Source organism: Oncorhynchus gorbuscha, linkage group LG13, assembly GCF_021184085.1.
Source record: "Oncorhynchus gorbuscha isolate QuinsamMale2020 ecotype Even-year linkage group LG13, OgorEven_v1.0, whole genome shotgun sequence".
NCBI lineage: Eukaryota > Metazoa > Chordata > Actinopteri > Salmoniformes > Salmonidae > Oncorhynchus > Oncorhynchus gorbuscha.
Genome location: NC_060185.1, coordinates 82,931,869 through 83,070,837, shown reverse-complemented (window position 1 = coordinate 83,070,837; position 138,969 = coordinate 82,931,869). Strand labels below are relative to the sequence as shown.

Sequence of the window (138,969 nt, the reverse complement as noted above, 5' to 3'; positions counted from 1 at the left end):
TTCTCTCTCTCTCTGACCCTCTCTCTTATTCTCTCTCTCTCTGACCCTCTCTCTTATTCTCTCTCTCTGACCCTCTCTCTTATTCTCTCTCTCTGACCCTCTCTCTTATTCTCTCTCTCTGACCTCTCTCTTATTCTCTCTCTCTGACCAACCCTCTTATTCTCTGAATCTCTCTCGCTCTTATTCTCTATCTCTGAATCTCTCTCTTATTCTCTCTCTCTTATTCTCTCTCTCCAACCCTCTCTCTTATTCCCTCTCTCCAACCCTCTCTCTTATTCTCTCTCTCTCTGACCAACCCTCTTATTCTCTGAATCTCTCTCTCTTATTCTCTCTCTCCAACCCTCTCTCTTATTCTCTCTCTGACCCTCTCTCTTATTCTCTCTCTCTAACCTTCTCTCTTATTCTCTCTCTCTAACCTTCTCTCTTATTCTCTCTCTCTAACCTTCTCTCTTATTCTCTCTCTCTAACCTTCTCTCTTATTCTCTCTCTCTCTGACCCTCTCTCTTATTCTCTATTTCTGAATCTCACTCTGTGACTAACTCTCTCTCTCTCTGGACCTTTTTTGGAACACTATTATTTTTGTCTTACTGAGATTCAATGTCAAGGCCCAGGTCTGAAATAATCTGTGCAGAAGATCTAGGTGCTGCTGTAGGCCCTCTTGGCTCGGGACAGAAGCAACAGATATTCTGCAAACAATATACATTTTTCTTCAGAGTCTCTCTCTCATATTGACTGTGCCCTCTCTCTCGCGCCACAGTGACAGAGATGCTGGTGAATGTTCTCAGTATCTGTTCAGATGATGAGCTCATGGAGAATGACGGGGAGGAAGAGGTCTATGATGGTAATCATATCTTTATAAATAGATACACATGGGAAGACCTGTTGCATCCCAAATGGGACACAGACACTTTGATTGGTTCCATTTTTATGTCAATTCAACCTTCCTTTTCACTTCCTTGTTATTGGTGTCCCGTGTTTTACTCCTCTGTGATTGGTTCCCTCCAGCCAATGCAGCGGCAGCTAGGAAAGAGGTGATCAGGAACAAGATCCGTGCCATAGGGAAGATGGCCAAAATGTTCCAAGTTTTACGGTGAGTGAGTTGTGTGTGTGTATAATTTTGTGTGTACAATGGCTTGCGAAAGTATTCACCCCCTTGGCATTTTTCCTATTTTGTTGCCTGACAACCTGGAATTAAAATTGATTTTTTTGGGGGGTTTGTGTCATTTGATTTACACAACATGCCTACCACTTTGAAGATGCAAAATATTTGTTATTGTGAAACGAACAAGAAATAAGACAAAAAAACCGGAAAACCTGAGCGTGTATAACTATTCAACCCCCCCAAAGTCAATACTTTGTAGATCCACCTTTTGCAGTAATTACAGCTGCAAGTCTCTTGGGGTATGTCTCTATATGCTTGGCACATCTAGCCACTGGGATTTTTGTCCATTCTTCAAGGCAAAACTGCTCCAGCCCCTTCAAGATGGATAGGTTCCACTGGTGTACAGCAATCTTTAAGTCAATTGGATTGAGGTCTGAGCTTTGACTAGGCCATTCCAAGCCATTTAAATGTTTCCCCTTAAACCACTCAAGTGTTGCTTTAGCAGTATGCGTAGGGTCATTGTCCTGCTGGAAGGTGAACATCCGACCCAGTCTCAAATCCCTGGGAGACTGAAACAGGTTTCCCTCAAGAATTTCCCTGTATTTAGTGCCATCCATCATTCCTTCAAGTCTGACCAGTTTCCCAGTCCCTGCCGATGAAAAACATCCCCACAGCATGATGTTGCCACCACCATGATTCACTATGGGGGATGGTGTTCTCGGGGTGATGAGAGTTGTTGGGTTTGTAATAGACATAGTGTTTTCCTTAATGTCCAAAAAGCTCAATTTTAGTCTCATCTGACCAGAGTACCTTCTTCCATATGTTTGGGGAGTCTCCCACATGCCTTTTGGCGAACACCAAACGTGATTGCTTATTTTTTTCTTCAATTAAGCAATTACTTTTTTTCCTGGCCACTCTTCCATAAAGCCCAGCTCTGCGGAGTGTACGGCTTAAAGTGGTCCTATGGACAGATCCTCCAATCTCCGCTGTGGAGCTTTGCAGCTCCTTCAGGTTATCTTTGGTCTCTTTGTTGCATCTCTGATTAATGCCCTCCTTGCCTGGTTTGTGAGTTTTGGTGGGCGGCCCTCTCTTTGTGTGGTGCCCTCTCTTTGCAGGTTTGTGTGGGTTTACTGCCTTGTTCAGGAGCATTATGACACATGTTTACCTTGTCAGTTCAGGGCTTCTATCGAGCAACCTTTTGGTTACTGGCCCAACACTCCAACCACTAGGCTACCTGCCACCTCTGCTTTGTGGTGTTGCAGACTCTGGGGCCTTTCAGAGCAGGTGTTTATATATATTGAAATCATGTGACAGATTATGTGACACTTAGATTGCACATTTGTGGACTTTATATACTTCACTGTATATTGACTTTTCTATTGTGTTATTGACTGTACATTTGTTTATTCCATGTGTTGTTGTTTGTGTCACACTGCTTTGCTTTATCTTGGTCAGGTCGCAGTTGTAAATGAGAACTTGTTCTCAACTGGCCTACCTGGTTAAATAAAGGTCAAATAAAAAATGTAACTAATAATATTACTTCTGATGGTAATTGGTTTTAATCTTATTTAGGGCTTCATAGCAAAGGGGGTGAATACATATGCACACACCACTTTTCAGGTTTCATTTTTAATAGATTTTTTATAAAAGTTATTTTTTCATTTCACTTCAGCAATTTGGACTATTTTGTGTAAGTCCATTACATGAAATCCAAATAAAAATCTATTTAAATGACAGGTTGTAATGCAACAAAATAGGAAAAATGCCAAAGGGGGATCAATGCTTTTGCAAGGCACTGCAAGTGTCTGAATGTGTGTAGAAGCATGTGAGACTGTGTATGTTCGTTTCTAATGTATGTGTGTGTGTGTTTTAGGGAGGAGAGTGAGAACGTACTGACCCTGAAGGGACTGACACCCACTGGCATGCTGCCCAGCGGAGTTCTGTCTGGAGGCAAGCAGACTCTGCAGAGCGGTGAGTAGACACACACACACACACACGCGCGCGCACACACACACACACACACACACACACACACACACACACACACACACACACACACACACACACACACACACACACACACACACACACACACACACACACACACACACACACACACACACACACACACACACACACACACGTGTGCACACATATTACACACCCCTCCACACACATACACACACACTGGCAAACAGGCCCACACACATTCCAACTTTCTCACAAACTCTCTGTCTGCTCTCTCTGTCTGCCTCTTTCTCTGTCTGCCTCTCTCTCTGCGTCTGCTTCTCTCTCTGCATCTGCCTCTCTCTCTGCATCTGCCTCTCTCTCTGCGTCTGCTTCTCTCTCTGCATCTGCCTCTCTCTCTGCGTCTGCTTCTCTCTCTGCATCTGCCTCTCTCTCTGCATCTGCCTCTCTCTCTTCATGTGCCTCTCTCTCTGCATCTGCCTCTCTCTGCGTCTGCTTCTCTCTCTGCATCTGCCTCTCTCTCTGCATCTGCCTCTCTCTCTGCATCTGCCTCTCTCTCTGCATCTGCCTCTGCATCTCTGCATCTGCATCTGCCTCTCTCTCTGCATCTGCCTGCATCTCTCTCTCTCATCTGCCTCTCTCTCTGCATCTGCCTCTCTCTCTGCATCTGCATCCTCTCTCTGCATCTGCCTCTCTCTCTTCATCTGCCTCTCTCTTCATCTCATCTGCTTCTCTCTCTCTGCATCTGCCTCTCTCTCTGCATCTGCCTCTCTCTCTTCATCTGCCTCTCTCTCTGCATCTGCCTCTCTCTCTGCATCTGCCTCTCTCTCTTCATCTGCCTCTCTCTCTGCATCTGCCTCTCTCTCTTCATCTGCCTCTCTCTCTGCATCTGCCTCTCTCTCTTCATCTGCCTCTCTCTCTGCATCTGCCTCTCTCTCTTCATCTGCCTCTCTCTCTGCATCTGACTCTCTCTGTGCGTCTGCCTCTCTCTCTGCATCTGCCTCTCTCTCTGCATCTGCCTCTCTCTCTGCATCTGCCTCTCTCTCTGCATCTGCCTCTCTCTCTGCATCTGCCTCTCTCACTGCCTCTGCCTCTCTCTCTGCATCTGCCTCTCTCTCTGCATCTGCCTCTCTCTCTGCATCTGCCTCTCTCTCTGCATCTGCCTCTCTCTCTCTGCATCTGCCTCTCTCTCTGCATCTGCCTCTCTCTCTGCATCTGCCTCTCTCTCTTCATCTGCCTCTCTCTCTGCATCTGCCTCTCTCTCTGCCTCTGCCTCTCTCTGCCTCTGCCTCTGCCTCTCTCTGCCTCTGCCTCTGCCTCTCTCTCTGCATCTGCCTCTCTCTCTGCATCTGCCTCTCTCTCTGCATCTGCCTCTCTCTCTTCATCTGCCTCTCTCTCTGCATCTGCCTCTCTCTCTTCATCTGCCTCTCTCTCTGCATCTGACTCTCTCTGTGCGTCTGCCTCTCTCTCTGCATCTGCCTCTCTCTCTGCATCTGCCTCTCTCTCTGCATCTGCCTCTCTCTCTGCATCTGCCTCTCTCACTGCCTCTGCCTCTCTCTCTGCATCTGCCTCTCTCTCTGCATCTGCCTCTCTCTCTGCATCTGCCTCTCTCTCTGCATCTGCCTCTCTCTCTGCATCTGCCTCTCTCTCTGCATCTGCCTCTCTCTCTGCGTCTGCCTCTCTCTCTGCATCTGCCTCTCTCTCTTCATCTGCCTCTCTCTCTGCATCTGCCTCTCTCTCTGCATCTGCCTCTCTCTCTGCATCTGCCTCTCTCTCTTCATCTGCCTCTCTCTCTTCATGTGCCTCTCTCTCTGCATCTGCCTCTCTCTCTGCATCTGCCTCTCTCTCTTCATCTGCCTCTCTCTCTGCATCTGCCTCTCTCTCTGCATCTGCCTCTCTCTCTTCATCTGCCTCTCTCTCTGCATCTGCCTCTCTCTCTTCATCTGCCTCTCTCTCTGCATCTGCTCTCTCTCTTCATCTGCCTCTCTCTCTGCATCTGCCTCTCTCTCTTCATCTGCCTCTCTCTCTGCATCTGACTCTCTCTGTGCGTCTGCCTCTCTCTCTGCATCTGCCTCTCTCTCTGCATCTGCCTCTCTCTCTGCATCTGCCTCTCTCTCTGCATCTGCCTCTCTCTCTGCATCTGCCTCTCTCACTGCCTCTGCTCTCACTGCCTCTGCCTCTCTCTCTGCATCTGCCTCTCTCTCTGCATCTGCCTCTCTCTCTGCATCTGCCTCTCTCTCTGCATCTGCCTCTCTCTCTCTGCATCTGCCTCTCTCTCTGCATCTGCCTCTCTCTCTGCATCTGCCTCTCTCTCTGCATCTGCCTCTCTCTCTGCCTCTGCCTCTCTCTGCCTCTGCCTCTGCCTCTCTCTCTGCCTCTGCCTCTCTCTCTGCATCTGCCTCTCTCTCTACATCTGCCTCTCTCGCTGCCTCAGCCTCTCTCTCTGCATCTGCCTCTCTCTCTGCATCTGCCTCTCTCTCTGCATCTGCCTCTCTCTCTGCCTCTGCCTCTCTCTGCCTCTGCCTCTGCCTCTCTCTGCCTCTGCCTCTGCCTCTCTCTCTGCATCTGCCTCTCTCTCTGCATCTGCCTCTCTCTCTGCATCTGCCTCTCTCTCTTCATCTGCTCTCTCTCTGCATCTGCCTCTCTCTCTTCATCTGCCTCTCTCTCTGCATCTGACTCTCTCTGTGCGTCTGCCTCTCTCTCTGCATCTGCCTCTCTCTCTGCATCTGCCTCTCTCTCTGCATCTGCCTCTCTCTCTGCATCTGCCTCTCTCACTGCCTCTGCCTCTCTCTCTGCATCTGCCTCTCTCTCTGCATCTGCCTCTCTCTCTGCATCTGCCTCTCTCTCTGCATCTGCCTCTCTCTCTCTGCATCTGCCTCTCTCTCTGCATCTGCCTCTCTCTCTGCATCTGCCTCTCTCTCTGCATCTGCCTCTCTCTCTGCCTCTGCCTCTCTCTGCCTCTGCCTCTCTCTCTGCCTCTGCCTCTCTCTCTGCATCTGCCTCTCTCTCTACATCTGCCTCTCTCGCTGCCTCAGCCTCTCTCTCTGCATCTGCCTCTCTCTCTGCATCTGCCTCTCTCTCTGCATCTGCCTCTCTCTCTGCCTCTGCCTCTCTCTGCCTCTGCCTCTGCCTCTCTCTGCCTCTGCCTCTGCCTCTCTCTCTGCATCTGCCTCTCTCTCTGCATCTGCCTCTCTCTCTGCCTCTGCCTCTGCCTCTCTCTCTGCATCTGCCTCTCTCTCTGCCTCTGCCTCTCTCTCTGCATCTGCCTCTCTCTCTGCGTCTGCATCTCTCTGCCTCTGCCTCTCTCTCTGCGCCTGCCTCTCTCTCTGCCTCTCTCTCCCTCTGTCTCTGTCTCTGTCTCTGTCTCTCTGCCTTACTGTCTCTTTCTTTCTCTAATTTGCTCTGCCTCTCTTGCTCTGCCGCTCTGCCTCTCTCTCTCGCTCTGCATCTCTCTCGCTCTGCCGCTCTGCCTCTTGCTCTCTCGCACGCTCTGCCTCACTCTCGCTCTCTCGCTCTGCCTCTCTCTCGCTCTCTTGCTCTGCCTCTCTCTCTGCCACGCTCTGCCTCTCTCTAACGCTCTCTCTACCTCTATTCCATGTTCGTCCTCTGTCAATCACTCTGTCACTCCTCACCTCACTACAGCTAATAGTACTTATAGCCTGGTATATGTGTGTGTGAGCTAACGCTAGGTAATGAATGTGCTAACACCAGACACCCTCAGCACTGAAGGCTGCAGTGCTGCTGTGAGGGTTTTGCATGAATAACCCTCACGCTTCTCTCACTTTCTCACTCTCTCTCTCTCTCTCTCTCTCTCTCTCTCTCTCTCTCTCTCTCTCTCTCTCTCTCTCTCTCTCTCTCTCTCTCACTCCCTTCCTTCCTTTCACCCCTCTCTCTCTCTCTCCCTCTCTCTCTCTCTCCCTCTCTCTCTCTCTCTCTCTCTCTCTCTCTCTCTCTCTCTCTCTCTCTCTCTCTCTCTCTCTCTCTCTCTCTCTCTCTCTCTCTCTCTCTCTCTCTCCATCCTCAGCTACCATTGAGGCCATTGAAGCCATCGATCCTGTTGAGGACTCAGAAGGTAAATTCCCCTCATTCATCAACAATTAGAGTGAGTGTGTGTGTGAGAGAATTAAAGAGGGGGATGAGGCATGGTGACCCATCTACGCCATACACTTACCCACAATGCATTGAGCTCTTCTAACAGCACTGCTCATGGTGAAGCATGACTCTTATTCTTTCTCTGCCTCACACACACACACACACACACACACACACACACACACACACACACACACACACACACACACACACACACACACACACACACACACACACACACACACACACACACACACACACACACACACACACACACACACACACACACACACACACACACACACACACACTTCCCCCAGACACACTTCCCCCAGACACACACAGACTCCACAGTACGACAAAGTGACTAATCATGAGTGTGTGTCGGCTGCGGGAGGAATATGACCCTACGATAACTCTAATATCGTCCCTACACAAATACATTGTCCCTACACAAATACATCATCCCTACACAAATACATCGTCCCTACACAAATACATCATCCCTACACAAATACATTGTCCCTACACAAATACATCATCCCTACACAAATACATCGTCCCTACACAAATAACATTGTCCCTACACAAATACATCGTCCCTACACAAATACATCATCCCTACACAAATACATTGTCCCTACACAAATACATCATCCCTACACAAATACATTGTCCCTACACAAATACATCATCCCTACACAAATACATCGTCCCTACACAAATACATTGTCCCTACACAAATACATCGTCCCTACACAAATACATCATCCCTACACAAATACATTGTCCCTACACAAATACATCATCCCTACACAAATACATTGTCCCTACACAAATACATTGTCCCTACACAAATACATCATCCCTACACAAATACATGGTCCCTACACAAATACATTGTCCCTACACAAATACATCATCCCTACACAAATACATCATCCCTACACAAATACATGGTCCCTACACAAATGGATTGTCCCTACACAAATACATCATCCCTACACAAATACATCATCCCTACACAAATACATGGTCCCTACACAAATACATTGTCCCTACACAAATACATCATCCCTACACAAATACATCATCCCTACACAAATACATTGTCCCTACACAAATACATCATCCCTACACAAATACATCATCCCTACACAAATACATCATCCCTACACAAATACATGGTCCCTACACAAATACATCATCCCTACACAAATACATGGTCCCTACACAAATACATCATCCCTACACAAATACATCATCCCTACACAAATACATAATCCCTACACAAATACATGGTCCCTACACAAATCATCCCTACACAAATACACCATCCCTACACAAATACATAATCCCTACACAAATACATGGTCCCTACACAAATACATCATCCCTACACAAATACATAATCCCTACACAAATACATAATCCCTACACAAATACATCATCCCTACACAAATACATCATCCCTACACAAATACATAATCCCTACACAAATACATGGTCCCTACACAAATACATCATCCCTACACAAATACATCATCCCTACACAAATACATCATCCCTACACAAATACATGGTCCCTACACAAATACATCATCCCTACACAAATACATGGTCCCTACACAAATACATCATCCCTACACAAATACACCATCCCTACACAAATACATGGTCCCTACACAAATACATCATCCCTACACAAATACATAATCCCTACACAAATACATGGTCCCTACACAAATACATCATCCCTACACAAATACATCATCCCTACACAAATACATCATCCCTACACAAATACATGGTCCCTACACAAATACATCATCCCTACACAAATACATGGTCCCTACACAAATACATCATCCCTACACAAATACACCATCCCTACACAAATACATGGTCCCTACACAAATACACCATCCCTACACAAATACATGGTCCCTACACAAATACATCATCCCTACACAAATACACCATCCCTACACAAATACATGGTCCCTACACAAATACACCATCCCTACACAAATACATCATCCCTACACAAATACATCATCCCTACACAAATACACCATCCCTACACAAATACATCATCCCTACACAAATACACCATCCCTACACAAATACATCATCCCTACACAAATACATCATCCCTACACAAATACATCATCCCTACACAAATACATGGTCCCTACACAAATACACCATCCCTACACAAATACATCATCCCTACACAAATACATCATCCCTACACAAATACATGGTCCCTACACAAATACACCATCCCTACACAAATACATCATCCCTACACAAATACATCATCCCTACACAAATACACCATCCCTACACAAATACATCATCCCTACACAAATACATAATCCCTACACAAATACACCATCCCTACACAAATACATGGTCCCTACACAACCCCTGCTATTTGGTTTTGGAACAACATGTGCTGTGTGGAGCCTGTGGAGTTTTGCATTGGAAATGTGATGTTCCATGATAGACCACATTGTAAAAAAACACAAGACCACTACAGTCTTTATGTCGAGCTTATCTTCTACTAATCTGGTTATCGTGTGTAGGAATTGCTTATCTTCTACTAATCTGGTTATCGTGTGTAGGAATTGCTTATCTTCTACTAATCTGGTTATCGTGTGTAGGAATTGCTTATCTTCTACTAATCTGGTTATCGTGTGTAGGAATTGCTTATCTTCTACTAATCTGGTTATCGTGTGTAGGAATTGCTTATCTTCTACTAATCTGGTTATCGTGTGTAGGAATTGCTTATCTTCTACTAAACTGGTTATCGTGTGTAGGAATTGCTTATCTTCTACTAATCTGGTTATCGTGTGTAGGAATTGCTTATCTTCTACTAAACTGGTTATCGTGTGTAGGAATTGCTTATCTTCTACTAAACTGGTTATCGTGTGTAGGAATTGCTTATCTTCTACTAAACTGGTTATCGTGTGTAGGAATTGCTTATCTTCTACTAAACTGGTTATCGTGTGTAGGAATTGCTTATCTTCTACTAAACTGGTTATAGGAATTGCTTATCTTCTACTAATCTGGTTATCGTGTGTAGGAATTGCTTATCTTCTACTAAACTGGTTATCGTGTGTAGGAATTGCTTACCACTAAACTGGTTAGTAGGAATTTTATGTGCAGTAAACTGGTTATCGTGTGTAGGAATTGCCTATCGTGCAGTAAACTGGTTATCGTGTGTAGGAATTGCTTATCGTGCACTAAACTGGTTATCGTGTGTAGGAATTGCTTATCGTGCAGTAAACTGGTTATCGTGTGTAGGAATTTCTTATCTTGTATGTAGCAGCAGGGTTGGGATCAATTCCATTTAAATTTCAGCCAATTCAGAAAGTAAACCAAATTCTAAATGTTCTTTACGCATGGAAGAGATTTGGAAATGGAATTTCAGTGTACCTCCCTGAATTGACTGGAATTTAAATGGAATTCACCTCAACCCTGGTAGCAAGTGTACTGTAACTACATTGTGTGTGTATTACACGAGCGTGAGGATATGTGTGTGTGTATTAGATGAGTCTGTAACTGAGTTGTGGTCTGCCTCCCCAGCGATCCGAGGCTTCTCTCCTCAACATAAGATCAATAGCTTTGCGGAGGCCAAGGGTCTGGACCGGATCAACGAGCGCATGCCCCCCCGCCGTGACGCCGTCAACAGTGTGGGTGTCTCCATGGGCCGCATGAACATGGGGGAGCCCAACGGCACCGACAACAACAGCAATATACAGTGATGGACATACACACATTTATACATAAACACTAATACACACAGATATAAAGTACATACCCACACATACACACATTTATACATAAACACTAATACAGACAGATATAAAGTACATACCCACACATACACACATTTATACATAAACACTAATACACACAGATATAAAGTACATACCCACACATACACACATTTATACATAAACACTAATACACACAGATATAAAGTACATACCCACACATACACACATTTATACATAAACACTAATACAGACAGATATAAAGTACATACCCACACATACACACATTTATACATAAACACTAATACAGACAGATATAAAGTACATACCCACACATACACACTTAAAGTAAAACACACTTACGGTAAACATACTTAGACATGCACTTAAACAAGGATCATACAGAACACACAGTCAACATATAGACCTACACATACACAGTAATGGTACACACACCATCCTCCTCCGCCTCCCCTGGCCTGTTGCTCCCCAGCCCTTCTCTCTACCCGTTTGACAAGACTGTGCCATGGATGGATCAGACCTCCAATCGGACAAACTGTACTGCAGGTTCCATCACTCCCTGACCACCTGACCACACTACACTACGGAACACTCTACTGGACGTTCTGGAACACTCCAATGCAAAACAAAGATATCATGTTCTGTTCTAATTGTGTAGTGGGGCTGACTGGGGGACAGATGTTACCTTTCTGTTATGTTGGGTCAGAGGGAGGATGGGGCTGACTGGGGGACAGATGTTACCTTTCTGTTATGTTGGGACAGGGGAATGGTGGGGCTGACTGGGGGACAGATGTTACCTTTCTGTTATGTTGGGGAAGGGGAAGGGTGGAGCTGACTGGGGGACAGATGTTACCTTTCTGTTATGTTGGGACAGGGGAAGGGTGGGGCTGACCGGGGGACAGATGTTACCTTTCTGTTATGTTGGGACAGGGGAATGGTGGGGCTGACTGGGGGACAGATGTTACCTTTCTGTTATGTTGGGACAGGGGAAGGGTGGGGCTGACTGGGGGACAGATGTTACCTTTCTGTTATGTTGGGACAGGGGAAGGGTGGGGCTGACTGGGGGACAGATGTTACCTTTCTGTTATGTTGGGACAGGGGAAGGGTGGGGCTGACTGGGGGACAGATGTTACCTTTCTGTTATGTTGGGACAGGGGAAGGGTGGGGCTGACTGGGGACAGATGTTACCTTTCTGTTATGTTGGGACAGGGTAAGGGGGGAGCTGACTGGGGGACAGATGTTACCTTTCTGTTATGTTGGGACAGGGGAAGGGGGGAGCTGACTGGGGGACAGATGTTACCTTTCTGTTATGTTGGGACAGGGAAAGGGTGGAGCTGACTGGGGGACAGATGTTACCTTTCTGTTATGTTGGGGAAGGGTGGAGCTGACTGGGGGACAGATGTTACCTTTCTGTTATGTTGGGACAGGGGAAGGGTGGGGCTGACTGGGGGACAGATGTTACCTTTCTGTTATGTTGGGACAGGGGAAGGGTGGGGCTGACTGGGGGACAGATGTTACCTTTCTGTTATGTTGGGACAGGGGAAGGGTGGGGCTGACTGGGGGACAGATGTTACCTTTCTGTTATGTTGGGACAGGGGAAGGGTGGGGCTGACTGGGGGACTGATGTTACCTTTCTGTTATGTTGGGACAGGGGAAGGGGGAGCTGACTGGGGGACAGATGTTACCTTTCTGTTATGTTGGGACGGGGAAGGGTGGGGCTGACTGGGGGACAGATGTTACCTTTCTGTTATGTTGGGACAGGGGAAGGGGGAGCTGACTGGGGGACAGATGTTACCTTTCTGTTATGTTGGGACAGGGGAAAGATGTGGGGCTGAGTGGGGGACAGATGTTACCTTTCTGTTATGTTGGGACAGGGGAAGGGGGGAGCTGACTGGGGGACAGATGTTACCTTTCTGTTATGTTGGGACAGGGGAAGGGTGGGGAGTGGAGGCATGTCGGTGAGAGGTCGACGGGGGCTAAGGTGGCATGAGGTGGAGGTAATACCTGTCCGTGATTTACAGTTTCCTCTTCTCATTTTAAAACAGGAAGTTGTGTCAGCCCTGTCGGTGGTTTACTTCATTCATTTTATTTGATAAGATATCTACATAGGGAGATGGATAGTTGTCATGGCGGCTGTGAATTTATTGGTGTATGCGTTTGCATCTGCGTGTGAAATTTGAATGCCATTTTCATCTGCAAACATACATGGTAGTGCTTTCCAATATGTGTTGCTACTAGTACTATATGATAATAACAGGACATTGAAATTAAGCATACTATTTATTAACTTCAAGGAAAAGATGAAGTTGTCAGAAGGTTCAAAATGCAGTCTTATTACCTGAGTGTTCTCCATCCTATAAAGCCTATATGCTCCACTGGCCAGTTAGCCAGTGCTGAGGTGGCACACAGAGTTCACAGTACACTCACTACACCCCAGGTAGACGCTGCCTCTAAAGTCAGATAAACAAAACTGATCGTTCAACAGTTTTAGGGGAAATGTCTGTCTGTTCCACTCTTATGTTCTATTGCTGCCAAGTCAGATGATTTCCAAAACTCATCTTATTTCAGTTTTAAGGACAACTTTTTACCACTTTTACATATTTTACTTGATGGGACTATCTACACTTCTATGTTCTATTGCTGCCAAGTTAGTCATAGAAATAGAAAGCATAGAATGGACACCTGTATCAGAGATTGAAATGTACAAACAACTATGATTGGCTGTTTTGTTGGCATGCAATCAGAATCAGCATGAGTGAAGTCTGTTCTATGCATTCCATTTCTATGGTGTCCTCTTATGTGCTGTCCAGTTGCCTATAACCTGAGTCGGCTGTAACTGGAGTAAGTCCCTATATATGCTGTTTTGTTCTACTTTGAAAATGAAATGCTGTTTTTGGCTGAGTGTGAACAGTGACTAACAGAAGGTTATTTATTTGTAAAGCATTTATAAACGCATCAGTGCATGCAATTAAGTTATTTGATAATAATAATGTGAATTCTATTTGTGCCGTGTTTCAGTATGGTAAGTTATTTTTATCTTCTTGTTTCAAATGAACTAAGGGATGATATTTATTTGTGAAAAAAAAACATTTTCCAGTTTTATTTTGGGATTATTTTGGGATTTCGTTTTTTATTTCATTTGAGTTTTTTCATGACTGTATTATGAGTTAATGTATTGTTTTATTTGGATGCTGTTACAGACTAGACGTTTGTATGAGGTGCCATGCGTTGTGACTCTATCGCTCCTCTCTTCTCTGATGTGCAGGAGTTGTTTTGAAACCTACACTTAGAAAAAAACGGTTCCAAAACGGATCTTCGGTGGTCCCTATAGGAGAATCCTTTTCGGTTCCAGGTGGAACCCTTTTTGCTTCCAGGTAGAACTCTTTTGGGTTCCATGTAGAAAGAACCCTCTGTGGAAAGGGTTCTAAATGGAATTCAGAAGGCTTCTACCTGGAACCAAAAAGGGTTCTTCAAAGGGTTCTCTTATGGGGACAGCCAAAGAACCCTTTTAGGCACGAGATAGCACCTTTGTTTCTAAGAGTGTACAATAGTGTGAATGAAGAACCGTACTACAGAAAGACAGACTTCCATTCAGGCAGCCAAAGCATGATTGCATGGTAAACTCATCTGTAAAAGCAGACACAGTTACAGAAGTTGTCTCAAACATTTTAAAGGAAAAGTGTATTCTCTAATCATAATTCTTAAATTATATTCTTGTTATTTAATATTATCATTATTATATTTATAATTAACATTGTTCTTAAGCTCTCTGCTAATTGCTCTTGCGTTTTGCTGATCCTTGTTTGGTCTCATTGTGCTTTATTTTGAGAGGTGAACTTTACCGGAGACCTCGTGCCATATAGTTTGTGCCATGGTTCTCTCTCGGACTCCTTTATTACACAAACTGTAAGCATGCCCCATGGGACAAACCACTTTTTTACTCTTGAATAAAATATGCATGAACCTTTGGCATACTTCTGTTTATGGCCTGTCTCACGTCAGAGTTAGACGTTCATCCATGTTTCTCACACATCACACTTCAGTTCCAAATGTCAAAGTGTTTAAGGTCAGGCATTAACTCTGATTTTGAAAGGTTTCTTTTGCTGGATTCTAACATGCAACCTTCTGAAACAGAGGTAGATGCTTACGCATCCCCATGCACAACGCCCTACCAAACCTCCCTGAAGGTAATAGCGTTCACTGTTGCCCCTAGTGACCGGTTTCCACGTCACCTCCCACATCCTCAGACATGGATGGATGTCGAATTCTGTCTTTTATCACGGCTGATCTGGCTGGTTTATTAACTCCTTCATACACAGACAAACGCATACAGAAAGCCACCCACATGTGGACACACACACACCACAGGCTCTTCCTGACATAATAGGGTCGGGGTCCAATCCATCAAGGGGATACATTTCAATCTGATTCATGAATTGGACATTTGCTTTATTTACTCGGAAAAGAGGAAAACAAGTTCAACTGACTCCAGCCATGATCACCTTGTCACCTCAGGGAATAGGGGATTTAACATTCTACAAACACGTCATACAACAATTAGCCTGCTACGCACTAGCTCAGCACCGGGATTAGAACTATAGTTTTGTTTAATGTCAAGTCAAACAGCAGTTACATAGACAATGCAATCTACTACAGCTGTCTTTAGCTACCTCTGCAATGTGTTGAGAAAAAGTCCTGCGGTTTCATGCAGCTGTGTTGATGCGGCTCTCTACAGAGAGGAAGAGCTAAACGAGAGGTTTCATTATCACCAAATTCAGACCAAACTGATCCCAATGCGTTTCTATGGGGTTATTTTGGAACTAAACTTGTCGCCTGCCTTCGCACCTTTGGGAAGACTCCCGTTGTTAGTGTGGAGACATACATGTAAGCATTTCGTCATCGTATACAGATCTCTGCTCTCCACAAACCCAGCCAGTTGCCAGCCACACAAACAGCCTTCGCCTCCCGCTCCCAGGTGTCCGCATGGTATTCAAATCAGACCAGCTGACACTGCTAAACTGCATTTACCTTTGAATCGGGATTGGAATGATTTTAGTTGTCTATTTTAAATAGTTTGTGTTGAGCTAGTGTATGGCCATATCCAATTGACACCCCTGTTTAATATGAATCTCATACAGAAGTCCACACCTGGATAGGTACTGTACTGGCTGTGATGTGCTGTGTAACAACACATTTATAAGGTGTGAGTAGACCGGAGAGAGGTGGGTTGACCGAAACGTGTTAAATCACCTCCCGAACAGTTTATCATAAGAACACATACTGTATGGTTAATCAGAGGCGTTCATTAAGACAGCCGTAGCAGTATATTAAAACAGTGATACGTTGGGTTATAACAACACCCATGCCTCTTCCTCCACTCCCTGTTCCACTACTGTTACCTAGTACAGTACATCAACCCCTCTCTGTGGAATTTGTTTCGATCAAACTTTATACCTCTCTGTCTTTATCACTTTTCATCTAGCTCTATTGGTCTTTATCACTTTTTATCTAGCTCTATTGGTCTTTATCACTTTTCATCTAGCTCTATTGGTCTTTATCACTTTTTATCTAGCTCTATTGGTCTTTATCACTTTTCATCTAGCTCTATTGGTCTTTATCACTTTTTATCTAGCTCTATTGGTCTTTATCACTTTTCATCTAGCTCTATTGGTCTTTATCACTTTTCATCTAGCTCTATTGGTCTTTATCACTTTTTATCTAGCTCTATTGGTCTTTATCACTTTTCATCTAGCTCTATTGGTCTTTATCACTTTTTTCTATCTAGCTCTATTGGTCTTCTTCACTTTTTATCTAGCTCTATTGGTCTTTATCACTTTTTATCTAGCTCTATTGGTCTTTTCTTCATTGGTCTTTATTTTTATCTAGCTCTATTGGTCTTTATCACTTTTTATCTAGCTCTATTGGTCTTTATCACTTTTCATCTAGCTCTATTGGTCTTTATCACTTTTCATCTAGCTCTATTGGTCTTTATCACTTTTCATCTAGCTCTATTGGTCTTTATCACTTTTCATCTAGCTCTATTGGTCTTTATCACTTTTTATCTAGCTCTATTGGTCTTTATCACTTTTTATCTAGCTCTATTGGTCTTTTTCACTTTTTATCTAGCTCTATTGGTCTTTATCACTTTTTATCTAGCTCTATTGGTCTTTATCGCTCATTGTGTGGGATATATTGCGTCTTGTGGAATTAAATTAAAAAAATATAAATAAATAAATAAATAAAAATAATTGTAAACTGAAACTGAAACTATTACCCAAATTTGTACAACACAAAGGGAAGCAGGGAGAGAGTGAGAACACAAGTGGAAAATGAGAGGGAGAAGTGATAGCTCTGATTTATAATCTCTATTCATCTGATTTTCTATCAACACACACCTATTTGAATCTCTTTCAATCTGGAATTGTCTCTGTTGTTCTGTGTTCTGGAACTGGGCTCACTCAAAACACATAAAGGTAAGCCTCAACAGATAAGCTACATAAAAAATGACAACTAAAAATGTTTTCTGCATTTGAACTGTACCTTTAAATGATTCCGTGTCTAGATCTGACTATAGGATAGCAATTCCCTCATTGAGATATGTATTTATTGTGTATATATGAATGAATGCTCTTTTATTTCTTATTCTTATCCGTATTTTTTAAAACTGCACTGTTGGTTAGGGGTTCGTAAGTGAGCATTTCACTGTAAGGTCTATTCGGCGCATGTGACTAATGCAATTTGATTTGATATGATTTGAGTCAGTGATAGTCTCCAGACGTAATATGTGGTATGAGAATGTAGTCATGGAGATTATGTATGTATTGTGGGTCGTTTTCACTACTCTGAAGTGCACGGGTAACATCAGGGCACCATTTAATAGTTTGTGGGTTTTACTGGACTATAATTCTTATTTCCTTCAATCTAATATAAAGATGGTCCTCTTCCTTTCCACTTTATACAATGCAAAGCAAAGCAGGCTGAGGGTTTCTCCTAAAGGGATACTTTGGGATTTTGGCAATGAGGTCCTTTATCTACTTCCCCAGAGTCAGATGGACTTGTGAATTAATTGAACATTTGCCTTTTTATTATTTTTGAACAGATTTCATATGGCAGGTAGCCTAGCGGGTAGAGAGCCGAGGAAGTTAGAGGAAGTTAGAGGAAGTTAGGTCGTTTTACAAGCAAGTGCTTGTAACTAACCTTAGTGCAACGACTGGAATTCTATGGGTGTTATTGCACTAACACTAACTTAAATTGGGTGCTGGATCCTGGTATATTGTCCAAAGAACAGAAATAGGACAGCACTCCAGTAAATAAACTTAAATTGACATACAGTATGAGCCCTGCTTCAGCGTGCAAGGCAATGGCAATAAATGTCACAACAAGAAGACCTCACAGGTGAGAATAATTGTAAATTCACAGTCAGTATAGGCCCAATCAAGAGACCCCAGCAGAGAGAGCTGTGGGGGAAACATGACAATCTAAGAAAGATACATGGTGTCACGGCTCAGGCTAAGACTCAGATGCAGACACAGGAGGCGGATAGTACGAGTCTCAGAGTTTATTATAGTACAAGGGGCAGGCAAAAGGTTGTAATCCAGAGTCAGGAAGGATCAGGACAGGCAGAAAGGTTAGAACTGTGGGCAGGATCAGGGTCAGGGCAGGCAGAAAGGTTAGAACTGTGGGCAGGATCAGGGTCAGGGCAGGCAGAAAGGTTAGAACTGTGGGCAGGATCAGGGTCAGGACAGGCAGAAAGGTTAGAACTGTGGGCAGGATCAGGGTCAGGACAGGCAGAAAGGCTAGAACTGTGGGCAGGATCAGGGTCAGGACAGGAAGAAAAGCTAGAACTGTGGGCAGGATCAGGGTCAGGACAGGGAGAAAGGTTAGAACAGTGGGCAGGATCAGGGTCAGGACAGGGAGAAAGGTTAGAACTGTGGGCAGGATCAGGGTCAGGACAGGCAGAAAGGTTAGAACTGTGGGCAGGATCAGGGTCAGGACAGGCAGAAAGGTTAGAACTGTGGGCAGGATCAGGGTCAGGACAGGGAGAAAGGTTAGAACTGTGGGCAGGATCAGGGTCAGGACAGGCAGAAAGGTTAGAACTGTGGGCAGGATCAGGGTCAGGACAGGCAGAAAGGTTAGAACTGTGGGCAGGATCAGGGTCAGGACAGGCAGAAAGGTTAGAACTGTGGGCAGGATCAGGGTCAGGACAGGGAGAAAGGTTAGAACTGTGGGCAGGATCAGGGTCAGGACAGGCAGAAAGGCTAGAACTGTGGGCAGGATCAGGGTCAGGACAGACAGAAAGGTCAGAACTGTGGGCAGGATCAGGGTCAGGACAGGCAGAAAGGTTAGAACTGTGGGCAGGATCAGGGTCAGGACAGGCAGAAAGGTCAGAACTGTGGGCAGGATCAGGGTCAGGACAGACAGAAAGGTCAGAACTGTGGGCAGGATCAGGGTCAGGACAGGCAGAAAGGCTAGAACTGTGGGCAGGATCAGGGTCAGGACAGGCAGAAAGGTTAGAACTGTGGGCAGGATCAGGGTCAGGACAGGCAGAAAGGTTAGAACTGTGGGCAGGATCAGGGTCAGGACAGGCAGAAAGGTTAGAACTGTGGGCAGGATCAGGGTCAGGACAGGCAGAAAGGCTAGAACTGTGGGCAGGATCAGGGTCAGGACAGGCAGAAAGGCTAGAACTGTGGGCAGGATCAGGGTCAGGACAGGAAGAAAAGCTAGAACTGTGGGCAGGATCAGGGTCAGGACAGGTAGAAAGGGTAGAACTGTGGGCAGGATCAGGGTCAGGACAGGCAGAAAGGTTAGAACTGTGGGCAGGATCAGGGTCAGGACAGGCAGAAAGGTTAGAACTGTGGGCAGGATCAGGGTCAGGACAGGCAGAAAGGCTAGAACTGGAAAGACTAGGAAAACCAAAATTAGAGCACAGGAAACATGGGAACACGCTGGTAGGACTTGACAGGACAAGATGAACTGGCAACAGACAAACAGTATGAATGCACAAGGGATAATGGTGGAGATGGGAAACACCTGGTGCGGTCTGGAGACAAGCACAAAGACAGGTGAAACAGATCAGGGTGTGACACACAGACACACAATACAATTACATTATGATGTCCTTACCAAAGTGTTTGGACTATTGATAACATACTACAAACAACAAGAAAAATAGCATTCCTCATTAAGGCTGGAAACAGGAGACAAAGGGCTGTGCGACAGAGGTTTAATCCTAGACACATGAAAAGTGAAATGAATACGGAGGGTGTGGGGCACCAGAAGAAGAACAGCAGAGGGGCTAAGGATTTTAGAGATGGGGAAAGGGCCGATGAAAGGGGTGGAAAGTTTACGGGACTCCACCCGGAGAGGCCGGCCCCGAGTGGAAAGCCATCCCCTCTGCCTGAGCCGATAGCGGGGAGCAGGGGTCCGGTGGCGATCCACCTGTCGCCGATACCTGGATGTGGTCTTGAAAAGCGTGGCCCGGGCTCTCTTCTAGGGACGGCGACAGCGGCGGACAAACATCTTGGCAGAGGGTATGCTGACTTCTTCCTCTTGCTCAGGGAAGAGCGAGGGATGGTATCCAAAGGAACAGGACGAGAGACCAGTGGTCGAGCAGGGAAGGGTGTTACGGACGTATTCCACCCACACGAGTTGCTGGCTCCAGGTGATGGGGTTGGCGGAGACGAGGCAGCGAAGAGCCGTCTCTAGGTCCTGATTGGCTCGCTCCGACTGGCTGTTAAATTGGGTGTGAAAACCAGAGGACAGGCTGGCCGACGACCCAATGAGGGTGCAGAATGCCTTCCAGAACGAGAACTGAGGACCACAAACAGAGACCATGTCGACTGGAAGTCCATGGATCCAGAAGATGTGCTACACCATGAGCTGAGCCGTCTCCTTGGCTGAGGGTACCTTGGTAAGGAGAATAAAATGGGCTGTTTTAGAAAACCTATCCACCACCGTGAGTATCGTGGTGTTGCCATCTGATGGAGGAAGACCAGTAACAAAGTCCAGGGATATATGGGACCAGGGGCAGTGAGGGACAGAGTGGTTGAAGAAGGCCAGCCGTAACTTGCCGCAGAGTCTAATTTTGTGCACACAGTGCAGGCGGCGACGAATGCGGAGACATCAGGAACCATGGAAGGCCACTAAAAGCATTGTCAGATGAAAGCCAGAGTCCAACGGGAGCCTGGATGGCAGGTCAGTCTCAAGGAATGTGCCATTCTAGGACTGGTGCAACGGGCAGAGCCTGGGACAAACATCCGGGTAAGCCGGACCCCTCCCCCCTTACGAACCAGGCTTCCCATGGTGGCTCCTTGGGAGGAGATGGCATTGCAGAGCTGATCCGAGTCTGCTGGGTCAGTTATGGCCAGTTTGTACTATCACGGCTCAGGCAAAGACCCAGATGCAGACAGTACGAGTATCAGAGTTTATTATAGTACAAGGGGCAGGCAAAAGGTAAGTCAAGCCAGGCAAAGGGTTGTAAACTAAATCAGAAACTAGAGCACAGGAAACATGGGAACACGCTGAAAGGACTTGACAGGACAAGGCGAACTGGCAACAGACAAACAGAAAACGCAGGTATGTATACACAGGGGATAATGTGGGAGATGGGAGACACCTGGTGGGTGTGGAGACAAGCACAAAGACAGGTGAAACAGATCAGGGTGTGACACACAGACACACAATACAATTACATTATGATGTCATTACCAAAGTGTTTGGCCTATTGATAACATACTATAAACAACAAAAAAATAACATTCCTCATTAAGGCCTGCTGGGGCAAGAATGCACAAGTGGTCTATCCAATATGTCTCTCTGTGGAGAAGTAATTTATCCCCATCTCCTCCCCTACATGGCCTTCACCAATTCAATGCCCATATAACGCAAGGCACTTAGTTCATGATTACGGCTGTTGAAATGTCTGGCAACCTTTCAAGAAGTTGTGAAAATGAAAAAAAGGGACAGGTGTTACCTGATTATTTGTATGTTATATCTCTAATACTAAGTCATGGTGCTGTTATGTCTGTTCCTCAGATGCAACAGTTGGGAGGGGAGGACAGTCTGGTCCCTCAGCCTCGTGGGAGTCTACCCAAAGCCGGTGCGATAGGATTGGCTACCATGGTGATGACGGCCATCTTGGTTTTGGAGCCTGAGAGCTTCTTCAGACACGTTGCAGCAGCGATACTCATCCTGACTGTGGGGCCCTCGCTGCACGGAGTGTTTCTTTTCATAGAGGAATGTCTTCATCATGCAACTACCCGGTGAGGGAACTTAACTTCCATACTCATAGTCATACTCATACCCACAAAACATGGTCGCTGAATAAATAGATCAATATTTACATATTACCTGCCTCCCTCTCTACCTCTCCCTCTCTCTTTTTCTCACCCCTCTGTCTACCCAGGTACCGTGGTGGGAGGCTAGGTCAAATGGTGACAGCCTGTGTGGGTGTGTATACTCTCCTGGGTGTGGGGTTGGCAGCGCTGCTGTTTGGCCTGACTGAGCCACCGCCCTGGAGAGACCAGTGGAGCATGGTGGTCTTGGCCTGTGGCCTCTACCCTCTACTCAGAACCCTGGGAGTACTGGTGAGATAACAAGAGCCTGATCTGGAACTCTCACACACAATATGAACCAACACAGAACCCTGTGTGTCTCCAGCAGGGTTGGGGGTGAATTCCATCTAAATTCCATTAAATTCAGGATGTTCCCTGAAGTTCCGATTCCAGATCTTTTGAATGTTTTACAATGAGGACAATTTGGAATTCTGCATCGACTGGAATTGAAATGGAATTGAACCCAGCCCTGGTCTCAAGGATGGTTTTAATCATCAGTCTGGTGTGGGTCTCCAAACCCTCTCCTTTAAGCCACTAATAACATAGTTTAGCTTCCTGAAGCTAATTATACTGAACGATACTGTAGCTTACATGCTAATGTAAAATGCTGACTGTGTGTTAGTGTGATTCTTGTTAGCTCACCAGAGTTGTGGTTTTTGATTGCTCATCATGGTTGTGGTTTCAGTAAATCCCAGTAAATATTTTTATGCCAGATTCCCTGCATGTCTGTCTGTGAGTAATTCTGCATGTCTGCCTGTGAGTAATACTGGTTATTTCCCAGTTTATGTTTCTCTCTCCCATATCTAGGGTCCGTCTGAAGTGGAAGTGTCAGAAATTTGTGAGGAGAGGAAGATGAACGTGGCTCATGGCCTGGCTTGGTCTTTCCACCTGGGCTACCTCAACCTGGTGTTGCCTCGTAAGTAGACTACCATCAGCTCACACACACAAGGAAAATCATAACCTCTGGATTTGATGTAGATTAATCACAACGAACAGTCAGAGAGAAGGCTGTACTTATTTTGACAGGGGCATTTATTAAGCTTTTTTCTGTAACATAACAAATACTGTATCATGTCAGCTGTGTGTATTTGTTTATCTGTATTTTTGTGGTAGGGTTGGAGGGTTCTATAGCAGAATTCCGTGCCTCACACACGGCAGGGCCGTTTGAGACCAGGGGTTCCAGAAAGCTCCTCATCCTCCTCCCTCTCAACGCCAACATCGCTCACAAGCTGGAAGATGAGGACACCAACATCCGTTTCTATGACAACCTCCCTAACACAGAGATAGACAGAGCAGGAGTCAGGGGGCCTGTCTACAGGCACAGTGTCTACAGCCTATTGGACGAGAACAGACAGGTAGGTAGGGATTACCTTACAATCAGTCACCTTCTCAAACACTATCCCAAAGTGAAATGCATTACACTGGCACCACCATGTGGTCAAACAGTGAATCAACAGTGAGTGGTTAAGAACCTTTGGAAAATACAAAAATAATGTGGAAAAGCCCAACACGTGCACAACGTGGCCAAATGTGTGCACAATCTACAAACCTATTTGCAGAATTTTTGGGTTGTTGCACTGAATTGCCTAATCCCAGTATTCCCTGTTTGTGTGTGTGTGTGTCAAATCAAATGTTATTTGTCATATGTACCGAATGCAACAGGTGTAGTAGACCTTACAGTGAAATGCTTACTTTTAAAAAATAAAAAAATTCTGGAAAGTAAAAAGAAACTGAAGCATTATATATTATTTGAACAAATAAAAAAATGAAGGAGCAACAATAAACTAACAGAAGCGAGACTCTATACAGGGGGGTACCGTACAGAGTCAATGTGGAGACTATATACAGGGGGTACCGGTACAGAGTCAATGTGGAGACTCTATACAGGGGGGTACCGTACAGAGTCAATGTGGAGACTATATACAGGGGGTACCGGTACAGAGTCAATGTGGAGACTATATACAGGGGGTACCGTACAGAGTCAATGTGGAGGCTATATACAGGGGGTACCGTACAGAGTCAATGTGGAGGCTATATACAGGGGGTACCGTACAGAGTCAATGTGGAGGAGATATACAGGGGGTACCGTACAGAGTCAATGTGGAGGAGATATACAGGGGGTACCGTACAGAGTCAACGTGGAGGCTTTATACAGGGGGTACCGTACAGAGTCAATGTGGAGGCTATATACAGGGGGTACCGTACAGAGTCAATGTGGAGGCTATATACAGGGGGTACCGTACAGAGTCAATGTGGAGGCTATATACAGGGGGTACCGGTACAGAGTCAATGTGGAGGCTATATACAGGGGGTACCGTACAGAGTCAATGTGGAGGCTATATACAGGGGGTACCGTACAGAGTCAATGTGGAGGCTATATACAGGGGGTACCGTACAGAGTCAATGTGGAGGCTATATACAGGGGGTACCGGTACAGAGTCAATGTGGAGGCTATATACAGGGGGTACCGTACAGAGTCAATGTGGAGGCTATATACAGGGGGTACCGTACAGAGTCAATGTGGAGGCTATATACAGGGGGTACCGGTACAGAGTCAATGTGGAGGCTATATACACGGGGTACCATACAGAGTCAATGTGGAGGCTATATACAGGGGGTACCGTACAGAGTCAATGTGGAGGCTATATACAGGGGGTACCGTACAGAGTCAATGTGGAGGCTATATACAGGGGGTACCAGTACAGAGTCAATGTGCAGGCTATATACAGGGGGTACCGTACAGAGTCAATGTGGAGGCTATATACAGGGGGTAGCAGTACAGAGTCAATGTGGAGGCTATATACAGGGGGTACCAGTACAGAGTCAATGTGGAGGCTCTATACAGGGGGTACTAGTACAGAGTCAATGTGGAGGCTATATACAGGGGGTACCGTACAGAGTCAATGTGGAGGCTATATACAGGGGGTACCGTACAGAATCCATGTGGAGGCTATATACAGGGGGTACCATACAGAGTCAATGTGGAGACTATATACAGGGGGTACCGGTACAGAGTCAATGTGGAGGCTATATACAGGGGGTACCGTACAGAGTCAATGTGGAGGCTATATACAGGGGGTAGCAGTACAGAGTCAATGTGGAGGCTATATACAGGGGGTACCAGTACAGAGTCAATGTGGAGGCTCTATACAGGGGGTACTAGTACAGAGTCAATGTGGAGGCTATATACAGGGGGTACCGTACAGAGTCAATGTGGAGGCTATATACAGGGGGTACCGTACAGAATCCATGTGGAGGCTATATACAGGGGTACCATACAGAGTCAATGTGGAGACTATATACAGGGGGTACCGGTACAGAGTCAATGTGGAGGCTATATACAGAGTCAATGTGGAGGCTATATACAGGGGGTACCGTACAGAGTCAATGTGGAGGCTATATACACGGGGTAGCGTACAGAGTCAATGTGGAGGCTATATACAGGGGGTACCGTACAGAGTCAATGTGGAGACTATATACAGGGGGTACCGTACAGAGTCAATGTGGAGACTATATACAGGGGGTACCGTACAGAGTCAATGTGGAGGCTATATACAGGGGGTACCATACAGAGTCAATGTGGAGACTATATACAGGGGGTACCGGTACAGAGTCAATGTGGAGGCTATATACAGGGGGTACTGTACAGAGTCAATGTGGAGGCTATATACAGGGGGTACCGTACAGAGTCAATGTGGAGCCTATATACAGGGGGTACCGTACAGAGTCAATGTGGAGGCTATATACAGGGGGTACCGTACAGAGTCAATGTGGAGGCAATATACAGGGGGTACCGTACAGAGTCAATGTGGAGGCTATATACAGGGGGTACAGTACAGAGTCAATGTATGTGGGCATCAGTTAGTCGAGGTAATTGAGGTAATATGTATATGTAGGTAGAGGTAAAGTGACAATGCATGGATAATAAACAGAGAGTGGCAGCAGAGTAAAAATGGGGGTGGGGGGGACAATGCAAAAAGTCTGGGTATCCATTTGATTAGCTATTCGAGAGTCTTTTGGCTTGAGGGTAGAAGCTGTTAAGAAGACTTTTGGAACTAGACTTGGCGCTCCGGTACCGCTTGCCGTGCGGTAGCAGAGAGAACAGTCTATGACTGGGATGGCTGGTGTCTTTGGCAATTTTTGGGCCCTTCCTCTGATACTGCCTGGTATAGAGGTCCTGGATGGCATGAAGCTTCGTCACAGTGATGTACTGGGCCATACACACTACTCTCTGTAGTGCCTTGCGGTCGGAGGCCGAGCTGTTGCCATAGCAAATCAAATCAAATCAAATTTTATTTGTCACATACACATGGTTAGCAGATGTTAATGCGAGTGTAGCGAAATGCTTGTGCTTCTAGTTCCGACAATGCAGTGATAACCAACAAGTAATCTAACTAACAATTCCAAAAAAAACTACTGTCTTATACACAGTGTAAGGGGATAAGGAACATGTACATAAGGATATATGAATGAGTGATGGTACAGAGCAGCATACAGTAGATGGTATCGAGTACAGTATATACATATGAGATGAGTGTGTAGACAAAGTAAACAAAGTGGCATAGTTAAAGTGGCTAGTGATACATGTGTTACATAAGGATGCAGTCGATGTTGTAGAGTACAGTATATACATATGCATATGAGATGAATAATGTAGGGTAAGTAACATTATATAAGGTAGCATTGTTTAAAGTGGCTAGTGATATATATATATATATATATATATTTACATCATTTCCATCAATTCCCATTATTAAAATGGCTGGAGTTGGGTCAGTGTCAATGACAGTGTGTTGGCAGCAGCCACTCAATGTTAGTGGTGGCTATTTAACAGTCTGATGGCCTTGAGATAGAAGCTGTTTTTCAGTCTCTCGGTCCCAGCTTTGATGCACCTGTACTGACCTCGCCTTCTGGATGATAGCGGGGTGAACAGGCAGTGGTTCGGGTGGTTGATGTCCTTGATGATCTTTATGGCCTTCCTGTAACAACGGGTGGTGTAGGTGTCCTGGAGGGCAGGTAGTTTGCCCCCGGTGATGCGTTGTGCAGTCCTCACTACCCTCTGGAGAGCCTTACGGTTGAGGGCGGAGCAGTTGCCGTACCAGGCGGTGATACAGCCCGCCAGGATGCTCTCGATTGTGCATCTGTAGAAGTTTGTGAGTGCTTTTGGTGACAAGCCGAATTTTTTCAGCCTCCTGAGGTTGAATAGGCGCTGCTGCGCCTTCTTCACGACGCTGTCAGTGTGAGTGGACCAATTCAGTTTGTCTGTGATGTGTATGCCGAGGAACTTAAAACTAGCTACCCTCTCCACTACTGTTCCATCGATGTGGATAGGGGGTGTTCCCTCTGCTGTTTCCTGAAGTCCACAATCATCTCCTTAGTTTTGTTGACGTTGAGTGTGAGGTTATTTTCCTGACACCACACTCCAAGGGCCCTCACCTCCTCCCTGTAGGCCGTCTCGTCGTTGTTGGTAATCAAGCCTACCACTGTTGTGTCGTCCGCAAACTTGATGATTGAGTTGGAGGCGTGCGTGGCCACGCAGTCGTGGGTGAACAGGGAGTACAGGAGAGGGCTCAGAACGCACCCTTGTGGGGCCCCCGTGTTGAGGATCAGCGGGGAGGAGATGTTGTTGCCTACCCTCACCACCTGGGGGCGGCCCGTCAGGAAGTCCAGTACCCAGTTGCACAGGGCGGGGTCGAGACCCAGGGTCTCGAGCTTGATGACGAGCTTGGAGGGTACTATGGTGTTGAATGCCGAGCTGTAGTCGATGAACAGCATTCTCACATAGGTATTCCTCTTGTCCAGGTGGGTTAGGGCAGTGTGCAGTGTGGTTGAGATTGCATCGTCTGTGGACCTATTTGGGCGGTAAGCAAATTGGAGTGGGTCTAGGGTGTCAGGTAGGGTGGAGGTGATATGGTCCTTGACTAGTCTCTCAAAGCACTTCATGATGACGGAAGTGAGTGCTACGGGGCGGTAGTCGTTTAGCTCAGTTACCTTAGCTTTCTTGGGAACAGGAACAATGGTGGCCCTCTTGAAGCATGTGGGAACAGCAGACTGGTATAGGGATTGATTGAATATGTCCGTAAACACACCGGCCAGCTGGTCTGCGCATGCTCGGAGGGCGCGGCTGGGGATGCCGTCTGGGCCTGCAGCCTTGCGAGGGTTAACACGTTTAAATGTCTTACTCACCTCGGCTGCAGTGAAGGAGAGACTGCATGTTTCCGTTGCAGGCCGTGTCAGTGGCACTGTATTGTCCTCAAAGTGGGCAAAAAGTTATTTAGTCTGCCTGGGAGCAAGACATCCTGGTCCGTGACTGGGCTGGATTTCATCTTGTAGTCCGTGATTGACTGTAGACCCTGCCACATGCCTCTTGTGTCTGAGCCATTGAATTGAGATTCCACTTTGTCTCTGTACTGACGCTTAGCTTGTTTGATAGCCTTACGGAGGGAATAGCTGCACTGTTTGTATTCAGTCATGTTGCCAGACACCTTGCCCTGATTAAAAGCAGTGGTTCGCGCTTTCAGTTTCACGCGAATGCTGCCATCAATCCACGGTTTCTGGTTAGGGAATGTTTTTATCGTTGCTATGGGAACGACATCTTCGACGCACGTTCTAATGAACTCGCACACTGAATCAGCGTATTCGTCAATATTCCCATCTGACGCAATACGAAACATGTCCCAGTCCACGTGATGGAAGCAGTCTTGGAGTGTAGAGTCAGCTTGTTCTGACCAGCGTTGGACAGACCTCAGCGTGGGAGCCTCTTGTTTTAATTTCTGTCTGTAGGCAGGGATCAGCAAAATGGAGTCGTGGTCAGCTTTTCCGAAAGGGGGCGGGGCAGGGCCTTATATGCGTCGCGGAAGTTAGAGTAACAATGATCCAAGGTTTTACCACCCCTGGTTGCGCAATCGATATGCTGATAAAATTTAGGGAGTCTTGTTTTCAGATTGGCTTTGTTAAAATCCCCAGCTACAATGAATGCAGCCTCCGGATAAATGTTTTCCAGTTTGCAAAGAGTTAAATAAAGTTCGTTCAGAGCCATCGATGTGTCTGCTTGGGGGATATATACGGCTGTGATTATAATCGAAGAGAATTCTCTTGGAAGATAATGCGGTCTACATTTGATTGAGGAATTCTAAATCAGGTGAACAGAAGGATTTGAGTTCCTGTATGTTTTCTTCATCACACCATGTCCCGTTAGTCATGAGGCATACGCCCCCTCCACTCTTCTTACCAGAGAGATGTTTGTTTCTGTCGGCGCGATGCGTGGAGAAACCCGTTGGCTGCACCGCCCTGGATAGCGTTTTCCCAGTAAGCCATGTCTCCGTAAAGCAGAGAACGTTGCAGTCTCTGATGTCCCTCTGGAATGCCACCCTTGCTCGGATTTCATCAACCTTGTTGTCGAGAGACTGGACATTGGCAAGAAGAATACTGGGAAGTGGTGCGCGATGTGCCCTTTTCCGGAGTCTGACCAGAACACCGCCGCGTTTCCCTCTTTTTCGGAGTCGTTTCCTTGGGTCGCTGCATGCGATCCATTCCGTTGTCCTGTTTGTAAGGCAGAACACAGGATCCGCGTCGCGGAAAACATATTCTTGGTCGTACTGATGGTGAGTTGACGCTGATCTTATATTCAGTAGTTCTTCTCGACTGTATGTAATGAAACCTAAGATGACCTGGGGTACTAATGTAAGAAATAACACGTAAAAAAACAAAAAACTGCATAGTTTCCTAGGAACGCGAAGCGAGGCGGCCATCTCAGTCGGCGCCGGAAGTACGAGTGCGCCGGAAGTACGAGTCCAGCAGGTGGTGATGCAACCAGTCAGGATGGTCTCGATGGTGCAGCTGTGTAACTTTTTGAGGATCTGAGGACCCGTGCCAAATCTTTTCAGTCTTCTGACGGGGAATAGGTGTTGTCGTGCTATCTTTACGACTGTCTTGGTGTGTTTGTGGGAGAGGCTGTTATCCTGGCACCACACTGCCAGATTTCTGAAGTCCTCCCTATAGGCTGTATCATTGTTGTCGGTGATCAGGCCACTACCACTGTTGTGTTGTCGAAAAACTTAATGATGGTGTAAGAGTCGTGCTTGGCCATGCAGTCATGTGTGAACAGGGAGTACAGGAGGGGACTGAGCACGCACCCCTGAGGAGGCTCCGCGTTGAGGATCAGCGTGGCAGACGTGTTTCCACCTGGGGGCAGCCCGTCAGGAAGTCCAGGATCCAATTGCAGAGGGAGGTGTTTAGTCCCAGGGTCCTTAGCTTAGTGATGAGCTGTGAGGGAACTATGGTGTTGAACGCTGAGCTGTAGTCAATGAATAGCATTCTCACGTAGGAGTTCCTTTACTCCAGGTGGGAAAGGACAGTGTGGAGTGCAACAGAGATTGCATCATCTGTGGATCTGTTGGAGTGTTATGCAAATTGGAGTGAGTCTAGGGTTTCTGGGATAATGGTGTTGATGTGAGCCATGACCAGCCTTTCAAAGCACTTCATGGCTACAGGTGTGAGTGCTACGGGTACATAGTCATTCAGGCTGGTTACCTTGGGGTTCTTGGGCACAGGGACGATGGTGGTCTGCTTGAAACATGTTGCTATTACAGACTCGGTCAGGGACAGGTTGAAAATGTCAGTGAAGACAGTTGGTCAGCGCATGCTCAGAGTACACGTCCTGGTAATCCGCCTGGCTCTGCAGCCTTGTGAATGTTGACCTGTTTAAAGGTCTTACATTGGCTACGGAGAGCTGATCACGAAGTCATCTGGAACAGCTGATGCTCTCATGCATTTTTCAGTGTTGCTTGTCTCGAAACAGCATAGAAGTAATTTAGCTCATCTGGTAGGCTTGTGTCACTGGGCAGCTCACAGCTGTGCTTCCCTTTGTAGTCTGTAATAGTTTGACAGCCCTGCCACATCCGACGAGCGTCAGAGCCGGTGTAGTACGATTCAGTCTTAGTCCTGTATTGATGCTTTGCCTGTTTGATGGTTCGTCAGAAGGCATAACAGGATTTCTTATAAGCGTCCCGTTAAAAATCCCGCTTCTTGAAAGCAGCAGCTTTATACTTTAGCTCAGTGTGGATGTTGCCTGTAATCCATGGCTTCTGGTTGGGGTATGTACGTACAGTCACTGACGTCATCAATGCACTTATTGATGAAGCCAATGATTGATGTGGTGTATTCCTCAATGCCATTGGCAGAATCCTGAAACATATTCCAGTCTGTGCTAGCAAAACAGTCCTGTAGCTTAGCATCTGCGTCATCTGACCACTTCCTTATTAAGCGAGTCACTGGTGCTACGCACGCCTCTATGAAGAGGGAACACAACACCCTGTGTGCTGCCATCCTATTAGAAGATAACAGATTATTTTATTACAATGGGTAAATTGGATTTTCATTGTGTTCAATGGTGTTATTTGCCCCCTAGTGGCGCTTTCTGGTACTTAGACAGTAAACGCAAACGGGAAGTTCAGAATTTGTTTTGCACACAAAGAAGCAGCTACAAACAATGCTACGATGCAGGTCTTTCAATGTAGTTATTTCTTGTCACGCTTCAGCCTTGGAAAAATATTTGTTTGTAAGTTTGATTCAAGCATTTAGCTAATGATGATAATCTTGTTATTGATAGAGTTTCTTACATATCAATGTTGGTTGCATTTACTCACAAATTGCAATGCCTTTTGTGTATGTCGTTAGCTGTATTACTTTGCTCATGCGTCATGCAAACGAATTGTAAAATATACAATACTGTAGTTTTGTTACTGTTTTTAGTGTAATATGCTTTGTTATTCTACATAGATGGTTATACATTAGAGTAATGAAATGAGCAATTACCATATGGTTAACAATTAGCTATATGGTTTGGCATCATGCCAGATGCATGGTACCTTAGCACGTGCTTTGTATTTATGCAACTTCAAATGTTTAATGTACAGCTACAGTATGTCGGTGTGAATTGAACACTAAAGTATATTCTTTTCTGTATTTTGCAGTTTCACAACATAAACGTTTTCAATATATTCATTCAAGAAAAGTCACGCCTTGGGAGTTTTATTTAAGACTTAGTTGTTAGCTATCTGTCTAGTTTTGCATGGGAACGCAACTCAAGGGCAGAATACCCTGCTACAACTAAACTCTCCGTGAAGTGAAAAAGGTCTGGACTGTAGGTGCGACAACAGACAGAATTGTGGTACCGTTTACAAGGACCTTATTCCTTTACACAGTAATATGGGGAAAAGGGGCTGGACGGAACCAAAGCAAAGAAAGTAAATCTCAAAGCCCCCCCTCTCCTATCTTACCTGCCTAACCAATACTTACCTAATTTAGCACCACCTGGTGCCCTAACCAAAATACAGGGGGTGGTCCGCCCAGGTCTTACCTATTGTGCCTAGACAATGAATATACTACGGGTACATGTGTGCCCGTGGGCCTCTTGCCTAAGCACTCCCTACGTGCCTTCCCCTTCCCCCCTGGGAACAAATGAAACAGGAGAACAAATAATTTCTCAAACAAACTGAGAAACAAAGGACATCAAATAAGCTCTATCTGAGCAACAAACTCACAGAACATACCAGCTGCTACCAACAACTAACAGTAAATTATCCACAGTCATCAGCCTCCTCTCTCAGCAATGACCTCCCAGCAATGACTTTCTCCTGAACAGAACACTGGCTTTTATATAGCTTCAGAATGAATGTGTAACTGGAGACAGCTGCGTCTTGACGAGGGGGCGGGGTCAGCTCTCCAATTAGCCATGGAGTCGACCAATCAGCTGCTTGAGGGATTTCAGGAAGCCATTTCCTGAAATAAACACATGCAAATACACAAACTACAACACATAAACTGGGGAACGTAACACTGGTACTTCCTGGTTTAGTTTTTGCTTGTAAGCAGGAATCAGGAGGATAGAGGTATGGTCTGTTTGTTATGTATGTGTTTGTCTGTAGGCCCATCACTGTGTGGTGGAGTATGCCACCCCTCTGCTGACCCTGTATAAGATGTCTCAGGAGAGCAGTGCAGGGTTTGGGGAGAGGGACAGGAGAGAGCAGGTGCTGCTGTTCTACAGGACTCTACAGGACATACTGGACCGCTCACTGGAGTGCAGGAACCGCTACCGACTCATCCTGCTCAACGGTTAGATGTCTGTCTTTCAGTCCGTTTGTCCGTGTGTCTCTCTGTCTGTCCGTCCGTCCGTCCTTCTCTCTTTCTCACTCTCATAATATAAGATTGAATGTCCTCCTATGTGCCTAATATTACGACCTATGTCATTTCGACCTATGTAATTTCTACTTCTTGTAGATGAGCATGAGGATGACCCTCACTTCCTGTCCAAGGCTATTCTGAAGAACCTGGATCAGCAGGAGAAAGAAGAGTTCTATGTTCTCCCTGTCAACCCTCAGCCTGAGGTGGACCACCCACTCATCCCTCCCGCCACGATCCCCATAGATGACATGCACCAAATTGAGCCAATGAGCAGTGTACCATCACTCATGATCAGTCATGACATGCACCAAATTGAGCCAATGAGCAGTGTACCATCACTCATGATCAGTCATGACATGCACCAAATTGAGCCAATGAGCAGTGTACCATCACTCATGATCAGTCATGACATGCACCAAATTGAGCCAATGAGCAGTGTACCATCACTCATGATCAGTCATGACATGCACCAAATTGAGCCAATGAGCAGTGTACCATCACTCATGATCAGTCATGACATGCACCAAATTGAGCCAATGAGCAGTGTACCATCACTCATGATCAGTCATGACATGCACCAAATTGAGCCAATGAGCAGTGTACCATCACTCATGATCAGTCATGACATGCACCAAATTGAGCCAATGAGCAGTGTACCATCACTCATGATCAGTCATGACATGCACCAAATTGAGCCAATGAGCAGTGTACCATCACTCATGATCAGTCATGACATGCACCAAATTGAGCCAATGAGCAGTGTACCATCACTCATGATCAGTCATGACATGCACCAAATTGAGCCAATGAGCAGTGTACCATCACTCATGATCAGTCATGACATGCACCAAATTGAGCCAATGAGCAGTGTACCATCACTCATGATCAGTCATGACATGCACCAAATTGAGCCAATGAGCAGTGTACCATCACTCATGATCAGTCATGACATGCACCAAATTGAGCCAATGAGCAGTGTACCATCACTCATGATCAGTCATGACATGCACCAAATTGAGCCAATGAGCAGTGTACCATCACTCATGATCAGTCATGACATGCACCAAATTGAGCCAATGAGCAGTGTACCATCACTCATGATCAGTCATGACATGCACCAAATTGAGCCAATGAGCAGTGTACCATCACTCATGATCAGTCATGACATGCACCAAATTGAGCCAATGAGCAGTGTACCATCACTCATGATCAGTCATGACATGCACCAAATTGAGCCAATGAGCAGTGTACCATCACTCATGATCAGTCATGACATGCACCAAATTGAGCCAATGAGCAGTGTACCATCACTCATGATCAGTCATGACATGCACCAAATTGAGCCAATGAGCAGTGTACCATCACTCATGATCAGTCATGACATGCACCAAATTGAGCCAATGAGCATGTGTACCATCACTCATGATCAGTCATGACATGCACCAAATTGAGCCAATGAGCAGTGTACCATCACTCATGATCAGTCATGACATGCACCAAATTGAGCCAATGAGCAGTGTACCATCACTCATGATCAGTCATGACATGCACCAAATTGAGCCAATGAGCAGTGTACCATCACTCATGATCAGTCATGACATGCCGCGTACACTCAGGGAACCAGACATCCTTTCTCCATACGGTGGGACAGGTCTAAGGAGATAAACACTCACTTACATTTTAGTAGATGCTCTTATCCAGAGCAATTTACAGGAGCAATTAGGGTTAACTGCCTTGCTCAAGGGCACATTGACAGACGGTCAAATCTTTGTTAGTTTACTATGTTTGTTTGTTTACTATAGTTAAACACGGGTTGTTCGGGTTCTTAATGCAAAAAAAATGATATTATTATAGAACATAATTCGTTTTAAGGAAACAGTAGAAATGCAATATATCCTGAACTGCTTAACTGAATATGAATGACAGGTAATACATGTCAAGGAATTTAGGTTGCTACTGGTGTGTAGCTGTTTTTTAGCAGGATCAGGATATTGTTAATTGTGTAATACAGTCCTATATTGGCTGTAACATTTAGTGTTGTTTATCTGTGATCAATTTGTGTGTCATGTATGCATAACTGATGTAGGCATATAATAACAACCCCGCTTATTTCTTACATTGTCTGCATGTTGTTCTATACTCTCCCAAGCTCTGTAATTTATCTGTCCGTACTGTGTGTACACCGCTATGATGGATTTACATGGTTTGCACATATGGAATGTGCATGATTGAACCACGGTGTGAAGTAAACAGAGATAGAGAGAGAGAGATTCCATCTTTGCATGCCTGGCCGGGGCTAGGGAGTGAGCTGAGAGCTGAGCATGGGCTGATCATTCAGAGGAGAACAGAGCCTGAGCCACAAGTTATCAGGCATGTTATCTAGCTACAGTCAGTACCATAGAAATATAATTAATTGAATGGGCTTGGATGCTCTAACCCTGGCAATTTGACTGGTAAACTCATGGGTACACTCACAATGGCTGCCTGGTATTGAGATGTGATCATTTTCATGGTATTTTGGAATGTTCTATCAACTGATGCTGGATTGCCATGGTAATGTAGAATGATCATTAAAATAATGCTAACTGATGTGGCACATGCAATGGAATATATTTCCTGTAATGCTAGTTGAATTGACTCAACAAATCACATCACAGATTGAAGGGTACACTTCTTGCTTTTACTTCCTGGCATGGGTCTAGGTCAAAAACATACAGGATGAGACAACAAGGTCACAAATCTGGGACCAGCACCATTGCTAACTAGCATAGCTAAGAGTTGTTGCAAAGAGTTATAAGATATTATACAACGGGTGGGTCTAATCCCGAATGCTGATTGGTTAAAACCGCATTCCAGCCGGTGTCTATTCCACAAGTTACCTCCGGCTAAATCTATCACGTTAAAATGCCTATTTACTCTTTTTCCATCTGACTGCACAATCCACTTTCTCATCAGCCTAGCCAAGCAATTTATAAACTTGATCTCCACTATAAAAAGCATCTAGACATTATCTCACATTTATTTTCGATTAACATTTAGTTTTCAACAGCGGAGATTTGTATAAACCCAGCTGTCTGTCTCTCTGACATTTACAACATTGTTTCAATATTGAAATTGGATCTCCAGCTGTCCCATAGTAATGAACATGTCAGGAGTCGGGACGGGACAGACAGACAGTCAACGTTTCTCAGCCAGTTGAAATCATCAATAAGCTGGCATCATTTTTTATGGATATAAACAAAGAAATGTCAAATGAAAAAAGGTAGAACAAACTGAAGTGCAGCTAGTTTGCAGTCTTTCCAGCTTCAGTTTGATGTCATTGTGTTAGTTGTGTTGCTTGCTAGCTCCTCTGAACAACAGTGTACTGACTAGGGAGCACATTTTCTATGCCAGGTGAAATCTGGCATCATTAGCTCATTGTTATGGATGTATCCTAATAAATGTCTCTAGAAAACAGCTTAAACAAATGCAAATGCAGCTACTTTGCTGTTATTCTGGCTGCACTTTTGACGTGAATGTAAGTTAGCCGTAGTTAGCTAGCTAGCAGGCAAGGGATAAGAACGTTACCAGCCAGTATGACAGTGGAACATTTAGAACAAACTACTGGGTCAGTCCATAGATACAGAACAAAAAGACTGAATGACTGGGTCTCGTCTCTAGAAACCGAACCAGCCGGCTTGGGTAGCAACCCTAGATTTGTGTCGGGAGTATATCTTGTGAAAGGATGAAATAGTATAAATAATTGAAAAAAAAAATGTAAATCATTATTGAAATATGTTGGTAACCCGTTGTATAAATGTGATAATACCTTCGAAGCCGGTGTTTGGAGGATATATTGGCACGGTGAAACAAAGTGCATATGGTGTCTGTGTGTGTTAGGAGCCTTAGGGCTCTAATCAATCCGTATCATGGATGTTCAGTGTTATAATTTAAAGGCAATGGTCCCGCGTTAGCGGAGACTGCATTCACGGGCAACGCTGCATGTGTCTGCTCAATCAGAAATTAGCTTTCAATTTCTATCTCACAGTCTGCAACCCCTGAGGGATTGCCGTGTTGAGGATCAGCGTGGCGGATGTGTTGTTTACCTACCCTTAACACCCGGGGGCGGCCTATCAGGAAGTCCAGGACCCAGTTGCAGAGGGAGGTGTTTAGTCCCAGGGTCCTTAGCTTAGTGATGAGCTTTGAGGGAACTATGGTGTTGAACGCTGAACTGTAGTCGATGAACAGCATTCTTACATAGGTGTTCCTTTTGTCCAGTTGGGAAGGGGCAGTGTGGAGTGCAATAGAGATTTCATCATCTGTGGATCTGTTAGGGTGGTATGCAAATTGGAGTGGGTCTAGTGTTTCTTGGATAATGTTGTTGATGTGAGCCATGACCAGCCTTTCAAAGCACTTCATGGCTACAGACGTGAGTGCTATGGGTCGGTAGTGATTTAGGCAGGTTACCTTGGTGTTCTTGGGCACAGGGACTATGGTGGTCTGCTTGAAACATGTTGGTATTACAGACTCAGACAGGGAGAGATTGAAAATGTCAGTGAAGACACTTGCCAGTTGGTCAGCGCATGCTCGGAGTACACGTCCTGGTAATCCGTCTGGCCCTGCGGCCTTGTGAATGTTGACCTGGTGATAGAACATGCCTGAGCTAGGAAGCAGGTGACTGAGTCTGGGACTGGTCTGGGTGTTCTGGACTGACTTTGAATAGATTTGAGCAGTGTCAGAGTGTCTCAACCACTGAATATGCTTGGAGGACAAAACGTTGTGACAGAAATAGGGCACATCAGTGATATATGGTGCATTTGATTAATTTACTTAATTAGGTCAATCATTTGAGAACCTGTGAATACCTGTTCTCAATCTGATCAGGAAGCTGATATCTGTGAGCAAACACACACAAACATGGACACACGCACTCACACACAAACAAATGGGAAATGCAAGCAGAGTGGCTGTCTGCAACGGCCCAGCCAGACACAGTGGTAAGCCCCACAGACCCACACATTATGTGGTTTCCCTTCACTTCCATAGAAAGTTAGTAAACTCCCTCTTTACTGATGTCATAATGGTAGCCAGATCCTCACATGATCTGGGCAGGGCTGGTGTACAGGTATAGTCACACGAGGGGAAAAGTGACTCATAACTGAACTCTTTTACAGTCAGACTCCTTCCTGGGGCACAGATCTAGCCATAGATTCTGAACAGGTCCAACATGTGAGTTTAAAAATAGCACATAAGTCTATATATATACTTGTTTTTTCATTTCCAATACCCACAACACACATTTTTATTTTATTTAACCCAGCAAGCAAGTCAGTTAAGAACAAATTCTTATTTACAATGACAGCCTACCCCGGCCAAACCCAGACGACACTGGGCCAATTGTGCGGCACCCAATGGACTCCCAATCACAGCCAGATGTGATACAGCCCAGATTTGAACCAGGGACTGTAGTGACACCTCTTGTGCTGAGATGCAGTGCCTTAGGCCACTGCGCCACTCAAGAGCCCAAGAGCGGTTTGGTGAGAAAACATTGACTCTTCTAGATACACATTAATTTCAACATGTCTGAAACACTTGTGTGAGTGTTGAAAGGGCCCAGGGTGAGAGGGAAACAGAGAGGAGAGCAGGAAGGGAGGGAATCCACTTCCTGCCTGGTCAGTGAGTATCAGGCCATGTGATGTGATTCACCTGTGACTCAGCCCAGGTAGTGGCTAGCTGGGTTGGCCTGGTCTAAATTCACAGGCACAGGTAGGGAACAGAACAGTGTATTCCAGAACCTACAGGTCACATACTTATGAAAGGATTCATCAAAAGGGAATCAAGACAACCATTTCCAATATCCAATACAATCATTTTTAGGGGGCTACCTTTTCAGGCCTAAATTAGGTATCCATAATTCTGTCATCAGTTGAAAATACATGATGAGATCAGAAGAATCTTTGTTTAGAACAAAACAAAACAATCTGTTCTAAATATGAGTAATTGTTTATTTTCATTTTCTTGATAACCTAACAAAATATACCTGTCAAATAGCATTCATTGCACAGAAGACAGAATACTGGATAAAATAGGGGATATTATCAGTATTGAGTTGCCAGCCAATGCAACGTCTAGGCATGTTGCGTGAGGCTGATTCAACCCGGTTCAGCAGTTGCTCGCTGTTGCGCTGCTATGGTAACCAAGGAGGCGGTCCCACACGTGATCAAACTCAGCTGATGCAACCAAGGACTATTTAAACACAGAGAGAGCTCCAACAACCACAATCAACTGACTTCTACATGGAGAGAATAGACAGAAAACGTGTATCACTGAGGGGAGTATTGGAGATAGAGAGACGGTCAAAATGGTCTATACCCCGGCACTGGTCCTCGGACACGGAATACCGATTGTGTCTGAAGAGGATAACATTGTCGAACTGATGAGAAAGTTTCTCTGTCAAATCACTTCGAGCGACAAAAAATATGTGCGTCGAGGCAGCATTGAAAGTTCCGAATTCATCAAGGAAATAAACTCAAGTAAGTCTCTGTTCTGAAATCTAAGTATGTATTTCATCAGATGTACTGTACTAAATAATGGCTTTTGATAACCATTCCATTTAATTTTGGTGAATTTATAGGCCTTTTGACAAACTTTGTTGAGGACCATAATGGAAACGTCAACGTTGGTATATGTATCTGTTGCCTGGTGTAACATGTATCTGTTGCCTGGTGTAACATGTATTTTCCAAGCGGCCACAGTAGCCTGCCGTCAGATAGTTTCCTGAAGCCGACAGCTCATGACTGTATCAGTTGATGATCTGTTCTAAGAAGTTAATTGACCTGAGCTGTCTCCTAGTTTAAAGTGGCTGATACATCATTGCCTTATTTTTACGATAAATTCCCTATTACAATGTTACTAAGTATGTAAAATTCTAAATCTATAGTGCAACACGTGTTTAGGACTAATCATCAAAATGACATTTTTAAGATGGTTTGAAATGTAATGGTGCAATGTTCTTGAATAGCCTAAATAACTAAGTAGGTCAAAAAGTCTTGGCATATATAGATATAAGGCCTAAATATAGCCCCTGCCAAATGTCTGCAATACTAAAGTACAGGCTGTACAACTTCAACTCCTGGTTGATCAGCAAAATTGATATGAACACGCCATTCTCTTTTCCAGGTCTGGACTCTGAAACGGCTCTCGACTGTGAAGAGAGAATACTCCATCAGGACATGACCAGGCAGATAGTGCGTTGTCTCTCTGAAGCTAAAGAATCCAGTCTGCGGTCCCGGATACTACTGCTTCCCCGCACGCTGACCGCCAATGTTGCCCTGGATGTGGTGCGTTCCTCAGCGGGAGAGCCGTGCGGGCTCCGTGGGGCCTTCATACAGGTCTATTTGGAGACACAACTGGGCCAACCGCTGCAAATGTTGGGCACTATAACACCCGACCCGACTGTCACTCCTACTTTCGAGCTGTCCGTCGTGTTCAAGCAGGACAAAGACTGTTGGCCGCTTCTCAAGCACATATTCGTTACCGACAAGGTGTTGAAACTACGACCCCAGTACCGACTGGTCAAGAAAAAATTGTATTCCTCTGTGAGCCCTGTCATATGAGTTCTGCTGAGACAATTTCTTATCAGGAATCAACATGTGGCCTATAATTTTCCACATTCCAGTTAGGAGAAAAAGCTGTTGCACCACTGTCTTTTTTCAGTGTACTAAATATATGTTAGTGTACACTACTGTATTGGAGAGTTGACATTAAATTAATGTTTTGCACTGGAATATCACTGAAGAACAGTCAGTTCAATTGTGAGAAGAGAATTTTGTGTTGTTTGAAAAGGACTTGATACCCTGTTTTGTACTGCTGAAATTTCAGTTGACATAGAAAAGAGCACAGAATGCGTGTTACCTTGCTGGTATTAGCAGGGGTCAAGTATGGTACAAGTTTTTATTTTTTTTTGTGCACATTTCTGTTCGAAACAATTGCTTGATTGTCTTTTGTAAAAAAAAAAACATGGAAATCTCATGCTGGATGTGGAAGCAAGCTACTGCCCCTTACCCTGTCTGACTGTTGCAGTATTTTTAAACTGAGAAATGTGAATGTTTTTGCACAGTATTCTTTTCTGGGTTGCTTTACTCTATCAATCACAACAGCTGTCAGAATCACCAATGATTAGTCTATACCCTAAGAACTGAAGGTCTCAACTCAGGTCTGTCAAAGTTACGGACACTTCCATTGTTTGCAATTCTCTTTTAATAAACAGTTTAACAACAACATACAAATGGGGAAAAAAATAAAACTGTACATAAAGTTCAACACTCCGGTACTACTTTTGTACTCCCACTAACATACAGTAGACTCATAATTCCTTGCAGTATATTTTACAGTTGGCTACATCCTAAAACACAATGGGGCCCCAAGTCAGTCACTAGTAGTAAAACTGATTCAGTACTCCAGGGCTGCAGTGTCTGCTGGTTACTTGTGGCAACTGTCAATCTATAGTGTACTGGCTTCAAATGCAAATCATAGACTTAAGTTAGTTAAACTGTACACAGGACTGCAGCCATACCGTGACCTGAAATCTCTGATTAAACTCAAACAGCTAACTTCACAGAACAGTAACTCCAAACATTCTCTGGTTTAAATCGTCCAATCCCTACATCAAGTCTCATTGGCACCCTACTGCCTTTTGACTCCGGTTATTTCTTCATCTTCATGTCTGCTTCAATTGCACAGCGGCGCCCTCTGGTGCCCCCGTCCTGCAGGGAAGAGAGGTTGGGTTAGAGGTGAGTCCGACACCAGGTTAGAAACCCAGCGATGACTCCTGGTCGGCCTGTTTAAAACAAGATTATCTCTGCTGCCTGCCAGATGAAATGAAGAAAACAAAAGATGAAAAGGACAGAAGAAAAACAATGGACCAGACGGGACATGCTAAGAAAGAAGTTGAAGACAACTGAAACACATATGGCACTAAAAAATGCATGTACACCCACAACCAGGATGGGTCCACTTAATCAAATACCGAAGGTCCAAAACTTGGTAAGGGAAGTGTTTGTTAATATAAGAGGTGAGTGTATGCATTTTGAATGTTTCACTATAGTCAGTGTGAGTAGCAAACTTGTTTTAATAATAATATATGCCATTTAGCAGACGCTTTTATCCAAAGCGACTTACAGTCATGTGTGCATACATTCTACGTATGGGTGGTCCCGGGAATCGAACCCACTACCCTGGCGTTACAAGCGCCATGCTCTACCAACTGAGCTACAGAAGGACCACGTTTTGGTAGTGTGACGTAGAAACAGAGCGTGCACTCTGCTTAGTCTGGTGAGATTTGACCTTTGACCTGAATACTTACAAAAAGAGAGAGAAGGAAAGCGGGAGAGGCCATTGGGACACTGTCCTGTAGGAGGACAAACAGTTAGTGAGAAAAGAAACACACACACACACAGTAACATTTACCCCTTGTACACACACACATCCAGAGTAAACAACACAAACAAGTACAGTCAGACAAATAAGACACATTCAGACAGTCAAGTGAGAACACAGGAGTCAGTCGAAATGGAGAGAGGAGAGACAGTAGACAGTAGTAACGGAGAGGGGAGCGACGGTAGACAAACAGTAGTAACGGAGACAGTAGACAGTAGTAATGGAGAGTGGAGCGACAGTAGACAGTAGTAACAGAAACAGACAGTAGGAATGGAGACAGTAGACAGTAGTAACGTAGACAGTAGAAACGGAGACAGTAATAACGGAGAGTGGAGCGACAGTAGACAGTAGTAACGGAGAGGGGAGCGACGGTAGACAAACAGTAGTAACGGAGACAGTAGACAGTAGGAATGGAGACAGTAGACAGTAGTAACGTAGACAGTAGAAACGGAGACAGTAGTAACGGAGAGTGGAGCGACAGTAGACAGTAGTAACGGAGAGGGGAGCGACGGTAGACAAACAGTAGTAACGGAGACAGTAGACAGTAGTAACGTAGACAGTAGAAACGGAGACAGTAGACAGTAGTAACGGAGAGTGGAGCGACAGTAGACAGTAGTAACGGAGAGGGGAGCGACAGTAGACAGTAGTAACGGAGAGGGGAGCGACAGTAGACAAACAGTAGTAACGGAGACAGTAGACAATAGGAATGGAGACAGTAGACAGTAGTACCAGAGACAGACAGTAGTAACAGAGACAGTAGACAGTAGTAACGGAGACAGTAGTAACGGAGAAAGTAGACAGTAGTAACGGAGAGGGGAGCGACAGTAGACAGACTGTAGTAACGGAGAGGGGAGACACAGTAGACAGACGGTAGTAACGGAGAGGGGAGAGACAGTAGACAGACGGTAGTAACGGAGAGGAGAGAGACAGTAGACAGACGGTAGTAACGGAGAGGAGAGACAGTAGACAGACGGTAGTAACGGAGAGGAGAGAGACAGTAGACAGACGGTAGTAACGGAGAGGGGAGCGACAGTAGACAGACGGTAGTAACGGAGAGGGGAGCGACAGTAGACAGACGGTAGTAACGGAGAGGGGAGCGACAGTAGACAGACGGTAGTAACGGAGAGGGGAGCGACAGTAGACAGACGGTAGTAACGGAGAGGAGAGACAGTAGACAGACTGTAGTAACGGAGAGGGGAGCGACAGTAGACAGACGGTAGTAACGGAGAGGAGGAGAGACAGTAGACAGACGGTAGTAACGGAGAGGGAGACAGTAGACAGACGGTAGTAACGGAGAGGGGAGAGACAGTAGACAGACGGTAGTAACGGAGGGGGAGAGAGTAGACAGACGGTAGTAACGGAGAGGAGACAGTAGACAGACGGTAGTAACGGAGAGGGGAGAGACAGTAGACAGACGGTAGTAACGGAGAGGAGAGACAGTAGACAGACGGTAGTAACGGAGAGAGAGAGACAGTAGACAGACGGTAGTAACGGAGAGGAGAGAGACAGTAGACAGACGGTAGTAACGGAGAGGAGAGACAGTAGACAGACGGTAGTAACGGAGAGGAGAGACAGTAGACAGACGGTAGTAACGGAGAGGAGAGACAGTAGACAGACGGTAGTAACGGAGAGGAGAGAGACAGTAGACAGACGGTAGTAACGGAGAGGGAGAGACAGTAGACAGACGGTAGTAACGGAGAGGAGAGACAGTAGACAGACGGTAGTAACGGAGAGGAGAGAGACAGTAGACAGACGGTAGTAACGGAGAGGAGAGACAGTAGACAGACGGTAGTAACGGAGAGGGGAGCGACAGTAGACAGACTGTAGTAACGGAGAGGGGAGCGATAGTAGACAGACGGTAGTAACGGAGAGGAGAGAGACAGTAGACAGACGGTAGTAACGGAGAGGGGAGACAGTAGACAGACGGTAGTAACGGAGAGGAGAGAGACAGTAGACAGACGGTAGTAACGGAGAGGAGAGACAGTAGACAGACGGTAGTAACGGAGAGGAGAGACAGTAGACAGACGGTAGTAACGGAGAGGAGAGACAGTAGACAGACGGTAGTAACGGAGAGGAGAGACAGTAGACAGACGGTAGTAACGGAGAGGAGAGACAGTAGACAGACGGTAGTAACGGAGAGGAGAGACAGTAGACAGACGGTAGTAACAGAGAGGAGAGAGACAGTAGACAGACGGTAGTAACGGAGAGGAGAGACAGTAGACAGACGGTAGTAACGGAGAGGAGAGACAGTAGACAGACGGTAGTAACGGAGAGGAGAGACAGTAGACAGACGGTAGTAACGGAGAGGAGAGAGACAGTAGACAGACGGTAGTAACGGAGAGGAGAGACAGTAGACAGACGGTAGTAACGGAGAGGAGAGACAGTAGACAGACGGTAGTAACGGAGAGGAGAGAGACAGTAGACAGACGGTAGTAACGGAGAGGAGAGAGACAGTAGACAGACGGTAGTAACGGAGAGGAGAGACAGTAGACAGACGGTAGTAACGGAGAGGAGAGACAGTAGACAGACGGTAGTAACGGAGAGGAGAGAGACAGTAGACAGACGGTAGTAACGGAGAGGAGAGACAGTAGACAGACGGTAGTAACGGAGAGGAGAGACAGTAGACAGACGGTAGTAACGGAGAGGAGAGACAGTAGACAGACGGTAGTAACGGAGAGGAGAGACAGTAGACAGACGGTAGTAACGGAGAGGAGAGACAGTAGACAGACGGTAGTAACGGAGAGGAGAGAGACAGTAGACAGACGGTAGTAACGGAGAGGAGAGACAGTAGACAGACGGTAGTAACGGAGAGGAGAGACAGTAGACAGACGGTAGTAACGGAGAGGAGAGACAGTAGACAGACGGTAGTAACGGAGAGGAGAGAGACAGTAGACAGACGGTAGTAACGGAGAGGAGAGACAGTAGACAGACGGTAGTAACAGAGAGGGGAGCGACAGTAGACAGACTGTAGTAACGGAGAGGGGAGAGACAGTAGACAGACGGTAGTAACGGAGAGGGGAGACAGTAGACAGACGGTAGTAACGGAGAGGAGAGAGACAGTAGACAGACGGTAGTAACGGAGAGGAGAGACAGTAGACAGACGGTAGTAACGGAGAGGAGAGACAGTAGACAGACGGTAGTAACGGAGAGGAGAAACAGTAGACAGACGGTAGTAATGGAGAGGAGAGAGACAGTAGAAAGACAGTAGTAACGGAGAGGAGAGTCAGTAGACAGACGGTAGTAATGGAGAGGAGAGTCAGACAGACGGTAGTAACGGAGAGGAGAGACAGTAGACAGACGGTAGTAACGGAGAGGAGAGAGACAGTAGACAGACGGTAGTAATGGAGAGGAGAGAGACAGTAGAAAGACAGTAGTAATGGAGAGGAGAGACAGTAGACAGATGGTAGTAACGGAGAGGGGAGCGACAGAAGTAACAGAGAGGAGAGAGACAGTAGACAGACGGTAGTAACGGAGAGGAGAGAGTCAGTAGACAGACGGTAGTAATGGAGAGGAGACACAGTAGACAGACAGTAGTAACGGAGAGGAGAGTCAGTAGACAGACGGTAGTAATGGAGAGGAGAGACAGTAGACAGACGGTAGTAACGGAGAGGAGAGACAGTAGACAGACGGTAGTAACGGAGAGGAGAGAGACAGTAGACAGACGGTAGTAACGGAGAGGAGAGAGTCAGTAGACAGACGGTAGTAATGGAGAGGAGACACAGTAGACAGACAGTAGTAACGGAGAGGAGAGTCAGTAGACAGACGGTAGTAATGGAGAGGAGAGACAGTAGACAGATGGTAGTAACGGAGAGGGGAGCGACAGAAGTAACAGAGAGGAGAGAGACAGTAGACAGACGGTAGTAACGGAGAGGAGAGAGACAGTAGACAGACGGTAGAAACGGAGAGGGGAGCGACAGAAGTAACAGAGAGGAGAGAGACAGTAGACAGACGGTAGTAACTGAGAGGAGAGAGACAGTAGACAGACGGTAGTAACGGAGAGGAGAGTCAGTAGACAGACGGTAATAACGGGGAGGGGAGCAACAGAAGTAACAGAGAGGGGAGCGACAGTAGACAAACGGTTAGTAACGGAGAGGAGAGACAGTAGACAGATGGTAGTAACGGAGAGGAGAGACAGTAGACAGATGGTAGTAACGGAGAGGAGAGACAGTAGACAGATGGTAGTAACGGAGAGGAGAGACAGTAGACAGATGGTAGTAACGGAGAGGAGAGACAGTAGACAGATGGTAGTAACGGAGAGGAGAGACAGTAGACAGATGGTAGTAACGGAGAGGAGAGACAGTAGACAGACGGTAGTAACGGAGAGGAGAGACAGTAGACAGACGGTAGTAACGGAGAGGAGAGACAGTAGACAGACGGTAGTAACGGAGAGGAGAGACAGTAGACAGACGGTAGTAACGGAGAGGAGAGACAGTAGACAGACGGTAGTAACGGAGAGGAGAGAGACAGTAGACAGACGGTAGTAACGGAGAGGAGAGACAGTAGACAGACGGTAGTAACAGAGAGGGGAGCGACAGTAGACAGACTGTAGTAACGGAGAGGGGAGCGACAGTAGACAGACGGTAGTAACGGAGAGGGGAGACAGTAGACAGACGGTAGTAACGGAGAGGAGAGAGACAGTAGACAGACGGTAGTAACGGAGAGGAGAGACAGTAGACAGACGGTAGTAACGGAGAGGAGAGACAGTAGACAGACGGTAGTAACGGAGAGGAGAAACAGTAGACAGACGGTAGTAACGGAGAGGAGAAACAGTAGACAGACGGTAGTAATGGAGAGGAGAGAGACAGTAGAAAGACAGTAGTAACGGAGAGGAGAGTCAGTAGACAGACGGTAGTAATGGAGAGGAGAGTCAGACAGACGGTAGTAACGGAGAGGAGAGACAGTAGACAGACGGTAGTAACGGAGAGGAGAGAGACAGTAGACAGACGGTAGTAATGGAGAGGAGAGAGACAGTAGAAAGACAGTAGTAATGGAGAGGAGAGACAGTAGACAGATGGTAGTAACGGAGAGGGGAGAGACAGAAGTAACAGAGAGAGAGAGACAGTAGACAGACGGTAGTAACGGAGAGGAGAGAGTCAGTAGACAGACGGTAGTAATGGAGAGGAGACACAGTAGACAGACAGTAGTAACGGAGAGGAGAGTCAGTAGACAGACGGTAGTAATGGAGAGGAGAGACAGTAGACAGACGGTAGTAACGGAGAGGAGAGACAGTAGACAGACGGTAGTAACGGAGAGGAGAGAGACAGTAGACAGACGGTAGTAACGGAGAGGAGAGAGTCAGTAGACAGACGGTAGTAATGGAGAGGAGACACAGTAGACAGACAGTAGTAACGGAGAGGAGAGTCAGTAGACAGACGGTAGTAATGGAGAGGAGAGACAGTAGACAGATGGTAGTAACGGAGAGGGGAGCGACAGAAGTAACAGAGAGGAGAGAGACAGTAGACAGACGGTAGTAACGGAGAGGAGAGAGACAGTAGACAGACGGTAGAAACGGAGAGGAACAGAAGTAACAGAGAGGAGAGAGACAGTAGACAGACGGTAGTAACTGAGAGGAGAGAGACAGTAGACAGACGGTAGTAACGGAGAGGAGAGTCAGTAGACAGACGGTAATAACAGAGAGGGGAGCGACAGTAGACAAACGGTTAGTAACGGAGAGGAGAGACAGTAGACAGACAGATGGTAGTAACGGAGAGGAGAGACAGTAGACAGATGGTAGTAACGGAGAGGAGAGACAGTAGACAGATGGTAGTAACGGAGAGGAGAGACAGTAGACAGATGGTAGTAACGGAGAGGAGAGACAGTAGACAGATGGTAGTAACGGAGAGGAGAGACAGTAGACAGATGGTAGTAACGGAGAGGAGAGACAGTAGACAGACGGTAGTAACGGAGAGGAGAGACAGTAGACAGATGGTAGTAACGGAGAGGAGAGACAGTAGACAGATGGTAGTAACAGAAAGGGGAGAGACAGCAGACAGACGGTAGTAATGGAGAGGAGAGACAGTAGACAGACGGTAGTAACGGAGAGGAGAGACAGTAGACAAACGGTAGTAATGGAGGAGAGACAGTAGACAGATGGTAGTAACAGAAAGGGGAGAGACAGCAGACAGACGGTAGTAATGGAGAGGGGAGCGACAGAAGTAACAGAGAGGAGAGAGACAGTAGACAGACGGTAGTAACGGAGAGGAGAGAGACAGTAGACAGACGGTACTAACGGAGAGGGGAGACAGTAGACAGACTGTAGTAACGGAGAGGAGAGAGACAGACAGACAGTAGGAACGGAGAGAAGAGACAGTAGACAGACGGTAGTAACGGATACACAGCAGACAGACGATAGTAACAGAGACACAGCAGACAGACGGTAGTAACAGAGAGCAGAGAGTAGACAGACGGTAGTAACGGAGACACAGCAGACAGACGATAGTAACGGAGAGCAGAGAGTAGACAGACGGTACTAACGGAGAGGGGAGACAGTAGACAGACTGTAGGAACGGAGAGGGGAGACAGTAGACAGACTGTAGTAACGGAGAGGAGAGAGTAGACAGACAGTAGTAACGGAGACACAGCAGACAGACGATAGTAACGGAGAGCAGAGAGTAGACAGACGGTAGTAATGGAGAGGGGAGACAGTAGACAGACTGTAGTAACGGAGAGAACAGAGTAGACACCGTATTAACGGAGACACAGTAGACAGACAGTAGTAACGGAGAGGAGAGAGACAGTAGACAGACGGTACTAACGGAGAGGAGACATTAGACAGACTGTATTAACGGAGAGAAGAGAGTAGACACAGTATTAACGGAGACACAGTAGACAGACAGTAGTAATGGAGAGGAGAGAGACAGTAGACAGACAGTAGTAACGGAGAGGAGAGAGTAGACAGACAGTAGTAACGGAGACACAGTAGACAGACAGTAGTAACGGGAGGAGAGAGACAGTAGACAGACGGTACTAACGGAGAGGAGAGAGACAGTAGACAGACAGTACTAACGGAGAGGGGAGACAGTAGACATACTGTAGTAACGGAGAGGAGAGAGACAGTAGACAGACGGTAGTAACGGAGAGGAGAGAGACAGTAGACAGGCGGTAGTAACAGAGAGGAGAGAGACAGTAGACAGACAGTAGTAACGGAGAGGAGAGACAGACAGATGGTACTAACGGAGAGGAGAGAGACAGTAGACAGACTGTAGTAACGGACAGGAGAGAGACAGTAGACAGACAGTAGTAACGGAGAGGAGAGAGACAGTAGACAGATGGTACTAACGGAGAGGAGAGAGAGCGTAGACAGACGGTAGTAACGGAGAGGAGAGAGACAGTAGACAGATAGTAGTAACGGAGAGGAGAGAGACAGATGGTAGTAACGGAGAGGAGAGAGACAGTAGACAGACGGTAGTAACTGAGAGGAGAGAGACAGACGGAAGTAACGGAGAGGAGAGACAGTAGACAGACGGTAGTAACGGAGACACAGCAGACAGACGATAGTAACAGAGACACAGCAGACAGACGGTAGTAACGGAGAGCAGAGAGTAGACAAACGGTAGTAATGGAGAGGAGAGAGTAGACAAACAGTAGTAACAGAGACACAGCAGACAGACGGTAGTAACGGAGAGCAGAGAGTAGACAGACGGTAGTAACGGAGAGGAGAGAGACAGACAGACAGTAGGAACGGAGAGGGGAGACAGTAGACAGACTGTAGTAATGGAGAGGGGAGACAGTAGACAGACAGTATTAACGGAGACACAGTAGACAGACAGTAGTAACGAAGAGGAGAGAGACAGTAGACAGACGGTACTAACGGAGAGGGGAGACAGTAGACAGACTGTAGTAACGGAGAGGAGAGAGTAGACAGACAGTAGTAACGGAGACACAGCAGACAGACGATAGTAACGGAGAGCAGAGAGTAGACAGACGGTAGTAATGGAGAGGAGAGAGTAGACAGACAGTAGTAATGGAGACACAGCAGACAGACAGTAGTAACAGAGACACAGCAGACAGACGGTAGTAACAGAGACACAGCAGACAGACGGTAGTAACGGAGAGCAGAGAGTAGATAGACGGTAGTAATGGAGAGGAGAGAGTAGACAGACGGTAGTAACGGAGAGCAGAGAGTAGACAGACGGTAGTAACGGAGAGGAGAGAGTAGACAGACGGTAGTAATGGAGACACAGCAGACAGACAGTAGTAACGGAGAGGAGAAAGACAGTAGACAGACGGTAGTAACGGAGAGGAGAGAGTAGACAGACTGTAGTAACGGAGAGGAGAGAGTAGACAGACGGTAGTAACGGAGAGCAGAGAGTAGACAGACGGTAGTAACGGAGAGGAGAAAGACAGTAGACAGACGGTAGTAACGGAGAGGAGAGAGTAGACAGACGGTAGTAACGGAGAGGAGAGAGTAGACAGACGGTAGTAACGGAGAGGAGAGAGTAGACAGACGGTAGTAACGGAGAGCAGAGAGTAGACAGACGGTAGTAACGGAGAGGAGAAAGACAGTAGACAGACGGTAGTAACGGAGAGGAGAGAGTAGACAGACGGTAGTAACGGAGAGGAGAGAGTAGACAGACGGTAGTAACGGAGAGCAGAGAGTAGACAGACGGTAGTAACGGAGAGGAGAAAGACAGTAGACAGACGGTAGTAACGGAGAGAGTAGACAGACGGTAGTAACGGAGAGCAGAGAGTAGACAGACGGTAGTAATGGAGACACAGCAGACAGACAGTAGTAACAGAGACACAGCAGACAGACGGTAGTAATGGAGAGGAGAGAGTAGACAGACAGTAGTAATGGAGACACAGCAGACAGACAGTAGTAACAGAGACACAGCAGACAGACGGTAGTAACGGAGAGCAGAGAGTAGACAGACAGTAGTAATGGAGAAGAGAGAGTAGACAGACAGTAGTAATGGAGACACAGCAGACAGACAGTAGTAACAGAGACACAGCAGACAGACGGTAGTAACGGAGAGCAGAGAGTAGACAGACGGTAGTAACGGAGAGGGGAGACAGTAGACAGACTGTAGTAACGGAGAGGAGAGAGACAGTAGACAGACAGTAGGAACGGAGAGGGGAGACAGTAGACAGACGGTAGTAACGGAGAGCAGAGAGTAGACAGACGGTAGTAACGGAGAGGAGAGAGACAGTAGACAGACAGTAGGAACGGAGAGGGGAGACAGTAGACAGACTGTAGTAACGGAGAGGAGAGAGTAGACAGACAGTAGTAACGGAGACACAGCAGACAGACGATAGTAACGGAGAGCAGAGAGTAGACAGACGGTAGTAATGGAGAGGGGAGACAGTAGACAGACTGTAGTAACGGAGAGAACAGAGTAGACACAGTATTAACGGAGACACAGTAGACAGACAGTAGTAATGGAGAGGAGAGAGACAGTAGACAGACGGTACTAACGGAGAGGAGAGAGACAGTAGACAGACAGTAGTAACGGAGAGGAGAGACACAGTAGACAGACAGTAGTAACGGAGAGGAGAGAGACAGTAGACAGACGGTACTAACGGAGAGGAGAGAGACAGTAGACAGACAGTACTAACGGAGAGGGGAGACAGTGGACAGACTGTAGTAACGGAGAGGAGAGAGTAGACAGACAGTAGTAACGGAGAGGAGAGAGTAGACAGATAGTAGTAACGGAGACACAGCAGACAGACGATAGTAACAGAGACACAGCAGACAGACTGTAGTAACGGAGAGCAGAGAGTAGACAGACGGTAGTAACGGAGAGGAGAGAGTAGACAGACAGTAGTAACGGAGACACAGTAGACAGACGATAGTAACAGAGACACAGCAGACAGACAGTAGTAACGGAGAGGAGAGAGTAGACAGACAGTAGTAACGGAGAGGAGAGAGTAGACACACAGTAGGAACGGAGAGGAGAAAGACAGTAGACAGACGGTAGTAACGGAGAGGAGAGAGTAGACAGACGGTAGTAACGGAGAGGAGAGAGTAGACAGACAGTAGTAACGGAGACACAGTAGACAGACGGTAGTAACGGAGAGGAGAGAGTAGACAGACGGTAGTAACGGAGAGGAGAGAGTAGACAGACAGTAGTAACGGAGACACAGTAGACAGACGGTAGTAACGGAGAGACAGTAGACAGACAGTAGCAATGGAGAGGGGAGACAGAGGCTCCATGCTCCTACAGAGGAAGTGTAATGGCAGGGAGGTTAGGAGAGAGGCAAGATAAGATTGGGGCATGAGATGGGTACAGAGTCTGTCCTATGTCTTGGCTCATTGGTGTCGATGCTGAGGTGTGTGTCTAGTCTAGTTTTACCTTCTCCACTGGCTCCCCCGGTTTGCGGCCCCCCTCGCGGCCTCTGAGGCTCTTGGTGGAGATAGAGGACTCTGAGGTCTGCATGATGAGCTGAGTGGCCAGAAACTGCTGCACGTGTTCTAGAACGTCCCTCTGCATCTCCAGGGCCATGTGGAACACATCGTGGTCAGAGCTGTTGTACATCACCGCGTTCTGGAACATCAGCATGATGTCACGCTGGAACTCCGCAGTCGTACGGATCTGACCCGCCTCGATACTCTTCTTGATGGCTGACAGATCCATGGGTCTGTGTGTGGTTGTGTGTGTTTTAGAGGGGAAGGTTAGTATGTACTTATATTGTTCATATAGATTTTATTGTCATATGTACATAACATATAATTCAGCAAACAAGCGGTTTTCTCTTATAGCACTCTCACCTGTGTACAATGCTGTGGTAACCAGGGGCGATGTCATCAGACACAGACTGGAGGAACACACTGGCATACCTGTCACAGATAACAACAACAGATCAGGCAAACCCTACAGTGCCTTAACCATGTGCCCAATAACAGCCAATGTGTCTAAGAGCTGACCTGTGATTGGCTGCTGCTCTCCACACCAGCATGATGGCTTTCTTCCAGATCTTCTGAGCCTGAACGGCCTCCTGATCCTCCCCACATATCGAGCTGAGAGGGAGATCCACAGACAGGAGGGTAGGTGAATGGTAGAGGGAGAGAGACAGGCAGGATTGTGATGATAGTGCACAAAAGCCCACAAGATAGCTTACTACAGAGAAACCACCCCTCGTCTTGGGGATAGGTCAAAAAGCATTTTTAAGGGTCGAGTTGACTGGCTTTATTCAGGCTTGTGATGGCATGTTCAGATTAAGAGTTGCCATGGATACAAGGACCAGGGTTGGAAACTTACAACTGAGAAGAGGCGGGGCTGCTGGCTAGCGAATCAGCTGTGGTGTAGCGTTGGGAGGATGGGCCATAGCCATCCTCACTCTCACTGGCTGCCGGTTCTACTTCTGATAGGTAGGGCCCCTCCCCCTCTCCACACTCCTCTTTCATCTCCACCTCTTCATCAGGATCCCCGTCGCTCCCTCCATCCTCATCCTTCACTTCCTACATACAAATACACAAGGAGAGATGATAATTCAACTGCACCTGGTAAAGGTGCATGTGTGAGTGTTACTGAAAAGAGGTCAATTACCTTGGACTCTTTCCCTGATCCAGAACTGTCTTCTGAGTCTAGGCAGGGTGTGTTTGGTTCTGGCTGGGTCCACTCCTCATTCTCAGTCTTCACAGCTGTGCTTAGGCTTCCTTCCACCGTGAGAACTCCTTCCTCTGTGACCTCACTTCCTGCCAGGCTGTCGTCAGCGGCAACAGAAGGAGCAACGCCTGTCCCCACTGTTTCTAATCCCTCCTTGGCTTCCCCCCTTCCACTCTCTGTATCTGGCTCCAGGACCCCAGGGTTAGCTCCCGTTCCACCCTGAAGCCCCTGTGTGGGGTCAGACTGAACCGTGGGCCCAGGCTCTGAGGACTTCAAGTCATGGGCCTCCCAGGGGCCTGAGAGGGAGTGGCCGGCAGAAACAGCCTCCTCACAGAGAGAGAGAGCAGCCTCCACTGCTGCAGCATCTAGAGCTTCCACAGAGTCATCCACCTGAGGAATACAGACAGACAGAGAGAAAGAGATACACACACAGAGAGAGGACTGTGATGAGTGCGCACAAACAAGACCGCTTACTACAGAGATATTTAGGTCAAAAGCTGCACCCCCCCACACTATTTACCTTCTCCTCTATGATGGCGATGATGTCTCCGACTGTCTCAAGGTCCAGCTCATCCCCCATGTAGGAAACAGCTACCAGGTCCTCCTCCACTAGCCCCGCCTCCTTCACTAGCTCCAACTCCTCACCCAGCTCTGCTTTCACTACCGCCTCTCCGACTGAACACACACACAGAGACAGAGAGACAGAGAGAGAGAGAAAGAGGCATGTGTCACCACAAATAGTACACCGGTATCACTGGGAGTAGAAATCAGATGCATGTTCCTCTTTACATACAGTGCAAGAAAAAGTATGTGAACCCTTTGGAATAACCTGGATTTCTGCATAAATTAGTCAGAAAATGTAATCTGATCTTCATCTTAGTCACACCAATAGACAGTGTGCTTAAACTAATAACACACAAATTATTGTATTTTTCTTGTCCATATCGAATACATAATTTAAACATTCACAGTGTAGGTTAGAAAAGTACAGTATGTGAACCCCGAGGTTAATGACTTCTCCAAAAGCTAATTGGAGTCAGCTAACTTGGGGTCCAATCAATGAGACGAGATTGGAGATGTTGGTTAGAGCTGCCCTGCCCTATTTAAAAACTCACAAAATTTGAGTTTGCTATTCACAAGAAGCATTGCCTGATGTGAACCATGCCTCGAACAAAAGAGATCTCAGAAGACCTAAGATTAAGAATTGTTGACTTGCATAAAGCTAGAAAGGGTTACAAAAGTATCTCTAAAAGCCTTGATGTTCATCAGTACAGTGAGACAAATTGTCTGTAAATGGAGAAAGTTCAGCACTGTTGGTACTCTCCCTAGAGAGAGCACAGTGCAGAATGCTCAATGAGGTTAAGAAGAATCCTAGAGTGTCAGCTAAAGACTTACAGAAATCTCTGGAACATGCTAACATCTCTGTTGACGAGTCTACGATACAAAAAAACACTAAATAAGAATGTTGTTCATGGGAGGACACCACAGAAGAACCCACTGCTGCATGTCTGAAGTTCGTAAAAGAGAACCTGGATGGTCCACAGCGCTTCTGGCAAAATATTCTGTGGGCAGAGGAAACTCCAGTTGAGTTGTTTGGAAGGAACACACAACATTATGTGTGGAGAAAAAAAAAGGACCAGCACACCAACATCAAAACCTCATCCCAACTGTAAAGTATGGTGGAGGGAGCATCATGGTTTGGGACTGCTTTGCTGCCACAAGGCCTGGACAACTTGCTCTCATCGACAGAAAAATGAATTCCCAATAAATTTTTCAGGAGAATGTAAGGCTATCAATACACAGAAGTTGGGTGATGCAACAGGACAACGACCCAAAACACTGAAGTAAATCAACAACAGAATGGCTTCAACTGAAGAAAATATGCCTTCTGGAGTGGCCCAGTTAGAGTCCTGACTTCAATCCGATTTAAAATGCTGTGGCATGACCTCGAGAGCAGTTCACACTAGAGGTCGACCGATTAATTGGAATGGCCAATTAATTAGGGCCGATTTCAAGTTTTCCTAACAATCGGAAATCGGTATTTTTGGATACCGATTTAGCCGATTTTTTAAAACACCTTTATTTAGCTAGCCAAGTCAGTTAAGAACACATTCTTATTTTCAATGACGGCCTAGGAACGGTAGGTTAACTGCCTCGTTCAGGGGCAAAATGACAGATTTTTACCTTGTCAGCTTGGGGATTCAATCTTGCAACCTTACAGTTAACTAGCCCAATGCTCTAACCACCTGATTACATTGCACTCCACGAGGAGACTGCCTGTTACGCTAATGCACTAAGAAGCCAAGGTAAGTTGCTAGCTAGCATTAAATTAAATCAATTAAATCAATCATAATCACTAGTTAACTACACATGGTTGATGATATTACTAGTTTATCTAGCGTGTCCTGCGTTGCATATAAATCGATGCCTTGCATATTCGCGAAAAAGGACCGTCGTTGCACCAACGTGTACCTAACCATAAACATCAATACCTTTCTTAAAATCAATACACAAGTATATATTTTTAAACCTGCATATTTAGTTAATATTGCCTGCTAACATGACTCGTTGCGAACTGTGAAAACTATTTTTTCCAAACAAAGACAGCCAATTTCGCCAAACGGGGGATGATTTAACAAAAGCGCATTTGCGGAAAAAGCAATCGTTGCACGACTGTACCTAACCGTAAACATCAATGCATTTCTTAGTAAAATCAATACACAGAAGTATATATTTTTTAACCCTGCATATTTAGCTAAAAGAAATCCAGGTTAGCAGGCAATATTAACCAGGTGAAATTGTGTCACTTCTCTTGCGTTCATTGCACGCAGAGTCAGTGTATATGCAACAGTTTGGGCCGCCTAATTTGCCAGAATTTTACGTATTTATGACATAACATTGAAGGTTGTGCAATGTAACAGGAATATTTAGACTTAGGGATGCCACCTGTTAGATAAAATACATAACGTCTTGTTTTCGAGATGATAGTTTCCGGATTCGACCATATTAATGACCTAAAGGCTCGTATTTCTGTGTGTTATTATGTTATAATTAAGTCTATGATTTGATAGAGCAGTCTGACTGAGCGGTGGTAGGCACCAGCAGGCTTGTAAGCATTCATTCATACAGCACTTTAGTGCGTTTTGCCAGCAGCTCTTCGCTGTGCTTCAAGTATTGGGCTGTTTATGACTTCAAGCCTATCAACTCCCGAGATTAGACTGATGTAACAGATGTGAAATGGCTAGCTAGTTAGCGGGGTGCGTGCTAATAGCGTTTCAAAGTCAATCGCTCTGAGACTTGGAGTGGTTGTTCGCCTTACTCTGCATGGGTAACGCTGCTTCGAGGGTGGCTGTTGTTGATGTGTTCCTGGTTCGAGCCCAGGTAGGGGCGAGGAGAGGGACGGAAGCTATACTGTTACACTGGCAATACTAAAGTGCCTATAAGAACATCCAATAGTCAAAGGTCAATGAAATACAAATTGTATAGAAATAGTCATAATAGTCCTATAATTCCTATAACAACTACAACCTGGGAATATTGAAGACTCATGTTAAAAGGAATCACCAGCTTTCATATGTTCTCATGTTCTAAGCAAGGAAATTAAATGTTAGCTTTTTTACATGGCACATATTGCACTTTTACTTTATTCTCCAACAAACTGTTTTTGCATTATTTAAACCAAATTGAACATGTTTCATTATTTATTTGAGGCTAAATTAATCAGTATCGGCTTTCTTGGTCCTCCAATAATTGGTATCGGCGTTGAAAAATCATAATCGGTCGACCTCTAGTTCACACCAGACATCCTAAGAATATTGCTGAACTGAAACAGTTTTGTAAATATGAATGGTCCAAAATTCCACCTGACCGTTGTGCAGGTCTGATCCACAACTACAGAAAACGTTTGGTTGAGTTTACTGCTGCCAAAGGAGGGTCAACCAGATATTAAATCCAAGGGTTCACATACTTTTCCCACCCTCCACATTGAATGTTTACATGATGTTCAATAAAAACATTAAAACATATCATTGCTTGTGTGTTATTAGTTTAATAAAGCAGACTGTGTTTGTCTATTGTTGTGACTTAGATGAAGATCAGATCAAATTTTATGACCAATGTATGCAGAAATCCAGGTAGTTCCAAAGGGTTCAACATACTTTTTCTTGCCACTGTAGATATTCCTTCCCCTTCTAGAGCGAGAGAGACAGCTGGGTTTAGAGAGAAACACTGACAGATAATGTGGGAGAGAGACAGCTGGGTTTAGAGAGAAACACTGACAGACAATGTGGGAGAGAGAGACAGCTGGGTTTAGAGAGAAACACTGACAGATAATGTGGGAGAGAGAGACAGCTGGGTTTAGAGAAAACACTGACAATGTGGGAGAGAGACAGCTGGGTTTAGAGAGAAACACTGACAGATAATGTGGGAGAGAGAGACAGCTGGGTTTAGAGAGAAACACTGACAGATAATGTGGGAGAGAGACAGCTGGGTTTAGAGAGAAACACTGACAGATTGACAGTGTGGGAGGAAGAGAGAAACACTGACAGGCAGACAGTGTAGGAGAGAGAGAGAGAAACAATGACAGACAGTTTGGGAGAGAGGGGAGGAGAAACAGATGAGAGACAGTTTTAAACTGTGTTGGGTGGGGCAGTGGGGGCGTAATGTTTCCTGTTGGACACAACAAACTACATCTAATAAAAGGACCAAGTCACACACTTTGCTTCTAAAAAAAACAATTAAAGCACAGAAGCACACACCAGCACATATAGCACTCAACTAAAATACCAATCAACCCAAACACGTAACAGCCAGCCAGCTAGCGAGTCGGGTTATATCACGGTTGCTATAGTTACCAGAGCAGGCGACCTCAAAGCCTGCTGGGATATCAAGGGTTGTAGTGGGAACTCCTCCATTAGCCAGTCCTGCAACAGCAACATCCCCCTCCACCACCTGACCCAGAGAGATTACATCAACAACACACAATATCCCTGATTCAACTGTTTTTACTGAGCTGCTTGGTACAGATGTAGGATCTGAATTGGACCTTTATGGTCACAGAAATTGAATTCTGTAGCAACAGGTATTGAATGTTTAGTCCATAATTTTGCGTGATGTGGTTAGCCTATTATCTGGCCAAAAGTGGGCTACATGAAAAGTGCAATATTGTTAAAGGGGAAATTCGCAGTTGAAACAATACAGTTTGTTTCGATAAAAAGCTGATGGATGGGGCTGGAGAAATGTAACCACTCTAAAATGCATAGACAGAGTTATGGATGCAAGGATTGACCATCCATTACGTCAAAAATCATAGTTTTAACCATATTTTGAGACTATGCCGTTTACATTTGCTTTATTTACAAATATTGGAGTTAAACAAGATTATATTTGGGGTATGACAGTTGAACTAAGCTCATGAGGCATTTAGAAGTTATATTCTTCAAGAATCAATGGGTACATATCATTAATTTAGAAGTCAAAAAAATATGTGGAAACTGCTGATTGTCGCTTTAATATAACCATGCGTTAGTGTGGGTTTTCAGTGAATTTATGTAAATCACGGAGTTTATCTGCATTTCCTGCGGTGCAGCAAAATTCTCAGCAACAAGAGAGTGATCAAGTTGAAACATTTCCAACACCAGTAGCTTGTGAAGTCAAACTTAATCTGGACTCTCTCCCTAAAACAGATCCACCCAATATAATCCAATATAACACAAAATAATCCAATACTTTCATCCCTTATTACTGCAAATCATCCATTTTTTAAATCCCTCTGTATTTCTCACCAGTCTGGGGCTAGCAGAAATCAGGCTTCCTTTTTTCAGCAGCTCTGAGAGGAGAGGGGAGGGAGGCGGCGTGGACTTCTGACTAAGGAGCCTCTTCTGTGAGGAGTCATCTACCAGAGACCCAAGGCTTCCCTCAGGCAGCACCATTGGAGCATCCGACGTTGGTAGAAACACAGCCACCCCCCTGGGCCTACGTGGACAGAATGGGGGAGACAAAAACCCATCCTCCTCTATTTAATAGACCACAGCACTTCCACTGTATTCCTTCCAATACTGATATAATTTTTCTTATACCGTATTTGATCCATTTCGTGCATGCTGATGGAAGTGCAAGGCAGTGCTTGAATACAGAATACGCAAGTCACTTGTCATTTGCTACCAATACACACATCAACAACTGTTGAAGACAAAAAGCTAAACAAAGCAGGCATATGATGACCAGTACTTGGGTCCTTCCCTTACCACAGTAGTGCCAGAGGTCTCCTCTGCCTGGGGCATGGCTGTGTCTGTTGGGGGTGTGGGGGTATCTGTCTGTGCCTCCATGCTCGTGGGACTGGCACCCAGAGGGGAGCGTACAGTGACACTGGGCACCCGCTTGGGTGTGTTCTTAACTGCTTGGCGAGCTGAGATCAGAGGGTACGGGTTGTTATCACTAGTAGTTCCTGAGCTTAATCATTGGTCCAATCAGTGGTGCCCAAACATTTGGATGATTATTATTACTATTAGGCCAAAGCTTACCCTGATAGGCTGTATCTGTGGCCTTCCTCTTAAGATCTGCCTCATCCTCATCCTGCTTCTTTTTCCTTCCAAACAAAACCATTTTAAAACACAATCTTCACTGCTAAATCTGGTACAGAATGTACACTCTGAATCACAACGTAGTGTATACAACAAATAAACACAAAGACACTGGTGGACAGACAGACATGCAGACACAAATCGAGAGACGGACAGGTGGACAGACAGACCGGTTTCTTACTGTGATACTTCTGTCCACAGATCCTCCAGCCGGGAGTCCAGATGTCCGGTCTGGATCAGATCCACCTCCTTCTTCAGCTTCCTGTCAGAGCAGGAAGTAGAGGTCACATTGTCATCTACAATGGCTTTGAACAGAAACATTGGCTATGCATTGAGCGCGATGGGTTTAATGTGTGAGAGCGGGAGAGTGCATGAGTGTGTGTGTGTGTGTAATGTGAGAGAGATAACAAGAGAGAGAGAGCGACAGAAAGACAGAGTGAGAGATTGAATGGGTGTGTGAGCAAGAGTGCCCATATGTCTTGACCTGTATTTGTCCTGTGTGTCTCTCAGTAGTTTCTTCAGCTCCTCTATCCTCTCAGCAGTAAGTCTTCGAACGATTACATCTTCGATGGTCTCCACCACCTCACCCTTTTCCCCACGCTTACGCCTGAAACAGCAATGTACATTAGACACACGATTACACTACGTGGGAACTGCTCTGATGACAGCTGGAGAGCTGCCTACGCAACAGAATACTCCAATCAAGTGCATGTGTGTGTTTGTGTACTCACTTTGGAGCCTCTGTGGTCTCCAGCAGCTCAGAGTACTGAGAGGCACAGTGCTGTGGGGGTCAGAGACACAGACAGCAAGTTATATACATAATATATACACACAAATGTATGTGGACACCCCTCCAAATTAGTGGATTTGGCTATTTCAGCCACACCAGTTGCTGACAGGTGTATAAAATTGAGTACACAGCCATGCAACCTCCATAGACAAACATTGGCAGTAGAATGGCCTTCCTCAAGAGCTCAGTGACTTTCAGAGTGGCACCGTCATTGGATGCCACCTTTCCAACAAGTCAGTTTGTCAAATTTCTGCCCCACTAGAGCTGCCTTGAACAACTGTAAGTGCTGTTATTATGAATTGGAAACGTCTAGGAGCAACAACAGCTCAGCCACAAAGTGGTAGGCCACACAAGCTCACAGAATGGGACTGCCGAGTGCTGAAGCGCGTAGTGTGTAAAAATAGTCTGTCCTTGGTTGCATAACTCACTACTGAGTTCCAAACTGCCTCTGGAAACAACGTCAGCACAATAACTGTTGGTCGGGAGCTTCATGAAATGGGTTTCCATGGCCGAGCAGGCGCACACAAGCCTAAGATCACCATGTGCAATGCCAAGCGTCGGCTGGGAGTGGTTTAAAGCTCGGCACCATTAGACTTTGGAGCAGTGGAAAAGCGTTCTCCGGAGTGATTAGTCATGCTTCACCATCTGGCAGTCCGACAGACGAATCTGGGTTTGGTGGATACCAGGAGAACACTACCTGCCGAATGCATAGTGACAACTGTAAAGTTTGGTGGACGAGGAATAATGGTCTGGGGCTGTTTTTCATGGTTCGAACACCTTTAGGATGAATTGGAACGCCGACTTCGAGACAGGCCTAATCGCCCAACATCAGCGCCGACCTCACTAATGCTCATGGCTGAATGGAAGAATGTCCCCCCAGAAGAGTGGAGGTTGTTATAGCAGCAAATGGGGGACCAACTCCATATTAATGTCCATAATTTTAGAATGAGATGTTCGACTAGCAGGTGTCCACATGCTTTTGGTCATGTGCTCATATATAGTAGCTGACCTTTTAACCTTGTTCATCATGACAGAGATTAATTGTTGTGTCACAGCGTGTCTGTCTCATACCTTCTGAGAAAACCAGTCTGGAGGGCGGCCTTGCTCTGAGAAAGGCTTGATGGCTCTGCTGACAGACACCCTGAAAGGCAGGAGGACAATCAAGAAGTGTACACAAATGACCATGTAGAAAAGTTTACAATGCACACTAGAGAAAGAAAAACATGTAGATGCAGACAGAGTGACAGATGGGAAAAAGTTGGTAGTGTGTGTTTGTTTACCAGTTTTGGTCTCCGCTCCTCATAACAGAGGAGGCTAGGCATAGTTTCTCCCTCAATGACCAAGGTTCCGTCGGGCCAACGGACAGCATCTTGTGTTCTACATAAAGACAGAGATAAGGAAATGATGAAGATTGGAAGAGGTAGGTTAGCAATAGCCCATACATAGATGCTAACTACCTTTAGCTCCTATAGACGATAGTATCTTCTGGCCGGGGGAGTATGGTTAAAACCTATATATTTTTTACCTTTATTCAACTAGGCAAGTCAGTTAAGAACAAATGATTTACAATGACCAGATGACGCGGGGCCAATTTTGCACCACCCTATGGGACTCCCAATCACAGCCAGATGTGATGCAGCCTGGATTCAAACCAGGTACTGCAGTGGCGCCTCTTGCACTGATATGCAGTGTCTTAGACCACTGTGCCACTCGGGAGGGATAAATAAACCCCAAAACCACTAATTCCTACGATTAATAGTGTTAAATAACACTAAGATGGCGTAGCAGTAAGTCGTCCTGTCGTGTCGTGTCCCTTGTATATATCGTTTCTTTTTCGTTTTTACATATTTTTCTTCGCATATCTCTTTAAAAACATTTTGCTAAACCTAAGCTTCCAAATACTCTCCTGCAACCCGCCTCACCCAATGTAGCTATTTTTCCGAAAGTATTTATATTTACTTCGGAACCGGAACCTCTCAACTGAAGCTAGCCAGCTAACCACCAGCTATGCTAGCGGTCTTCAGCTAACCGGTCATCAGTTAACCTTTAGCCCGGAAAGCTCTCGCCAGTTCGAACAACGCGACTCTAACCAGAGCATAACGGACCTATTTATTTTTCATCCCCGGATTCATCCCCGGATTCCCACCGCAAACGGAACATTTTTCAGCTGGATCTTCACAACTACCTATCTAGCTAAACCGCAACCCCGGATGATTACTCCTGGCTAGCGTTTCCACCCACTTAGCTTGAAGCTAGCCTGGCCAGAGCACCTGTGCTACCACTGTAGCATACTCCTGGGCTACAATACCCGGGCCCACGACCGGTCTATCGATGTCACCGCATGAAGAGGAATAAACAGACTCACCCCATCGCGACGTCCCCCAAAGGCTAACTCTCTAGCCCTCGCTATCTCCTTGCTTGCTAATTCGGCCTGCAAACTGCTAGCTTGTCTAGCTCCGGTCCGCTAACTGCTACCTTGTTTAGCCCAGGCCTACGAACTGTTAGCTTGTTAGCACAGACCTGCTAACCATCTGAATCGCCGCGTCCCAAACACTCACTGGACCCATATTTACTTTCTATCTCTTTTCGTTTTTTTAAAATTTGTTTATACCTTCCGGAAACCTGCCTCACCCAATGTGATACGGAATCGCTATTATTTTTTTATTTTTAGAACACACTCAAGAACCTCCAGAAGCTAACCAGCTAACTAGCTACAAGCTATTTAGTCATTGTTAGTTTTTTAAAACCTGGATAACACTCGCCAGTCCAGCTTCCCTGCCCCATCCACCGCTGCCCCCTGGACACTGATCTCTTGGCTACATAGCTGATGCACGCTGGACTGTCCATTAATCACGGTACTCCATTCGGCTTGTTTGTTTTATCTGTCGGCCCCGTTGCCTAGTCAACGCCATTTTACCTGCTGTTGTTGTGCTAGCTGATTAGCTGTTGTTGTCTCACCTACGGTTTTAGCTAGCTTTCCCAATTCAACACCTGATTACTGTATGTCTCGCTGTATGTCTCTCTCAAATGTCAATATGTCTTGTATACTGTTGTTCAGGTTAGTTATCATTGTTTTAGTTCACAATGGAGCCCCTAGTTCCACTCTTCATACCCCTGATACCTCCTTTGTCCCACCTCCCACACATGCGGTGACCTCACCCATTACAACCAGCATGTCCAGAGATAAAACCTCTCTCATCATCACCCAGTGCCTGGGCTTACCTCCGCTGTACCCGCACCCCACCATACCCCTGTCTGCGCATTATGCCCTGAATATATTCTACCATGCCCAGAAACCTGCTCCTCTTATTCTCTGTCCCCAACGCTCTAGGCGACCAGTTTTGATAGCCTTTATCCGCACCCTCATACTACTCCTCTGTTCCGCGGGTGATGTGGATCGAAAAAGCCTTGGTTTTAATGCATGTCAACATCAGAAGCCTCCTCCCTAAGTTTGTTTTACTCACTGCTTTAGCACACTCTGCTAACCCTGATGTCCTTGCCGTGTCTGAATCTTGGCTCAGGAAGGCCACCAAAAATTCTGAGATTTCCATACCCAACTATAACATCTTCCGTCAAGATAGAACTGCCAAAGGGGGAGGAGCTGCAATCTACTGAAGAGATAGCCTGCAAAGTAATGTCAAAGTAATGTCATACTTTCCAGGTCTATACCCACACAGTTCGAACTACTAATTTTGAAAATTACTCTCTCCAGAAATAAGTCTCTCACTGTTGCCGCCTGCTACCGACCCCCCTCAGCTCCCAGCTGTGCCCTGGACACCATTTGTGAATTGATCGCCCCGCATCTAGCTTCAGAGTTTGTTCTGTTAGGTGACCTAAACTGGGATATGCTTAACACCCCGGCAGTCCTACAATCTAAGCTAGATGCCCTCAATCTCACACAAATCATCAAGGAACCCACCAGGTACAACCCTAACTCTGTAAACAAGGGCACCCTCATAGACATCATCCTGACCAACTGGCCCTCCAAATACACCTCCGCTGTCTTCAACCAGGATCTCAGCGATCACTGCCTCATTGCCTGTATCCGCTACGGAGCCGCAGTCAAACGACCACCCCTCATCACTGTCAAACGCTCCCTAAAACACTTCTGTGAGCAGGCCTTTCTAATCGACCTGGCCCGGGTATCCTGGAAGGACATTGACCTCATCCCGTCAGTTGAGGATGCCTGGTCATTCTTTAAAAGTAACTTCCTCACCATTTTAGATAAGCATGCTCCGTTTAAAAAATGCAGAACTAAGAACAGATACAGCCCTTGGTTCACTCCAGACCTGACTGCCCTCGACCAGCACAAAAACATCCTGTGGCGGACTGCAATAGCATCGAATAGTCCCCGTGATATGCAACTGTTCAGGGAAGTCAGGAACTAATACACGCAGTCAGTCAGGAAAGCTAAGGCCAGCTTCTTCAGGCAGAAGTTTGCATCCTGTAGCTCCAACTCCAAAAAGTTCTGGGACACTGTGAAGTCCATGGAGAACAAGAGCACCTCCTCCCAGCTGCCCACTGCACTGAGGCTAGGTAACACGGTCACCCCCGATAAATCCATGATTATCGAAAACTTAAATAAGCATTTCTCAACGGCTGGCCATGCCTTCCGCCTGGCTACTCCAACCTCGGCCAACAGCTCCGCCCCCCCCGCAGCTCCTCGCCCAAGCCTCTCCAGGTTTTCCTTTACCCAAATCCAGATAGCAGATGTTCTGAAAGAGCTGCAAAACCTGGACCCGTAGAAATCAGCTGGGCTTGACAATCTGGACCCTCTATTTCTGAAACTATCTGCCGCCATTGTCGCAACCCCTATTACCAGCCTGTTCAACCTCTCTTTCATATCGTCTGAGATCCCCAAGGATTGGAAAGCTGCCGCAGTCATCCCCCTCTTCAAAGGGCAGACACCCTGGACCCAAACTGTTACAGACCTATATCCATCCTGCCCTGCCTATCTAAGGTCTTCGAAAGCCAAGTCAACAAACAGGTCACTGACCATCTCGGATCCCACCGTACCTTCTCCGCTGTGCAATCTGGTTTCCGAGCCGGTCACGGGTGCACCTCAGCCACACTCAAGGTACTAAACGATACCATAACCGCCATCGATAAAAGACAGTACTGTGCAGCCGTCTTCATCGACCGTGCCAAGGCTTTCGACTCTGTCAATCACCATATTCTTATCGGCAGACTCAGTAGCCTCGGTTTTTCGGATGACTGCCTTGCCTGGTTCACCAATTACTTTGCAGACAGAGTTCAGTGTGTCAAATCGGAGGGCATGCTGTCCGGTCCTCTGGCAGTCTCTATGGGGGTGCCACAGGGTTCAATTCTCGGGCCGACTCCTTTCTCTGTATATATCAATGATGTTGCTCTTGCTGCGGGCGATTCCCTACCTCATCCCCATACTGTTTTTATTTATTTATTTATTTACTTTTCTGCTCTTTTGCACACCAATATCTCTACCTGTACATGACCATCTGATCATTTATCACTCCAGTGTTAATCTGCAAAATTGTAATTATTCGCCTACCTCCTCATGCCTTTTGCACACATTGTATAAAGACTCCCCCTTTTTTTCTCTACTGTGTTATTGACTTGTTAATTGTTTACTCCATGTGTAACTCTGTGTTGTCTGTTCACACTGCTATGCTTTATCTTGGCCAGGTCGCAGGTGCAAATGAGAACTTGTTCTCAACTAGCCTACCTGGTTAAATAAAGGTGAAATAAAAAATAAAATAAAAAATATGTGATAACTATTTTTGTGAACAAATGTTTCACGTTGTCATTATAAGAAATGTGAAAATCTTCTTGGGAAATCTGTTGCAGCTCAAGTCTACTACAAAACCCACAACACAATGCTGTCTCTCTGGGCTGGCTAGCTAGTTAGGTAGCTAGAAAACATAGCTACACACAACAATACCAGCACGTGAAGTAGCTAGCTAGCAATCGGCTAAACAAACTGTGATATAAATGTAAGAGTCTCTCTCACATGAGTTCAACTTGCAGTTCGTATCTGCCCAGGGCACTTTTCTTTCACACAGAGATACCGTTGAGATGGGAAACTATTTGAATCGTATTAATGGCCATTGTGTACGTTGACAGTGCATCGTCAATTGGCCAAGCTTTGCATTCTGGGACAAGGAGAGCTCTCCTTCAAGTAGTGAATGGGAATCAATCGGGCACCTGCTCAAAAACGGAACCTTGGCATGAATTTCGCAAACAAGAAGTACAATATTGCAAATATTTTCCAAGATGTGTGATAATTAACGTGTTCTCTGTAGTATCGTATAGCTTTGGAATTGTAACACTACGTACTTTTGAGGAAAATAGGCAGGTACCCCGACTTTGAGAAGGGATTGCATGACGGTTAGTTTAGAAACCGCTTTCAGCAGGACAGAGGTTACTGTCCTGCTGAAAGGGGAATTTTCCCCCCATTGTCTACTGGAAAGCAGACTGAATAAATGTTTTCCTCTAGGATTTTGCCTGTGCTTAGCGCTATTCAATTTATTATTATTATTATTTTTAATCGCTCCCTAGTCCTTGCTGATGACAAGCATACCCATAACATAATGCAGACACCACCATGCTTGAAAATATTAAGAGTGGTACTCAGTGGCGTGTTGTGTTGTATTTGCCCCAAACATAACGCTTTCTTTTCAGGACATAAAATGTATTTCTTTGCCAAATTGTTGCATTTTTATTTTAGTACCTTTTTGCAAACAGGATGCATGTTTTGGAATATTTTTATTCTGTAAAGGCTTCCTCCTTTTCACTCTGTCATTTAGGTTAGTATTGTGGATGATTTTATTTATCCGTTATTTTACCAGTTTCTCATTTACAGCAACGACCTGGGGAATAGTTACAGGGGAGAGTTTGGCAAACAAGAAGTACAACATTGCAAATATTATCCAAGGTGTGTGATAATTAACGTGTTCTCTGTGGTATCGTATAGCTTTGGAATTGTAACATTACGTACTTTTGTTGTTGGTCCATCCTCAGTTTTATCCTATCACAGCCATTAAACTCTCTTAAGTACCATTGGCCTCATGGTGAAATCCCTGAGCGGTTTCCTTCCTCTCCTGCAACTAGGTTAGGAAGGACACATGCATCTTTGTATTGATACACCAACCAAAGTGTAATTAAGGATGAGGTAGTCATTCAAAAATCATGTTATAACATTATTATTGCACACAGAGTAAGTCCATGTGACTTGTTAAGCAAATTATTACTCCTGAACTTTAGGCTGGCCATAACAAAGGGGTCGAATACTTGTTGACTGAAGACGTTTCAGCTTTTAATTTTTTATTAATTTGTAAATATTTTTTAAAACATAATTCCACTTTGACAATATTGGATATTATTTGTAAACCGGCGACCCAAAATCTATATTTAACTATCAAACAGGCAAAGCATCAATACAGGACTAAGATTGAATCGTACTACACTGGCTGTGACGCTCGTTGGATGTGGCAGGGCTGGCAAACTATTACAGACTACAGAGGGAAGCACTGCCACGAGCTGTCCAGTGACACGAACCTACCAGGCGAGCTAAATTATTTCTATGCTCGCTTCTTGGCAAGTAACACTGAAACATGCATTAGAGCATCAGCTGTTCCGGACGACTGTGTGATCAACCTCTCCGTAGCCGATGTAAGACCTGTAAACAGGTCAACATTCACAAGGCTGCAGGGCCAGGCGGATTACCAGGACTAGTACTCTAAGCATGCGCTGACCAACTGGCAACTGTCTTCACTAACATTTTCAACCTGTCCCTGACTGAGTCTGTAATAGCAACATGTTTCAAGCAGACCACCATAGTCCCTGTGCCCAAGAATACTAAGGTAACCTACCTTAATCACTACCGACCCGTAGCACTCACGTCTGTAGCCATGAAGTGCTTTGAAAGGCTGGTCATGGCTCACATCAACAACATTATCCCAGAAACACTAGACCCACTCCAATTTGCATACCGACCCCACAGATCCACAGATGACGCAATCTCTATTGCACTCCACACTGCCCCTTCCCAACTGGACAAAAGGAACACCTATGTGAGAATGCTATTCATTGACTACAGCTAAGCGTTCAACACCATAGTGCCCTCAAAGTTCATCACTACGCTAAAGACCCTGGGACTAAATACCTCCCTCTACAACTGGATCCTGGACTTCCTGACGGGCAGCCCCCAGGTGGTAAGGGTAGGGAACAACACATCTGCCACGCTGATCCTCAGCATGGGGGCCCCTCGGGTGCATGCTCAGTCCCCTCCTGTACTCCCTGTTCGCTCATGACTGCATGGCCATGCACAACCCCAACACCATCATCAAGTTTGCCCGAAGACTACAGTGGTTGGCCTGACCACCGACAACGATGAGACAGCTCATAGGGAGGTGGTCAGAGACCTGGCCATGTGGTGCCAGGACAAAAACCTCTCCCGCAACGTGATCAAGACAAAGGAGATGATTGTGGACAACAGGAAAAGGAGGACCGAGCATTCTCCAATTCTCATCGACGGGCTGTAGCAGAACAGTTTGAGAGCTTCAAGTTCTAGGGTGTCCATATCACCAACAAACTATCATGGTTCAAACACACTAAGACAGTTGTGAAGAGGACACTGCAAAGCCTATACCCCCTCAAGACTGAACAGATTTGGAATTGGTCCTCAGGTCCTCAAAAGGTTCTACAACTGCACCATCCTGACTGGTTGCATCACTGCCTGGTGTGGCAACTGCTTGGCCTCCGACTGCAAGGCACTACAGAGGGTAGTGCGTACGGCCCAGTAATTCACTGGGGCCAAGCTTCCTGCCATCCAGGACCTCCTATACCAGGCAGTGTCAGAGGAAGGCCCTAAAAATGGTCGAAGACTCCAGCCCCTCTAGTCATAAACTGTTCTCTCTGCTACCACACGGCAAGTGGTACCGGAGCACCAAGTCGAGGTCCAAAAGGCTTCTTAACAGCTTCTACTGCCAAGCCATAAGACTCCTGAACAGCTAATCAAAGGGCTACCCAGACCCCTCTTTTACACTGCTGCTACTCTGTTTATAATCCATGCATAGTCACTTTAACTCTACCTACATGTACATATTACCTCAATTACCCTGACTACCGGTGCCCCAGCACATTGACTCTACTGGTACACCCTGTATATAGCCTCCACATTGACTCTACTGGTACACCCTGTATATAGCCTCCACATTGACTCTACTGGTACACCCTGTATATAGCCTCCACATTGACTCTACTGGTACACCCTGTATATAGCCTCCACATTGACTCTACTGGTACACCCTGTATATAGCCTCCACATTGACTCTACTGGTACACCCTGTATATAGCCTCCACATTGACTCTACTGGTACACCCTGTACATCGCCTCCACATTGACTCTACTGCTACACCCTGTACATCGCCTCCACATTGACTCTACTGGTACACCCTGTACATCGCCTCCACATTGACTCTACTGGTACACCCTGTACATAGCCTCCACATTGACTCTACTGGTACACCCTGTATATAGCCTCCACATTGACTCTACTGGTACACCCTGTACATCGCCTCCACATTGACTCTACTGGTACACCCTGTACATCGCCTCCACATTGACTCTACTGGTACACCCTGTACATAGCCTCCACATTGACTCTACTGGTACACATAGCCTCCACATTGACTCTACTGGTACACCCTGTATATAGCCTCCACATTGACTCTACTGGTACACCCTGTATATAGCCTCCACATTGACTCTACTGGTACACCCTGTATATAGCCTCCACATTGACTCTACTGGTACATATAGCCTCCACATTGACTCTACTGGTACACCCTGTATATAGCCTCCTGGTACACCCTGTACTGTATATCGCCTCCACATTGACTCTACTGGTACACCCTGTACATCGCCTCCACATTGACTCTACTGGTACACCCTGGTGACTCTACACACCCTGTACATCGCCTCCACATTGACTCTACTGGTACACCCTGTATATAGCCTCCACATTGACTCTACTGGTACACCCTGTACATCGCCTCCACATTTACTCTACTGGTACACCCTGTATATAGCCTCCACATTGACTCTACTGGTACACCCTGTACATCGCCTCCACATTGACTCTACTGGTACACCCTGCCTCCACATTGACTCTAGCCTCCACATTGACTCTACTGGTACACCCTGTATATAGCCTCCACATTGACTCTACTGGTACACCCTGTATATAGCCTCCACATTGACTCTCTACACCCTGGCCTCCACATTGACTCCTGTACACCCTGTATATAGCCTCCACATTGACTCTACTGGTACACCCTGCCTCCACATTGATATAGCCTCCACATTGACTCTACTGGTACACCCTGTATATAGCCTCCACATTGACTCTACTGGTACACCCTGTACATCGCCTCCACATTGACTCTACTGGTACACCCTGTATATAGCCTCCACATTGACTCTACTGGTACACCCTGTATATAGCCTCCACATTGACTCTACTGGTACACCCTGTATATATTGCCTACACCCCACATTGACTCTACTGGTACACCCTGTATATAGCCTCCACATTGACTCTACTGTATAGCCTCCCATTGACTCTACTGGTACACCCTGTACATCGCCTCCACATTGACTCTACTGGTACACCCTGTATATAGCCTCCACATTGACTCTACTGCCTCCACATTGACTCTACTGGTACACCCTGTATATAGCCTCCACATTGACTCTACTGGTACACCCTGTATATAGCCTCCACATTGACTCTACTGGTACACCCTGTATATAGCCTCCACATTGATAGCCTCCACATTGACTCTACTGGTACACCCTAGCCTCCACATTGACTCTACTGGTACACCCTGTACATCGCCTCCACATTGACTCTACTGGTACACCCTGTATATAGCCTCCACATTGACTCTACTGGTACACCCTGTACATCGCCTCCACATTGACTCTACTGGTACACCCTGTACATCGCCTCCACATTGACTCTACTGGTACACCCTGTATATAGCCTCCACATTGACTCTACTGGTACACCCTGTATATAGCCTCCACATTGACTGGTCTACTGGACTCTACACCCTGTATATAGCCTCCACCTGGTACACATTACTCTACTGGTACACTGCCTCCACATTGACTCTACTGGTACACCCTGTATATAGCCTCCACATTGACTCTACTGGTACACCCTGTATATAGCCTCCACATTGACTCTACTGGTACACCCTGTATATAGCCTCGCTACTGTTACCACTGCTGTTTGTTACTTTTTCTCATTTTTACTTAACACATTTTTTCCCTTTACTTCTTAAAGCATTGTTAGATAAGGGCTTAAGTAGACATTTCACTGTAAGGTCTACACCTGTTGTATTTGGCGCATGTGACAAATAAAAATAGATTTGAATCCTTTTTAAATTCAGGCTTTCACACAACAATGTGGAAAAAGTCAAGGGGGTGTGAATAATTTCTGATGGCACTGTATGGGGCGGCAGGGTAGCTTAGTGGTTAGAGCGTTGGACTAGTAACTGGAAGGTTGCAAATTCAAACCCCCGAGCTGACAAGGTACAAATCTGTTGTTCTGCCCCTGAACAGGCAGTTAAACCCACTGTTCCCAGGCCGTCATTGAAAATAAGAATTTGTTCTTAACTGACTTGCCTGGTTAAATAAAGGTAAAACAAATGTTCTATCAGTGGGTAATATAAAAAATGTCCCTATGATTTAACTTTAAGTGGTCTGGAGATCGTGTAGGGATGCAACATAATCTTCGTCACTGGAGATATTTAAAAAATATTTTTATTTGACCTTATTTTAACTAGGCAAGTCAATTAAGAACAAACTATTATTTTCAATGACGGCCTATATACACAGGAGTTGCTTACCATGACAACATTGAATGTTCCTGAGTGGCCCAGTTACAGTTGTGACTTAAATCTGCTTGACAATCTATGGCAAGACTTAAAAATGGCTGTGATCAGTGATCAACAACAAATTTGACGGAGCTAGAAGAGTTTTTTAAAGAATAATGTGCAAATATTGTACAATCCATTTTCCGCAACGGTCTTAGAGACTTACCCAGAAAGGTTCACAGCTGTAATCGCTGGCAAATGGTGATTGTAACATGTATTGACTCAGGGGGTTGAATATTTATGTAATCAAGATATAAACTCAGCAAAAAAATAAACGTCCTCTCACTGTCAACTGCGTTTATTGTCTGCAAACTTAACATGTGTAAATATTTGTATGAACATAACAGAATTCAACAACTGAGACATAAACTGAACAAGTTCCACAAAAATGTGACTAACAGAAATGGAATAGTGTGTCCCTGAACAAAGGGGGGTCAAAATTTCCTTCCAGTTTGGCCCTGTCCGGGGGTGTCATCGGATGGAGCCACAGTGTCTCCTGACCCCTCTTGTCTCAGTCTCCAGTATTTATGCTGCAGTAGTTCATGTGTCGGGTGGCTAGGGTCAGTTTGTTATATCTGGAGTACTTCTCCTGTCCTATCCGGTGTCCTGTGTGAATTTAAGTATGCTCTCTCTAATTCTCTCTTTCTTTCTCTCTCTCTGAGGACCTGAGCCCTAGGACCATGCCTCAGGATTCCCTAACATGATGACTCCTTGCTGTTCCCAGTTCACCCGGCTGTGCTGTTGCTCCAATTTCAACTGTTCTGCCTGTGATTATTATTATTTGACCATGCTGGTCATTTATGAACATTTGAACATCTTGGCCATGTTCTGTTATAATCTCCACCCGGGACAGCCAGAAGAGGACTGGCCACCCCACATAGCCTGGTTCCTCTCTAGGTTTCTTCCTAGGTTTTGGCCTTTCTAGGGAGTTTTTCCTAGCCACCGTGCTTCTACACCTGCATTGCTTGCTGTTTGGGGTTTTAGGCTTGGTTTCTGTACAGCACTTTGAGATATCAGCTGATGTACGAAGGGCTATATAAATCAATTTGAACAGTCAGTACGGCAGTGCATCTACTCCTCATGGACTGCACCAGATTTGCCAGTTCTTGCTGTGAGATGTTACCCCACTCTTCCACCAAGGCACCTGCGAGTTCCCGGACATTTCTGGGTGGAATGGCTCTAGCCCTCACCCTCCGATCCAACAGGCCCCAGACGTGCTCAATGGGATTGCGATCCCGGATCTTCACTGGCCATGGCAGAACACTGACATTCCTGTCTTGCAGGAAATCAGACACAGAACGAGCAGTTTGGCTGGTGGCATTGTCATGCAGGAGGGCCATATAAGGATGAGCCTGCAGGAAGGGTACCACATGAGGGAGGAGGATGTCTTCCCTGTAACGCACAGTGTTGAGATTGCCTGCAATGACAACAAGCCCAGTCCGATGATGCTGTGACACACCGCCCCAGACCATGATGGACCCTCCACCTCCAAATCGATCTCCCTCCAGAGTACAGGCCTTGGTGTGACACTCATTCATTCAACGATAAACGCGACTCCGACCATCACTGGTGAGACAAAACCGCGACTTGTCAGTGAAGAGCACTTTTTGTGCTCTTGATTTTTTTGTGATGTCTGGTGAGGACCTGCCTTGCAACAGGCCTACAAGCCCTCAGTCCAGCCTCTCTCAGCCTATTGCGGACAGTCTGAAAACTGATGGAGGGATTGTGCATTCCTGGTGTAACTCAGGCAGTTGTTGTTGCCATCCTGTACCTGTTCCGCAGGTGTGATGTTCAGATTTACCGATCCTGAGCAGGTGTTGTTTTTTCATAACGACCTTCGCGACCGTTTCATAGGTGCATGTTCATTAATTGTTTATGGTCCATTGAACAAGCATGGGAAACTGTGTTTAAACCCTTTATAATGAAGATCTGTGAAGTTTTCTGGGGATGGATTTTTACGAATTATCTTTGAAAGACAGGGTCCTGAAAAAGGGACGTTTCTTTTTTGCTGAGTTTATTAGTGCTTTATTTTCCATAAATATTTAACAAAATGTTAGAATTTTTCTTCCACTTTGACAAAGTATTTTGTGCAGATCATTGACGAAAAATGGCAATTGAAATCCATTTAAATCCCACCTTGTAACAAAATAAAATGGGGGAAAAAGCGTTGGACTAGTTACAGAAAGGTTACAAGATGGAATCTTCGAGCTGACAAGGTAAAAATTTGTTGTTCTGCCCCTGAACAAGGAAGTTAACCCACTGTTCCTAGGCTGTCATTGAAAATAAGAATTTGTTCTTAACTGACTTGTTAAATAAATAAAATAAACACGCATCGCTTGCCGTACGGTTTTGGAAACATAAGGAACGTATATTTCATATTAGCTATTTTTTTTCTAAAACCAAAAGGTTAAATTACAACACACCTTTATAGTGTTTGGTTTCACACACTGCCATATGTCCCGTTACAGTTTTACAGAAACAGACGGAGGGAACGTGATATTTCATATTAGCTATTTTTTTTTCTAAAACTAAAACAGTAAGTGTGTATTTGTGAAAGTAAAGGTTAAATTACAACACACCTTTATAGTGTTTGGTTTCACATGCTGAGGGCCCAAAAAGGTTACTTTTTTTTGCATTGAAACATGGAGGTTGGAAATGGAGGTTTTAACTAATTAAACAACAAAGAATATGATCTTCATGATCAGTCTGTGTGTAAAATAAAAAGTGGTTCATGTGAACCTAACTCAGAGCTAAAAATGTAAAGGAAGCAATCCAATATTATTTGTTGCCTAGACTTTACTGCAAATGACACTCAAGTCTTAAGAAAAAAACAATACACTAATATTGCAGTTAGCCATGACAGCCTTCATAATAGAACGCTTGTGACCACACACATAAATATTGCACATGGGGGGAAAAAAACATCTTAAAGTAGAATCAGAATGAAACAAACTGGCATTCTATATTTGCTCTAGTATAGTGGCCACTATAGACACAAATCAAACTTGAGGAACAGCAAGGAGTCGTATACCAGTTCACACTATAGCGAATTGGTTAGGTTACTAATGTTAGTTAATCTGATGTTGTAAAGTTAGCTAGCTAACGTTTAGCTGTCCGACTTTTGGCCAGCACATTTTCACACCATAAACTAAATTATTTGATCAGATAAATTGGATAATGTTGCTAAACATTTTTATGGCTAGCTAATGGAGAATTCGATCCAGCTAGCAAGATACAACGCTAATAGTTGTTCCACCACACTTTCTCCCTCACCTCAAACTTTCCAAAATGCCAGTAGTTTGTCAGTTACAACTCATGAAGTACGCTTCATCACCTTCTCCGTGGTCAAGCTTAACGTTACCGCTTCGTTATCGTTCAGGGGACAAGCTGCTGTAACTGGCAAGCTGCCTTGACAGAAGAGCGCGCGCGGATGCTGTCTCTTCTCTCTTCAGCCGCGTGCTGCGCTGCATTCTGTTGTTATGTGAACGACTGGCTGAGCCTTGGATACATCCAGTATAGCTACAAACGCGCATCACTCGTGCATTTACAGCCAGTAGTGATCCAACCCCCCCCCCCCCAAAAAAAAACGTTTCTCGTCGGATCTACACGAATCACGTAAGTCACCTATTTTGTATTCAAAACGGTGAATTTCGCCGAAATGTGACTAGTTTGCATCCCTGGATTTGACAGGTCGCTGCGCAGGGGTGATGGGGGAACCAACCTTAGCCTAGATTTGAGCTCTGACCTAACTAGTTAGCTAAACAGCAAGCTACAATCTTGTCAATGCAAAGAAAGGTCCAATCTAGCAAAATAGAAAAGCATAACATCACCACTTAGCTAGCTAGGTAATCTAACCCAATATTTGTTTTTGTTGTTTACCATATTCGGCTAGGAATTTAGCTAGCTAGCTTGCCCGGCGCTAACAAAATCCAGGAAGGCTAACTAGACAAATATAACGTATAAAGCCAGCTAGCTGCAAACATATTGTTGATTACATTTGAAATGTATGTGTACGTTGTAGCTGCATTTGCAAGCAAGCAAACAATAACAAATAATACTCACTCCCGACTCCACTCGCCATTTTTTTATTTTGTGGACAGGGCCTCGCCACTAAACTTCCGCCGGAATCATTTCAATGTTGTACAGGTGCTGACGATGGCATACCAAGAAATCACATACCCTCTCCTTAACACAGGGGGATTAGCTCAAATGGTAGAGCGCTCGCTTAGCATGCGAGAGGTAGCGGGATCGATGCCCGCATCCTCCATTCTTTGAATTGCATGTGAAATGTGTGTTATGTTAGAAATGGATGTTGCTGCAGTTCTATTTTTGTAACTTTTGCAGTGTTGAAAAAAGTACTCAATTGTCAAACTTGAGTAAAAGTAAAGATACCCTAATAGAAAATGACTCAAGTAAAAATACTACTTGAGTAAAAGTCTAAAAGTATTTGGTTTGAAATATACTTAACTATTAAAAGTACATGGAATTGCTAAAATGTACTTAAGTATCAAAAGTCAAAGTATACACTACTTTACACCACTGGACTTTTGTGACCTTTTTCGCCCATCATGTCCAAATCATCCTAAAGTACAGTATGTAAAATGTTTTTAGGTATTATGTAGTTTGTTGATTAAGACGACATGGAAGCATGTCAAATGTATGATAAAAAAAACAGCCGTTGTGTCGGGTTATGAGTAAAGTAGGACATTTATCATAGGAGTAACGGGAGTATCCTACGGATGTGTCCTCTTCCGGGGCATGGTCACGTTAAGCCCTGCCTCACCGTGTGTATCTATAATGTGACTGCTGAAAGGATATTTGGTTTATCCATACAGCTGCGATCTAGCTAGCTTTTTGTGTGCTAAATTTGATCTCTCATCAAAATGACGACAAGCGAAATACGGTTTCTGATAAGGAAAACACAACAACAATGTTATGGTGGCTTATTAGGAAGATGAAACGCATTTTAAAATGAATGACACTGAAACAAAAGGGGTAAACAGCAAGTACGCCTACACATGTTTTTATATTCCGATATGATATCGATATCAAATTTTAAAAAAAGTATGAAACTGATATCAATATGGACTTTCCATATTGGTGGCCAACATTACTCATGAATCATGATCAGATCAACTCACCTATAGGAATAATCACAGCAATGAGCTCCCGAGTGGCACAGTGGTCTAAGGCACTGCGGTCCTTGGTTTGTATCCAAGCTGTGTCATATCTGGCTGTGGTTGGGAGTCCCATAGGGCGGCGCACAATTGGCCCAGCAAATGAATTACTTAAAAATCATACAATGTGATTTTATGGATTTTTGTTTTAGATTCCGTCTCTCACAGTTGAAGTGTACCTATGATAAAAATGACAGACATCCACATGCATTGTAAGTAGGAAAACCTGCAAAATCGGCAGTGTATCAAATACTTGTTCTCCCCACTGTATAACGTGATTTGACATCATTTTATATCTGTGGCCAATGACATTGAGCCTTCTTGGAGGGGCACTTCTAATGTAAATCTATGGCAGGACCTAAAGGGCTTGAATTTTTTATGTCTACCTTTACTAAGGACGGGTGATGTAGTTTCTCCATGAGTGACAGAACACTAAGCCAATCACGGTGCAATGCTCCGATTTTCTGCTGACTTGTCCCACCACCACATAAAGCACTGAGCTAGGCTTAAACACCTGCATTTTGGAGCTGTCTTACTCAAGAAAACAAAAAAGAGACCATGTTTGTCTTTTTTAACTCAATGATATATATATATTTTTTACATTGTTAGCGAACAGATATGTGACATGTTTTAATGCCAAAATACATGCAAAACAGGAAAGCCTCCCCACCAAAAAATATTTAAATATTTCTTTTTGCTAAAAATGTGGAGCCAACCCTAACCGTTTTTAAACTTCAATGGGGTGACTTCAGAGTTTAACGGCCCAAGGATCCTGTTTAGACTTTTCTATCACATTTTTACCTATAGGTACTGTACATGGTTTCCTGCTGATCTTGCTCTGCTGAAGTGCAATAGCAGACTCTAGTGGTTAGATGCTATCATGGCATTCTGATATAATATGACTTGGTGCCATCAGTAGCAATTATTTGATTGGTTCTTATGACTCCAGTTAGTCACTCCTATGAATATGACAGCTTAAAGCAAGTGTTATAATGCATCATAAGTGTATCAAAAGGCATTTCAAATGCAGTTATGAAGCATGATGTGTGTGTGTGCTTTGTAGAAACTATCAGCACATCTGTTCTCAACTAATCTTTATTAAAAAGTTAAATCAACTCAGTAAAAGTTCACAGTTTGGATTGTTTTATCTATATTAACAGATATCATTTTCAGGACTCATTCAATGTTATCATAGTGACGTGAGCTCATGGCAGCCATAAAAGGAGAACAACACATTTATGCACTAAGGGATGGTTTCCCAGATTTAAGCCAAATCCTGGACAAACAATAATTATCAATGGAACATGGTCATTGAAAGTGCATTATAGTCCAGGACTAGACTTAATACCAGGCCTACGAATGTTAAACGTAATGCCCTTTCCTACCACACACACACACACACTGCATACCTTATATTGTAACATTGGCCTCATTCCAGGCTGATTACATTGCAGTCATTGCATTGCATCAACTACTGTTCAACTACTGTACTAGCATCAGGCACAGGGTCGCTACAGTATATGAAATTCATATCCAGGCGTTGTGAGATCTGGCAGGTGTCTAGAATGTAGTAGGCCTGGAGCGAGTCCAATGTTTGTGACAGTTGATAAACATAACAACATTAAATCTGGTCAGATCAGAAACACTCATAGCATACATAACAGACAATGTATATAACACTGAACAGCCCTGATATCCCACATTTCACTCTAATCTGGTACAGGGGGCTCTGATTGTCTGATTAACAACATAATGTCAGAGTAGTGTTACCAAGCCCCTGCTATACACATTGGGAGACCCTGCTGGCTGCAGCTTTTCTACACTGGGGGCTGTTCCAGAAAGTTGGATCAATGATTTAGCCGGCTTACTGTTCAAAATGGTAATCAACCAGTAAATAAAGAGTTACAGTGCCTTGCGAAAGTATTCGGCCCCCTTGAACTTTGCGACCTTTTGCCACATTTCAGGCTTTAAACATAAAGATATAAAACTGTATTTTTTTGTGAAGAATCAACAACAAGTGGGACACTATCATGAAGTGGAACGACATTTATTGGATATTTCAAACTTTTTTAACAAATCAAAAACTGGGTTAGTGAAGTAACATTTACCTGCTCATAGTTGGTGGAAATCACATGATTACACACCAGACGATGTTAAAAAAATTTCCAATGACATAATCGAAAACATTTTCCTCTATCCTTTTGACTACAACACATAGTAAAGTGCTGTTTTCACACTTTGATGTTGGGGTGGTGCTGGAGATGATGAATGTGAACAATTTAAGGATGAGTGACAACTGAAGTAAGCACACATTTTTTTCAGGAAATGGACCCTTTAAAGTGCTCTGACATTTATAGGACACAAACACAGCATTTGTTCTCTGACAGCTGTGAAGCCAGAGCACATTGTGTGAATGACTTGTGTTCTTCTTTGAAAATGGTATCACCGACAAGGCAAAAACAACAAATGTTGTCTCTCACTCACCTGCTCCTCCGTTGGTGAATCCAGTGACATGTAGCTTGTATCCGTCTGCCTCAGAGTCCAAAAAGAAGGAAGAGTACATGGCAAACACACGGTTTCCTTCAAAGTCCTCCATGTCTACCCTCAGCTCATACTTCCTCCTCTTAGTGAGAAGGATGTTCTCCAGTCCTGAAGAGACAACGCTAGATCAGATTGCAGGTTACAGTATACAAAGTTACTATTTGTATACTCTACTTGTTTCATTTTATTTTGGGGGATTCTTTTCTTATTTTTTTGCTAAAGTAAATTCTCACCTAGCCACTATTCTCCCTCTGGGTTTCCAAAACCAACTTTGTACTGGTTCCAGGGGCTGTAGAAGTTCAGAGATCCATCTATCCTCTTCTGGATTTCCTGACTGACTGACAGACAGACAGACAGACAGACAGACAGACAGACAGACAGACAGACAGACAGACAGACAGACAGACAGACAGACAGACAGACAGACAGACAGACAGACAGACAGACAGACAGACAGACAGACAGACAGACAGACAGACAGACAGACAGACAGACAGACAGACAGACAGACAGACAGACAGACAGACAGACAGACAGACAGAGATGTTTAGCAACTATTCACATGGTCTGTAAGAGATGTTAATAAGAGCCCAACATAGTACTATGATACTCACAGTCCACTTGCCTCCATCCGAGTTCATGTCACAGTACACTTGAACAGGTGTCAAAAATGGTAGAAAAAGAGAGAGAGGGGGGGAGAGAGAGGAGAAAGAGAGAGGGGGAGAGAGAGGAGAAATAGAGAGAGAGGGGGAGAGAGAGGAGAAATAGAGAGAGAGGGGGAGAGAGAGGAGAAAGAGGGGGAGAGAGAGGAGAAATAGAGAGAGAGGGGAAGAGAGAGGAGAAATAGAGAGAGAGGGGGGAGAGAGAGGGGAGAGAGAGAGAAAGAGAGAGAGAGGAGAAAGAGAAAGAGAGAGAGGAGAAAGAGAGAGAGGGGGAGAGAGAGTAGAAAAAGAGAGAGAGGAGAAAGAGAGAGGGGGAGAGAGGAGAAATAGAGAAAGTGAGAGAGAGCGACACAGAGAGAAAGGTGATTTAAAGTTTCAAACAAAACCTCTACCTTTCAATTTAATTCACACATAACATCTTCAAGAAAATACAATTATTTGATTTGAGTCAGTCTCACCATCAATATAGTTCAATGATTTTCAGTCTCAAGTTCAAACCTTAAAACAGAAATATTTGAATACGATAGAGGTTAGAAAAAACAGTTAGTTGAATTCTAGCGACTGAATTTTTAAATATGCAGTCCAACCCTAAAGTGTCCCTGTCCTACCCAGCTGACTGACAAGCATCAGAGTCCACTGTTTCTGTTGTAGCACTCTGAGCTTTAGGAAGACTTTTATACAGCCATATATGGATATTCATTTACATATTAACATAAACGTGATGGAGAGGTGGAACCCAACACTAGAGGATTCAAACAGGTCACATGATGTTACACAGGTTGCACAAATCACAGTGTAACAGCAATCCAGTTCTAAATTGTATTTTTCTGTGAGGAAATGTTGTTGGTGACCGAAAGGTCAGAAGAAGAATACTTTTATGGTCGATTGTCATTTTCAGGTCATGAACATTTATTTATCTTTTATTGCCACCAGCAGGTCACTGACTACTGGCTTATAGATAGACGGTTGAATGTTGGTGGTAGCCTCGCAAAGCCACCTGATCCTGCAAGCTTACATTAAACCCTTTTACACAGTGTGAATCAGTCTGGTATTTATGAGGCTATGTTGGTGGTACCACTTCAATGCTTTTAGCCCAAACTGTTTTCAGGAGCTACTCGTTAATACCCTTTCTGATTTTAATGCTGTGAACCCTATATATTTGATGTATTTATTTGTAGGGTAACAATAATGCAACATTCATGTAAATGTGCAGGGGCTAGCCAAAAGATCATTTGCACCCGTAGTCCCTTGGCAGGTAAGGGCCTTTACACAGCCACCATACAAATGCTCACTACAACAATACAAAATACATTACATCCAATAATATATAATTCTAACAACAACAACTTATTCGTAACAAAAAAACACTATCTTCAACTGTCGCCTTACATATGAGGAACCACAGATAAATAGTGTACTGTTTTGAATAGATTTGAGCCATGTTTTCAATTTAAAAGTACAATAAGCAGTGCAACTTCTCAAGTCCAAGGGAGTTACGTACGCCTCTTGCAGAGGGTACGCAACACCCTGCTACAACAACTCCCCGTGGAGTGAAAGAGGTATGGGACTGTAGGTGCGGGTAAGGATGACAAAGGCAGAGAATATACCGTTTACTGGGAATGTATTTATTCCTTCATACGGTAATATGGGTCAAAGGGGCTGGATGGAACCAAAGCAAAGAAAGTAAATGTCAAAGCCCCCTCTCCTACCTTACCTGACTACCCACTACTTACCTAACCTACCCTCTCCTACCTTACCTGACTACCCACTACTTACCTAACCTACACTCTCCTACCTTACCTGACTACCCACTACTTACCTAACCTACCCTCCTCTCCTACCTTACCTCTCCTACCTACCCACTACTTACCTAACCTACCCTCTCCTACCTTACCTGACTACCCACTACTTACCTAACCTACCCTCTCCTACCTTACCTGACTACCCACTACTTACCTAACCTACCCTCTCCTACCTTACCTGACTACCCACTACTTACCTAACCTACCCTCTCCTACCTTACCTGACTACCCACTACTTACCTAACCTACCCTCTCCTACCTTACCTGACTACCCACTACTTACCTAACCTACCCCTCTCCTACCTTACCTGACTACCCACTACTTACCTAACCTACCCTCTCCTACCTTACCTGACTACCCACTACTTACCTAACCTACCCTCTCCTACCTTACCTGACTACCCACTACTTACCTAACCTACCCCTCTCCTACCTTACCTGACTACCCACTACTTACCTAACCTACCCTCTCCTACCTTACCCCTGACTACCCACTACCTTACCCACTACTTACCTAACCTACCCTCTCCTACCTTACCTGACTACCCACTACTTACCTAACCTACCCTCTCCTACCTTACCTGACTACCCACTACTTACCTAACCTACCCTCTCCTACCTTACCTGACTACCCACTACTTACCTAACCTACCCTCTCCTACCTTACCTGACTACCCACTACTTACCTAACCTACCCTCTCCTACCTTACCTGACTACCCACTACTTACCTAACCTACCCTCTCCTACCTTACCTGACTACCCACTTACCTAACCTACCCTCTCCTACCTTACCTGACTACCCACTACTTACCTAACCTACCCTCTCCTACCTTACCTGACTACCCACTACTTACCTAACCTACCCTCTCCTACCTTACCTGACTACCCAACTTACCCTACCCTCTCCTACCTTACCTGACTACCCACTACTTACCTAACCTACCCTCTCCTACCTTACCTGACTACCCACTACTTACCTAACCTACCCTCTCCTACCTTACCTGACTACCCACTACTTACCTAACCTACCCTCTCCTACCTTACCTGACTACCCACTACTTACCTAACCTACCCTCTCCTACCTTACCCTACCCACTACTTACCTAACCTACCCTCTCCTACCTTACCTGACTACCCACTACTTACCTAACCTAACCCCTCTCCTACCTTACCTGACTACCCACTACTTACCTAACCTACCCTCTCCTACCTTACCTGACTACCCACTACTTACCTAACCTACCCTCTCCTACCTTACCTGACTACCCACTACTTACCTAACCTACCCTCTCCTACCTTACCTGAACTACTTACCTAACCTACCCTCTCCTACCTTACCTGACTACCCACTACTTACCTAACCTACCCTCTCCTACCTTACCTGACTACCCACTACTTACCTAACCTACCCCCTCTCCTACCTTACCTGACTACCCACTACTTACCTAACCTACCCTCTCCTACCTTACCTGACTACCCACTACTTACCTAACCTACCCTCCTACTTACCTGACTACCCACTACTTACCTAACCTACCCTCTCCTACCTTACCTGACTACCCACTACTTACCTAACCTACCCTCTCCTACCTTACCTGACTACCCACTACTTACCTAACCTACCCTCTCCTACCTTACCTGACTACCCACTACCTTACCTGACTAACTTACCTAACCTACCCTCTCCTACCTTACCTGACTACCCACTACTTACCTAACCTACCCTCTCCTACCTTACCTGACTACCCACTACTTACCTAACCTACCCTCTCCTACCTTACCTGACTACCCACTACTTACCTAACCTACCCTCTCCTACCTTACCCTGACTACCCCTACCCTCTCCTACCTTACCTGACTACCCACTACTTACCTAACCTACCCTCTCCTACCTTACCTGACTACCCACTACTTACCTAACCTACCCTCTCCTACCTTACCTGACTACCCACTACTTACCTAACCTACCCTCTCCTACCTTACCTGACTACCTACCTAACCTACCCTCTCCTACCTTACCTGACTACCCACTACTTACCTAACCTACCCTCTCCTACCTTACCTGACTACCCACTACTTACCTAACCTACCCCCTCTCCTACCTTACCTGACTACCCACTACTTACCTAACCTACCCTCTCCTACCTTACCTGACTACCCACTACTTACCTAACCTACCCTCTCCTACCTTACCTGACTACCCACTACTTACCTAACCTACCCTCTCCTACCTTACCTGACTACCCACTACTTACCTAACCTACCCTCTCCTACCTTACCTGACTACCCACTACTTACCTAACCTACCCTCTCCTACCTTACCTGACTACCCACTACTTACCTAACCTACCCTCTCCTACCTTACCTGACTACCCAACTTACCTAACCTACCCCTCCTACTTACCTAACCTACCCTCTCCTACCTTACCTGACTACCCACTACTTACCTAACCACCCTCTCCTACCTTACCTGACTACCCACTACTTACCTAACCTACCCTCTCCTACCTTACCTGACTACCCACTACTTACCTAACCTACCCTCTCCTACCTTACCTGACTACCCACTACTTACCTAACCTACCCTCTCCTACCTTACCTGACTACCCACTACTTACCTAACCTACCCTCTCCTACCTTACCTGACTACCCACCACTTACCTAACCCCTACCTTACCTGACTACCCCTACTTACCTAACCTACCCTCTTACCTGACTACCCACTACTTACCTAACCTACCCTCTCCTACCTTACCTGACTACCCACTACTTACCTCCTACCTTACCTGACTACCCACTACTTACCTAACCTACCCTCTCCTACCTTACCTGACTACCCACTACTTACCTAACCTACCCTCTCCTACCTTACCTGACTACCCACTACTTACCTAACCTACCCTCTCCTACCTTACCTGACTACCCACTACTTACCTAACCTACCCTCTCCTACCTTACCTGACTACCCACTACTTACCTAACCTACCCTCTCCTACCTTACCTGACTACCCACTACTTACCTAACCTACCCTCTCCTACCTTACCTGACTACCCACTACTTACCTAACCTACCCTCTCCTACCTTACCTGACTACCCACTACTTACCTAACCTACCCTCTCCTACCTTACCTGACTACCCACTACTTACCTAACCTACCCTCTCCTACCTTACCTGACTACCCACTACCTACCCTCTCCTACCTTACCCTAACCTACCCTCTCCTACCTTACCTGACTACCCACTACTTTACCCTCTCCTACCTTACCTGACTACCCACCTTACCTCCTACCTTACCTTACTACCCACTACTTACCTAACCTACCCTCTCCTACCTTACCTGACTACCCACTACTTACCTAACCTACCCTCTCCTACCTTACCTGACTACCACTACTTACCTAACCTACCTTACCTGACTACCCACTACTTACCTAACCTACCCTCTCCTACCTTACCTGACTACCCACTACTTACCTAACCTACCCTCTCCTACCTTACCTGACTACCCACTACTTACCTAACCTACCCTCTCCTACCTTACCTGACTACCCACTACTTACCTAACCTACCCTCTCCTACCTTACCTGACTACCCACTACTTACCTAACCTACCCTCTCCTACCTTACCTGACTACCCACTACTTACCTAACCTACCCTCTCCTACCTTACCTGACTACCCACTACTTACCTAACCTACCCTCTCCTACCTTACCTGACTACCCACTACTTACCTAACCTACCCTCTCCTACCTGACTACCTGACTACTTACCTAACCTACCCTCTCCTACCTTACCTGACTACCCACTACTTACCTCCTACCCTCCTACCTTACCTGACCCACTACTTACCTAACCTAACCTGACTACCCACTACTTACCTAACCTACCCTCTCCTACCTTACCTGACTACCCACTACTTACCTAACCTACCCTCTCCTACCTTACCTGACTACCCACTACTTACCTAACCTACCCTCTCCTACCTTACCTGACTACCCACTACTTACCTAACCTACCCTCTCCTACCTTACCTGACTACCCACTACTTACCTAACCTACCCTCTCCTACCTTACCTGACTACCCACTACTTACCTAACCTACCCTCTCCTACCTTACCTGACTACCCACTACTTACCTAACCTACCCTCTCCTACCTTACCTGACTACCCACTACTTACCTAACCTACCCTCTCCTACCTTACCTGACTACCCACTACTTACCTAACCTACCCTCTCCTACCTTACCTGACTACCCACTACTTACCTAACCTACCCTCTCCTACCTTACCTGACTACCCACTACTTACCTAACCTACCCTCTCCTACCTTACCTGACTACCCACTACTTACCTAACCTAACCTACCTTACCTGACTCCTACCTTACCTGACTACCCCACTACTTACCTAACCTACCCTCTCCTACCTTACCTGACTACCCACTACTTACCTAACCTACCCTACCTTACCTACCTTACCTAACCTACCCACTACTTACCTAACCTACTAACCTACCCTCCTACCTTACCTGACTACCCACTACTTACCTAACCTACCCTCTCCTACCTTACCTGACTACCCACTACTTACCTAACCTACCCTCTCCTACCTTACCTGACTACCCACTACTTACCTAACCTACCCTCTCCTACCTTACCTGACTACCCACTACTTACCTAACCTACCCTCTCCTACCTTACCTGACTACCCACTACTTACCTAACCTACCCTCTCCTACCTTACCTGACTACCCACTACTTACCTTACCTAACTGACTACCCACTACTTCTAACCTACCTCCTACCTGACCTGACCCACTACTTACCTAACCTACCCTCTCCTACCTTACCTGACTACCCACTACTTACCTAACCTACCCTCTCCTACCTTACCTGACTACCCACTACTTACCTAACCTACCCTCTCCTACCTTACCTGACTACCCACTACTTACCTAACCTACCCTCTCCTACCTTACCTGACTACCCACTACTTACCTAACCTACCCTCTCCTACCTTACCTGACTACCCACTACTTACCTAACCTACCCTCTCCTACCTTACCTGACTACCCACTACTTACCTAACCTACCCTCTCCTACCTTACCTGACTACCCACTACTTACCTAACCTACCCTCTCCTACCTTACCTGACTACCCACTACTTACCTAACCTACCCTCTCCTACCTTACCTGACTACCCACTACTTACCTAACCTACCCTCTCCTACCTTACCTGACTACCCTAACCTACCCTCTCCTACCTTACCTAACCTACTTACCTAACCTCTACCTACCTTACCTGACTACCCACTACTTACCTAACCTACCCTCTCCTACCTTACCTGACTACCCACTACTTACCTAACCTACCCCTCCTCCTACTTACCTTACCTGACTACCCACTACTTACCTAACCTACCCTCTCCTACCTTTACTTACCTAACCTACCCTCTCCTACCTTACCTGACTACCCACTACTTACCTAACCTACCCTCTCCTACCTTACCTGACTACCCACTACTTACCTAACCTACCCTCTCCTACCTTACCTGACTACCCACTACTTACCTAACCTACCCTCTCCTACCTTACCTGACTACCCACTACTTACCTAACCTACCCTCTCCTACCTTACCTGACTACCCACTACTTACCTAACCTACCCTCTCCTACCTTACCTGACTACCCACTACTTACCTAACCTACCCTCTCCTACCTTACCTGACTACCCACTACTTACCTAACCTACCCTCTCCTACCTTACCTGACTACCCACTACTTACCTAACCTACCCTCTCCTACCTTACCTGACTACCCACTACTTACCTAACCTACCCTCTCCTACCTTACCTGACTACCCACTACTTACCTAACCTACCCTCTCCTACCTTACCTGACTACCCACTACTTACCTAACCTACCCTCTCCTACCTTACCCTACCCTCTCCTACCTTACCCTACCTAACCTACCCTCTCCTACCTTACCTGACTACCCACTACTTACCTAACCTACCTGACTACCTTACCTGACTACCCACTACTTACCTAACCTACCCTCTCCTACCTTACCTGACTACCCACTACTTACCTAACCTACCCTCTCCTACCTTACCTGACTACCCACTACTTACCTAACCTACCCTCTCCTACCTTACCTGACTACCCACTACTTACCTAAACTCCTCTCCTACCTTACCTGACTACCCACTACTTACCTAACCTACCCTCTCCTACCTTACCTGACTACCCACTACTTACCTAACCTACCCTCTCCCCTACCCACTACTTACCTACCCTCTCCTTACCTGACTACCCACTACTTACCTAACCTACCCTCTCCTACCTTACCTGACTACCCACTACTTACCTAACCTACCCTCTACCTACCTTACCTACTACCCACTACTTACCTAACCTACCCTCTCCTACCTTACCTGACTACCCACTACTTACCTAACCTACCCTCTCCTACCTTACCTGACTACCCACTACTTACCTAACCTACCCTCTCCTACCTTACCTGACTACCCACTACTTACCTAACCTACCCTCTCCTACCTTACCTGACTACCCACTACTTACCTAACCTACCCTCTCCTACCTTACCTGACTACCCACTACTTACCTAACCTACCCTCTCCTACCTTACCTGACTACCCACTACTTACCTAACCTACCCTCTCCTACCTTACCTGACTACCCACTACTTACCTAACCTACCCTCTCCTACCTTACCTGACTACCCACTACTTATCTAACCTACCCTCTCCTACCTTACCTGACTACCCACTACTTACCTTACCTAACCTACCCTCTCCTACCTTACCTGACTACCCACTACTTACCTAACCTACCCTCTCCTACCTTACCTGACTACCCACTACTTACCTAACCTACCCTCTCCTACCTTACCTGACTACCCACTACTTACCTAACCTACCCTCTCCTACCTTACCTGACTACCCACTACTTACCTAACCTACCCTCTCCTACCTTACCTGACTACCCACTACTTACCTAACCTACCCTCTCCTACCTTACCTGACTACCCACTACTTACCTAACCTACCCTCTCCTACCTTACCTGACTACCCACTACTTACCTAACCTACCCTCTCCTACCTTACCTGACTACCCACTACTTACCTAACCTACCCTCTCCTACCTTACCTGACTACCCACTACTTACCTAACCTACCCTCTCCTACCTTACCTGACTACCCACTACTTACCTAACCTACCCTCTCCTACCTTACCTGACTACCACTACTTACCTAACCTACCCTTCCTAACCTACTACTTACCTAACCTACCTCTCCTACCTTACCTACCCACTACTTACCTAACCTACCCTCTCCTACCTTACCTGACTACCCACTACTTACCTAACCTACCCTCTCCTACCTTACCTGACTACCCACTACTTACCTAACCTACCCTCTCCTACCTTACCTGACTACCCACTACTTACCTAACCTACCCTCTCCTACCTTACCTGACTACCCACTACTTACCTAACCTACCCTCTCCTACCTTACCTGACTACCCACTACTTACCTAACCTACCCTCTCCTACCTTACCTGACTACCCACTACTTACCTAACTTAGCACCGCCTGGTGCACTAACCAAAACACAGGGGGTGGTCCGCCCAGGTCTTACCTAGTGTGCATAGGCAGTAAATACTAAGGGTTATGTATGCCCATTGCATTCCAGTATATTGTAGCTCTAACAAAGGCCAATTGACCAAATTTACTGTGTGGAAAAGGGACAACGCAATCCCCTCTAGTTACTGTCCTTGTTATCCTGGAGGTTCTTTCCTTGATCATCATATGCAGGCATAGGGGTGGAGACAATGCAGGATCTTAAAGACAAGGATTGCATCTACATATTGCTTAAACCTATCCAGAATTAATAAATTAGGTTTGTGAATGGTGACAATGGTGGTAACTGTTTGGTTTGTTAACAAAAATCTTGTTTGTTTGTAGAGTGATTCAATTGAATAGTCGCTCTTGCTTGTGACGAGCATGTGAGGCAATATCTCAGATGTGAGAAGATCAGAGCATGCATATATAGTCTGGCGGCCTCCAGAGGAAGGTAATCTAAAATTGGATAATCCAAACTTGACCATGTTAACCACCTTCTTCACATGTTTCTTAAATGTCAAGTTGGAGTCCAAAATGACGTCGAGATACCTGAAGTTAGACAACTTTCAGATTTTACCCATTAACAAGGACAGCTTGTTGGGAAGAATCAATGGATTTCTTAGAGAAGTACATACAAACAGTCTTGTCGATATTTAAATGCAGGCAAGAATCAGTTATCCATTTAAAAGCGTCTACCATAGCTTCAGTTAACTTGTCTATTTTTTGAGTGTACAAACTGGACTGTATCGTCTGCATACATATATGCATGTTAACTTGTGGGCAAGCAAGTTGGAGATAATTTATATAGATGGTAAACAGAAGGGGCCCTAATATTGACCCTTGTGGGACCCCAATGTTATTGTAAAGAGAGTCTGACTGAGTGTCCCCCAGACGAACCCTTTGACTTCTGTTTGTCAGATAGGAATACATTCAACTAATAACTTCAGTGGACACATTAAGGGAGGGTAGTTTGGATAGGAGGACCTTATGATTCACAGTATCAAATGCCTTTTTAAGATCCAACAAGACTGCACCGACTTCACCACCTATGTCCAGTTTTAGATGTAATGCACTCCAGCAAAATAACATTTGGCTGTTTCGGTAGAATGGTTAGTTCTGAATCCAAATGGCATTTAATGTATGGATTTTTCTTGATTCAGGTGATCAGTCAGATGATCAGCCACACATCTTTCAGCTACTTTTGATAGCACTGGAAGAATGCTTATTGGTCAGTTATTTTCCACCAGTGTTGTTGGGTCACCGGATTTTAAAATGGGTATCACTGCAGCAGACTTCCAAGCATTGGGGAAGAACCCATATTTGATGGACAGATTAACTAGATGTACAATAGGGGAAATCAGACAATATTTGTGTTTCTTCAGGAATACAGTGTCTAAACCAAATACATACAGTTGAAGTTGGATGTTTACATACACTTAGGTTACTACTCCACAAATTTCTTGTTAACAAACTATAGTCTTGGCAAGTCGGTTTTGTGCATGACACAAGTAGTTTTTCCAAAAATGGTTTACAGACAGATTATTTCACTTATAATTCACTGTATCACAATTCCAATGGGTCAGAAGTTTACATACACTAAGTTGACTGTGCCTTTAAACAGTTTGGAAAATTCCAGAAAATAATGTCATGGCTTTAGAAGCTTCTGATAGGCTAATTTACATCATTTGAGTCAATTGGAGGTGTACCTTTGGATTTATTTCAAGGCTTACCTTCAAACTCAGTGCCTCTTTGCTATACATCATGGGAAAATCTAAAGAAATTAGCCAAGACTTCAGAAAAACATTGTAGACAAGTCTGGTTCATCCTTGGGAGCTGTTTCCAAACGCCTGAAGGTAACACGTTCATCTGTACAAACAATAGTAAGCAAGTATAAACACCATGGGACCACGCAGCCGTCATACCGCCCAAGAAGGAGACGCGTTCTATAGTCAAACAGGTCACATGACGTTACACAGGTTGCACATATCACAGTGTATTACACTTTACAATGAAGACCTGTGAAGTTATTTGGAATTTTATGAATTATTTTATGAATTATCTGAACGACAGGGTCCTGCTGAGGTTATATACACTACCGTTCAAAAGTTTGGGGTCACTTAGAAATAAAAATGGAACATAAAATTGATCAGAAATACAGTGTAGACATCGTTAATGTTGTAAAAGACTATTGTAGCTGGAAACGACTGATTTTTTAATGGAATATCTACATAGGTGTACAGAGGCCCTTTATCAGCAACCATCACTCCTGTGTTCCAATGGCACGTTGTGTTAGCTAATCCAAGTTTATAATTTTAAAAGGATAATTGATCATTAGAAAACCATTTTGCAATCATGTTAGCAGAGCTGAAAACTTTTGTTCTGATTAAAGAAGCAGTAAAACTGATATTTTTTAGACTGGTTGAGTATCTGGAGCATCAGCATTTGTCGGTTCGATTACCGGCTGAAAATGTCCAGAAACAAAGAACTTTCTTCTGAAACTCATCAGTCTATTCTTGTTCTGAGAAATGAAGGCTATTCCATGCGAGAAATTGCCAAGAAACTGAAAATCTCGTTCAACACTGTGTACTACTCCCTTCACAGAACAGCACAAACCGGCTCTAACCAAAATAGAAAGAGAAGTGACTGGCCCCGGTGCACAACTGAGCAAGATTACAAGTACATTAGAGTGTCTAGTTTGAGAAATAGACACCTCACAAGTCCTCAACTGGCAACTTCATTAAATTGTACCTGCAAAACACCAGCCTCAACGTCAACAGTGAAGAGACGACTCTGGATTCTGACCTTCAGAGTTCCTCTGTCCAGTGTCTGTGTTCTTTTGCCCATCTTAATATTTTCTTTGTATTGGCCAGTCTGAGATATGGCTTTTTCTTTGCAACTCTGCAAGGGTCAAAACCATGAGGACTAGCAAAAAACAGAGAAAAGGAAAAAGCAGGCGCATGTAGTAACACGCTGGTTGACTTGACAAAACAAGACAAACTGGCACAGACAGACAGAAAACACAGGTATATATACCCAGGGGATAATGGCAAAATATGGGTGATACCTGGAGGGGGTGGAGACAAGGACAAGTGAAACAGACCAGGGTGTGACAGTACCCCCAACCCCCCCAGGGGCGCCACCTGGCATCCTACCAGGGCGCATACCTGGTTGACCTGGGTGCTGGCGATGAGGGCTGTGTTCAGGTAGTCTCTAGCGGGGACCCAGCACCTCTCCTCCTAGACCATAACCCCCCCAGTCAACCAAGTACTGGAAACCCCTGCCCCGCGGTCAAACATTCAGCAGCCGTCTCACCGTGTATGCCGGATGGCCTTCATTGACACTGGGAGGGTGAATATAGAGGATGAAAAACAAGATGAACAGCAGTGGAACTAAGGACTCTAGAGATGGGGAAAGGGCCAATGAAACTGGGGGAAAGTTTTGCAGGACTCCACCCGAAGGAGCAGGTCCCGTGTGGATAGCAGGTCCCATGTGGATAGATTGTTTCCCGGGCATACTCCACCCAGACCAGTTGTCGGCTCTAGGTAGTGGGGTTGGTCGAGACGAGGCATTTTAAGATTGTTTCCAGGTCTTGGAATGGGATGGAATCCAGAGGACAGGATGGCCATCAACCCAATAAGGGTGCAGAACACCTTCCAGAACTGAGAGGAGAACTGAGGACCCCGGTCTGAGACTAAGTCCACCGGGAGTCCGTGGATCCTGAAGATGTGTTGCGCCATGAGCTGGGTCATCTCTTTGGCAGAGGGTAGTTTGGGGAGAAGGACGTAATGGGTGGCCTTGGAAAACCGATCCACTACCATCAGAAGGACGGTGTTACCATCAGATGGAGGGTGCGGGGTGACAAAGTCCAGGGGGATATGGGACCAGGGACAGGTTGTGGCTGAAGGAGACCGGGAAGGGCTTGCCACGGAGTCTTATTCTGAGCACAAACGGTGCATGCGGCGACGAAGGCAGAGGCGTCAGGAACCATTGTGGGCCACCAAAAATGTTGTCAGAGGAAGGCCAGGGTTCGACGGAAAGCCGGATGACAGGTAGGCTAGGAGGAATGAGCCCATTCCAGGACCCGGAACCGGACTGAATTAGGGACGAACACTCGTTAAGCCAGCCCCCCTCCAGGGGAAGGCTGGGAATGTTGTGCCTTGCGGACCAGGGTCTCAATACCCAAGCTCACAGCAGCCGCAAGGCATGAGGTAGTCTAAGCGGGACTGTACAGGCGAGAAAGGGCATCAGGTTTAACATTATTGGACCCTGGGCGATAGGAAATTGTGAAGTTGAACTTGGTGAATAACAGAGCCCACCGGGCCTGCCTGGAGATAAGGCGCTTGTCTGTGTGGAGATGTTACAAATTCTTGTGGTCGGTCCAAACCAAAAATGGATGTTCTGCTCCCTCCAACCAGTGTCTCCACTCCTCCAGTGTCATCTTGACCACCAGGAGTTCTCTGTTACCCACGTTGTAGTTTCTTTCTGCAGAGTTGAGACGATAGGACAGAAAGGCACAGGGATGGAGCTTTTGGTCGTGGACAGATCTCTTGGACAGGTTAGCCTCCACTCCAACGTCAGAAGCATCGACCTCAACCACAAACTGATGAGACGGGTCCAGATGGAGGAGGGCTGTAGTGAATCAATGCTTCAGGTCCACAAAGGCTCTGTCAACTGCTGGGGACCATGTGAACTGTACCTTGGGAGAGGTACTTGCATTTCCCTGCTTTCAGAAATAACTGGAAATCCAGGAGGCGCTGAAGGACTTGTCGAACATGGAGGACGTGTTCTTGGCAGAACGGGAAAAAAACAGGATGTCGTCGAGGTAGACAAACACGAAACAATTTAACATGTGCCGGAGCACATCATTTACCAGGACCTGGAAGACCGCAGGGGTGTTGGTGAGTCCAAACGGTATGACCAGGTACTCATAATGTCCACTCATCCCCTTTGCGAATCCAAACCATTCCCAAGCATTCCGAAAAATACAGTTTGGAGAAGATGGTGGCCCCCGGAGAGGTTCGAAAGCCATATGAGAGGAGTGGTAGGGGGTAATGATTCTTTATTGTTATGTTGTTAAGGCCCGGTAGTCAATGCACGGACACAGGGTCTTGTCCTTCTTTTCCACACCAAAAAACCCTGTGCCAGTAGTGGATACAGAAGGATGGATGCCTCCAGCAGCCAGAGAGTCCTCAATATACTCCTCCACAGCCTTGGAATATAGCTGACCACGAGGCGGTGTGATGCCTGGGAGAAATCCGAGGCTTGACTTAAGCCCTGAGGAGGCCGTCTCGGGGAAGGCCGCGCTGCTTTGAGGCAATGGGAATGGCAGAACGGACTCCAACCCAGGATTGAACTCATGGTCCAGTCAATAACGGGGTTGTGTTTTTGGAGCCAAGTAAATCCCAAAACAGGAACATGGGGGGACTCAATGAGGAGAAGCTGTATAGCCTCACTCTGATTTCCTGAAACCCGCAGATGAACAGGAACAGTGCTGTGGGTAACTCTACCAATGGAGCGGCTGTCCAGTGCTCTAGTATCCATGGGAACAGAGAGGAGTTGCTTGGGGATACCTAATTCAGAAACTGGGGTAGCGTCCATGAAATTCTCATCCGCCCCAGAGTCAATGAGCACCCGGAGAGACTTAAAGCGGGTACATTCTCAGTGTTCACAGTAAACTTTCTTTATTTTTTACTATTTTCTACATTGTATAATAGAATGATAGTGAAGACATCAAAACTATGAAATAACACATATGGAATCATGTTGTAACCAAAAAAGTGTTAAACACTTCTTCAAATAGCCATCATTTGCCTTGATGACAAAACCATCAAGCGCTATGATGAAACTGACTCTCATGAGGACCGCCACAGGAATGGAAGACCCAGAGTTACCTCTGCTAAGGATAAGTTCATTAGAGTTACCAGTTTATAAGTTCATTAGAGTTACCAGCCTTAGAAATTGCAGCCGAAATAAATGATTCACAGAGTTCAATTAACACATCTCAACATCAACTGTTCAGAGGAGACTGTGTGAATCAGGCCTTCATGATCGAATTGCTGCAAAGAAACCACTATTGAAGGACACCAATAAGAAGAGACTTGCTTGGGCCAAGAAACACGAGCAATGGACATTAGACCGTCAGAAATGTGTCCTTTGGTCTGGAGTCCAAATTGGAGATTTTTGGTTAAATGGATTAACTCTGCATGTATATTTCCCACCGTAATGCATGGAGGAGGAGTTGTTATGGTGTGGGGGTGCTTTGCTGGTGACACTGTCTGTGATTTATTTAGAATTCATTCTGCAGCGATACGCAATCCCATTTGGTTTGCCCTTAGTCCCACTATCATTTGTTTTTCTACAGGACAATGACGCAACACACATCCAGGCTGTGTAAGGGCTATTTTACCAAGAAGGAGAGTGATGGAGTGCTGGATCAGATGACCTGGCATCCACAATCCCCCGACCTCAATCATATTGAGATGGTTTGGGATGAGTCGGACCTCAGAGTCAAGGAAAAGCAGCCAACAAGTGCTCAGCATATGTGGGAACTCCTTCAAGACTGTTGGAATTGAATTCCAGGTGAAGCTGGTTGACAGAATGCCAAGAGTATGCAAAGCTGTCATTAAGGCAAAGGGTGGCTATTTGAAGAACCTCAAATATAAAATATATTTGTTTAACACTTTTTTGCTTACTACATGATTCCATATGTGTTATTTCATAGTTGTGTTGAATGAGTAGGTGTGTCCAAACCTTTGACTGGCAATGTAAATTTGGCACATTAGGATACAAAAACACGGTCATCGGAAGCACAAGTAAAACATCACAAATCGCCCAGAAAAACAGTTACATTCCTCCACAAATATGTCCCCAATCAATACTCTAAACGTTGCGAACGGCAGCAGAACATCTAATTTAAATGTGTTTTGAAATTTTGTTCCAACAATACGGTGCTATAAAGCTAAAAGCAGATTTACCTAGCTCGGTGAAGACCCTAGGAACCTCAAGAGTTAACCAATTCTGTGAACTGGTTATGCAACTCAGATGTCTATACTTCAACAGCAAAGTTAGATAAGACTGAAGTTTATAAAGTAGGGCATTTTTGATACAGGATGCAGTGATGAGTATCAAAACTGTCACCTGTAACAAAACGAAGGGCACTATGGTAGATGGCATTTAAAGGTTTAAGAGTTAGCAGAGTAGCAGCTGTATTGTATAAATAATATCACCATAATCAAGAACAGATAAAACGGTTGACTGAATAATCTGCTTCCTACTGCTTAGAGAACGGCACAATCTGTTTTGATAGAAAAAGCCAACTTTAAATCTTAGCTTCTTAACGAGCTCATCTATTTGTTTGTTTAACGTCACATCCATATAAATCCAAATGCCTAAGTATTTATATGCGGGAACACGTTCAATTGGAGAACCATCTAATGAGTGAACATTATGCATTTTGTTTTGCCCGTATTAAGAACACGTTTTACATAAGCAAGAGATTCCTGCATAGCAATAACATCTGACAGTAGTTTTGACACAGCCAGGTCAACAGTCAGGGCAATAGCATACATAATAGTATCATCCGCATAGAGATGAAGTTTACCATTTTTAACAGCTTGACCAATGGTGTTCATATAACTAGTGAAGAGAACAGCTTCCAAAATCGACCCCTGTGGCACACCTTTGTGCACTTCATGAAATTCTGACTTAACCCCATCAATCACGGTGGCCTGAGTTCTGTCACTAAGATAATCATGAAACCATGAACAGGTGTCAGAGCTCAGGCCTATCGAGGACAACTTATTCAATAAAATAGCCTGATAAACAGTATCAAAAGCTTTTGACAGGTCCACTAACAAAGCAGCATATTTCATTTGAGTTTCTAAAGCATTGACAAGATCATCAACAACTAAAGTGGTTGCTGTAATAGTGCTATGGCCAGGCCTAAACCCTGATTGGTTTACATTAAAAATACATTTCTCAGATAATAAAGAGAAAAGTTGTACATTTACCAAGGGTTCAATAATCTTAGCTAGACAAGGAATCCTTGAAACGGGGTCATAATTATTAAGATCACTACTATCCCCGTCCTGAATTCCATACTTTTGGAATATTTCCCGATAACAATATTAACAAAAAATGTGGGTTACTGAGCCAACAATGATGCGTCAATAATGGCATTTTTTTCCCGTAATGAGCCAAGTGTCTGAATTTATTTGTTGTGGCATAGAGGAGGAAGTAGAATCCTTCAGGAATTTGACAGTTTCCCATTACAATCCGAAAGAGCAGTTACATAATAATCAGATTTAGACTTTCTGATTTGTCTTACACAATGATTCCTCAGTGGCTTACAAGCTTACCAGCCCGGGCCTAAGCCTGTTTTCCTGGCCTTGATCCAAGCATCATCGCTTTTATTAATTATTTCTGATAATTCCGGAGCATTCAACCTACCTTTAATTAACCCTTAGTTTTTTTGAAGACAACTGAAAAAAGGCTGAATGCTAAATCAGGTTCAGGGATAGCTGAAACATAATTAAGGTAATTAAAATAAAGATCATGTAAAAAATCCTGTTCACTGAAGGCTTAGATTTTTGTATTCTCACATCTTTAACACAAAACCACCTAAGGTCTAAGGGTATGTTTTCAAGTGTCTGTCCTATATCTAAGAGATATACAGTAAGAAAACTCAACCCACATTTAACCCCTTTTTTTTGGCACTAAAGTACATTCATAAATACTTCCATAATTGTGTTTTACTGGTACCGTGATACTTTCAGATGAGTCTTGTGAGGCTTGTGGGTGTACTAGAGTAGGGATCATCAACTAAATTCGGCTGCAGGCCAATTATTTTCTTTCTTCTTTTTTTCTTGAGCCGATGGTCAGGAGGCCGGAACGTAAGTAAAAATGAATTTGTAGACTGCAAATTGACCGCAAGAAACCCAAACAGATATACTATTTGAAAAAAAATATTATAATTTCAAACCTAGCCTACATTTGTATATGATCACATACATCGCTCTATTATGAGTGGGAATACTTTGGAACAGATTTCCAAAATTAAAATCACTAGGAGCTGATTTGTGTTTTTACAGTCTTATGTTTTTTATTTTATTTTTCAGAACTCAGCGGGGAACCCTGTCCTAGACCAAACCACTGACATGTATGTGTTCGTGAGAGTCGATGGTGGTGTCATATTAGTATGTAGCCCAAACTGTTCGGATGCTACACTTGTCAAGTAGAACCATACAGGGGTTTTCCCAATTTGTCCCCATAGGGGAACCCTTTTTGGTGCTGGGTAGAACCCTTTGCAAGGGGTTCTATGTAGGGTTCTTCAAAGAACCATCTGTATAAAGTTCTACCTAGGACACTCTATGAAGCATTCTGCCTAGAACCCCCTATGAAGGGTTCTACCTAGAACCATTTTATAATCTAAAAGGTTCTACCTAGAACCCTTTTATCTTCTGAGGGTTATTCCTAGAACCCTCTTTGAACGGTTCCACCAGCGATATTAGCCTTTAAAATTGTATTATTTATGACAATACATTACATATACAGTGGGGCAAAAAAGGTATTTAGTCAGCCACCAATTGTGGAAGTTCTCCCACTTAAAAAGATGAGAGAAGCCTGTAACTTTTATCAGAGGCACACTTCAACTATGACAGACAGAATGAGGGAGAAAAAAATCCAGAAAATCACATTGTAGGATTTTTAATGAATTTATTTGCAAATTATGGTGGAAAATAAGTATTTGGTCACCTACAAACAAGCAAGATCTCTGGCTCTCACAGACCTGTAATTTCTTCTTTAAGAGGCTCCTCTTTCCTCCACTCGTTACCTGTATTAATGGCACCTGTTTGAACTTGTTATCAGTATAAAAGACACCTGTCCACAACCTCAAACAGTCACACTCCAAACTCCACTATGGCCAAGACCAAAGAGCTGTCAAAGGACACCAGAAACAAAATTGTAGACCTGCACCAGACTGGGAAGACTGAAACTCCATCTTTTTAAGTGGGAGAACTTGCACAATTGGTGGCTGACTAAATACTTTTTTGCCCCACTGTATCATAAGGCCTTTCTTTGAGGGCCTAGTTACTGTATACTGTAACACAGTGGTGTTAGGAATCTCCTGGTTTACAGGCCACATCAAGCCTGTAAGTCATATTATGCTGGCTTGCAAAGTGATGTGTAGTTCCTTTTGGAGTCCAGTTAGGATATCCAACAAGTGGAATTGTTAATCACCCGCAACCTGCATTCAGAATGACTGCCAGGGTAGGGAAGATTGAATATTGAGACGACCTCAATCATCTAAACTAGAACAACCATCTCGTTAATGGGTGCAATAAATCCTACAGATTGGATTATTTTAGAAAATTGTATGTTATTTATCTTTCTGTAGCATAAAATGTATTAACCAATGAAAATCTCCCCCCAATAGACCATGCTGAGAAATAATATACTGTATATGAAGAACCCTTCCTGCCTTCCAAAGAATCCTTCTTGCCTTCCAAATAATCATCAAAGAATGCTTTCTTCCAAAAAGGGTTCTTCTGATCAAAACAGTTCTTGGTAGAAAGTACCCTATCCCTCCGCAAAGAACCATTTTTAAACCCTTTATTCTAAGAGTGTACAGACAGAAGTTGGCAGATCGGCTGTACCGACTTCAGACGTGTCCCAAAACGGCGAACACCATCGTGTTTGTGAGAGTCTTGTCTTTCCAGGGGGGTCATATTCGTTTTTTAGCCCAAACCCTTCGGACGCTACAGACGTCTTTGTGAGAAGGTTGAATCATGATGACGTCAGTGATCTTCAGGTCATAGCTCTAGAAAGAGACCCAAGTTCCGGATTTATAATTGCGAGTTGGGATGACCGTTCAAAACACATTTTCCCAGTCAGAGCTAGTTATTCCCGAGTTCCCAGTTGTCTTGAACTCACTGAAGTCAGTTTTCGCAGTTCACCGTTGTTTTGAGCGTGAAACAAATCATGCTTCATTGACAGCATGGCCAATGTTGAATGTTTATCATTTTAAACTTGGAAAAGAGACCCTTAATGCCAGATTTGAGACAACATAGCCACTCCACTGAATAGCAGACTAGTGATTGTTTTGAAATGCTTGCAGTTAGCCACTGATTCCTTACAAACCACTCATTGTTGAATTTGTGATTTCCAACTTGTTGTGTAATGTTTATGTCCAATGGCCGATGAGCACTGATATGTTTTATCTATCATTTCTCTTAATTATTTATCTTCATATGACAAGGATTAAAAAGGATTTGCCAGTAGATTGTCAACTTGATTCATGATGATGACTGCTAGCTAAGATTTTGAAAGTATGATATTGACATGATCAGTCCAATCAAGTTGTAGATATAACATGATTTGACGTCATTTTATTTGTGGCCAATGACCCTGAGCCATCTTGGATGGGCACTTCTAATATAACTCTATGGCAGCACCCAAAGGGACTTGTATTTTCAAGGTCTACCCTTAGACTTGGCAGTAACGTAGTGTCCCCATGAGTGACAGAACACTAAACCAATCATGGCGCAACTAGAGAACATTACCAACACCTACGCTCCGTATTTTCCTCTGACTGCCCCACCACCACAGAAAGCACTGACCTAGGCTGAAACACCTGCATTTTGGAGCTGCCTTACTCAATAAAGCAAAAAAAGAGATCATGTTTGTTTGTTTATTTATTTTTGACATTGTTTGTAAACTTATGTGACATGTGATAATGCCAAAATAACATGCAAAACAGGCAACCCCCCCGCCACCCCCCAAAAAATGTGTAGCTAAAAATGTGGGGCTCAACCCCACCACCCTGAATGACGGGTCGCCACTGGTTGATGGTAATCTCACACCTTTTGTGTTGATGATGTGTCAAGGGAAAGGCCTTAAAAAGTTGATACCCAACTAGTAGTCCTGACTTTTATCCAATACTGTTGAGCGTTGGCATAATATGGATGCAATAGCAAAAGACCTTGCACATAATGTCATCATTGTATGGTAAAGTGAGATGAGAAGCATGATGAGAGTGCCAGGGGCTTTTGTCATTCCGCCTGCCATTGCAACGTTGCGTCACTCTCTGGCGATTGGGTTTTGCCCTTACATGCAACAGTAAATAGGCTTTTTGTTTATATATTTTCCCTGTCTCTGTTTTTGTTCTCTTCCTGTTGTGGTATGCATCCTCCAGACAACCACCCCAAACTGATCTCCATGGCACACAAGGCCAGCCTTTTGATTCAAGAGCTTATTTTCTTTCCAGTGTTCCATATATTTATTGGTCTCTTTTCTTCTTCCTCTCCCTCTGTGATTAGTGGAAAGAGCTAGAGCTACAGCCCTTCCTCCTCCAGCCCCCCCCCCCTCCAGCTTCCCTCGCCCATCCCCCTGCTTTATTCCCCCCACTCCCTCCTCCTCCCGCTTCCCTCCATCCTCACCCCACTTCCCTCCCCACTCACTCCCCCTTCTCCAGCTTCACTCCCCTCCTCACTCCACTCCCACGCTTCCCTCCCCCTCTTCCCGATTAACTCCCCGCTCCCAGTCTACCTCCTTACCACCCTCACCAACCCCCAGACACACACATTAATCCTTGCTCGGGCCTCAGTTTACAGATACAATGGGGTTTGGAGAATTGGACTTGAGATAATTGTGCTGCTATCCCATTTCGTCTGTAATGGAATCGCTCGGTGGGCCCCAGTCCAGCTTAGAGGAGAATGGCGTCTTTGCTGATAACACAAAAACAAGTCTGCGTGCCCAGCACCATTTGGAGATTGTCTTAACGGTGGTTTTGATTACTTTGTGAGACATCTCTTTCTTTTGCATCCACCCTCCTTTCTCCACTTTTTCACATTCATCTCTTCTTCTCCTTTCATTATAGCAGTGTTTCCCAAACTCAACCCTGGGGCCCCTCTTGGTGTACGTTGTGGTTGTTGCTTTAGCACTACACAGCTGATTCAAATAACCACCTCATCATCAAGCTTTGATTGTTTATTTGAATCAGCTGTGTAGTGCTAGGGCAAAAAACTAAACATATTTGGTGCCATGTTGTGGGGGACTTTGGAAAAGCAGGAGCTGTGAAAATAGTGGCCACAATCACTGTAATTAACACAGGTGTCAATCTGGAAGAACACCTGCTCTATTAACTCCTGGCTGTTGAAGTTGGCAACCTCCTGGCCCTGGGGTCAGCTGCAGCGCAGTGGTCATTCATCATGAATGGTGAGTGGATGCAGATGGCTGGGAAACAACACTGATACATGTGAAAACAGCAGATGGAAAAATGTATGGCAAAACCTAAACTTTAAACCAACCAAAAAACGACCATATATGTGACCCGATTAAAGAAACTAGGTGTATATCGCAAGTCACGACTTCACAGCGGAGCAGTTTGAATAAAAACGTTTTTAAAAAAATCAAAATGCATTTTTGGGCAGAAATGCCTTCTTGAACATGTGAACTTTCATGTGCCTTAACAAACTTGCCATCTGTAAATAAGAATAAAATTGTTAAATTACGAGCCTTGTTGGTTAAACTACATAAAAAGACGGCAATCTTCCCACTAGCCATAATTGGCTGAGATAATGAGTGGGCTGGATATGCCGAGAGATGAGTTTGTATAAGTCTGCAATATATAAGACTTTTGTCTATTTGAGCTGGTCAGTCTGTGTTGGTAATCCTGTCGAACGCGGCTTTAAAAAAATGTAGTTGCAGAAGTGTTTCTCTCTACTTTCTGGAGGATCGAGTTTAGAATTAGAGTATGATTGCTGAAGAGGTGGGAAAACACCTGTTTCCGGATTATGTCTTCAAACTAAGGGCATTTGTGGTATGGATCCAGGGAGACGCATCCATCATATCATGTATAATGATGTATACAGACAGGTAAGATAGTCTAGCTCGCTACATTTTCAGATATGACATGTTTCTCATTTTGACAGTGGTTTCCTTTTAAGCTTAAGTGTACTGTTAGCTAGCGTTAGCAGGCTGGCTCGTTAGCTAGCATGACGTGATGTGTGTGATCTTACATGTTGTTTACCTAGTTAGCTACATGTCTTAAGCTAAAATGTACAACACCCGTTGAATATGGTCGGTGTCAGTAAACATCAGCACAAAAGCATAATGAAATTGTTGTCAGCAGAGCTGGTTCGACTGTTTTCATGTTATCCAGAGGTAAACAAATCATCGGCCAGAGCGTCAAGAGTGCGCTCTGGACGCAAGGAGATGGGTGGGGCTAAAGCTTAAGAGGGTGTGAACAATGCTGAATGGGTGTAGACAAAGAAGAGCTCTCACCAAAATGCTAAAATGCAAAACTTTCAAAGCAGAATTACTTTCCCATTGTTTCTCAAATGCAGTGTATGATATACCATTTTGTAGCTCTGAGTCTCTACTTTTATCCATTGTAAAAAACAGAAATTCAAATGTTTGCTACATAAATCAAATGAAATGTATTTATATAGCCCTTCGTACATCAGCTGATATCTCAAAGTGCTGTACAGAAACACAGCCTAAAACCCCAAACAGCAAGCAATGCAGGTGTAGAGGCACGGTGGCTAGGAAATACTCCCTAGAAAGGCCAAAACCTAGGAAGAAACCTAGCCTGGTTCCTCTCTATGTGGGGTGGCCAGTCCTCTTCTGGTTGTGCTGGGTGGAGATTATAACAGAACATGGCCAAGATGTTCAAATGTTCATAAATGACCAGCATGGTGAAATAATAATAATCACAGGCAGAACAGTTGAAACTGGAGCAGCAGCACGGCCAGGTGGACTGGGGACAGCAAGGAGTCATCATGTCAGGTAGTCCTGAGGCATGGTCCTAGGGCTCAGGTCCTCCGAGAGAGAGAAAGAGAGAATTAGAGAGAGCATACTTAAATTCACACAGGACACCGGATAGGACAGGAGAAGTACTCCAGATATAACAAACTGACCCTAGCCCCCCGACACATAAACTACTGCAGCATAAATACTGGAGGCTGAGACCAGAGGGGTCAGGAGACACTGTGGCCCCATCCGTGGACATCCCGGACAGGGCCAAACAGGAAGGATATAACCCCACCCACTTTGCCAAAGCACAGCCCCCACACCACTAGAGGGATATCTTCAACCACCAACTTACAATCCTGAGACAAGGCCGAGTATAGCCCACAAAGATCTCCGCCACGGCACAACCCAAGAGGGGGTGCCAACCCAGACAGGAAGATCACATCAGTGACTCAACCCACTCAAGTGACGCACCCCTCCTAAGGACGGTATGAAAGAGCCCTAGTAAGCCAGGGACTCAACCCCTGTAATAGGGTTAGAGGCAGAGAATCCCAGTGGAAAGAGGGGAACTGGCCAGGCAGAGACAGCAAGGGCGGTTCGTTGCTCCGGAGCCTTTCCGTTCACCTTCACACTCCTGGGCCAGACTACACTCAATCATATGACCCACTGAAGAGATGAGTCTTCAGTAAAGACTTAAAGGTTGAGATTGAGTTTGCGTCTCTCACATGGGTAGGCAGACCATTCCATTAAAATGGAGCTCTATAGGAGGAAGCCCTTCCTCCAGCTGTTTGCTTAGACATTCTAGGGTCAATTAGGAGGCCTGCGTCTTGTGACCCTAGCGTACGTGTAGGTATGTACGGCAGGACCAAATCAGAGAGATGGGTAGGAGCAAGCCCATGTAATGCTTTGTAGGTTAGCAGTAAAACCTTGATATCAGCCCTTGCCTTGACAGGAAGCCAGGAGGCTAGCACTGGATTAATATGATCAAATCTTTTGGTTCTAGTCAGGATTCTAGCAGCCGTATTTAGCACTAACTGAAGTTTATTTAGTCTCAGTGCTATGATGGGGTCTAAAACCAGACTGAAGCATTTCATATACATTGTTTGTCTTCAGGAAGGCAGTGTGTTGCTGCGCAACAGCCTTTCTAATTTTTTTTGAGAGGAATGGAAGATTTGATATAGGCTGATAGTTTTTTATATTTTCTGGGTTAAGGTTCGGCTTTTTCAAGAGAGACTTTATTACTGCCACTTTTAGTGAGTTTGGTACACATCCGGTGGATAGAGAGCCGTTTATTATGTTCAACATAGGAGGCAGTAGTTTAGTTGGAATAGGGTCCAGTAGGCAGCTTGACGGTTTAGAGGCCATGATTATTTTCATCAGTGTCAAGAGATATAGTACTAAAACACTTGAGCGTCTCTCTTGATCCTAGGTCCTGGCAGAGTTGTGCACACTCAGGACAACTGAGCTTTGAAGGAATACGCAGATTTAAAGAGGAGTCCGTAATTTGCTTTATAATAATCATGATATTTTCCTCAAAGAAGTTCATGAATGGAAAAATAGGATGATCGAGCAGCAGTAAGGGCTCTTCGATACTGCACGGTACTGTCTTTCCAAGCTAGTTTGAAGACTTCCAGTTTGGTGTGGCGCCATTTCCGTTCCAATTTTCTGGAAGCTTGCTTCAGAGCTCAGGTATTTTCTGTGTACCAGGGAGCTAGTTTCTTATGAGAAATGTTTTTAGTTTTTAGGGGTGCAACTGCATCTAGGGTATTGTGCAAGGTTAAATTGAGCTCAGTTAGGTGGTTAACTGATTTTTGTCTTTGGGTAGACAGAGGGAATCTGGAGGGACATCAAGGAATCTTTGTGTTGTCTGAATTTATAGCACGACTTTTGATGTTCCTTGGTTGGCGTCTGAGCAGATTATTTGTTGCAATTGCAAACGTAATAAAATGGTGGTCCAATAGTCCAGGATTATGACGAAAAACATTAAGATCCACAACATTTATTCCATGGGACAAAACTAGGTCCATAGTATGACTGTGACAGTGAGTGGGTCCAGAGACATGTTGGACAAAACCCATAAGACAAAATTCATTTGGTGAGTCACGTATAACAAACCGGTTCAGTGCAGTGAACTGTTACACCTCTAGCACAGCTGTCATCAAGGCAAAGGGTGGCTACTTTGAAGAACCTCACAAATAAAATACATTTGGATTTGTTTAACACTTTTTTTGGTTACTACATGATTCCATGTGTGTTTTTTTTCATAGTTTTGATGTCTTCACTATTATTCTACAAAGTTACAAATGGCATATATTAAAGTAGAAAATAGTGAAAAAAATAAAGACAAACCCTTGAATGAGAAGGTGTGTCAACTTGACTGGTATTGTATTTGTTTAATATATTTTCAAATGTATTTGGAAATTATTTAAAAAATAAATGTCGACATGCACTTAGATGAATTTGTAAAATAAATGTTTAATTGAAGTGTATGGCAAATATACAGTGGGGCACAAAAGTATTTAGTCAGCCAGCAATTGTGCAAGTTCTCCCACTTAAAGAGATGAGAGAGGCCTGTAATTTTCATCATAGGTGCACAAGTTCAAACAGGTGCCATTAATACAGGTAATGAGTGGAGGACAGAGGAGCCTCTTAAAGAAGAAGTTACAGGTCTGTGAGAGCCAGAAATCTTGCTTGTTTGTAGGTGACCAAATACTTATTTTCCACCATACTTTGCAAATAAATTCATTAAAAATCCTACAATGTGATTTTCTGGATTTTTTCTCTCTCATTTTGTCTGTCATAGTTGAAGTGTACCTATTATGAAAATCACAGGCCTCTCATCATTTTAAGTAGGAGAACTTGCACAATTGGTGGCTGACTAAATACTTTTTTTCCCCACTAAGTAAATTGGCCAAATCATATTGTAATGAAATGGTGACAGTTTTAACAACTTAACATCTACTTTAGTAGTTTAGCTAGCAAAGGAAGCATGTCCAGCCCATTCATTATCTCCAATCATGGCTAGTGGGAAGGTTCCGGTCTTTTTCCGTGTCTAACCAACTGGGCTTGTAATTTAACAATTGTATTACTTTACTTTGTTAGTAAGTCACATGAAAGTTCACCTTTTTCAGAAGGCATTTATGTTTATGTTTACATTCAAATGCCTCTCCTGTGAGGTGGTGACATACGCCTAGTTTCCTGAAATGAGTCACATATATGGATCTGTGCCATTTACTTTAAACTGGACAGTGTTTACAGCATGAGCGGTTGTGAGTAGATGTGCTGCTTTAAGATCAGAGAGAGCTGCATGTAGCCTCATACCTTTTGCTAGATAGTGAGTTATTAGCCCAGTTATAGATCATTTGTAGTCAGCAATAGGGGAATGATCGCTTCCTACAAGAGCACAAAACTTGTACATTTCTAGACATCTTTGAAAAGCGAGTCAGGTAAAAATATATGTTTTGTAGTCTTCAAGGGGCAATGTTGTATTTTGAGACAGGCTTGAATAAGCTAAGTAGCCAAATAAGCAGAGGGTAGCATCAGTTGTCTGATTCACTGTAATAATGGCATGGGAATAATAATGGATTTTACTTTGTAAAATGTTTTCTTGCATCAAACAACACTAGATTTTCAGTCACCTCCTGGTCTGAAGGACAAGTGGATAAATGGGTTAATGTCAAGCCCAGACTGTTTTAAAAAAGTTTCATGGAATATAGGCCTACATTGAACAGCACACATTGCCTGCTACTGTAGGCTGAATGACAAAACAACTATTTCCATGTCAAAATGTAATGGGATGCATTTGCTCTATTGTTTCTGATGGTAGGGGGTCTCTGGTAGGCCTACATTATGATAAAATAGCCACAGTAGCTTACTTGGCCACTGTTAAAACTGTAACTTAAAGCGGGTACATCCTCAGTGTTCACAGTAACCTTTCTTTAATTTTACTATTTTCTACATTGTAGAATAATAGTGATGACATCAAAACTATGAAATAACACATATGGAATCATGTTGTAACCAAAAAAGTGTTAAACTCTTCAAATCGCCACCCTTTGCCTTGATGACAGCTTTGCACACTCTTGGCAATCTCTCAACCAGGTTAATGAGGTAGTTGTCACGCCTTGGTCTTGGTATTTTGTGTTTTCTTTAATTATTTGTTCAGGCCAGGGTGTGACATGGGTTTATTGTATTGTCGTATTGGGTTTTTTGTAGGCATTGGGATTGTGGTTGATTAGGGGTGTGTCTAGTATAGGCTTGGCTGCCTGAGGCGGTTCTCAATCAGAGTCAGGTGATTCTTGTTGTCTCTGATGGGGAACCGTATTTAGGTAGCCGGGGTTTCACTTTGTATTTTCGTGGATGATTGTTCCTGTCTCTGTATAGTGTTCACCAGATAGGCTGTATTAGGTTTCACGTTCCCTTTGTTGGTTTTTGTATTTATTTAGTTATTTCATGTATCGTCATTCTCTTCATTAAAGAACATGAGTAACAACCACGCTGCATTTCGGTCCGACTCTCATTCGAACAAACGAAGAACGCCGTTACAGAATCACCCACCACACACGGACCGAGTGGCGTGGTAACAGGCAGCAGGAGCAGTGAAGGAAGGACGTTATGGACAGCAGAGGTATGGAGTATACTACGTGGGAAGAAATAGACAGGTGGGCGGTCGACCCAGAGAGAGTGCCGGCACCCGCCTGGGATTCGCTGGAGCAGTGCGAAGAGGGCTATAGGAGAATGGAGTTGGAGAGGCAATCACGACGGCGCAGAGGAAAGCCCGAAAAGCATCCCCAAAAATGTATTGGGGGGGGGGGCTCAGAGGGAGAGTGGCTGAGTCAGGAGATAGACCTGAGCCAACTCTCCTTGTTTATCGTGAGGAGCCAAGGAGGAGACCAGAACCAGAGCCGGTGTTAGAGGTGAGCGAAGCAGAGACTGTGAAGGAGTTAATGGGGAAAGTGGAGGAGAGAGTAATGAGTGAGTTGCTAGTATGGTGCTATATGTACGATATTCGTCCGACGGAGCTTGTCGGGGATTTAATGGCACCTGGGTCAGCGCTCCATACTCGTCCTGAGGTGCGTGTTAGTCGGCTGGTGAAAAATGTGCCAGCCTCACGCACTAGGCCTCCTGTGTACCTACCTAGCCTTGCACGTCCTGTGCCAGTCCTGCTCTCAGGCTCTCCAGTACACCTCCGCGGTCCAGTCCATCCTGTGCCACCTTCACACACCAGTCCTCCGGTAGCAGCTCCCCGCACCAGGCTTCCTGTGCTTGTCCTCGATCCTGTAGCACCACGCACCAGGCCTTCAGTGCGCCTTGCCTGTTCAGCACAGCCAGAGCCTTCCTTCCCTCCTGCGCTGTCGGAGTCTCTCGCCTGTTCAGCGCTATCAGAGCCTTCCTCCTCTACAGCGCTGCCGGAGCCTCCTGCCTGTTCGGAGCAGCCTGAGCTGTCAGTCTGCATAAAGCAGCCAGAGCTGTCAGTCTGCATGAAGCAGCCAGAGCTGTCAGTCGGCAAAGAGCTGCCAGTCTGCAAGGAGCTGTCAGTCTGCAAGGAGCTGCCAGTCTGCAAGGTGCTGTCAGCCTGCATGGAGCAGTCAGAGCTGTCAGTCTGTATGAAGCAGCCAGAGCTGTCAGTCTGCATGAAGCAGCCAGAGCTGTCAGTCTGTATGAAGCAGCCAGAGCTGTCAGTCTGTATGAAGCAGCCAGAGCTGTCAGTCTGCATGAAGCAGCCAGAGCTGCCAGTCTGCAAGGAGCAGCCAGTCTGCAAGGAGCTGTCAGTCTGCAAGGAGCTGTCAGCCTGCATGGAGCAGCCAGAGCTGTCAGTCTGCAAGGAGCTGCCAGTCTGCAAGGTGCTGCCAGTCTGCATGGAGCAGCCATAGCTGTCAGTCTGCATAGAGCAGCTAGATCCGCCAGTCAGTCATGATCTTCTAGATCTGCATGTCAACCAGATTCTTCCAGATCTGCCAGTCAACCAGTCTCTTCCAGATCTGCCAGTCAACCAGTCTCTTCCAGATCTGCCAGTCAACCAGTCTCTTCCAGATCTGCCAGTCAACCAGTCTCTTCCAGATCTGCCAGTCAACCAGAATCTTCCAGATCCGCCAGCCAGCCAGGATCTACCGGAGCCTACTACCTGCCTGAGCTTCATCTCAGTACTGGGCTTCCTCTCAGTACTGGGCTTTCTCTCAGTACTGGGCTTCCCCTCAGTCCCGGGCTGCCCCTCAGTCCCGAGCTGCCCCTCAGTCCCGAGCTGCCCCTCAGTCTCGAGCTTCCCCTCAGTCCCGAGCTTCCCCTCAGTCCCGAGCTTCCCCTCAGTCCCGAGCTTCCCCTCAGTCCCGAGCTGCCTCAGTCCCGATCTGCCCCTCAGTCCCGAGCTGCCCCTCAGTCCGAGCTGCCCCTCAGTTCAGTGGGGTTCAGGGTGAGGACTATTAGGCCATGGTCGGCGCGAAGGGGAGGAACTATGACATTTATGCAGTGGGGTCCACGTCCCGAGCCGGAACCGCCACCATGGACAGACGCCCACCCGGACCCTCCCTATGGTTTTGAGGTGCGTCCGGGAGTCCGCACCTTAGGGGGGTTCTGTCACGCCTTGGTCTTAGTATTTTGTGTTTTCTTTAATTATTTGTTCAGGCCAGGGTGTGACATGGGTTTATTGTATTGTCGTATTGGGTTTTTTGTAGGCATTGGGATTGTGGTTGTTTAGGGGTGTGTCTAGTATAGGCTTGGCTGCCTGAGGCGGTTCTCAATCAGACTCAGGTGATTCTTGTTGTCTCTGATGGGGTACCGTATTTAGGTAGCCGGGGTTTCACTGTGTATTTCATGGGCGATTGTTCCTGTCTCTGTAGTGTCCACCAGATAGGCTTTATTAGGTTTCACGTTCCGTTTGTTGGTTTTGTATTTATTTAGTTATTTCATGTATCGTCATTCTCTTCATTAAAGAACATGAGTAACAACCACGCTGCATTTCGGTCCGACTCTCATTCGACAAACGAAGAACGCCGTTACAGTAGTCACTTGGAATGCATTTAAATGAACAGGTGTGCCTTCTTAAAAGTTAATTTGTGGAATTTACTTTCTTCTTAATGCGTTTGCGCCAATCAGTTGTTTTGTGACAAGATAGCCCTATTTGGTAAAATACCAATCCATATTATGACAAGAACAACTCAAATAAGCAAAGAGAAACAGCAGTCCATCATTACACTTAAGACATAAAGGTCAGTCAAGCTGGAACATTTCAAGAACTTTCAGAGTTTCTTCAAGTGCAGTTTCAAAAATGAACTAAACATGCCATTGGTTGGGTGTAACTCTGTAACTAAGCATGTCTATGGTTGGGTGTAACTCTGTAACTAAACATGCCATTGGTTGGGTGTAACTCTGTAACTAAGCATGTCTATGGTTGGGTGTAACTCTAACTAAACATGCCATTGGTTGGGTGTAACTCTGTAACTAAACATGTCTATGGTTGGGTGTAACTCTGTAACTAAACATGTCTATGGTTGGGTGTAACTCTGTAACTAAACATGTCTATGGTTGGGTGTAACTCTGTAACTAAACATGTCTATGGTTGGGTGTAACTCTGTAACTAAACATGTCTATGGTTGGGTGTAACTCTGTAACTAAGCATGCCTATGGTTGGGTGTAACTCTGTAACTAAACATGCCTATGGTTGGGTGTAACTCTGTAACTAAACATGTCTATGGTTGGGTGTAACTCTGTAACTAAACATGTCTATGGTTGGGTGTAACTCTGTAACTAAGCATGTCTATGGTTGGGTGTAACTCTGTAACTAAACATGTCTATGGTTGGGTGTAACTCTGTAACTAAACATGTCTATGGTTGGGTGTAACTCTGTAACTAAGCATGCCTATGGTTGGGTGTAACTCTGTAACTAAACATGTCTATGGTTGGGTGTAACTCTGTAACTAAACATGTCTATGGTTGGGTGTAACTCTGTAACTAAACATGTCTATGGTTGGGTGTAACTCTGTAACTAAACATGTCTATGGTTGGGTGTAGCTAGTGCTTAATTTGAGCAGGATCCTGCCGGAACAGCAATTGGCACCACTCTGTTTTGGGTTGTTTTGTTCTGGAAACATTTTGACTGGCTCCGGTACCTCTCATAGCATGATATTGTATTTTCAATTTTTGCAATGTAAAAATTTGAATAAAAGTGATCAAAGTTCATTCGAGTTGCCTCTCCGTTAATTCTCCTGCCCGTCACAAAAAAAAACATAATGTGAAAAATTATATTGTCTGCTCGGGCTTAATATTCTAAGGGTTAATTTGGGCTGGGCCGGCCCGGCATTATGGTTTGCACAACATTGTAAACTATATTTGAGACCAACGTGTGGCCATGGCTGTGTGAGAAGCGCACCAGTATCTCACATGACTGGAATGAGATTTACTTTCTATGATCCCTCTCTGCTCTGATAGATATGAGTCTGCAACTCTCATCTCTCCAGCATTGCACTTCATAATTGATTTCCTTTTAGAATCATAGCCACGCGAAGCATTCTGAAGGAACTGCAGCACCCCTGATATATTGGAATACATTTGCCAAAGTTATAATTTTACTGCTGTCTGTTCAGAAATAAATTAAATAATTCAGAATAGCCTACTACACCATGAGCAGGCCTATAATTTAGCCACAGAGGATCAATAGCTTCTTTAAAAAAAATAGCCTAGCTGTGGATTGTAGCCCAATAACAAGGAATAGCCTACAGTCAGGAATGCACAGTAAATCTATAAGTGAAAAAAACAGCATGCAGGCAAAACAGGCCTTTCGCATTATTTCAAATACAATTGTGGGTGTTAAAACTGCAAGCTTCAGTCAGCTGATTCCAGCCATCCCTTCTGGTTAGTTCTAGTCAGGCACTTTAGTCTCCCATTCAGAGGACCCCCACTTTTGTTTGTGTCTTATTGGTTAAGGTCACGCCAAATACTTATCACCACATATCCTTCAGCCTATCAGTGGCCTTGATTCCCGGGACTTCAGTTTCAGTTAATCTATTAATCCCAGCATGCTGTGTGGTCAGAAACCTACTTTCCCCATCCTGGTGAGGCCTTCCACATGTTTTCCTCCTGTGGACTGAATCCCTGTATGCCTGATGTTTCATATGTACAAGTCCAACAGGCTGTTTAGTCTATTGCCATGTGACTAGGCCTTATGCCTGCTGTAGTGTATAACCCTTGCTGTTATATATTTACCTGTGCTAGTTTATACAGCCATGTCATTCATATTATAGCAGTGCTATAGCCTAAGTTTTCTTTCTCTTCTTTCCTTTCAGAACCACATAGTTCATGTCAGTTCTGACTGGACATGCTTCTCAGTGATCTGAACCATGAGGGATCAGGTGTGTGTGAATGTGGACATCTTCTTCCATTAAACTCCCCTTAACCTGGACATCTGCCTCATCCTTGTTCTGACCGGACATTCTGTTGTGGTTGCTACCGGTCTTAAGCCAGAACCTAAGATTTCTTATGACATTCATGATTCTCTACAACCCTACCCTTATTGTTCATCGGGAAACACAGCTTGTAAAGAAAATTGCTCCTGCTGAGAAGAGAATACTATACTGTAGGCTACCAAAATATTTCATCAACTTCCAAATATTGTTTAACAAAGGAGAGCGCATTTACCATCACCAGCATGTGAGATGTGCGTCATTTGGTGAGCCAGTGAAACTGGAAAGCATTTTTAGGACTATAATTTCCTCATATTGTAGCCTACAATATGTGTCTCCGCACACATAGGACTAGGCTATTGATTGATTCAAGACCAGGTCGTTTTTGTCAGTGTCAAAGTAGCCTGCCATTTTGATCATGTGCGGTATTAAAAAAGATTCTGCTAAAGTGTAACGTCTGCTTCCAACTCACACCCTCAAACACCTAGATCCCCTGAACGCAGCTCACTCTCCAGATCCCAATCACCTGTTCACACACCTGTATGTCATTATCACACACTATTTAGTTCAGTTCTTTGCACCCCATCACTGTGAGCTATTGTTTGTTTTGTGACAAACGTCTTTCGGAGCTCTGGGTTGCCTGAGATTTACTCCTCCCGTGTATGATAGTTTTAGCCTGCTTGTACTTTAGCCTATTGGATTTCCTGTTATCTACCTATTGCCTGATCTCCCGAACTATGTTACTAGCCTTTTCCCTGCCTGTACTGTTGGCCTTTTGGACCCCCTGTGTATGACCTTCTGCCTGCCCCTGGACCCAGCTACATACCTCCTCCTGTGGTCCTTTGCAATAAACACCTGCTGCGCCCTGCACTTGAAACCAGCTCTCTGTCTCCCCTCGTGTTCATTACACAAAGTCTCCAGTCATGTAAAATGAGGTAGAATTGCATGAAATATGTTTTTTTAAAAGGCCACATTCTTTCTGAACCCTAGGCTACTAGAAATGTTCTCCATGTCTGCAACTTCTATAAGTGCCTCTACTCTACTGCTCTATTTTTTATATTTTTTATTTGATCTTTTATTTAACCAGGCAAGTCAGTTAAGAACAAATTCTTATTTTCAATGACGGCCTAGGAACAGTGGCTTAACTGCCTGTTCAGGGGCAGATCAACAGATTTGTACCTTGTCAGCTCGGGGGTTTGAACTTGCAACCTTCCGCTTACTAGTCCAACGCTCTAACCACTAGGCTACCCTATGCCACTATGCAAATGCATTGACATGCATGCAATGCTTTATTATAAAGGTGATTTCTTATTATTTGTTCGGCTACCTCAGAACTACCAGGTCACCCCACTCTCTCACTCACCTTTTGTTTATTGCACCTCCCGAGTTACAAATGAAGCAATGGGGTAACTCTGTAACTAAACATGCCATTGGTTGGGTGTAACTCTGTAACTAAACATGCCATTGGTTGGGTGTAACGCTGTAACTAAACATGCCATTGGTTGGGTGTAACGCTGTAACTAAACATGCCATTGGTTGGGTGTAACGCTGTTACTAATCATGCCATTGGTTGGGTGTAACGCTGTAACTAAACATGCCATTGTTTGGGTGTAACTCTGTAACTAAACATGCCATTGGTTGGGTGTAACGCTGTAACTTAACATGCCATTGGTTGGGTGTAACGCTGTAACTAAACATGCCATTGGTTGGGTGTAACGCTGTAACTTAACATGCCATTGTAGTGAACATGCAGTACATGTGATTGAAGTCATGTAATGGTCTGATGAGTTTGAGGTGTTTCTAGTGGAACCTGTGTGTGTTTTGTGTATAAGGCGTATGAGTGTTAACTACTTCTCTAGGCTGGTTGGGAAGGCAGGGATGGCTTTAGATATGAAGGCTAAATGATCTTTTTACCTCCTAGGTCAGCCCTCATTCCCTTTGCCTTCTGCAGAGCCTCATCCGTAGGCTTCTGGCTGTACCCCTCTCTTACTGATGTCCAGAAAGACACACACAAACACACAGTCAAAGTGTCATCACCACAGCATATTACAGGGTCAAGTCATGGACATTTTTTATATTTTCCCTGCCTGCTGTAAATCAAATTACTATATGTAAATATTAACTGTCAAATAATGTCAATGTTTACTTTTGGATTACCTGGTGCAACATACAAGATAACAAAAAACACAATGACATGGCTAAATGTGTTTCTAAACAACTTGAGACCGGGGTTGGAAGGAGAGAACACTCATGGAAAGGAGATATGCTGTCTTCAGGTGATTTTCTGTTTCATATATTTATTTCACATTAGCTGATGTAAGTCAGTGGAACTATTCCTTTTATGGGCTATCATAGGATCCTTTGTGTGTCTGTTAGGAAGAACAGTTACTGTTATAACTCATTCAATAACTACTTATTTGAAATCTAATATGCCTACTTAGTTCTTTGAACATAAATCACAAATAAATACATTTTTGTAGGCATTCATGTATCATGTAGGTAGTCTGTCATGGACATGTTGATTGTAAGTCATAAAATGACAATAGGATATATTGAAATTTGCCTCTTCCCTCAATTATTTTTTCATTTTAGTAGTGTGCAAGCAGATATGGTAAGGAGGCTCTCAATAGCTCATAAACACATATCTTGCCTATTGTTTGCCTACTGTAAGATGACTGTCTGCAACTAGTCAGCCACAACCACCTTTTAGATTTTTCTTGAAGGTGGGGTGATTTAAAGAAATTAATTGTTATAGCATTTTCAAAACCCCTGCACTTGGGAAAGGGATAGTTGCTCACATTATTTATTAATAATAATTCTTAATAGAGCTCATCTCTCAACGTTAATCTCAAAGGGCACCAGATCGATGTATTCAGCTGTTAAAATTAAATTTTTCTTCTATCTTGCCGTCCGACTGGATATACCTGACCGGTCACATTCGACTGGAACTATCTGGCAGGCTAGCTGTTACCAGTTACCATCTGGCCAGCCGGCCGTCCAGTCACATCTGTCCGACCGACTGCTCCTTCCAAGCCGTCAACTAGTCCGGCTGACCGATCCCATCTCTCTGGCCGGCCGATGGGTCCATTCTCGCTGGCCGGCTGGTACTCTCTGGTTATAGCCTCTCTAAAAACAATTGCCTAGCTGTGGATTGTGTGTAGCCCAGTAACAAGGCTTGCCTACAGTCGGGAACATGCAGCAGATCTATCTGGGAACAGCATAAACACACTTACCACAAAACAGGCCTTTCGCAATATTTCAAATACCATCGCCGGAAAACAGGTTGGAAAACAAATGGCTCCTGCTGAAAATAGAAGTCTCTAATCTGTCTGATGTTAGCTACCAAAATATTTTATCAAATTCCAAATAGGTATATAGTGCGAACATTGTTTTACTTTGTAAAACAATAGAGATCTAGGCTTTTGGCACAAGGGCATCGGCCATCTCTGTTGCTGTCAAGTGAGCTGCGCATTGTTGTGTGAATCCGTTAGTACGGTTACATGCACACACAATGAAATTATTGTGGATAGTCAGATTTAATATGGTTTGCTTAAAACTGAGTGATAGGAAGCACTAGCACCACCACCAATCAGCCTACACCAATGTGAAGACACACTGTTACTATGACAACTAGCGTAGCCATGTCAGCAAATTACTGCTGTCTGAACACACATCCAATTTGATCATTTGTAACTTGGTGTTTTGGACAGTCTGTATTCCACAACGGGTTTCAAAAACAAAACTGATTTGAGCTTTAAGGCCTGCAGTGTGAAATGCTTCATTTTCTCATAGTATAGCCTACAATATGTGTCTCCACACACCTGGTCTAGACTATTGATGGATTCAAGACAAGGTTGTTGTTATTGATCTCAGATTCGATCATTTGTGCGATATAAAACGTCTCCAGTCATGTAAAATGATGTAAAATTGCATGAAGTGCTTTTATAAAAGGCCAAATATTTCTCGGACCTAGGCTACTAAAAATACGTTGATATCCTACCCTCTTTTCATATCTTTAGGAGGCACTGTAACTAACTTGCTTATTTTGATGAGTGTGTTTCAGAAATAAATAGCCCTCTGATCAAAAATGTACAAAAGTTCACTACACAGGAAGTTAGTATGTTATACATTTCGAGATATGAATTATGAAAGCCCCCACATAAATCAAATTAGCATAATATAAAAATCCATAATTTTAAACTAGAGATGTTTTTTGCATTGGATGCGTCTCAATCCACTGCATCTTCTGATGTTGCACTGCCACATCTGTGGTGAAAGGTGACGGGGGTAGAGTGGTGTTTGTCAGAACATTAGACATCTGTGGTGAAAGGTGACGGAGGTAGAGTGGTGTTTGTCAGAACATTAGACATCTGTGGTGAAAGGTGACGGAGGTAGAGTGGTGTTTGTCAGAACATTAGACATCTGTGGTGAAAGGTGACGGAGGTAGAGTGGTTGTCAGACCATGAGACGTCCTGAAAATCGCTCTTCTCACAAAATTGTCTATGGCGTCCTTAAAACTATTAGGACCCTTCTATGGAAAGATATCACAAGCACAAACACAGTGGTGTTCTCCGTTTTGGGGACTTGTCTGAAGTCGGTACAGCCAATCTGCCAACTTTTGTCTGTAGCGTCTGAACAGTTTGCTCTACACACTAATATGACCCCTATGTGGAAAGGTGAGACTCTCACGAATACATACATGTTGGTTATTAGGCCTCACAAGACACGTCTGAAGGTCGCCCAGTGAAACAGTTTAATAAATGTATGGAAGCATATTGTATATGGAGACTGTTTTAGTGCCAAAAGTAAAATTCCTTTTGAAGTGTGTGTCACATATCTGCTATCTCTCAGATATATGACACACACTTCAAAACAAACTTCCTTTAGATTTTTTGGGGGGGGACTCTCTGTTTTTTACATATTGTTTTGATTCTTCAAGGGATCTTAAAATTCCAAATCAAATAGCAAAATGGTTCATGGTATGACCTTCTTAAAACAATTCCATATAGCTTAGTAGGGCCCCCCCCTTCCCCCTGCCTATGTCGACATAAAAAGGCTGTTCTTTGCAGAGTATAGAGGGCGTCAATGAAGTCTGTGAGAATCAAGTCCTTTCTCATTGCTGTCCATCAGGGGGCACTGTGGCCCTTCAGAATCACCTGGCCTAATAAATAAAGTAACTCCCTAGAAACAGCTCTGAGGCATCATTTCCTTGGTCAAAGCATACAATGTTTTTGGCATAATGCAAGCAGGAGTAATATCAAGCAAGCAAATAGGTGATTTCTTGTGAAGCAAAAATATCTGATACACAAAGAAGAATATTAAACATGTATTTTCATACTGTTGTTGAAGCTATTATGCTGAACAAAATATAGTGTTGCAGTATGGCCCATGGTTACTCTAATGTAGAACTTTTGGGTTGCAGAGAAAAAAGAGAGGTGAAAAGCAAGTGTGGGGGGAGGATGTGCAGGTTTATCCATTGCCGATTGTGGGTGACCTGCAAGGGTGGATAGTAAACAACTTATGTTTTCCATTGTAATTACCTCACCACACACCTCTTGTGAGTCACTTGTTTGCACATTCTCTTTTACTAAGCTATGTGCTTAGCTACATGTAAAACAAGAGGAGGGGATTGCAGGATGCGATGAAGAGGGTGAAAAGAGGATGGGATGTAGTAGACTATGAGGATGGAACAAGAAAAGTGAGGGAAAGGGCAATAAGGGTAGAGAGGAATAATGGGATGAAGGAGAGAGAGAGAAGGGCAGCAAACAAAGGGCTTCGTGATTAACCTTCGCTCTGTAGGAGACCCAGTGAAATCAGTCATGACTTTCTTTAGGTTGGAAGAGAAGGGAAGACCAGTTACACACTATACTGTGATGGCTGTGACTGGCTTAGACGTTGCAGATCTGACCAACACCATATACCTGATGGCTTCACAATAGAAACTAAGTCCGTTCAACATGACAGTCTCAGCTTCATTTATTTATTACAATCGGCTAACAATCTGAACTGTTAAAAGCTGAACATGGTTCGTGCAAATGTCTTCCTTAGATACACATTTGAGTCATTGCTATTGTAACAATCAATGTGATTGCAGCCCATGATTATGACTACTGAAATGACCTCTTCCATTGCTGTGACGAGCAGGCAGTTTAGCAGTCACTAAGTAACATACATTCCCATTCGTGTGCCAGTTTTGTGCTGAATCAACTCTCCTTGTCACGCCCTGGTCATTATATTTTGTGTTTTTGGTATATGTTTGGGTAGCCAGGGTGTGACATGGGTTTATATGTTGTGTTTTCGTATTGGGGTTTGTGGTAATTGGGATTGTGTATGATTAGGGGTGTGTCTAGTTAGGCTTGGCTGCCTGAGGAGATTCTCAATTGGAGTCAGCTGCTTATCGTTGTCTCTGATTGGGAACCGTATTTAGGCAGCCTGAGTTTGCGTTGTATTTTGTGGGTGTTTGTTCCTGTCTTAGTGTTGTAGTCACCAGATAGGCTGTAATAGGTTTCACGTTTCGTTTGTTGTTTTCATATACAGTTATTTCATGTACCGTGATTATTTTCATTAAAGTCATGAGTAACCTACACGCTGCATTTCGGTCTGACTCTCTTCATACAACAGACGAACGTCGTTACACTCCTACACACACTAAAGCTAATTAATGCTGTAGCTTTGCTGGTTAATTGGGGCCCTAAACAATCGGAAAGCACATTGCCCCCTTGATACAAGCTTTCTTTACAATAGGAGCATTTGTTAATTCCAAATCCAGACTCTGTTCATTCTCATTCCCTACCCCTCTTTCTTTTTCTGCCTCTGTAACCCCCTCTCTCTTTTATTTACCACTCTCTCTTGCACTCTCTCCCCCTGCCATCTCTCTGTGCCACCCCCATCGCCCCCCCCCCCCCCTCTACCTCATAAGAGCAGTGAAGGTAAAGATGGCTGACATGTGTTGTGTCCTTGCCTACTGCTCCACCCTCTTCCCAGTCTACTGCTCCACCCTCCTCCCTGCCTGCTGCTCCACCCTCCTCCCAGTCTGCTGCTCCACCCTCCTCCCAATCTGCTGCTCCACCCTATTCCCAGTCTGCTGCTCCACCCTCCTCCCAGTCTGCTGCTCCACCCTCCTCCCAGTCTGCTTCTTCACCCTCCTCCCTGCCTGCTGCTCCACCCTCCTCCCTGCCTGCTGCTCCACCCTCCTCCCAGTCTGCTGCTCCACCCTCCTCCCAGTCTGCTGCTCCACCCTCCTCCCAGTCTGCAGCTCCACCCTCCTCCCTGCCTGCTGCTCCACCCTCCTCCCAGTCTGCTTCTTCACCCTCCTCCCAGGCTGCTGCTCCACCCTCCTCCCTGCCTGCTGCTCCACCCTCCTCCCAGTCTGCTGATCCACCCTCCTCCCATTTGCTGCTCCACCCTCCTCCCAGCCTACTGCTCCACCCTCCTCCCAGTCTACTGCTCCATCCTCATCCCAGTCTACTGCTCCACCCTCCTCCCAGTCTGCTTCTCCACCCTCCTCCCAGTCTGCTGCTCCACCCTCCTCCCAGTCTGCTGCTCCACCCTCCTCTCAGCCTACTGCTCCACCCTCCTCCTAGCCTACTGCTCCACCCTCCTCCCAGTCTACTGCTCCACCCTCCTCCCAGTCTGCTTCTCCACCCTCCTCCCAGTCTGCTGCTCCACCCTCCTCCCAGTCTGCTGCTCCACTCTCCTCCCAGCTACTGCTCCACCCTCCTCCCAGCCTGCTGCTCCACCCTCCTCCCAGCCTACTGCTCCACCCTCCTCCCAGCCTGCTGCTCCACCCTCCTCCCAGCCTACTGCTCCACCCTCCTCCCAGCCTGCTGCTCCACCCTCCTCCCAGTCTGCTTCTCCACCCTCCTCCCCGCCTGCTTCTCCACCCTCCTCCCAGCCCTACTGCTCCACCCTCCTCCCAGCCTGCTGCTCCACCCTCCTCCCTGCCTGCTGCTCCACTCTGCCTCCAGGTTCTGGCACCAATTAAAGCCTTAAACAACCATCAAACTAAAGCAACACGCAGAGGCCAACAATGCCACATCCCCCGTGTGAGGACTTTCAGAAATGTGGAGAGCGAGAGCAGGGGGCAGGAGGGGGAAGAAGGTGTGTACTTGTGTATGTGTTCATGAGAGAAATAAATAAAATCTGGGTATGTTTATGGGTCTACGCACAAGCCTTGAAAACAGAACTGAATCAATTCAGAGGTCACACATTTATGTTCTTTACAGATCTTCAATGTTGGTTATAAATTGCCTTTAACACCCATGTAACTTTAAAGGATAAACACAGTCTCTCTCTCTTCCTCTCTTTCTGAGACACACGCATGCACACACACTAGCTCGGGGTCTAAAGCATGGCTAGAACAGCAGGTCCTTCTAGTGCTTGTTTTCATTATTGATCCCTGCAATATTGACCAGGGGAGTGTGTATCAGTGAGGCCATTCTCCCAGCTGGCTGTATCTCTTCAATAATCATGTCAATGTTCCAGGCTATCATCTCATTGTTCCAGGCTATCACATTCAATAAGCACAAATGGATATACTTCCACACAAAGCAGGCATGCAGAAAGTGATACACCGTCACCCATAAAGCCTCACTCATACCACCCTCACACATACAACCTAATTCATGCAGTGTCATTCATAGACCCTCACTCAAGGCTTTCTTGTCTACTGAAGAAAACATTTACCATGGATTCAAATGTCTATCTGAGAAATGTATTTTAATGTAAACCAATCAGGGTTTAGGCCTGGCCATAGCACTATTACAGCAACCACTTTAGTTGTTGATGATTGTCACAACTTCCACCGAAGGTGGTTCCTCTCCTTGTTCGGGCGGTGCTCGGCGGTCGGCGTTGTCATCCTACTTGCCATCACGATACATTTTTATTTTTCTGTTCGTTTTGTCTTTGGTTCATTCACACCTGGTTTTCATTTGCTTTCATTTCTGTGTATATTTACCCCTGTTTCCCGCTTAGGTTTGTGTGGGATTATTTTCATGTTGCTCGTTGAAGATTTCCACAGTATATTCACGTGTGTACAGTGTTGTAGGAAAAGTAAGGAGCGTTGTTTTTCTCCTTCCGTGAGTGACTGTGTGTTCCCATGTCTTATTATGACTCCCATGTTTATTTGGTATTGTACCTGACCCATTTTTGGACTTGCCTATTAAAGACGCTACTTTCACATCTCTGCTCTCATATGCTTGACTTTCTTAACCACCTCAAGTACAAAGGCGCAACAATGATCTTGTCAATGCTTTAGAAACAAAAATGAAATGTGGTGCTTATTTAGTGGACCTGTCAAAAGCTTTTGATACTGTTTATCAGGCTATTTTATTGAATAAGTTGTCCTCGATAGGCCTGAGCTCTGACACCTGTTCATGGTTTCATGATTATCTTAGTGACAGAACTCAACCTCATCAATCACGGTGGCCTGAGTCTGCATTTCTTGAAGTATATAAAGGTGTACCACAGGGATCCATTTACGGGCCTGATCTCTTCACAATATTTTTATAAAACACCATTGGTCAATTTTAAACTTCATCTATATGCAGATGATACTATTATGTATACTCTTGCCCTGACTGTTGACCTGGCGGTGTCAAAATACTGTCTGATTTTATATCTATGCAGGAATCCCTTGCTGATTTAAAACTTGTGCTTAATACGGTAAAAACAAATGCTGTTTATAAACTACCGTAAGAATGTTTCAGGTGAACTGCTCACTCATTAGACGGTGCTCCAATCGAACGTGTGCCCCCATATAAATACTTAGGCATTTGGATTAATATATATATATATATATATATATATATATACAGTTGAAGTCAGAAGTTTACATGCACTTAGGTTGGAGTCATTAACCTTTTTGGGATAGGGGGCAGCATTTTCACTTTTGGATGAATAGCGTGCCCAGAGTGAACTGCCTCCTACTCTGTCCCAGATGCTAATATATGCAGAAAACACTCTGAAGTTTCTAAAACTGTTTGAATGATGTCTGTGAGTATAACAGAACTCATATGGCAGGCGAAAACCTGAGTGAAATCCAACCAGGAAGTGGGACATCTGAGGTTTGTAGTTTTTCAAAGCTTGGCCTACAGAGTACTCATTGTGAAATGGATGAGGTTGCACTTCCTAGGGCTTCCACTAGATGTCAACCGTCTTTAGAAACTGGTTTGAGGATTCTACTATAAAGGAGGGGCTCATAAGTCCTCTTTGAGTCAGTGGTCTGGCAGAGTGCCTTGGTCTCATGACGCGCGCTCCCGGGTTACCTCCCGTTCCAGTGCTTTTCTGAAGACAAAGGAATTCTCCGGTTGGAACATTATTGAAGTTTTATGTTAACAACCTAATGATTGATTCCATACATCGTTTGACATGTTTCTAAAGGACTGTAATGGAACTTTTTGAGTTTTTGTCTGGATGAAGTGCCTGCGCCTCATGAAGATGGATTACTGGGCTGAACACGCTAACTACAAAGTGGCTTTGGACATAAATGATGGAACTTTGATGGACAACAAAGTCAAGGTATTGGAGTTGTAACGGTTTTCCTCCTCTTCTGAGGAGGAGTAGGAAGGATCAGACCAATATGCAGCGTGGTACGTGTCCATGTTAATATTTATTTTAACTGAACACAAAACAAAATAACAATAGAATGAACGAAAACGAAACAGTCCGGTCAGGTGGAGAAGTACAAAACAGAAAACAACTACCCACAAACACCAGGTGGGAACAGGCTACCTAAGTATGGTTCTCAATCAGAGACAACGATTGCCAGCTGCCTCTGATTGGGAACCATACCAGGCCAAACACACAGAAATAGAAAACATAGAATGCCCACCCCAACTCACACCCTCACCAAACTAAAATAGAGACATAAAAAAGCAACTAAGGTCAGGACATGACAGGAGTGGCCATCACAAAGCCCTGACCTCAATCCTATAGAAGATTTATGTCCAGAACTGAAAAAGTATTATTTTCCACCATCATTTGCAAATTAATTAATTAAAAGTCCTACAATGTGATTTTCTGGATTTTTTCTCTAATTTTGTCTGTCATAGTTGAAGTGTACTTATGATGAAAATTACAGGCCTCATCTTTAAGTGGGAGAACTTGCACAATTGGTGGCTGACTAAATACTTTTTTTGCCCCACTGTATAACCTCACTCATATACCCTCACTCAAGATAAGTACTGTGCCAGCTCAGAACATAGTCATTCATGTAAAGTTGATTGTCTGCAGAATTGCAGACTGCCGTAAGAAGCTTTGCAGTGATGCCACTACCTTTTCTACTTTGTTTGTAATATTCCAGTATCATTTACATTAATTAATTAGGTGCCAATTGAAGAAACATAAGTGGTGTCAACTAAGTCCTCCAATTTCACAATGCATTTGGAAAGTATTCAGACCCCTTTTTCCACATTTTGTTACATTGCAGCCTTATTCTAAATTGGATTAAATTGTTTTGTTCCCTCAATCTATACACAATACCCCATAACGACAAATCAAAAACAGGTTTTAGAAATTTTAGATTTTTTTTGTAAATTAATTATCACATTGACACAAGTATTTAGGCCCTTTACTCAGTACTTTGTTGAAACACGTTTGGCAGCGTTTACAGCCTCGAGTCTTCTCTGGTATGACGCTACAAGCTTGGCATTATTTTCAGCAGATTCTCTGAAGCTCTGTCAGGTTGGATGGGGAGTGTCGCTACACAGCTATTTTCAGGTCTCTTCAGATATGTTAGATCGGGTTCAAGTCCGGGCTCTGACTGGGCAACTCAAGACTATTCAGAGACTTGTCCAGAAGCCACTCCTACGTTGTCTTGGCTGTGTGCTTAGGGTCGTTGTTCTGTTGGAAGGTAAACCTTTGCCCCAGTCTGAGTTCTTGTGCATTCTGGAGCACTCTTTTCATCAAGGAAAGCTCTTTGCTCCGTTCATCTTTCCCTCGATCTTGACTAGTGTCCCTGTCACTGAAAAACATCCCCACAGCATGATGCTGTCACCCCCGTGCTTCACCGTAGGGATGGTATTGGCCAGGTGATGAGCGGTGGTTTCCATCAGACAAGACGCTTGGCATTCAGGCCCAATCTTGGTTTCATCAGACCAGAGAATCTGGTTTCTCATGGTCAGAGTCCTTCAGGTGCCTTTTGGCAAACTCCAAGCAGGCTGTCATGTGCCTTTTTACTGAGGAGTGGCTTTGTCTGGCCACTCTGCCATTAAGGCCTGATTGGTGGAGTGCTGCAGAGATGGTTGTATTTCAGGAAGGTTCTCCCATCTCCACAGAGGAACTCTGGAGCACATTCAGAGTGACCATCAGGTTCTTGGTCACCTCCCTGACCAAGGCACTTCTCCCCTGATTGCTCAATTTGGATGGGCAGCCAGCTCTAGGAAGTGTCTTGGTGGTTCCAAACTTCTTCCATTTAAGAATGATAAAGGCCACTGTGTTCTTGGGGACCTTCAATTCTGAATACAGTTTTTGGTAACCTTTCCCAGATCTGTGCCTCGACACAATCCTATCTCAGAGCTCTACGGACAATTCCTTCAACCTCAAGGCATGGTTTTTGCTCTGACATGCACTGTCAACTGTGAAACCTTATATAGACAGGTGTGTGCCTTCCCAAATTATGTCCAATCAGTTTAATTTAGCACAGGTGGACTCCAATCAAGTCATAGAAACATCAAGGATGATCAATGTAAACAGGATGCACCTGAGCTAAATTTCGAGTCTCCCAGCAAAGGCTCTGAATACTTATGTAAATAAGGTATTTCTGTTTTGTTATTTTGAATACATTTGGTTGATAAAGTTTTATAACATCCTGCTTCTTTATAACAGCAATAATTCAAACCATTCATTTAAAATGTCTGCTCTCCTGAGTGTATCCTTTCCTGTTTATGTTGCAGGTGCAGTAAAGAAGTGGGACCTGAAGGCACAGATCAAGATATCAAGGGTGCCATGGCAGAGCACCTCAAGCACACACCAGGGAGAATGGGGGGTGGTGACAACAATAATCATTGATAGGGTTTCAGACTCTATGCTCGAGGTGTAACGGTTCACTGGACAGAACCCGTTTCTTATTTGTCGTCATTTCGTGATTGGTTTAAAGTTTTGGTTTTGCTATACATTTTACCCATCTGCCGTTTTCACAATTAACAGTGTTGTTTCCCAGCCATCTGCATCCACTCACCATTCCTGATAAACGACCACTGCGCTGCAGCTGACCCCAGGGCCAGGAGGTTGCCAACTTCAACAGCCAGGAGTTAATAGAGCAGGTGTTCTTCCAGATTGACACCTGTGTTAATTACAGTGATTGTGGCCACTATTTTCACAGCTCCTGCTTTTCCAAAGTCCCTCACATGGCATCGAACACTTTGTTTTGCCCTAGTACTATACAGCTGATTCAAATGATTACAGCTTGGCGATGAGGTGGTTATTTGAATCAGCTAAGGCAAAAACCACAACGTGCACCAAGGGGGACCCCAGGACCGAGTTTGGGAAACCCTGCCTTAGGGCAGAGTCCTGCATCGGTTGGTTGCATACATTTTGAGCATTCTATGTCTGCGGGCCGGGTTGTACTCAAAAACAAACATGACCCCCATGCTGTTGTCAGAGTGGCACTGAGACAGGATGCTTGCACACACAAAGTGGTATAGCATACCCTGCTTTCCCTCCTCTTTCCCTTCATATCATCTTACTTTCTCACAATCACTGTTTTCTCCCTATAAGGTAGCTAGGCCCACAGGAATTGGCAGTGTTTGAGAACAAAATGAGAGGAAGAAAATGATGGAAAACAGTTCACAAGTGAAGTTACAAGTTTGGAAACATATAGTTGATGTTATCCTTGGACGTATTTTCACTCAGCATGCAAATCCATGTTGATTGACAGTTCCAAAACAGGCAATTCCTTCGCCCTCATGGCTTGGTTCATGCTCTGACATGCACTGTCAACGGTGGGACCTTATAGAGACAGGTGTGTGCCTTTCCAAATGATGTCTAATCAATTGAATTTACCACAGGTGGACTCCAATCAAGTTGTAGAAACATCTGAAGGATGATCAAAGGAAACAGGATGCACCTGAGCTCAATATCTAGTATTATAGCAAAGGGTCTGAATAACTTTGTAAATAAGGTATTTATGTTTTTTATTTTGAATAGATTTGCAAACATTTCTAAAAACCCGTTTTTGCTGTGTCGTTGTGAGGTATTGTGGGTAGATTGATGAGGAAATTGTTTATTTAATCCATTTTAGAATAAGGCTGTAATGTGAAAAAAATGAAGCAGTCTGAAAACTTTCCGAATGCACTGTACTTCAACTAATAACTTGGGAAGGATCACTTAAGTTGCACGAAAGCTAGAGGGGTCTGATGGTGTAATAGTGGTCCATACATTACCTTTACATCACCTGATCAATCTCTCTCAACTGTTAGTGCTTTGCATAATGCTCTCGCAAATGGATACCTCAGTGTACATTGCCTAGTTACTCCACAATGTTAACCTAATTGACAGTGAAAAGAAAGAAGCCTGTACAGACATTCTGTTTGCCACAAGGCACTAAAGTAAAACTGCAAAGAATGTGGCGAATAAATTAACTTTATGTCCTGAATACAAAGCGTTATGTTTGGGGAAATACAACCCAACACATTACTGAGTACCATTTCATATTTTCAAGCTTGGTGAAGGCTGCATCATGTTATGGGTATGCTAGTCATTGACAAGGACTATGTAGTTTTATTTAGGATAAAAATAAATTGAATCTAGCTAAGCACAGGCAAAATCCTAGAGGAAAACCTGGATCAGTCTGCTTTCCTGGAGGCGAAAGCAACGCACACCTGTTTAGGCGAGGTGCTGGCTAGTGGAATAGAACACTTGAAGAAGAAAAGGAGAGCCTCTCACTCTAGGAGCTCAGATGCAATAATTGAATAAACGACAGCCAAGCTGACTTCATCAGGGCTTTCCAACAGACACTGGAAGACAAATTCACCTTTCAGCAGGACAATGACCTAAAACACAAGGCCAAATATACACTGGAATTAATTACCAAGACAACATTGAATGTTCCCGAATGGCCTAGTTATTTTTGACTTAAATTGTTTAAAAAATATATATGGCAAATCTTGAAAATGGCTGTCTAGCAATGATCAACAACCAACTTGACAGAGCTTGAAGGATTTTAAAAATAATAATGTTTAAATATTGTACAATCGATGTGTGCAAAGCTCTTAGACTTACAGTGCCTTGCGAAAGTATTCGGCCCCCTTGAACTTTGCGACCTTTTGCCACATTTCAGGCTTCAAACATAACGATATGAAACTGTATTTTTTTTGTGAAGAATCAACAACAAGTGGGACACAATCATGAAGTGGAACTACATTTATTGGATATTTCAAACTTTTTGAACAAATCAAAAACTGAAAAATTGGGCGTGCAAAATTATTCAGCCCCTTTACTTTCAGTGCAGCAAACTCTCTCCAGAAGTTCAGTGAGGATCTCTGAATGATCCAATGTTGACCTAAATGACTAATGATGATAAATACAATCCACCTGTGTGTAATCAAGTCTCCGTATAAATGCACCTGCACTGTGATAGTCTCAGAGGTCCGTTAAAAGCGCAGAGAGCATCATGAAGAACAAGGAACATACCAGGCAGGTCCGAGATACTGTTGATACTGATTTTGAAAGGGTTTGGGATCCATGCTTGACCATGTGATCATTATGATCATTATTTTCCTCTGAGTTACTGCTTCGCTGCTTGTGTACTCCCATCTCTGTTAAAAGATGTTAAGAATTTGAAAATGAGGAGGACCTTGGATTTATGATTGAAAAGGAGCCCTTTGTTGTAGACCTGAGACTGTATTTTTTGAGCCCAGACTCTCCCCAGGGTAGTTTAGAGTGGAACGTTGGTATGGGAAGCGTAGTTTGTGTCTTTTGGAAAATATATGGAAAGAAGTGGAAATGCAGCTAGAGTCATGAGAGGAATTGGCAAGCAGGTTGGCAGGTAGGGGTGGCAGAGGGCGCCCCAGGTAGGGGTGGCAGAGGGCGCCCCAGGTAGGGGTGGCAGAGGGCGCCCCAGGTAGGGGTGGCAGAGGGCGCCCCAGGTAGGGGTGGCAGAGGCCACCCCTACGGCAGAGGGCGCCCCAGGTAGGGGTGGCAGAGGGCGCCCCAGGTAGGGGTGGCAGAGGGCGCCCCAGGTAGGGGTGGCAGAGGGCGCGCAGGATTTGTAATCTGCGAGTGGCAGCAGTTTGAATCCAGATATGTTTTTTGGTGTTTTTCTTTTCCATAGAAAAGTTTGTGGTCATATGCACATCCTTAAAAACATATGTCTTGGCTAACGAAGATCTGTTTCGGATTGATAAGTAGTAACTAAAGCAGTGAATTGCTGGCCTTGTTCTTTATTTTCTAAGTAACCTGTCAATCCTCCCCTTAATCTGCATTTGCTACATACATTTTTAAACTATAAAATGAATGATATACATGTATGCCCATTGACTCTTGAAGAATATAACTTTTAAATGCCTGATGAGCTTAGTTCATCTGTGTTACCCCATCAGAACCCAAAATATAACCTTGTTTTACTCTGTATAACCTTAAAACCCGGTTACAACTATAATGTTGATATAATGGATGGTCAGTCCTGTATCCATAGCTCTGTCCATGAGTTTGAGTGTGTTTACAATTTCTCCATCCCAATCTCTCAGCTTTTTACCACATCAGTGACACTTTGTTATTGTTGCACCTGCAGATTTCCCCTTAAAGGTACGGAGAAGAAAAAGGGGAGATGTTAAAACACAAACCACAGTCTGAATGACAGACACTTGCAAGTAGAGCCTCTTTTAAAACTCTTTATTTACGAGTCTTCCTCTCTTCCTGTGTCATTAACCTACAGTATGTAGAGATGATTAAGTGCGCATGGGCGTAAACATTACATTTCAAATAGATGTAATCACACAGACATGTCTTTAATGAAAAGCTTTCTGTTGTGAATTCATTAACTAACACATGAAAGGGAGTCTCCCTGTTGTGTCCACTCCCGGTAGGACGTATTCTGCTCATGGGCTTGTTAAGATCTGGAAAACAGCCAGGTGTAACTTAATAGAACTTATCAACTTGCAAAGACGACTGATTTTGCCACCGTTTTGTCTTGTCATTAGCAAACATGAAAGCAGTAAGCTAATGTATCAATTCACTCTTCACTAACCCCGCCCCCCATAGTTATTGTTGCTATCTCTGTCAAGCTTTCACTTCTGATTCAAACATGTAGACTTATACAGAAGATAAACAAGACTTTCCAGACTAAGCGATAACAATGGCTGCCCATTCACTTCAATGGAAGTTGCTCAAAAGTGCATAAGCCAAAAATACCAACACACCATGCATCACCAGCTTGCTTTACCTGCTCATTAAACAAGTGCAACTGTGACTCCATGCCTCACCAACGTGATTGGCTTGCACTCTACTGGACCACAGCCTGGCTGTGATGACCGAAGCATGGAAATAAAATGAACAACTTCACAACTTTATCATTTAAACATTAAGACATGCACCAAAATAATTGAGGATGAATCAGTCCATGTCCTAATGAGAGGATATCTCACTCTCCTCTCTATTATAGAATTTCACTAGCGGTCAAAAGTTTTAGAATACCTACTCATTCAAGGGTTTTTCTTTATTTGTTATACTATTTTCTACACTATAGAATAATAGTGAAGACATCAAAACTACGAAACAACAATTATGGAATCATGTAGTAACCAAAAAATAAAATAAAAAATCATCTAAATATATATTTAATTTTGAGATTCTTCAAAGTAGCCACATTTAGCCTTGATGACAGCTTTGCACACTCTTGGCCTTCTCTCAACCATTTTCATGAGGTAGTCACCCGGAATGCATTTCAATTAACAGGTGTGCCTTAAAAGTTAAGTTGTGGAATTTCTTTCGTTCTTAATGCGTTTCAGCCAATCGGTTGTGTTGCGACAAGGTAGGGGGGTATGCAGAAGATAGCCCTATTTGGGGAAAAAACAAGTCCATATTATGGAAAGAACAGCTCAAATAAGCAAAGAGAAAGTTCATCATTACTTTAAGACATGAAGGTCAGTCTGTACGGAAAATTTCAAGAACTTCGAAAGTTTCTTCAAGTGCAGTCGCAAAAACCATCAAGCGCTATGATGAAACTGGCTGTCATAAGGACCGACACAGAAATGGAAGACCCAGAGTTACCTCTGCTGCAGAGGATAAGTTCACTAGAGTTACCTGGCTGTCATGAGGACTTCCACAGGAAAGGAAGACCCAGAGTTACCTCTGCTGCAGAGGATAAGTTCATTAAGTTCAGAGTTACCAGCCTCAGGAATTGCAGACAAAATAAATGCTTCACAGAGTTCAAGTAAGAAACACATCTCAACATCAACTGTTCAGAGGAGACTGTGTAAATCAGGCTTTCATGGTTGAATTGCTGCAAAGAAACCACTACTAAAGGACACCAATAATAAGAAGAGACTTTGTGAGACACGATGTGGGTGAATGGATGATCTCTGCATGTGTTTTTCCCACCATAAAGCATATAGGAGAAGGTGTAATGATGTGGAGGTACTTTGCTGATGACACTGTCAAGGCATACCTAACCAGCATTCTCCATCCCATCTGGTTCGGGCTTAGTAGGACGATCATTTGTTTTTCAACAGGACAATGACCAAACACACCTCCAGGCTGTGTAAGAAGAGTGATGGAGGGCTGCATCAGATGACCTGGCCTCCACAATCCCCCGACCTCAACCAAATTGAGATGCATTTAACCATGCCAAGGTGACTGGGAATATGGTCAAACACAAACAGTGTAGTTATTCCTTCAGGCAAAACTTCAGTACAGAGACAAAGTGGAGTCACAATTCAACGGCTCAGACACGCGATGTATGTGGCAGGGTCTACACACAATCAAGCATTACAAAGGGAAAACCAGCCACGTCGCGGACACCGACGCCCTGCTCCCACAGAAGCTAAACACCTTCTTCGCCCGATTTGAGGATAACACAATGCCACTGATGTGGCCCGCTCCCAAGGACTGTGGGCTCTCATTCTCCGTGGCCAACATGAGTAAGACATTTAAGCGCGTTAACGCTTGTGCTTCTACACCTGCATTGCTTGCTGTTTGGGGTTTTAGGCTGGGTTTCTGTACAGCACTTTGAGATATCAGCTGATGTACGAAGGGTTATATAAATACATTTGATTTGATGCATCACCGTCTGTGTGTGTGAGCCATTTCAGATTGTCAGTGATGTGTACGCCGAGGATCTTGAAGCTTTACACCTTCTCCACTGCAGTACCGTCGATGTGGATAGGGGAGTGCTCCCTCTGCTGTTTCCTGAAGTCCGCGATAAGCTCCTTTGTTGTGTTGAGAGAGAGGTTATTGAGAGAGAGGTTATCCTGGCCCCACTCTGCCAAGGACTTCACCTCCTCCCTGTGGGCTGTCTCGTCAATGTTGGTAATCAGGCTGTGGCAAAGAAGGGGGTCGAGTGATAAGTGGCAGATATGTGAGAGCAGAGCTAGTAAACGGGCTCTGCCCGATCACTAAAATGGCCACCCCTGTCAGAACTACAGATCACAAAATGGCCGACCGCCAAAACTACAAGTCCCAGAAGCAAGGGGAACCCTCAGAAGGTGTAGCCGACTCACAGATAAAGGGTCAAGAGAAACCAGGAAGAGGAAGAGAGAGGGCTGGAAGGAGCTATGAACAATAGAGAAAGAGACTGGCTGGATTTACCGTGTATGAGCTGGATTGTTTGGACTTACCTGTTGGCGTTTGGACCTGGACCTACCGAGAAACCGATTCGTGTACCGAACCCTGCTATCCTTGACCTCGCCTAAGGCCTGGGTGGACCAGGACGGAGAAACAAACACACAGGTACTGTCCTGTTCGAAAGAACTCTCATTCTTGGGTGATTTGGTGACAGTTTACCACTTAGTTTGTGACAAATGCTCCTAACCTTGAAGAGGTTTGCCACAAGGCCTACTACTGTAGTGTCGTCTGCAACCTTTATGATTGAGTTAGAGGTGTGCGTGGCCACTCAGTCATGGGTGAACAGGGAGTACAGGAGAGGGCTGAGCACGCACCCTTGTGGAGGCCCTGTGTTGAGGATCAGCGAAGTGGAGGCGATGTTTCCTACCTTCACCACATGGTTGTGGCCCGACAGGAAATCCAGGACCACGTTGCACAGGCAGGGTTTTGACCCAGGGAAACAAGGGTACTATTGTGTTGAAGGCTGAGCTACAGTCAATGAACAGCATTCTGATGTACAGTTGAAGTCAGAAGTTTACATACACCTTAGCCAAATACATTTAAACTCTGTTTTTCATAGTACCTGACATTTAATCCTTGTAAATATTCCCTGTCTAAGGTCAGTTAGGATCACCAATTTATTATAAGAATGTGAAATGTCAGAATAATAGCAGAGAGAATGATTTATTTCAGCTTGTATTTCTTTCATCACATTCCCAGTGGGTCAGACGTTTACATACACTCAATTAGTATTTGGTAGCATTGCCTTTAAATTGTTTAACTTGCGTCAAACGTTTTGGGTAGCCTTCCACAAGCTTCCCACAATAAGTTGGGTGAATTTTGGCCCATTTCTCCTGACAGAGCTGGTGTAAGTGAGTCAGGTTTGTAGGCCTCCTTGCTCACACGCGATATTTCAGTTCTGCCCACAAATCTTCTATAGGATTTAGGTCAGGGCTTTGTGATGGCTATTTAATACCTTGACTTTGTTGTCCTTAAGCCATTTTGTCACAACTTTGGAAGTATGTTTGTCCATTTGAAAGACCCATTTGCGACCAAGCTTTAACTTCCTGACTGTCAATGTCTTGAGATGTTGCTTCAATATATCCACATATATTTCCCCTCCTCATGTTGCCATCTTTTTTGTGAAGTGCACCAGTCCCTCCTGCAGCAAAGCACCCCCACAACATGATGCTGCCACCCCCGTGCTTCACTGTTGGGATGGTGTTCTTCGGCTTGCAAGCCTGCCCCTTTTTCCTCCCAACATAACGATCCAAACAGTTCTATTTTTGTTTCATCAGACCACAGGACATTTTTTCTAAAAGTACAACCATTGTCACCATGTGCAGTTGCAAACCGTAGTCTTCCTGAGCGGTATGATTGCTGCTTGGTCCCACGGTGTTTATACTTGCTTACTATTGTTTGTACAGATGAACGTGGTACCTTCAGGCGTTTGGAAATTGCTCCCAAAGATGAACGAGACTTGTGGAGGTCTACAGTTTATTTTCTGAGGTCTTGGCTGATTTCTTTAGATTTTCCCATGATGTCAAGCAAAGAGGCACTGGGTTTGAAGGTAGGCCTTGAAATACATCCACAGGTACACCTCCAATTGACACAAATTGTGTCAATTCTCCTATCAGAAGTTTCTAAAGCCATGACACCATTTTCAAATGTTCCAAGCTGTTTAAAGGCACAGTCTACTCAGTGTATGTAAACTTCTGACCCACTGGAATTGTGATACTGTGAATTGTAAGTGAAATAATCTGTCTGTGAACAATTGTTGGAAAAATGGCTTGTGTCATGCACAAAGTAGATGTCCTAACCGACTTGCCAAAACTATAGTTTGTTAACAACAAATTTGTAGAGTGGTTGAAAAACTAGTTTTAATGACTCCAACATAGATTTATGTAAATTTCCGACTTCAACTGTAGGTATTCCTCTTGCCCAGGCAGTGATAAGGCAGTGTTGAGTGCAATGGCGATTGCATCATCTGTGGATCTATTGGGATGGTAAGCAAATTGAAGTGGGTCTAGGGTGTCAGGCATGATAGGTGTTATATGATCCTTAACTAGCCTACAAAGCACTTCATGATGACAGAAGAAGTGCTACGGGGCGATAGTCATTTAGTTCAGTTACCTTTGCAGTCTTGGTTACAGAAACAATGTTGGACATCTTGAAGCAAGTGGGGACAGCAGACTGGGACAGGGAGAGATGGAATGTGTCTGGAAACACTCCAGCCAGTTGGTCTGCACATTCTCTGAGGACGCAGCTAGCGATGCCGTCTGGGATGGAAACCTTGCAAGGGTTAATACGCTGAAATGTCTTACTCATGTCGGCCACGGAGAATGAGAGCCCACAGTCCTTGGGAGCGGGCCACATCAGTGGCATTGTGTTATCCTCAAATCGGGCGAAGAAGGTGTTTAGCTTCTGTGGGAGCAGGGCGTCGGTGTCCGCAACGTGGCTGGTTTTCCCTTTGTAGTGCTTGATTGTGTGTAGACCCTGCCACATACATCGCATGTCTGAGCCGTTGAATTGTGACTCCACTTTGTCTCTGTACTGAAGTTTTGCCTGAAGGAATAACTACACTGTTTGTGTTTGACCATATTCCCAGTCACCTTGGCATGAAGAAGGCGCAAGAGCACCACTTCAACCTCAGGAGGCTGAAGAAATTCGGCTTGGCCCCTAAGACCCTCGGAAACTTTTACAGCACAATTGAGAGCATGCTGTCGGGCGCATGCTGTCGGGCTGTATTACCGGCTGGTACGGCAACTGCACCGCCGACAACCGCAGAGCTCTCCAGATGGTGGTATGGTCTGCCCAACGCATCACCGGAGGCACACTGCCTGCCCTCTAGGACACCTACACCGATGTCACAGGAAGACCAGAAATATCATCAAGAACATCAACCACCCAAACCACGGCCTGGTCACCTCGCTATTATCCAGAAGGTGAGGTCAGTACAGGCACATCAAACCTGGGACCAAGAGACTTGAAAAACAGCTTCTATCTAAGGCCATCAGACTGTTAAATAGCCATCACTTGCCAGGTACCACCCGGCTACTCAACCATGCACCTTAGAGGCTGCTGCCCTATATAAATAGACATAGAATCACTGGCCACTTTAATAATGGAATACTGGTCAATTTAATATTGTTTACATACTGCTTTACTCATTTATATACTGTATTGTATTCTACTCTATTTAGTCAATGCCACTCCAACATTGATCGTCTTAATATTTCTATTAATATGTTTCTTAATTCCATTATTTTACTTTTAGATTTCTGTATTGTTGTGAACTGTTAAATACTACAGCACTGTTGGAGCTAGGAACAGAAGCATTTCACTACACCTGCAATAACATCTGCTAAATATGTGACCAATGCAATTTGATTTGATTCTAGAACTATATCTCACTCTCCTCTCTATTATAGAACTATATCTCATACTCTCCTCTCTATTACATAACTGTATCTCACTCTCCTCTCTATTAT

General features: G+C 44.7%; 3 protein-coding genes, 1 non-coding gene and 1 pseudogene across 7 annotated transcripts in view; 4 read left to right on the top strand and 1 right to left on the bottom strand.

Moving 5' to 3' along the window:
* ppp3cb (protein phosphatase 3, catalytic subunit, beta isozyme) overlaps positions 1 to 11,066 on the top strand; it is a 47,115-nt gene extending 36,049 nt beyond the window's left edge. For 3 of the 4 annotated variants that reach the window (XM_046295911.1, XM_046295912.1, XM_046295914.1), the window contains 5 exons: positions 758 to 841; positions 1,006 to 1,090; positions 2,976 to 3,073; positions 7,095 to 7,142; positions 10,757 to 11,066. In XM_046295911.1, the coding sequence (XP_046151867.1) occupies positions 758 to 841; positions 1,006 to 1,090; positions 2,976 to 3,073; positions 7,095 to 7,142; positions 10,757 to 10,935 (494 nt within the window). In that variant the 3' untranslated portion in view covers positions 10,936 to 11,066. The remainder of the gene's footprint in view (positions 1 to 757; positions 842 to 1,005; positions 1,091 to 2,975; positions 3,074 to 7,094; positions 7,143 to 10,756) is intronic. The other variant, XM_046295913.1, reaches the window with a different exon arrangement.
* Positions 11,067 to 17,284: 6,218 nt separating this feature from the next.
* LOC123994144 lies at positions 17,285 to 35,454 on the top strand (annotated as a pseudogene).
* A 4,284-nt stretch (positions 35,455 to 39,738) lies between these two features.
* Positions 39,739 to 41,786, top strand: LOC123993585 (DNA damage-inducible transcript 4-like protein). The gene is made up of 2 exons (XM_046295910.1): positions 39,739 to 39,997; positions 40,644 to 41,786. Exons 1-2 carry the CDS (start codon positions 39,826 to 39,828, stop codon positions 41,078 to 41,080), a joined length of 609 nt encoding a protein of 202 aa, XP_046151866.1. The 5' UTR covers positions 39,739 to 39,825; the 3' UTR covers positions 41,081 to 41,786.
* Positions 41,706 to 78,995, bottom strand: LOC123992373 (bromodomain-containing protein 8-like). Its single transcript, XM_046293517.1, has 18 exons — positions 78,883 to 78,995; positions 63,100 to 63,196; positions 62,891 to 62,960; positions 61,761 to 61,810; positions 61,514 to 61,636; positions 61,211 to 61,291; positions 60,970 to 61,034; positions 60,677 to 60,854; positions 60,232 to 60,421; positions 59,302 to 59,398; positions 58,606 to 58,638; positions 54,969 to 55,123; positions 54,389 to 54,838; positions 54,101 to 54,300; positions 53,767 to 53,859; positions 53,611 to 53,679; positions 53,195 to 53,480; positions 41,706 to 42,229 (listed from the first exon to the last, which is right to left on the bottom strand). The coding sequence occupies exons 1-18, from the start codon at positions 78,992 to 78,994 to the stop codon at positions 42,170 to 42,172; spliced, it is 2,409 nt and encodes an 802-aa protein (XP_046149473.1). The 5' UTR covers position 78,995; the 3' UTR covers positions 41,706 to 42,169.
* trnaa-agc lies at positions 77,936 to 78,008 on the top strand. Its single transcript has one exon. It is a non-coding gene; the product is annotated as a tRNA-Ala (tRNA).
* Positions 78,996 to 138,969: the final 59,974 nt, after the last annotated feature.

Coding starts and splice junctions, on each gene's coding strand:
- LOC123993585 (XM_046295910.1), top strand. CDS start 39,826: ATGGTCTATACCCCGGCACTGGTCCTCGGACACGGAATACCGATTGTG. Junction 39,998..40,643: donor CATCAAGGAAATAAACTCAA/GTAAGTCTCTGT, acceptor TCTCTTTTCCAG/GTCTGGACTCTGAAACGGCT.
- LOC123992373 (XM_046293517.1), bottom strand. CDS start 78,994: ATGGGACTCCCAACCACAGCCAGATATGACACAGCTTGGATACAAACC. Junction 59,399..60,231: donor TTTCTGCTAGCCCCAGACTG/GTGAGAAATACA, acceptor TCTCTGGGTCAG/GTGGTGGAGGGGGATGTTGC. Junction 53,481..53,610: donor TACCACAGCATTGTACACAG/GTGAGAGTGCTA, acceptor AACCACACACAG/ACCCATGGATCTGTCAGCCA.